The sequence below is a fragment of the Engystomops pustulosus genome, chromosome 2 (genome assembly GCF_040894005.1).
Source record: "Engystomops pustulosus chromosome 2, aEngPut4.maternal, whole genome shotgun sequence".
NCBI lineage: Eukaryota > Metazoa > Chordata > Amphibia > Anura > Leptodactylidae > Engystomops > Engystomops pustulosus.
Genome location: NC_092412.1, coordinates 138352548 through 138459683, shown reverse-complemented (window position 1 = coordinate 138459683; position 107136 = coordinate 138352548). Strand labels below are relative to the sequence as shown.

Below are 107136 nucleotides of genomic sequence, written 5' to 3'. Positions count from 1 at the left end.
GTGAAGAGACATGATAAACTAGAATAAACTGGGCAGAATAGCAAATAAACTGCTAGACATGGGCGTAGTTGTCCTACATCACAAGAGCTAATAATTTCTGGGAAAAAATATTTTTGGAAAGTTACGCGTTCCCTGATCTGAGTGACACGGTGAGAGAGGAGAGTCTGTGGAACAACTGAATAAAAATAGAGCACATCAGTGTAAGGACAGACTCTCAGTGCACTTGGAGAAACCACCTGGAATATAAATACATTTTTCACAGTCCTGCTGCTACTAACACAATTTTATTATTACATAACACTGTACAGTATACAGGCTTGCATGATATAAACTGTTGACTGATTTCCTTTAAGATATGGTTCCCTAGTCAGAAGCCTCTTGCATGTTAGTGCTACCAGAGAGCTCGGAGCATAACTAGAAAAAAATCATATCTTTAATAGACTCCTTGGATTTGAATGTTTAGTGTGTTCCACCTGTTGCAGGAAGAAGTAGCCATGGCCACAAAATTCTGAGTACCTGCTCACAGACCATAGTTTGTGTCTGTTGGGTTGATATGGGATTTTTTGGGGGCAAGCATTGAACTGTGTGTTGTCCATCATAAACAGTTCTTGCTCTTGCACACCCAAGGTGACGTTCCAACATAGGGTTATGCAGGTCTCTTCTTCAGCCATAGAAATCAAATCAAGCATGGCTTCTCAGTGGAGCATCACTGCATATAGGTGACATCCTAACATCTATGGTTAGCTTAGGCCTTACTCTGTGTAATCACCTGGTAACAAATAGCATTTTAATGTCTGCTAATCTTCTAGAATTGTTTAACAGTAACATGGAGGAAGATTTCCCCCTCATTCTTATTAGCTGAATTCTCTTTAACTCCACCATCTGTACTGTTCTGTCCCTTTTGTCTCTAGGATATGTAAGTATAAATTCGAGATTACAAATACTCTCTAGTACTGGGTGCTATAAAATCAATTTGCCGTGTTTTCTGTTAGATTTTACTGTTTCAAATATACAGTTTTAATAGATTTTTCTGTATTATTTTTTTTCTATTGCATTCCTTTTAACTAGTGTATATAGCAATGAATATTTTACAGTATAGTTTCTATAGAAATTTTCTAGGTGTGCTTTTTTTTGCTTTTTATGGAGTTTCATAATATTTTACAAACTAATATACCATTATAAACCTAGGTCCCCTGTGGGGATAGTAGTTAAAACAGTTTAAAGTGACTGGGATTTTATTGGGAACAGAATATAGGGTCAAATAATAATATTTTTTTGAGGAGTATTTTAGAATACTTGCTTTATGTGCCTGTGTTTGGTTTTGCTCCATACAGATTGAAAATATGTATTTGTGTGGAAAATACAGTATAGGTTGAGATTGAGGCACAATGAGAACCTTTCACCATCTCCAATTTAGCATCAGTCTTTCATCTTTTTTTCACAGATCCTCATAAACTATAGCAACGGGCCATTGTCATACTGATTCTTTGTGATAACCTTTATAACCTGCTCATGATGGCTTAGGGTTAACCTAGGAATGTGAAGTCTATTGTTGTTCATATTTTACACAAACATATTTAATAATGATACACGTAATAAGGGAATGTAATACTTGTATTTGTATTCTAATTAAAAACATAGTAAAACATATTTTTAAATCTGTTTTTGTTTTCTAAATGTATCTTCTGTATTCTATTCAGAGGAGCGCCAAGATATTTGCCAGTTATGAACTGTAAACGGCATGTCAGAAGTTTCTTTTGCTAAACTTAATGGAGAGAAAACGTGTGTGCAAAAAAAACTATCTTTTAGCTTCTATGGTGGAGTATTGTGGGCGTGCTCTCACATGCACAGAGGACACTGCGCAGGAGGAGGTGAACTGTGTCCTTCACCAAGGTCAATGGCTGATTTTGGGTTCAAAACCTGTATTGAGGTGTTACTTTTCCTTGTGATCGTGCATATGATAAGGAAATGACTCTTCAGAACAGGAATACTCTGCCTATGGCAAGGCCACTTTGAAAATGTCATAATGCCAGAAATTTTGATAATAGTACAAAATGTATAGAAAATGTATTTAATATATCATTTTGGATTAAACAATGGGTCATTTCCTTCAAGCTGGACCTTTGTTGCCAGACCCTTCCGATTGTTCAAATGAGTTTGTTATTTTCTAACATTCAAGTAATTTTCATATCAAATTGACTGTGGTCAGCAAAAATCACGTGTTTGTTCTCACTTTATTATTACTGTGATATCAAATGTCAGAAATAGTGTCATTAAGTATTATAATAGCTATTATATATGTGTTGATGACCTTAGATGAGGCTTTAGCTGGAGATAATGCAGAACATGAGGGCTTGTTTTTTTGTCAGACAGCTTGTGCTTCCTAGTAGCACCTTTTAATATCCCAAGTAATGTACTAGGAAGCTGGAAAAAAACTCAATAGGGATATTACATTTATAAAGTTTTTATGTTTTATTGCTTTGAAGAAAAAGTAAGGCTTAGAGTAAAATTGTCTATGTATTGCCATATCCAACACATTTAAGGGCTGTGTAAGGGCTCTTTCTTATTAGTAGATATGTATTTGTATTGATGTCAATTAGATGAATGTTTGATCACTATTTATTTGATTTTCATGAATAATGGCAGTTCAGCATTGTGATATTTTTACCAGATATGATGTTCACCATGCAGGGTAAACATTACAAAAATTTAGTAGTACCAGGCAGTCCCCAGGTTGTATGTCAAGATAGGTTCCGTAGGTTTGTTCTTAAGTTGAATTTGTATGTAAGTCGGAATACTTTACTGTGTACTGTATACTTTGTATGTAATATATGTATACTTTATCATTGTAAGCCCAGCCACATTTTATTTGGTCTCTGTGACAATTGGATTTTAAAAATGTTGGATTGTCATAAGAACCAGAATTAACAATAAAGCTTCATTACAGAGACCTGTGATAACTGTTAGTGCTGTTTATAGAAGACTAAGGCTAAAGTACAGTAAATTACCAACATCCAGAGGTCTGTTTGTAACTAAGGGTTGTCTGTAAGTCGGGTGTTCTTAAGTAGGGGACCGCCTGTACAGGAAAATTTTACGTTAATGGGCATATTCATCCATTCCACATAACACTTTACCAAAAAAAGTTTGCATGAATGGGAGGGGAGAGGGGCGGTTATTCGCAGTATTCTAAAAAAAGAAAGAAAGCTGTGCTATAATTGGTTACTATTTATTAAGTATGCAACCAGAAACACAAAGAATACTGAGATCTCACAGAATGTCAGTTTTAGATCACTCGCACAGCAAACACAATCACAGCTCTAATCCTTCAATGTAAATCAATTTTGCTACTAACAACCTGCAACCTTTTTATAATAAAAATTGAACAGGAAACATAGATAACACTAATGTGGGAACATGTCATTGGGTTTAAAGGGGTATTCCCATCTGGGCATTTACATTTAATTAAATTCATTGGCCATATGTAAACATTTCTTCAATTAGATGTTATTAAAAAAAATGTTCCTGTGTGAAGATAATTTCTCGTAAATGTAGTCATTCTGTCCTTTAGAAATGAGATAGCTTCCTCGGATACAACCACGTCACACTCTGGCAGCGGTGGCCAGACATGCGCTATAGAGCCCTGCCTGACTTCCTGGCTTCAGAGTTCATTACCATCAGGACGGCTGTGGGACCTGCAGTAACTCCCGAACATTTTATATACAATAACCTTTCGTTTCTTTGTGCTTTCCCTCCAGCAGAGGTGGTCATATCCGAGGAAGCTATCTCGTTTCTAAGGGACCATATGACTACATTTATGAGAAATTATCTTCACACAGGAACATTTTTTTTAATAACATCTAATTGAAGAAATGTTTATATATGGCAGATTAATGAAACTGAATGCCCAGACGAGAATACCCCTTTAACTGTGAAACTCGGTGACCTTTTAAGCTTTTTTTATATTCTGTCTGATGAGAAGTCGGCATACATGAATCTAACCATTTTGGATAAGAATGATAAATGATGCACATTAAACCATCTCTGATCAATTTGTTTATGTGGGAATAACCAGCCTCTAGTGTGTTTAGGAAGTTTCCCCTACAGAAGAGAAAACTAGAACGATATTTATAGAAATCTATTTGAAAATTTTTTACCACATGATAGATGCAATCCAATGACTTGATTATCGTGTATAGGTTTAAAAAAAAAAAAGCAATTTAGGTTAAACTGCATAGAATGATATAGTTAAATGTTCAATAAATCTTCATTCTAGAACCTGGAATTTATACAGTGTGACAGGGTTGGCCGTGAGTTCTGCGAAAAATGGTCTGGAGCGATTTCCCAGACTGAAACTCGTAACAGTGGACTGAACAGACCTGCTCAGTTCAGTCCAGTGATACGAAATTCGTCCTCGAAATCATTTTTCGGGGATTGCACTTGCTCTTGGGAAAGTGCCTTAAGACTTTGCTCATAGTGAATACCTAGTATGATGCTTTAAAGTACTGATTTCAGTCTTTGACATTAGAATGAGAACTCGCTGATTGAGCACACAAAATTATGTGTGTGATAGACATTTAGCTTGAAAATTTCTAATACAGTTGAAAGATTGTTGGGAAGGCCTGGAAGATGAACCCACGAGAAGTCAGTGCCACAGTAATGAATACATTCATACACACAGTTATATGTTGTAACTTACTATGTCAGTGTTTTTTTTTTTGCTTTATTTGTGCTTTCTCTATTGAAATTAGATTGTAAGCTCTTCTGTGGCAGGGTCTGATGTAAGTAAATTCTATGTCCACCTCTAAGGAATGTGTTGGCACTATTTAAATAAAAGGATGATGACTGAAAAGATCAGAAAGTAAATTCTCCAAGTGTGTCAGTTTGGTTGAAATTTTCAGTCATATTTGTTTCAGAGGAAGATGATTTAGCACTGCCAGACCACTCATTGAAATATATACAGTATGTTCAGATGCCCCGACCCATCTATGCAAAGAGATACAGGTATGTCCTGCAGACTTTGTCCAGGAACTCTCTGGAGCTTTTTAGGAGACTCTCTGGTCTCCTAGTGCCAGATGGCTGTGACAAACGTATTGTTTTTGGGGGTTTTTTTCTTTTTGTTTTCTTATGAGAAGGACTATACTTTGGCGAAACAAGCATCTAAGGGTTCAGAAGCAAATGGGTTCCCTCTGTAACATAAAAAAAACCTGCAAAATTTGATTTCAGGATAACAGGGTTTTTACATGACAGCCAAAGGGCCTAATGGAGAATGCAAATTCTGCATATACTATGTTGTGAAAACAATATTAAAAACTCATTTAAAAATGTCTAATCTCCCCCTTATTTTATTTTTTTTCTTTACAAATACATATAAACATATTTAGGGTATCACTGTGACTGTAATGACCCAAGTTATACAACCATCATGTTTTCTTTCTGTCTATATATGTGGCAAAAAAGAAAGGGGGTCAAGGTCTCCACCAGGGCCCAAGCCTCAAGCAAACTTGGCTCACTGTTGCACAGAATATTAAGTGCTGCCAACAGGAAGTACAGTTTGACCTGCAGAAAGCAAGCCCTCCTTTGGTTCCGGAAGTTGAAAAATAAAAATGTTGTGGCTTTTGGAATGTGGAAAGCAAAAGAAGGTGGCTCCAACAAGCCACTCATAATAGAAGTATTTTTCATAATCCATTACATCAATATTACTCAAACCTTGAACCACAATGTTGTTCTAGAAATGTGAAGACTTTATAGGATCGGATCCCGATGTCGCTGTAAGCTAATTTGTAGCTGAGATAGGGTCTAGCCCTTATTAAAGAAAATAGTGAAGGGAGGATATTCTGAACTCATCTTCTTAGGCACATAGCTCCCAAAAGTGGCTTGATTTGAGAGGGTGATTTGGCATCTGGGCCCAGGAGCCTTTAGGGGTCTATAAGGTATTTATTCCCAATGTGAAGAGACCAGTACAAAAAAAACAATACATTGGCATACATCCAATATGGCACATATCCCGGACTTTGTTTAATGTGTACTGTGGGTGTTTCACCAGTGATGTAACAGTCCATCTTTAGAGATTTACATTACTCCGGAGACATCCTGAGAAATTACTTGCTGCTGCCGATGTTCATTCCTCCGGCTTGAAGGATATATCCCACTGTATGGACATACATACACTCACCGGCCACCTTTTTTAGGTACACCTGTCCAACTGCTCGTTAACACTTAATTTCTAATCAGCCAATCACATGGCGGCAACTCAGTGCATTTAGGCATGTAGACATGGTCAAGACAATCTCCTGCAGTTCAAACCGAGCATCAGTATGGGGAAGAAAGGTGATTTGAGTGCCTTTGAACGTGGCATGGTTGTTGGTGCCAGAAGGGCTGGTCTGAGTATTTCAGAAACTGCTGATCTACTGGGATTTTCACGCACAACCATCTCCAGGGTTTACAGAGAATGGTCCGAAAAAACATCCAGTGAGCGGCAGTTCTGTGGCGGAAATGCCTTGTTGATGCCAGAGGTCAGAGGAGAATGGGCAGACTGGTTCGAGCTGATAGAAAGGCAACAGTGACTCAAATCGCCACCCGTTACAACCAAGGTAGGCAGAAGAGCATCTCTGAACGCACAGTACGTCGAACTTTGAAGCAGATGGGCTACAGCAGCAGAAGACCACACCGGGTGCCACTCCTTTCAGCTAAGAACAGGAAACTGAGGCTACAATTTGCACAAGATCATCGAAATTGGACAGTAGAAGATTGGAAAAACGTTGCCTGGTCTGATGAGTCTCGATTTCTGCTGCGACATTCGGATGGTAGGGTCATAATTTGGCCTCAACAACATGAAAGCATGGATCCATCCTGCCTTGTATCAATGGTTCAGGCTGGTGGTGGTGGTGTCATGGTGTGGGGAATATTTTCTTGGCACTCTTTGGGCCCTTTGGTACCAATTGAGCATCGTTGCAACGCCACAGCCTACCTGAGTATTGTTGCTGACCATGTCCATCCCTTTATGACCACAATGTACACAACATCTGATGGCTACTTTCAGCAGGATAATGCGCCATGTCATAAAGCTGGAATCATCTCAGACTGTTCGTTGGTGGAACGGGAGATTCGCATCATGGATGTGCAGCCGACAAATCTGCGGCAACTGTGTGATGCCATCATGTCAATATGGACCAAAATCTCTGAGGAATGCTTCCAGCACCTTGTTGAATCTATGCCACGAAGAATTGAGGCAGTTCTGAAGGCAAAAGGGGGTCCAACCCGTTACTAGCATGGTGTACCTAATAAAGTGGCCTGTGAGTGTATATGTTGTCTACCTCCCTCGTAAGGAATCCTCCTGATGTTTCCTTACAATAGAGTGCTAACTGAATTTAGCCTAAGTTATCCTAACATTTCATATTTGAAAGTATAACTCGGGTGCATGTTCTCATACACGGTAGTTTCTGGATATTACCAGTTACTTTCTAATCAGTGTGAGAATGTGAAGGGAGTGTAAAGGCAACAGGACTAGTGACTTGAATTGTTAGAAAACTAAATGTGAGCGTTTGTTCATTTTTAAAAACTGTTTCCCTACTATACAATCACAAAATTAGGTAACCATTTATACTCAATGATGAATCAATGTGCCACTGACTAAAATAATCCTCCTATGTATAGAGTGATAGAAAACCTGGATAATGTACTGAAATGAAATGTCCAATAGTAATTTGCATGTTCTTTTCAGTACAGAGAAGTACAGAAAACTGGCGCCTGCAGTTTAATAAATGGGGCCCAGTATGTCATTGTGTGTGCACATTATAATGCAGAAATTTCCAAATAAGTTGAGAAAGGAGTTTGATTTGATATTGCAGGTGTTATTAGTATCTCCATACACAGAGAATGTGGCTGAGTAATGCATGAAGAATCTGATAAAATCATTACAGAAGCTGCATGGTGAATACAGTAAAAAAATAATAAAAAACAACACGAAAATTAGGATTTTTGCTCATCCAACCAAATAAAAAAAGCACTAAATGTAAAGTTATGCACTTGGGCCATGGAAACAAAAAGTACAATTATGTTGGTTGATCTGCTATTCTTTTAGCCCCATATGCCCTGGTTTTTTACAAAAAAAAAAGCCTTTTTAAATTTACGCAAATGAGCCTGAGGGGCTCAAGGCTCCATATGTGTTAAAGTAGCCTAAAGCCCCTCTGGCTCATTTGCATAATTTTAAAGTTGTTAAAAAAAAGGCATGGGAAGCTTTAAGAAGAGCAGATCCTGCCAGAGAGGACACACACCAGTATGTCAGTGTACCTGGCTTACAATACTTCTGGTGGTAGATGCCCTTTCATTTAGTGACCAGAGCCAGGCAGCTGCTAATAAAGCATACAAAATTATGGGATGTGTCAAGACAGGAATAGATTCTTGTGATGAAGACATAGGGGGACATTTATCATTCGCTGGCGCTCGTGCATAGTCGCAGCGGCATACATCAAGAGGCAGAAGCTTCTTGATGTATCGGGACAGGAGGCCATGCTGCGTTTATTCTACCCCGTGTTTATTTTTACTACTTAAAAGTTGCCGGTGGCAGCAAGTGCGCCGGGCATGCCCTCCACTCGTCCCCCCCACTGTCGTGAAGAGATCTCTCAAAACATCTTTTCATAACTAGGCCTGTGGCCAGGACAAGGGGGCAACCTCTACACCTAGAAGGGGGGTGGTTCTACCATCACCATAGTCAGGGATTCTTTACTGCAAGAGCAAAACTGCCGGAGGCATTTAAATCTTGGATAAATCTTGGAAACAATCGCCGACCCCGATGACGTCATCGGGTGGCGATCGGTTTCCATGATAGCATCGGGTTTTTACGAAGACCTGAATTTAACCCTTTCATCACAATGTGCGATTTGCACATTGTAATGAATCAGGAGGAAAATACCCATATATTGCCATACTGTAGTATGATAGTATATGGTAGGATCAATCAGACAATCTAGGGTTAAAATACCTTAGGGGGTCTGAAAAAATAGTAAAAAAAAAGTTTAAAGAATTTATTAAAAAATGTAATATGTATATTAAAAAAACTCCTAAAAATTCAAATCACGCCACTTTTCCTAGAACCGATATACATTAAAATCAGTAACAGTAAAAATCATAAACATGTTAGGTAGTGCTGTGTCCCAAAATGTCTGATCTATCAAAACATTATGACAGTTATTCATGTGGTTTAACCCCGCAACGGAAAATAGCTCCCAGAATCAAAAATACCACTTTTTTGCCATTGAAAAATATTAAAAATTCTATAAAAAGTGAACAAAAGGCCGTACAGTGCTTTTGGAATCCAACATGACTGTGCAGGCTCTAACCAAAAATTGGTATATAGCAAATATTTAAATATAGATAAGAGATTACATAGAAACTCTATGGTAAAGGGAGTGGGTAGTGAGTAAGAAAATCTCCACCCCCTACCACTTACCACCTACCACGTATATTTGTAGACAGAGACTGTAAGAAAGCTGTCAGAACAAGAAGATTACAAACCACATAATGCCCAGACAGAGTATTACTGCTCATGTTCATACACTGGACTACTGATTGCTGCAAAGATTGTTTATATTTATTATTAAAGCATGCCTCAACTTTTAAAGGAAATCTCCAATCAGGCATGGATAAACCATGAAAACTTACTCTAGATCCAGGCACCTTCTTATAGTTATTATCCATGGCCTCCCTTCTTCTTAAAACAACATTTAAAAAGATGCTATGGAGCCTGAAGGGTTTTTAGTGGTGTTACCAGAACCCTCCATGTTGTAGCTTCACAATCTGCTACACTGTCTTCCCTCCCCGTTCTCCAAGCACTTCACCCCTCCCACTGCCTGTTGTAATCTCACAGCAACAGAGGAAATTTGGGCACACAGAGGCTCCTTGCACACCATAACAGCCTCTGAATCTGCAGCATAGAGGGTAACACTCCCAAGAGTCCTTTGTAATTTTAAAAGTTGATTTAAGAAGGAAGGAGACCATGTATAACAAATATAAGAAGATTACCACAGTCACGTTTATCATGCTGGATTCTGAAAGTAGATTTCTTTTAAACTGTAACATGTTGCGCAAGGTTAAAATACACTGTATAGACTGACCTTCCATAGGCTTACCTTTGTCATAATAGTTTATTTTTACATTAGAGAAATGCATACTCAATATTAATCAACATTAAAGGGAACCTGTCCCCTACTTTTAACCTACTAAACAGCAATCTCCCTCGTAGCTTATGAAATATCCTATTGGGAATTCCCTCTTATGAGAAATCTCACCTGTTTACCTTTAAAAAATCTCCTCTAGTAAGTCCTGTAAAAATGATCGGAAAACTGTAATCTTTCAGTCTAAGGCTATATTCACACTGCCGTTGCCCGCCCGTACCGTACCGTAGCGGGCAACGGCAGTGTACGGGGAGAGGAGGAGGAGGTGAGCGCAGCTCACCCCCGCCCCTCTCCATAGCAACCTATGGCGCACGGCCCCGTATTACGGGAAAAGATAGGACAGGTCCTATCTTTTTCCCGGGTACGGAACGGTACGGTGCCGCACGTGTGCTGCACCGTACCGCTCCCGTAGGGTGCCGTGCGCCCATAGGAGTGTATGGAGGACGTATATCGGCCGTATATACGTCGGCCGTATATACGTCCTCCATACGTTCGTGTGAATGTAGCCTAAGGGTTTGTCATTGTGGTTTGAAAGATAAAATGTATCTAACCTCTAAAGAACCCAAGGTGTAGGCATCTAAAGAGATACTTCCCTCTGCTCATTTTCCCATGCCTTGTAAGGAGATCTTTTAAAGGAAACCTACCACTTTGGATAGGACTTGTAAGCAGCACATGCCGTGCACCAGCTCAGGGTGTGCTGGTGCCGGCGCTTATCTTCGTTATGTTTTAAAACGTTTTTAAAGAGTTTTAACACTTTATTAATCTTTATATCTGAACTAGCTTCCCCGCACCGCGGTCCGCGCTCGGCGCACCATGTGCGCGACCACTTCCTTTTCAGGCGCACGCACGGTCGCGCACATGGTGCGCCAAGCATGGACCACAGTGCGGGGAAGCTAGTTCAGATATAGATTAATACAGTGTTAAAACTGTTTAAAAATGTTTTAAAACATAACGAAGATAAGTGCCGGCACCAGCTCACCCTGTGCTGGTGCACGGCATGTGCTGCTTAGAAGCCCTATCCGAAGTGGTAGGTTTCCTTTAAGGGTAAATGGGTAAAATTTCACATTAATTGCAATTCTAGAAAGGACATTTTGTTCCCTACTTGAGGGGGCAGCTAGTTTAGTGAGTAAAAGTAAGAGACAGTTTCCCTCAAAGAAAAACTATGTCTCGATGATGAATGCACATAGTAATACTATGTCCATATAATATCAAATGGGAATAACTGATGGTCTCAAATCATGTTTATTCTTTTTTAATCTAATCATTCTTTTAAGGAGGGTAAGATGCAGTTTCGCATGTTCTAACAGGTTACCTGCCATGGTACATCCCTGCAGTCACCAGTGTGTCGGTCTAGCTTGAAGCAGATGTCTTTGGAAACAGATTGGTTGCTTGGTGTACACTACTTTTAACCTACAGCCTCAGCAACAAGTCTGCAAGCTTTTAACATGTTTCTTTTCATGATACAAATAGACATAAACAGGGGTTCCTACTCAAAACTCTTTCTATGATGTTTGTTTTGGTGGGAGCCTGGACTTAATGCCGGATTGGTGGATTAAACTGCCAGCCAATCCACCAAATGAACGCCCCTTTGAACTAGTCATGGCTATGAATAACCAGAGTGAGTTCCCTTGCCCAATCATAGTCATAGCTAGTAGCTAAGGGTGTTCTATTTGTGAGAATATCTCGCTGGCACACTGAAGCAATCCATGTAATATTAAACATAATATATATATATGGCTGCTTGCTGGAGTAATGCTTCCAGACCTGAGATTTACATAGGAGGAAAAAAAAACTTGAACTGTATTAATCCTACACTAGTAACATGGTCATAAATATGCCATTCAGGAATTAAATCACTTGTATTGCATATACAAGGAAACATTTAGCATATCATAGTTTACATATAGATTTGAAGATTTTGTTAACCACTAAGAGATCCATGTGTCTATGTCCAGCCTTTTCTTCATTATACATTCATTGCACACTATTACTTTGTCATAGATTTATTTTTCTGCTCAGTACAGTGATTTTAATGAATACATAATGGCCAAACAATGTTCTGAGACATATATGAAAAAATAGAGAAAGTCCAACAATCTACGTACAGCGTTCTTTCATATATAAATATAAATAAGTATATATATAGCCATCAGAAGGTCAGTCATGCTTCCAGAACGGTACCCCAGTCTTCATGCCCAATGTATGCATTCATGTTATTAGTATTAAGATAGATTTAAGATGAGACATTGTGATCTGGTGGGACTTTTCCACTGCCCCAATTTTCATGGACATCTCTATACAATGGCTGATTTCTTAGTGCATTAGGTGGATTTCGGATTACTGCATCCAGGATAGGCTTGTACTGTAAATGTAGTAATTGCTGGTTCCGGAAGCAAAGACATAATGAATCTCAGTGTTTCAGTGAAGATATGGGGATCTATATGCATTGTCCTAAACTAATTTTTACATCAAATTAAACTGAACTTCATATTCCACAGCATAGATTTTCTTTGGTCACCGGTTTTCAAGGTGAATGTCCGGTGGCACAGATGTTAAAGAAGTTGGCTGGCTCATGGAACTGTGGTGAGCTCTTGTGCTTGGTGTGTTTGTAGTTTTGGTGCTTTTCATTCCAAGCTCTCTTTCTTGTCGTGTACGCCTGTTAAATTAAAAGAAAGGATAAATATACACATGTTTGTGGGGTGAATGAAAGATTTGTCACCTTTTACATTTCTCTAGATGTTCCCTTTTTTAGGAAATTTCCCAGACATAGAAGGAGAGTTAGCATGCATGTGATTACAAAACACTTGCCATGGTCTATTCCACAATACACAATGGTCGCCAACCAATTGCATCATTGGGGAACAGACCACTCCACATTTACATATTCTTATTAAAACTTTTCTTAACCTCTTGCCAGAAACTGACCTACTATTATGTCAGCATATGACAAGGGGAGTATGGAGAGGGCTCACTGGCTGCATGGTGTTGCAAAAACCCTGCACTAACACCTGCACTATCTTGGATAGGATCGTCCACCTCTGGCGTGTCAAAGGGTGACGATCTGTTGCATAACTCCAGGATCTGTCATTAACATAGCTCTGATACTGTACAATACTGATACCTGCTGTAATACAATCACTACTTTTTGCCATTTTGCAACACATAAAATAATTCATAAAAAGTGATCAATAGGTTGTACATTCCCCAATATGATTGCAATTGAAACATCAGCTCATCATGGAAAATAAGAAATCTTATACAGCAAAATACACTGAAGTATGAAAAGGTTATTAGCTTTGGAAAATGCCAAACTGAAGACAATGTTTTGTAAAAAAAAAAAGGTCTTATTTTTATAAATCTATTAAAACATACAACCAATACCAACCCAAATAATAAAGGGGAGGTGTCATTTGTATCACAAAGTCAAAGCTGGAAAAACAGAGCACACGAGTAAATGTTGCAAATGTGTTTTTTCGTCAATTTCACTGCAATTTTAATATTTTTCCAGCTTCCCAGTACACAGCATGGAATATAAAATACTGTTACTAAGAAGTAAGATTTGTAACAGAGAAAAAAAAAAGCTCTTGTACATCTCTACAAAAATGGAAATGAAAAAGGCATCAGCAGGAATGGGACAAAGCAACTAATTGCTGGTCAGAGTCTACAGAGTTTATTACTTCTATTTCTTGACGTTTGTTAGAAATAGAGATGAGCATACCCAAACATCCCGCTCAGGTGCGACCCGCACAACCTCCTAGTTGTTACTAGTTACAGTAGTGTTGAGGGCATAGCCTGTTTAAGCTTTCAGGACAAAGCATTTTTAATTTTTTTTAATTTTTCATCTGGCATATGAGAGGTTGTTATTTTTGCGAGTTGTATTTTCCAGAAGCTTAAATTTTTGTATAAATTAAACTAATGATGAAAATTGATCAATTCTTTCCTTCACTAAAGAAGAATAAAATGGCTATTTCAACACCTACGTACAGTATAAAAAGAGTTTGTCAGCCAAAACCAGGAGTGGTCAACCACACAGAACAGGTACAAATCTTTCCATTATACCATTGGGCACATTTACTTATAAAGTCGGAAAATGCATCAAAATTGCTGCATGCGGCGATTCACTAAGATCGTGCACCAGAAATCATGACTATGTCTCTTTCCCGCAATGGCCTCACAGAGCTCACCATCTTTTTTGTGATGCACCTTTAACATACGGCATGCGACACAATTTGCAAGTTAAATACGACGCTCGGTCTGAATCAGTCAGACTGACCAACAGCACGCACCCTAATTTGTGTTGCATGGAAGCCAAAAGGGTCATGTGCGACACAACAGAGGTGCAGAAACTTCTAAAATATCTGTGTTAGCAGTTTTAGCAGTCCGACAAAAGTGCACTGTGTGACCCTTAAATGAGCCCCCTTGTAATCTCCATATCTGGCTTTAACCCACATCAACTAACATTTACAAAACAAAAAACTCATTTGAATAAAATAACTTGAATGTGAGCTGGTCCTTATGTTTATTACATGGAAAACATGGAAAAAGTTTTTTTGCATATCTTATGGCTGGTTCCTTATTTGATCCCCATAAACTGATTTATGAATAAACGCAGATACATCTAATACAAAACACCGTATAATCTTGGATGTCATTTGTCTACATTATTTACCTGTTATACATCTTGAGGCTGACAAGTACCAGTGCAAATATTATAATTACACCAACCACAATAGCTGCTACTATTGCACCAGCACCTGTAAAAGAAACAGAATATGTTACAAAATCAGAAAATCAGAACAAAGCGTGAAAAGTTTCATAATATCAATACTACATCAACACAGTGGTCCAGATGTGTCAAAAGTAAGAAAAACTGTACTAATTGTTGTTTTCCTCAGGAATATGAGTAGGTTGCGCCAGATTATTGAATACTGGTGCATGGTCTTTAATTATCTGGCACATCCTGCACTGCTTTAGAAGTCTGCACCATCTTTTTTTAATATATAGCGTGCAACACAGTTCTGTTGCTGTTTTAAATGTGTCACAAACTCCGACTAAGCACTAACATGCCCCTTTAGGTGCACATTTTTCTGTTTTGTAGGACACAATGCAGCCGTGACACAAAACTGGAGCAGACACTTTATAGATACACGTGCAAGCCAATTATTCTCTTATGTGAAATTTTATACAGAAAAATGTTGCAGCCAGTATGTGATGGTGTCATTAGGACAACCAGTCAATGTCTTGCACAGAACTACCCATTACCTTATGTTGTTATCAGAATACACCAGGGTGCCCCTGTGTGAACTTTGGATCAGAGTCCCATATACCTAAACTTTTGCTGCCACCCCCATCACACATGTTCCATTTGAGAATACACATGCAACACCCCTACCAATGAATAGGCGGGTTTCTAGTTGCAAACTGCGCTCTCTCCATGTCAAGATCTATCTAGTGAGCCTGCTCAACTCACCCAGAAGATAATGCTAGGAGAACTTAGTGTAAATTGCAGCTGTAGATTCTGCCTGGAAAGGCAACTGTTAAATTGGTGTAAGTAATTATCCAATGATGTGGCTGTATTATTAGCTGGAATGTGATTGGAGAGGTGCTACCACCTCACCAGGGGGAATATAAAACCCCTGTGCAGTGGGAGCACATGGTCTTAGGTCTTTGGTACAGACAGCAGAGTAAGACTGAAGAGAGAGACAGTGTGTGCAGCACACCTTTAGTGCTGCCACAGATACCAATCCCAGGAACTGAGACAGGAGACTCTAACCCAGAGCTGCAGCTTCCACAATTTGGACACAGCTCCACTTCAACATTCCTGCATCTACTATCAGGCTGGTGCACCATTCCTACAGACCACTCTCCATGACCACTCCAGTAACCAGAATCTGATGTTAATCGTGTTTGGGCGTTGCCTGCTGTTTGAAGTTCAATAAAGAACTGTAAGTTGATTTGCACAACGTTGCTTCCCTCTGATCCCTGGATACGGGTTTCCCCATGGAACTCATCCTACAGACACTCAGGGGTTGCCCCAGGGAGAAACCAGAACATCAGCCTCTCCCTCCATATTTCATGCACACACCACCTGCTGGAGACCTGCCAGGCTGTAGGACAGCCCTCCGGTCCCCACACCAAGCACCGTAACCACAGCTTGCCCTATGCCACAATAGCCAGTCACTCCGGTATTCTGGGCCCCAGCTGTCTCTAGGCCCACAAAAAGTCAAGGCACCAGTGGGGGATGTTGCACACATATATTCTACACGGACATATACTTACAGCACCATAATCATATACCAAATATATGATGTTCAGCAGTAACCCCTAATATTAATGTACTGTACAGCAGCAGTGTCCATTATTAAGATAATGTGAAAACTAGTGCAATGTACACTGTGCCTATGTACAGTTTTCTCCAGATAATCCAACAGCGTTGCAGGCCCTTAATTAATCTGGTCTGTTTTCAGGATGTTGTACCTTTTTTTTTCTTTGTGCACTTTGCTTCATGATGTTGTGACAGAATTGTGTCGATTCACAGTAATAAATGAGGCACAAACTAGGAATACATACTAACATGCCCCTTAATGAGCAGTTTTCAAAAGTGTCAGGAAAAGAGCAGCCTTAATAAATCCATGTGCAAGCACAAAAGACACTTTTTTGGTGCAAACCTAGGCAAAAAAACTGGCGCAGATGCAATAATATATCTGGGCCAATATCTAGCAACCTCCAGCAGCAGCCTTCCCTAATTAATAAAATGTCCAGAAGTAGCCTTCCTCACTAATAAAATGCCCAGCAAAAGCCTCCCCTCACTAATAAATTGTCCTGCAGCAGTTTCTCCTCACCAATAAATTATCCAGTAGCAGACAGGCCCCTCGTTGCATAAAAAAAAAAATTAAACTCAGTACTCACCTCCCTATGTAGTACTCTGCTCATGAACACTGCATACAAGTCATTATCTTCCCATTATGTACCCACAGTCTGTTGTCTGGAAGACGGAGGCCCTCCATCTTGGCCCAGTGGCGATCTTAACACCACTGGTTATACTCCTTTATATTTATTGAGATGGATTGTGATTACTTAGAAGACAGTTGTGGGAGAAGAGCTAACACACTAATGCTATACACTATACAATACACTATGCTAACAACATATGCATACCCTGTGGTAACACATATGTTAGTGATGCTTCTTTAGCCAATGCAGAAGCAACTTTTTTAAGAATAGGTCTAGGAATTATAATTGATCCTCAGAATTGGAAGTTTCTGATCAGTAAAGGGTCAAAACCCCTTTATCATTTAAAGGAAATTTACCATTAGATTTCCTCTTTATTAACCACTTACTGTAGCCCTCGGCATTGCCCAGGATAGAATGGGTTGTTAAACAATATTATCTTATCTTATATACATTATCTGTCTCTCTATCTATTTCTAAATGTATCTATTTCTGTCTCTTTATCTCTGTCTCTCTTTTTGTCTCTCCCTCTCTCTTTCCCTGTCTGTCTTTCTCTCTCTTTGTCTCTCTCCCCCTCTATGTCTTTCTCCTTCTGTTCCTTTCTCTCTGCGTCTCTCCTTCCCTCTTTCTCTGTCTCTATGCCTTTCTATCTCTACCTCTCTTTGTCTCTCAGTCTGTGTCTGTCTCTGTTTCTGTGTCTGTCTCTCTCTCCTCCCTCTCTGTTTAATTCTCTGTCTGTCTCTCTCTCTTCCCCTCTGCCTTTCTCTTTCTGCCCCTGTCTCTCTTCTCCTGTCCCTCTCTGTCTCTCTCCATTTTACCTCACACATAAACTTCTACGTCTACCACTCATTGCCTGTAGTAACCAATCAAAGCTCAGCGCTCAAATTAATGACCTGTGGCTAAATAAGAGCTGAGCTATGATTGGTTGCTAACTGCCAAATCAGCAAGCAGACTATGGCTCCTGTATATCCTGTATATGTAAGTGTATTTTAGGAAGCACGGGGTGAAAATTCTATTCAAAATCTAGTCTATGACGTTCCCTGAGTGACAGGGAGTGACTGTGCAAAATTCGGTGATTGTAAACCCAACAGTGCACATACACCAGCAGGAGACTGGAGTGATTTTGTGACTTTTTTGTGCCAAAAACGCCAGCAAAACCAATGATAAATCTCCCCCTATATGTTTATTAGGAGATGTGATATACTTTACTTATAAAATGAACCTTATTTTTATGTTATGCCCAAAGTACTTGTGATCTGCCATGAGACTGAAGGGAGTGTAATAGCAAGAGTCCCCCAAATGCACTTGTTCTTTATTAATACCTAACACCTCCCTAAACCACTTGTTTCTAACTAAACTACAGTAAACTAACATGCATTTCTAATTATGCTGCTGGGAACTACCCAGGAGGTGTTAATGGCTAATTGAGAAGAAATCTGAAGGTACCCTTTACAACAGTCCCAGTGCCAAGGTGAGAGTAAATGGTTGCCTGTCAGATGCATGTGACATCAAAAATGGAACTAGGTGGGGGTGGCCATTGCCCCCAACACTATTCATCTTGGTTATGGAGGCTCTCCTGCAAGCAATCAGACAACACTACCACATCCAAGGGTTGGAAGTCTCTGGCAGTACTCACACCTGTGCAGCATTTGCAGATGACCGTTTATTACTGCTGTCTTTCCCCATGTAATAGAACTGTTTGATACCTTTACGGAAGTTACTTACTTTAAAATTACTATACGAAAACTTGGTTGCAATGAATATCTCATCCCCTTATTCTACCACGGCAACCCCAAAGAATGCTGGAAAGATAATTCCTTAACCTATTTAGGTCTGCAGTGTGCAGTGTACCCCGGTAAACTATATTAGGCCAATCACTTGCGTATTTTGAATGAAATCAAGAATACATTAATTCTCTAGCTCTATCCTTTGTCTCATAGGTAGGAAGAAATGCGTTATGTACTGCATATGGTGCCCATTCTAGTTCCACTCTGCTTTTTTAATAGTCAATAGTCAGGTAAAAGAGCCAGATTGGTCTACAACAAGTTAATTAATAAATAGAGGACGGAGGATATGGAATATTATAAAGCCACTCATCTGAAGAGATAGGTCCCACTTGCTACCCCCACGTTAGGTCACCTAGGTTCTAAACTGGGGTGTCAGTCATCTGTAAGGACGTGTCAATTTCCGTGCCAGGTAATCACTATATTGGACTTTACAATGTCTATTGATATGCATGACTATGTGTTTACAAGGTTGTTAGGCCTTACAGGCATTTGCCTTGCACTTAGATAAATTCTGCAAGCAATATACAAACAATAATGCTATTTTATATATGCTATTTTGATTACAAATCATGTCCCCTTCATGGTTATTTTGTGTTTTCCAGCATAAGCTGTGAAACGTCTGCTCTACCATATTTTTGATGAAGTTTTTTCAATAAAGATTTAAGACTTTTGTAAAATGTATTCGTGTATAGGTTTGATTCTAAACTGGAACTGGCTTGATCAGCTTTGAGGGCTAAACTATGGCTAAGGTCTCATTCAGATGGCTGTTATGGGGGCTGTGATCTGGTTGCATGATGTGCAGTCAAATCATAGCCCCTATAGACCTCTATGGCTCTCGGTCACGGTGCGGTGAGCACACAATGCATCTCTGCACCATGACTGAGTCGAACAGCCAACTATTGTCCCTTACTTTGGCAGATATGTGGCGTGAGGAGGGGTGAACAGCGCTTCCCCCTCCCTCTACTCCTCCTGGCTCTGTGCTCGCCCGGGATCAGCTGTCAGTTAATGACAAAACGTAGTACAGGTAGAATACAATACCTGTTGGGGAATTTCCAAGGAAAAAGATTACAGACCTAGAAAGTAGCCTGGAGAAACCTCCACCAAAAAGTAATTTTCTATATGCAGAAGAAATACTCAGGAAGCACTCGACAAAAAGAACCCTTTGATACTTGACCCCTCCTGTTAGAGAAAGGGTTCCAAATAAAAGAAATGCCTAATATGATTTAATTCTCAAAAAGGATAGTAAGGGCATACCGCCATATACCAAATCCTTGCAAAATTATTTGAACATTCACATATCAGAATCACAATGCAAACACATCTATAGGAATTTTCATGCTTTTTCCAAGTGCATTAGAATCCAAGATAATTACTTGTTGGTACAGCACATGGGCCGACATAAAGAAAACCTACCTCCACGGATCTACCTATAAAGGTAGATTGGGTGTTAGGTGCATCCATAGGACGTGAGGATAGCCCTTTTAAGGGCTAATCCTCTTGTCCCTGCAATCTTTTAATAATTTTAATTTCCCTAATATGCAGATTTTCTAAAGAGGCTACTCGGGCGTGGAGTAGCCAGAGCTTAGGCTACATGGCACGGCTACTTTACGCCCCAGTAGCCTCTTTGACCCTCCTACCAGATGTCTTTGACGCACAGCTCCTTGCAGCTGCGCGCCCTCATCTGCGAAGCCTGGCTTCTGCGCACGTGCAGAACAGCAGGCTCCTAAGCAGTGACCGTGCAGACTTGGGCCTGCTGTACTGCACATGCACAGACGGAAGGCTTCGCAGACGAGGGCTCGCTGCTACGAGGAGCTGCACACTAAAGACATCTGGTTGAAGGGTCAAAGAGGCTACGCTCCAGTAGCCTCTTTAGGAAATCTGCATATTAGGGAAATTAAAGATATTAAAAGATTGCGCGGACGTAAGGAATAGCCCTCACATCCAATAGATGCACCTACCTTTATAGGTAGATCCGTGGTGGTAGATTTCCTTTAAAAAGGAGAGGCTTAACAGACAGCGAAGCTTGGAGATAAAATGAACACATGGGGACACAAAGCCATATATACTGGTCTTGTCTGAAAATGAAAGACTTCTGGTCTGGTTTAGAAACAGCAAATTTGGGTCATAATCAAGCGCCCATTTACCCTTTACAGGATTCTCAAATATCCTCAATGTCATATCTGTTACTTTCATTGTGATTACCCTGACCTGAGCCTTGTATACCTTTGTTCAAAAACAATAGAAAAGATTTATAAACAAACTGACTGCTGCAATGTGTTATAATGTTCTCCAGTGAAGTTTGGATCAGTGCATGGAAGGTAAAATCTGCCAAATCACAAACTATACAATTGTGCTAAGATGGAAAGGAACCATTGTACTTACTCTGATAAAGTATCTGTTCCTGTGACTTTGTCGTTGTATTTGCTGGAGATAGTGTTGTGTTCATTAATTGAGGTGTTGTTGCCATGACAACTATGGGAAAAAAAGAACAAGTTCAGATAGCACTGAAAATTTACTTAATGAGAATGAGATATCAGGGGTAGTTTATATTCGCTAAATATACCTAACTAGAAGGCAAATATAACTTGCATAATAACTGGCAACTCATATTGACTCAACATAGCTAAATATTTAAAAAAACATTCTGCTGCTAGAAGAAACTTTAGACTATTTCTGTAAATTTCACAGGGATTATTTCTTTTCATGTAATTGGATACAATGATGGCAAGTGCTAAAGGATGTTTTCTACATAAAATCTACTTAAACAGTGAGAAGAATACATACTTTTATAGAATGGATAGAACATTTTTTATGAGCTTGAAATCTTATTCGTAAAGCTGTATATATGTATATTCCACTAGGGGGCAACGCAAGCAAATGGTAATAATATACAGGTCTGCCCACAAGATTTAATGGACATAACACTCATTCTGTTAGTTGTTTTTATCATTTGCCGGCGTTTTATCTGTTTGCCGGCGTTAGGGGACGGCAAACAGGGACTCCCTGCATGTGGACTTTTGTGGGCAGAGGATGTTTTGCTCTTTTAATACCGCTTGGTTAAATGCCCAGGTGAATATCATCTATCTCCTGTCTTTATATATCTCATCTATCTGTCTATTTCCTAATTATATATCTGTTTATCTATCTAGTTTTTTCTAGTTCTATTTTTAGTTCTATTTATCTATATATCTATCCATCTTTCAATCGATCTCTCTCTCATATTGATCAATCTATCTTCTATCATCTGTCTATAATCTATCTACTTTATATTTATGAACTCATATTCTTATCATCTATATATAAAATCTTCTATATCTATATATGTATCTTCTATCATCAATTTACCTTTCATCTGTCTACCTCCTATAAAATTTTCCTACAGTCCCATATTACAGATAGTTACCATACTACTGTAAAATACAAAGTGTTATTATTGTGTAGGGCTAAAGGAGCCTCTTACTGACTGTGACTGTTCTTTAAAGAATTTTATTTTGCATCCCCACTTTAAAGGAGTTTTCCCATGAAAAAAGTTCTAAAATGTATTGCTGTTTTCGCTCCTATAACTCTCAGCGACCCTAGCCAGAAGAATTACAACCAAAATTGTATACACCAGGACTGATAGAGACAGGTTGGACTTAATAACAAAAATACAGAATTTTACAGATATAACTGTGAATTAGAGAATCTTTTATTTTGTTATTCTGAGTATATTTAAGAATCTTGTCTTCCTGGGAATACCCCTTTAAGTTTTGTCCAAAATTTGTCTGAAACCAGCCCTGCTGCCACTCAAACTTGTACTGGCAGATGGCATTGTTCATCAAGGGATTATATGAGTGGCTGACTTGCAGTCGAAAGGACACAAATCTTCACTAAACATATTACAAACTGAAAGATGAGAGACTGGTGATTAGATATTGCCTGTATGCTCACAACAAACCGGTATAGTCACTTTTACTTGAACACTAGGTAGCACCACGTAAAAGCTTGTTGGTTGACATGAACCTTTCATTCAGTCCAGAGCTTCAAGGAAAGTAGCTAGCATCATATATCAAAAGACATTCCAGCTTTTCCAACAGAGGAGGCTTGCGATTTGCAATCATAAAGATATCCTCAACAAATTAACCAGAATAAGCCCCACTTAAAATCAATATGCATGTTCCAGTTCACTTCTTCTGTTTGTTGGTACAAAGTGGTACAAGTGAAAGCTTGTATAGAAGATACAGTGAAAAGACCAGCACTATATAAGGTCACCCATTGATAGATTTGATATTTTTTGTGTCTTTGGAATACAATTCTGGCTGATCATTACAAAAAACTTTCACTGTATATTGTCTAATGTCTAATATTGACACAGAATGTAAGAACCTGGATGCTGTCATTGTTATAGTAAATGTTTAAACCAACAAAGTAAACCTGAAGTTATTTTTCCTAAGTGGGGCAGATTTATTAAAAGTGTTTAAAAGTAACACATTGTAAAATCAGGTGGTCACTCTTATATTACACCAGATTGATAAATAAATGGTTAATCTAGTGTGTCTAATCTAACTATGCACTCCCATTAGTCATGCTGCCGGGTGCTCAATGAGGCGATGACCACACATGCTCGGGAATTGGCAACAATTGGCTGACATCACCGGCTTTCTGGCTGGGCAGGGAGGAGTCAGCCAGAAACACTGAATGAATGTGGGAACAATTTGCAGACTACAGAGCCAGAAGGGGCTTCTGTGATGTAGAAAGGAGCCCCTTAGACTCATTTGCATAATTGTAAAAGTTGTTTTTCTCAAAAACTAAGCTATTAGAAGAAAAATGAAGAAATGATCTTGTTTCAGAAAGCACACCCCAGCATGTAAGTGTACATGGTTTAGAAGCACTGCTTCCATGTAGTAGATTTCCTTTAATTACTCTATTTAGTTTCTTAAAACTCTTAAAGGGAACCTGTCATCAGGAGCAGTTTTTATGGCTCCCCCATGTCCCATAGAGAATGGTGTTCACATTGCCAAAGTGTTTTTATAATAAAACTGTCTTTTTCTGATAAAAAGAAAAGTTAGATGAAAGTTGAGCTTTCTCTCTGCAGAGTATCCAGTGTCCCATGGGAGTGGCAAGTGGGGAGGGGTTCCCCCCACCCACAGGAAACCGCTCTGTCATGCGTCTATTTCAAAAAGCATACGTTTTTTAAAACAAATTGAAACGCATGATGGAGCGGTTTTTCCGAGGGTGAAGGAACTGCTTCTCACTAGCCACTCCCATAGGACACTGCTATACAGAGAGAAAGCTAAACTTTAATCTAATGTTTCTTCTTTTGGAAAAAGCACACTATTCTCTATGGGGACATGGGGGAGCAAGAAAAAGGGCTCCTGATGACAGGTTCCATTCAAGAAATAAGGGGTTTTACATTTTACTTCATGTTTTTTGTAATGTGTGTGTGTGTGGGGGGGGGATATTTGGTTACTTACCAATATGTTATCTATTAGAAGTTCTTCAATGTAAAAGACAGCCCCTTTTTTTAGAAATGTCTTTTACCTCATCAGCCATCCATTCCTGTACATTTAATGGCTGAAGATGGAAGTTCATGTGATCCTAACTGTCCATGACTGGTCTACCTTTCAGGACCTTAAAACTGTATTCATGAATATTATCATAAGTTCCTGGAAGGTAGATTGGTCATGGACAGTAATGATCACATTACCCTCCATCTATGGCTTTTGCAGGGAGAGAAATCGAAGCTAATGAGGTAAAAGATGTGAAGGCCTCATTTTAGAGTACTAGAACGTAGTACAGAAAATATAATACATGTAAATAGGTAAATGACCTAATTATCAATCCTCACATATTACTTGTTGTAAAGTTGCCAACCCCTTTAACACAGCAATAGCATTGTTGGAAGGGGGAAATCCAAAGATTTTTAATACACTTTTTGTAACTTATTATTGCAAACTATAATATAGTTGTATCACACGTAATTGTACACATTCACATGCCAAGTTTTATCTAAGTCTATATTAGATGCTATAGTAGTTAAGAGAACTACCCAGACTTTTTTTACACTTACGTAATTATTTTCTGTAATATTAATATATATAGCAATTTATACTGTTCTGGAAAAATGCAGAAACATGGCAGTCTCCCAATAATTTCATGAGAAAAAATAAATCATAACAAATTTATAACCAAAATGGATAATGACAAACGCAATAACCATGTCACCAGTTGGAGCTTATATTCAATATATATTTATTGAAGTTTCTGCTTGAAATATCTGCTCTTTCAAAAAGCTATATGCAGATATTCTATATATCTTGTCCCTGCGCTTCGTGCTGCTAATTATAAGCTTCTTTTCTAGGTGACCCCGATGTGTCAAGACTAGCAAAGGACAGTGCCAGGATCAAGATGAAGAGGAGTTTAGGTATAGGTGAGTATTTGTAGGTTTATTGTGCTTTTTGAGTTGTTGATTTCCTTTAAAGGTGAATGATAAAGTCGATTGTGGTACATGTACACTTGGGGGAGATTTATCAGAAGTGTCTGAGAGCAGTACTGTGCTAGTTGCTCACTGCAACCAGTCAGAGCTCAGCTTTCATTTTCCATAAGCAGTTTATCAAATTAAAGCTGAGCTCTGATTGGTTACCATGGATAACTAGAACAGTTTTACCTCAGACCCCTCTGATAAATCTGTCCCTGTGTAGCTTTAATAAACTATACAAAACAGAAGCAATATGTAATGGAAAAAAGTATTTAACCTCTTCACATTCTGCACCGTACATGTACGTCGTATAGCTACTTAGGGTGTATGAAGAGGGCTGAGCCCTTGTCATACAAAGGTGGGGTTTGCTGCATTTTGCAGCAAACCCCCACTGCCAATATCCGCGATCGGTGCTAGCACCATATTATCCACTTGATTGCCGCTGCTGCCATTTAATAGACAGCGATGCATTGGAACCTGCAACAAAGATGTTCAGATCGCCGCTCCATTTGACATCATCAGGGAGCAGTGATCAGTTGCCATGACAGCTACTGGTGTTCGTCATGGCTATATGGCTTCTGGAGATTCATTATATTGCACCAGTGACTCATTGTAATGAATCCTATGTAAAAGAGTATTGCAGTATGGTAGGAATCATCAGACCATCTAGGGTTAAAAAACCCTAATAGTAATAGTAAAAAATAGTAAAAATGCCCGATCTATCAAAATATAAAAACGGTTATTCCCAGTGGTAAACCTCATAATGGAAAATAGCATCCAAATGTCAGAAATGCCACTTTTACACCATTTTACATCACAAAAAAACTCATCAACATCAACTCATTTCACCAAAAAATGACACCACACATGTCAAAAGATGGGGGAATTTTTTTTTTTTCCGTACACATTGGTTTAATTTTTGAAAAACATAAAAGAACCTATATAAATTTGGTATCACCGTGATCGTAAAATCAAACCAAAGGATAAATTAAATGTATCATTTGGAGGGCGAAGTAACGAGCCCACGAGAAATGCTATGCAAATGCATTTTTTCCCCAATTTCACCACATTTGGAATTCTTTCCCAGCTTCCCAGTACATGACATGGAATAATAAATCTGAGAAGTAAAATTTGTTACACAGAAAATAAGTCCCTTAGTATCAGGTGTAGCTGGTGGGGTGTGGTTATCATCAAGGTGATGAATAAATCCCACCATTGTGGGCTACATTAAATGTTATATTATGGAGGACTTCTCCCCTATCTCTAGGCTAGAATACTGTGCTGTACTGATTTAGTAACTGGAATGTGTCTCTGGATAAATATGTTCTTAATCTGCAACCTATGTATATACAGGCAGTCCCCCACTTAAGAACACCGGACTTACAGATGACCCCTAGCTACAAATGGATGGATGTTGGTAATTTACTGTACTTTAGCTTTAGGCTACAATGACCAACTGTAACAGTTATCAAAACTTGCCTGCAATAAAGCTTTATTGTTAATCCTGGTTCTTATTACAACCCAACATTTTTAAAATCCAATTGTCACAGAGACCAAAAAAATGTGGTTGGGGCTACAATTATAAAATATACTGTTCCGACCTACATATTGTAAGGGATTAGATCCGGGATCGTCGTTTCCTGGGGTAGATGGGCACAATTCTCCAGCACTCCAGTAAGTCACTATCCACACTGTGCGACTTGGGTACAACTGACCACAGCCAGTTTTATTCAGCAGTAAAAACAAAATAAACAAAACAGCAAAAATAAAGCCTAAGCCTCTCCAGCACTACACATAGAGGTTCCCTACCTCACCACGTGAGGCCTACTGCCAGGCACCCCAAAAACTCACAGTAACAGTTCACTGCCACAGGCCTTTGGAATGGCCTGTTCCCCCCCCCCCCGCTCCCCCCCCTCCAGGGTGGAGCCATTGTGGGAAGTCTGCACCAGGTACTTGTGCAGGACTTCCAGCTGGCTGCAAATTAATCCTCATTATTGTCAAAACACCCAGCTTTCCCACATCTATCCAGCAACATATTCATTCTATACCCAAAATCTACTTTAGTGGCAGCTACCCTGCACAATATACATTCAACTTAAGTACAAACCTATGGAATGTATCCTGTACGTAACCCGGGGACTGCCTGTACTGTAATAGAATAATACCTGAAGCACTGCCATAATTCAATTTCATATTGTATAAATCAAGAGATCGGAAGGAAGGAATATTATCAAGCAGCACATGTATTCTGGGTACCAACTCCTCAGTTTATACTCCATGCTTATTTATACTTGGTAGAACACTGCTGTCTTTATCGACCCACAGGGATCCTTATCCATGAAATATTTTCTCCTAACCACTTCCATGATTAAATATGAAATATTAATAACATTAAATATATTGCACATCTAGGGAGTGCTTTACTGGACAAACTAATAAGCTATAGTTTTCTTAAGGAGAGAGCCCTTGAAAAACCAACTGCTGTGCCACTAGATGGTCCATAATGCATTGCTAGCCTCTATGAATAGCTCATTATATTTACTCAATGACATACAATGAGGCTCTGTGTGAAAACACATAAGTAAAGAAGCAGCAGCCATATAACACTTCATATCTCAGTTACCCTTTTTGCAAATTTAATTCAGTGGGTTTTTTATATGCACTAAGTAATGTACAATTTCCTCAATTCCTCAATTACTAATGTAGTAAGTTACGTTTTCTCCCAGATACATACATAGCTGTTACATCCTATTAGTTCAGGTGTGTAGTTAACAGGCAAGAGAATAAAAATGTGTGATACTTCACTGCACTCATACATAAGGAGGAGAAAGAAATTTATATAATACTATATGTATATAAGTAGCTTTTGACTCCACGTACATTATCATACGGTTCCCTCCATGTGGACAGTGAAAAGAAGGCAGCAGGAGGCAGGTTTGCTTGACTGCATGGTCAAACTACTCCACCTCCTTGACTGCATCTGAGGCAAGAATAAAAGTCATTTTTGGAGATATAATGCAACACTGCCCATCTATAAAAACATATCTATCTATCTGAGGACTTTTAACATGCTGAACAAGGTACTGTTTGTGGATTTGGAGGGATACATGTGGTGACAGGTTCCCTTTAAAGTACAAATGGTAAAAAGAACAACAAATTTACAACAGTACAGGCGGTCCCCTACTTAAGGACACCCGACTTACAGACGACCCATAGTTACAGACGGACCCCTCTGCCCACTGTGACCTCTGATGAAGCTCTCTGAATGCTTTAATATAGTCCCAGACTGTAATAATCAGCTGTAAGGTGTCTGTAATGAAGCTTTATTGATAATCCTTGGTCCAATTACAGCAAAAATTTTGAAACTCCAATTGTCACTGGGACAAAAGAAAAAAATTTGTCTACACCTTCAATTATAAAATATACAGTTTCGACTTGCATACAAATTCAACTTAAGAACAAAGCTCCGGACCCTATCTTGTATGTAACCCGGGGACTGCCTGTATGTCATATAAATAAGGAATATATGTATTTGCAAGAAGAAACAAACATGTGCGCTGGGTTATTGGATGCCCAATTTATTTGCATAAATCAAAATCAACACCTCAGGCTCATATATTAATATGAACCTGATGTGCTCTGCGGCAATGTAATTTATTCACGCCCCGGCACGACTGGCACTGCCTACAGAGGGTTCAGAGAGCCGGTGACATCACTAGCCCTCTCTTCAAATCTCGCACATGCCTGATAGTATTCCCTGTACTGGCTGGGGATGCACAATATTAGCAGAAGCTCTCTTAAAGCTCTTTGGGCAGTGCCAGTTGGGCCGGGGGCATGGATAAATTACACTGTGGCAGAGCATGTCAGGCTCATTTGAGTATTTAAAAAAAAAAAATTCAATGCAAAAGTGAACAGGGCATGAGTAGTAATCATCTACTGTCCGATCTCTATTTATCTAGCGCCCCCTGATCTGCTCAGGAAGTATGCATCAACCTTTTTTCCCGAGCACCTTTAATGTACAGCGTTCAACAAAATTTTGTTGCATTGCAGTAATAAGTGTAAGTAATAAGTGGTGTGGCAGACACCGATCATCTTTAACACATGATCACAGTGTTAATGGTGGGGGTTTCCTGCAGAGATGAGTGTTTGCTGCAGGCGTGCCCGGCGTTTAAGACAACCTCCAAATTCTAAAAAGAATTTTGAAGGTTAAAAAGGGGTCTTATACGCCTGAAAATATGGTATGTCAAAATATATGCAGACATATCAAAATTAATAGTATTAATATCCTAAATTAATCCTGCTTAAAATGTGTAAAAATTGACCTAGCTGAACCATCTGCTACAGTATGTAGGGCCATGCACACACATGCCACTCACACCTTAGTTTTTATTTTCCAGCTGCTTTTTCCATGCCAAAACTTTACTTTAGAAATATGTGTCTGGTAGTGTCTTGTAGTTGCTTATTCCATTTCTCCATTAAAATTAACATGAATGAGTGCCAAATGTGCATGCTAACTTCAAAGGAGCCTTCTTACTTCAAAGGTACAACTATAGTAATCACTGGAGAAAAGTTAATTAATCACATTTAGATCCCTAAATGGAAAAAAACGCCAAGTACAAGCATATGACTCGTTTTAAATTTAATTTTAATTAAGTGTGTGTTCGTCCTGATAAATAGTAAACTTACTTCATCAGGACAAGCATACATGTCATGTGGATCATGCCTGTACTGTGAGTGTACCTGCACTGTAGACCAGCTGTAACACACAGCCTCACTCCTACTGTATCTGCCGCCATTCAAGGCTAACATCAAGGGTGACTGTGGCAGTTAAGGAGTCAGATAGAGGAAACGGGGGTCTCTCTGCCACTCTTGGTTATGGATTATGGGGTGCTGTGGGGTTGCCAGAATCCTGATTATGGCATCCAGGTCTGCCAACTATGGAAGTCTATTAGGCCCAACCAGTGTCTAGCTCTAGTACACTTGATGCTCTAGTACCCCTTAGGTAATTATATAGTGTGTAAGAATAAACTAAAAAAAAAACATAAAATGGGTACTATCCCATCCATAACAAATAACCTTGGCATTAGGGATATTACGGTATGTTTTTTGTCTGTACAGTACTGTGAATTGTGTTAGAAATAAAAAAGCAATACCAAATTGCAATTTCAGGGCATCCTCCTTCCCCCGAAAAAAAAATAGCCAAAAAAAACGCTAGTTCAGGGCACTGTTTTTTATGACTTTCATTGTGTGCTCTATATGATGCACTGTGATGTACTAGTGATGTACTGTGATGTACTAGTCATAAGAAAACCTGTGCATATTTAGTGTCTCCTTCATCATGGCAGTAACTTTTATTGCCAATGGACCATTCAGTGCACCCACCATTCCCCTTTAAGATAAGATAAGATAATCCTTTATTAGTCCCACAGTGGGGAAATTCACAGCGTTACAGCAGCAGAGAGGGTACAGAGAGTGAAGTACAAACTATGACAACAATAATATTAGGGATAAATGAACAAAAAGAAAAGGGGGATAAAAAGACAAAAAAGAGACAAGCAATGATCGGCAGTTTGATGTTTAGTCTGTGGATGGGACCTGCAGGGACTGGTTAGGTGGGAGGCGCAGGTTACTTCTGTTTGGGCCTTGTTTGTTGAACAGCCTGATGGCAGCGGGGAGGAATGACTTACGATAACGCTCCCTTTCACATTTGGGGTGAAGCAGTCGGTCACTGAAGGTGCTCCCCAATGCCACCACAGTGTCATGCAAGGGATGGGAGCTATTCTCCAGAATAGACTTCAACTTACACAGTGTCCTCCTCTCAGCTACCACCTGCACTGTGTCAAGAGGACCCCCCAGGACAGAACTGGCTTTCCTAATCAGTTTGTCCAGTCTGCTCCTCTCCCTAGCTGAGATGCTGCTTCCCCAACAGACTACACCAAAGAAGATGGCTGGTGCCACTACAAAGTTGAAGAAGGTCTTAAGAAGAGCCCCCCGCACTCCGAATGCCCTCAGCCTCCTCAGCAGGAGTAGCCTGCTCTGACCCTTCCTGTGAAGTGCGTTTATGTTCTCTATACTTCCCTAATAAAGTGTTTTCCATATATTGATTGTTCAAATTGCAGCAAATAGGAAGAAAATGGTAATGCAAAGTAAGTGTATGTCAAAAATAAAGAAAAAGAGTCTAGCGGCAAATATGAAATAATGACAAATTATTACAAGTGACACATTTAGAATTGTAGAGTTGGCATATGCTAAGTTCACAACAAGCTGTTTTACTGTACTCAATAGGGTTGATGTATCATACCATGTGTACCTACTTTGTGGCATGCAAAGTCCCACAACTGCAAGTTTTTGCCACTTTTGAAAATGGTGGCAAACCAAAATAACTAGTCTGCAGCAGAAAACTGTCCCACAAGGGGCATGAATGGAACAAATGCAAATACACAATTTGTGACTTTTATCATACCTTCCACACAGACACTGGTGTATAACATATTATATCCTAATGTTTCATTATTGCGGATTACTTAAATTTTATATTTTATTGTAAATGTTTAATTTTTCTCAACAAAATAAAACATTTGCAGAAAATTTCCTTCTTATTTTCTGGCTGCTTATCAGGAAAAATATTTATCCCTATGATGAAGTGAGCCATTGTTTGTATTGAGTATGAAGTCTCCCCAGTGTATGCGAGTTTAGCACATTTTAGTGCTGGGCTATGAAAGTTGTGTTTGCATATGCCCACTTACAATTTCAGCCTGTTTATTTATAGTTGCAGACACTGTCATGTGATTATTATGGAGCCAGGTTTTGCAGAAAGATAAAATCGGAGCAAATAAAAATTGTAGTATGCTCAGCCTAGAACTGTCCCGTTTACTGCAAATTATATTTTCTAAAATCTAAATCTTCTTGCATATTTTTATTTAAAAATATTAATAGGAACTACTGTAATTATTCTAATGAGTACACTAGAGAATATTTCACAGGAAGGAATCAGATTTATCAGAATCAAACTGCTCCTTTATGATTCCAGCTGTGTATTACCATTTAGTTCTTTCCAAATATGAAATGGACCGATGCATTTACTTAATAGGAATGAATATATTATTAAAAAGAAAGTGTTTTTATTTTTAGGATCCAAATACATAGGGCGGCTGTGGAAAAGATAGGATGTGGCCAGCCACAGTTATGCTGTGGTCAGCCGCATCCAGTTAATTCTTTACAAATTATTATTTAGTGACTATGAGTGACTATTAGTGACTACTATTAACATGATACAGTCACCAAGTCATAATTTTATGAATTATTAGCCAAATTCCCTAATGGATGCGGCCGGACGCATCCCAGGTGCTCCGTGTCCGTCCCTTGTATTTGCACCATGGGGGTCAAATATTGTGCTACACATGTAGTCCAGGTTGTTACAGTTTCAATTGTTCCACATGGGCACTATAGCATTCAATTGTTTAATCACTTGTATAATACACTGAAGAACTATAGGATGTGTTATTATTCTGTAAAAGGTGATACCAGTAGAAAGGGGGGCTTGTCATAGTTCAGAATACATATGGATGTGCTTCTTTGACAATGTGAATGGTAACAGCAGGATGCAGAATACTGAGAATCCTATTTCATGTGGAATATGAGTAATAATTACTAAAATAGACATGTCAGGAGGGGTGACAGATTCTCTGTTGAGAATAATTATAAAACACCCAGGAAATCAATGCTAAACCCAATTGTAAATCATACAGCATATTGAATGCTTAGATAGAAAACATAGAGGGGGTGCTTCCTAACTTTGCTCAACTTGATATGCTTCAATAATTTACATGTGTAGACAGGGTCGATTCTGGCCTTTTTGGGACCAAAATTAAAGTGGTGGTGGTGACCTAACCCCGCAACGTCATTGCGGGCTATGGCCCTGCCTACAGCAAATAATATCACCATGATAAGGGTTGAAATTGCTATCTGGAAACAAGCAAACCTTGAGAGACCCTGCAAGGTGAAAGGGACAACTTACTTCGTCTGGCCGCTGCTGAATGGTGAAGTGGGCAGGTAACAGGAAATCAGAGACAAACCCATTAATGTATCAAAGCAAGTGGAGTCAGACACAGAGCAGGGTCAAAACCAAGATGGTGGAAAAAGTACAAAATCAAATCACTAGAGAGAGGTCAAGTAATGAAGCAGAGGTTGGACACACAGAATAGCAAAGCCATAACATTCAGCAATAATAAAAGGTATAAGTAGTCTAGTAGAACTAGCAAGGTGTAATGGGACCCGACACAGTCCAAAAGAGGTCTGGGACACAACTCCAGGAGCTGACTGATTCAGCTGTTCATCACTCTAGAAACCCCTGTGGACAGGGCTGGGCTGCAGGGAGCTGGGTATGGCTCATCAATCACATCACAGCAGTAACTTAAGCCACAGTTCACACTTACGTAACACAAAGGGAAATTAAGGCCACCTAAGCCGCGCCCTGCGGACAGAGGAGGACTTTGGCGCAGATGTTACAGCAAGCTCATTGTCTCGCTGTGACTGACGCTACACATGCTGAGGCTGCCTCACACACTATAGTAGTAGGCTGGTCTGTGACACCAACATTAGTGGAATTAAGTACCTTATAGGGGATGATCTGCTCTGTCAGGTATAATATATTGTGTTCTAATTGATATAAACTAATCCATTATTATTAATTTACATACAGCCCACTCTAAAAGAGGATCTGCCATGGCGATTTGGGACACTAAACCACCCACAGGCCCTTATGTCCCAAATCACCTTTTACCAACTCCCTATGTGCCCGTAATGAAAAAGATTATGAATACAGATGAGTCCGGTAAGGTGTTGCAGTTCCCCAATAAAACCGTAGAGAGCTACACCCATGCTTCTTTGTGCATGCGCCGTAACTACAGTGTATGCTCAGTAAAGCCACAGTGTAGTACAACAGCTCCACTGTGCATGTGCACAGAACATTGGACAGAGGTAAGTATAAAGTTGTTTTAGGCCCTCTTTATTTTGTATAAAAACCCCTTCTGAGGCCGGGTTCACATGTTGCATTGTGTTTTTTGATGCGTTATTGACTATATTGCGTTTTAGCAAATCCAATGTTAACCATTGTAACCTCATCATGTGATCACGGTTGAAACCTTTGGAATGCGTCAAAAATGCAACAAAAACCGCAATGCAACACAGTTACACATAAAAGTCTTAGCAGGTCTACCTTCCCACATTGTGGTCTGGAATTGTGCCGCCCTCTTCAGGACTATGTTAATGGCAGCTTGAAGAGAGATTTTCATATCAACTCATGGCAGATGTGGCCCTGTGTTTGGGATTTAGGGAAGGCTTAGGTATGAAACAATGCTTGCTTACTTGCTTATTCTATATATGTTAATTGAACCAGGTTATTTCAAACCCTTTCACGGGATTACATACAAGGGGGCTACATATCATCGAATTATCCTGTACAGTATAATGATGCTCAAGAATTAGATTTGGTAAAGGAAAGAGATTTGCTGCTTCCAAAGAAGACCTCCAGTAGAAACTTTCCATCCCTGCACCACACCCTAACATATCTTGCTAACACTTTTTTATGACTATTATCTATTTTTTTGGATAGATTGTGACTCTATATGGAACCTCAAACAGATGATGGCATACATAATCCTGTTTTCTACTAAGTTGCCAATGAATTCCCAGTATGGTTACTGACAAAAAAATAGTTTTATCACAGCTGGCTTCTTCCTATCCTGAGATATAGTGTCATATATCTATCATCCCTTCTTATAAAATCATATTCAGCTATTCCTGAAATGGGTGGCATTTCCTGGTTATGACATCAGCTAAGGGCAGTGAGGCCAGAGCACTAAGGGCATACATATGCGTCAGGACAGCATGTTTGTAATTGGACAACCAGAAGCATGTGATGAGTCCTATTTTCAGGAACTCCTCAACTACTGTCTCTCCCAAAAAGCCTCCACTCATCTGCGGCCATCCTGTACGGTTTCCCATGTTTACCAGAAAGCATAACAAAAGGAGAGTAGCCAGGGGAGTAGACAGGCAAAACCTCTACTTGTAGCTAAACACCTACAGATAGCTAAGAAGAGTAAATAAGATAATTGCTTATTTTTCCTTATGCAGCATTAGGCAAATGTTTTTATACTTTACAGTTGTACTTTAAAGCAGCGCTCAGCAATTTCCGTCAGCTCCATAGAGATTAATGGAGCAGAACGGTCATGTGCAGCAATCTGCATCATTAGTCTGATGGAGCGACGAGGACTGAGAGCACTGAGACCAGACATTGCGATAACGCCTCTACAAGCGTCTATGACGCATGCAGAGGCTCGTTTACTCTCCAAAAAAACCACCAGGCGTATAAATACGCTTGGTGATGTAATTGTGTAAGCGCTGTCTGGCTCTCAGCAGTAGCGATGTGCAGCTGCCACCTGCTAATGTGTAAGGGACAGAGCGGACAGCGGAGCTCAGACAGAGAGCAGTCACGTGCACTGCACACTGCCTCACTACACTGCAGAGATGTATCTGCTCCTCCCCCACAGGCCACAACCCCCCCCCCCCCCTCCTCAGCACGGAGCAGTCACTGCCTTCTCCCAGCTTCTCTGTGTCCAGTGTCACCAGCGTATAGGGAGCAGCAGGGGAATCACATTACACTGAGGGCAAGGCACAGGCAGGAGGACAGGACATGTGACCATTACTGGGGTCTCTGCTCCTCCTCCCCTCCTGACCCGTCTCTCTAGCTCTAATATATACAGCTGCACATACACACTAGCAGACTTGGCAAAGTCTGAGAGAAAGAAGAGTGGGGGAGCGTATGATTCCAAAGGTGTTTGTTGCCTGCTGTGCTGGGGGTCCTGTGCCTGCTGTGGTGTTCTCACAGGTTTGTGTGGCTGACCTATTCCCAGGGAGTTCAATTGGTTAATGCTGGTTTCCTGAGCCTGACATAAGATGTATTTAATAAAGTACAAAATAGTTTTGATTCTATGCATGGGTGGACTACATGGGACACAGGAGGTTTTACAATGGTCACAAGAGCTTACAATCTATGAGGAGGAGGAACAGGAGGTGACAGTGTTTGTACAATGGTCACAAGAGCTTACAATCTACAAGAAGGAGGGGACACAGGAGGTGACAGTGTTTGTACAATGGTCACAAGAGCTTACAATCTACAAGAAGGAGGGGACACAGGAGGTGAAAGTGCTTGTACAATGGTCACAAGAGCTTACAATCTATGAGGAGGAGGGGACACAGGAGGTGACAGTGTTTGTTCAATGGTCACAAGAGTTTACAATCTATAAGAAGGAGGGGACATAGGAGGTGACAGTGCTTGTACAATGGTCACAAGAGCTTACAATCTATGAGGAGGGGGGGCAGGAGGTGACAGTGTTTGTACAATGGTCACAAGAGCTTACAATCTATAAGAAGGAGGGGACACAGGAGGTGACAGTGCTTGTACAATGGTCACAAGAGCTTACAATCTATGAGGAGGAGGAGGGGACACAGGAGGTGACAGTGTTTGTACAATGGCCACAAGAGCTTACAAACTATGAAGAGGAGGGGGCACAGGAGGTGACAGTGTTTGTTCAATGGTCACAAGAGCTTACAATCTATAAGAAGGAGGGGACACAGGAGGTGACAGTGCTTGTACAATGGTCACAAGAGCTTACACTCTATGAGAAGGAGGGGACACAGGAGGTGAGTGTTTGTACAATGGTCACAAGAGCTTACAATCTATGAGGAGGAGGGGACACAGGAGGTGACAGTGTTTATACAATGGTCACAAGAGCTTACAATCTATAAGAAGGAGGGGACACAGGAGGTGACAGTGCTTGTACAATGGTCACAAGAGCTTACAATCTATGAGGAGGAGGGGGCACAGGAGGTGAGTGCTTGTACAATGGTCACAAGAGCTTACAATCTATGAGGAGGAGGGGACACAGGAGGTGACAGTGCTTGTACAATGGTCACAAGAGCTTACAATCTATGAGGAGGAGGGGGCACAGGAGGTGAGTGTTTGTACAATGGTCACAAGAGCTTACAATCTATGAGGAGGAGGAGGGGACACAGGAGGTGACAGTGTTTGTACAATGGCCACAAGAGCTTACAATCTATGAAGAGGAGGGGACACAGGAGATGACAGTGTTTGTTCAATGGTCACAAGAGCTTACAATCTATAAGAAGGAGGGGACACAGGAGGTGACAGTGCTTGTACAATGGTCACAAGAGCTTACAATCTATGAGAAGGAGGGGACACAGGAGGTGAGTGTTTGTACAATGGTCACAAGAGCTTACAATCTATGAGGAGGAGGGGACACAGGAGGTGACAGTGTTTATACAATGATCACAAGAGCTTACAATCTATAAGAAGGAGGGGACAAAGGAGGTGACAGTGCTTGTACAATGGTCACAAGAGCTTACAATCTATGAGGAGGAGGAGGGGACACAGGAGGTGACAGTGTTTGTACAATGGTCACAAGAGCTTACAATCTATGAGGAGGAGGAGGGGACACAGGAGGTGACAGTGCTTGTACAATGGTCACAAGAGCTTACAATCTATGAGGGGGGGGGCAGGAGGTGACAGTGTTTGTACAATGGTCACAAGAGCTTACAATCTATAAGAAGGAGGGGACACAGGAGGTGACAGTGTTTGTTCAATGGTCACAAGAGTTTACAATCTATAAGAAGGAGGGGACATAGCAGGTGACAGTGCTTGTACAATGGTCACAAGAGCTTGCAATCTATGAGGAGGGGGGGGGGCAGGAGGTGACAGTGTTTGTACAATGGTCACAAGAGCTTACAATCTATAAGAAGGAGGGGACACAGGAGGTGACAGTGCTTGTACAATGGTCACAAGAGCTTACAATCTATGAGTAGGAGGGGGCACAGGAGGTGAGTGTTTGCACAATGGTCACAAGAGCTTACAATCTATGAGGAGGAGGGGACACAGAAGGTGACAGTGCTTGTACAATGGTCACAAGAGCTTACAATCTATGAGCAGGAGGGGACACAGGAGGTGACAGTGTTTGTTCAATGGTCACAAGAGTTTACAATCTATAAGAAGGAGGGGACATAGCAGGTGACAGTGCTTGTACAATGGTCACAAGAGCTTGCAATCTATGAGGAGGGGGGGGCAGGAGGTGACAGTGTTTGTACAATGGTCACAAGAGCTTACAATCTATAAGAAGGAGGGGACACAGGAGGTGACAGTGCTTGTACAATGGTCACAATAGCTTACAATTTATGAGGAGGAGGGGACACAGGATGTGACAGTGTTTGTACAATGGCCACAGGAGCTTACAATCTATGAGGAGGAGGGGACACAGGAGGTGACAGTGTTTGTTCAATGGTCACAAGAGCTTACAATCTATAAGAAGGAGGGGACACAGGAGGTGACAGTGCTTGTACAATGGTCACAAGAGCTTACAATCTATGAGGAGGAGGGGGCACAGGAGGTGAGTGTTTGTACAATGGTCACAAGAGCTTACAATCTATGAGGAGGAGGGGACACAGGAGGTGACAGTGTTTGTACAATGGTCACAAGAGCTTACAATCTATAAGAAGGAGGGGACACAGGAGGTGACAGTGTTTATACAATGGTCACAAGAGTTTACAATCTATAAGAAGGAGGGGTCACAGGAGGTGACAGTGCTTGTACAATGGTCACAAGAACTTACAATCTATAAGAAGGAGGGGACACAGGAGGTGACAATGCTTGTACAATGGTCACAATAGCTTACAATCTATGAGAAGGAGGGGACACAGGAGGTGAGTGTTTGTACAATGGTCACAAGAGCTTACAATCTATGAGGAGGAGGGGACACAGGAGGTGACAGTGTTTGTACAATGGTCACAAGAGCTTACAATCTATAAGAAGGAGGGGACACAGGAGGTGACAGTGTTTATACAATGGTCACAAGAGTTTACAATCTATAAGAAGGAGGGGACACAGGAGGTGACAGTGCTTGTACAATGGTCACAAGAGCTTAAAATCTATGAGGAGGAGGGGGCACAGGAGGTGAGTGCTTGTACATTGGTCACAAGAGCTTACAATCTATGAGGAGGAGGGGACACAGGAGGTGACAGTGTTTGCACAATGGTCACAAGAGCTTACAATCTATGAGGAGGAGGAACAGGAGGTGACAGTGCTTGTACAATGGTCACAAGAGCTTACAATCTATGAGAAGGAGGGGACACAGGAGGTGAGTGTTTGTACAATGGTCACAAGAGCTTACAATCTATGAGGAGGAGGGGACACAGGAGGTGACAGTGTTTGTACAATGGTCACAAGAGCTTACAATCTATAAGAAGGAGGGGACACAGGAGGTGACAGTGTTTATACAATGGTCACAAGAGTTTACAATCTATAAGAAGGAGGGGACACAGGAGGTGACAGTGCTTGTACAATGGTCACAAGAGCTTACAATCTATGAGGAGGAGGGGGCACAGGAGGTGAGTGCTTGTACATTGGTCACAAGAGCTTACAATCTATGAGGAGGAGGGGACACAGGAGGTGACAGTGTTTGCACAATGGTCACAAGAGCTTACAATCTATGAGGAGGAGGAACAGGAGGTGACAGTGCTTGTACAATGGTCACAAGAGCTTACAATCTATGAGGATGAGGAACAGGAGGTGACAGTGTTTGTACAATGGTCACAAGAGCTTACAATCTATGAGGAGGAGGGGACAAAGGAGGTGACAGTGTTTGTACAATGGTCACAAGAGCTTACAATCTATAAGAAGGAGGGGACACAGGAGTTGACAGTGTTTGTACAATGGTCACAAGAGCTTACAATCTATAAGAAGGAGGGGACACAGGAGGTGACAGTGCTTGTACAATGGTCACAAGAGCTTACAATCTATGAGGAGGAGGGGACACAGGAGGTGACAGTGTTTGTTCAATGGTCACAAGAGTTTACAATCTATAAGAAGGAGGGGACATAGCAGGTGACAGTGCTTGTACAATGGTCACAAGAGCTTGCAATCTATGAGGAGGGGGGGCAGGAGGTGACAGTGTTTGTACAATGGTCACAAGAGCTTACAATCTATAAGAAGGAGGGGACACAGGAGGTGACAGTGCTTGTACAATGGTCACAATAGCTTACAATTTATGAGGAGGAGGGGACACAGGATGTGACAGTGTTTGTACAATGGCCACAAGAGCTTACAATCTATGAGGAGGAGGGGACACAGGAGGTGACAGTGTTTGTTCAATGGTCACAAGAGCTTACAATCTATAAGAAGGAGGGGACACAGGAGGTGACAGTGCTTGTACAATGGTCACAAGAGCTTACAATCTATGAGTAGGAGGGGGCACAGGAGGTGAGTGTTTGTACAATGGTCACAAGAGCTTACAATCTATGAGGAGGAGGGGACACAGAAGGTGACAGTGTTTGTACAATGGTCACAAGAGTTTACAATCTATGAGGAGGAGGGGACAAAGGAGGTGACAGTGTTTGTACAATGGTCACAAGAGCTTACAATCTATAAGAAGGAGGGGACACAGGAGTTGACAGTGTTTGTACAATGGTCACAAGAGCTTACAATCTATAAGAAGGAGGGGACACAGGAGGTGACAGTGCTTGTACAATGGTCACAAGAGCTTACAATCTATGAGGAGGAGGGGACACAGGAGGTGACAGTGTTTGTTCAATGGTCACAAGAGTTTACAATCTATAAGAAGGAGGGGACATAGCAGGTGACAGTGCTTGTACAATGGTCACAAGAGCTTGCAATCTATGAGGAGGGGGGGCAGGAGGTGACAGTGTTTGTACAATGGTCACAAGAGCTTACAATCTATAAGAAGGAGGGGACACAGGAGGTGACAGTGCTTGTACAATGGTCACAATAGCTTACAATTTATGAGGAGGAGGGGACAAAGGATGTGACAGTGTTTGTACAATGGCCACAAGAGCTTACAATCTATGAGGAGGAGGGGACACAGGAGGTGACAGTGTTTGTTCAATGGTCACAAGAGCTTACAATCTATAAGAAGGAGGGGACACAGGAGGTGACAGTGCTTGTACAATGGTCACAAGAGCTTACAATCTATGAGTAGGAGGGGGCACAGGAGGTGAGTGTTTGTACAATGGTCACAAGAGCTTACAATCTATGAGGAGGAGGGGACACAGAAGGTGACAGTGTTTGTACAATGGTCACAAGAGCTTACAATCTATAAGAAGGAGGGGACACAGGAGGTGACAGTGCTTGTACAATGGTCACAAGAACTTACAATCTATAAGAAGGAGGGGACACAGGAGGTGACAATGCTTGTACAATGGTCACAATAGCTTACAATCTATGAGAAGGAAGGGACACAGGAGGTGACAGTGTTTATACAATGGTCACAAGAGTTTACAATCTATAAGAAGGAGGGGACACAGGAGGTGACAGTGCTTGTACAATGGTCACAAGAGCTTACAATCTATGAGAAGGAGGGGGCACAGGAGGTGAGTGCTTGTACATTGGTCACAAGAGCTTACAATCTATGAGGAGGAGGGGACACAGGAGGTGACAGTGTTTGCACAATGGTCACAAGAGCTTACAATCTATGAGGAGGAGGAACAGGAGGTGACAGTGCTTGTACAATGGTCACAAGAGCTTACAATCTATGAGGATGAGGAACAGGAGGTGACAGTGTTTGTACAATGGTCACAAGAGCTTACAATCTATGAGGAGGAGGGGACAAAGGAGGTGACAGTGTTTGTACAATGGTCACAAGAGCTTACAATCTATAAGAAGGAGGGGACACAGGAGGTGACAGTGTTTGTACAATGGTCACAAGAGCTTACAATCTATAAGAAGGAGGGGACACAGGAGGTGACAGTGCTTGTACAATGGTCACAAGAGCTTACAATCTATGAGGAGGAGGGGGCTTAGGAGGTGAGTGCTTGTACAATGGTCACAAGAGCTTACAATCTATAAGAAGGAGGGGACACAGGAGGTGACAGTGCTTGTACAATGGTCACAAGAGCTTACAATCTATGAGGAGGAGGTGACACAGGAGGTGACAGTGTTTGTTCAATGGTCTCAAGAGTTTACAATCTATAAGAAGGAGGGGACATAGCAGGTGACAGTGCTTGTACAATGGTCACAAGAGCTTGCAATCTATGAGGAGGGGGGGCAGGAGGTGACAGTATTTGTACAATGGTCACAAGAGCTTACCATATATAAGAAGGAGGGGACACAGGAGGTCACAGTGTTTGTACATTGGTCACAAGAGCTTACAATCTATGAGGAGGAGGGGGCACAGGAGGTGAGTGTTTGTACAATGGTCACAAGAGCTTACAATCTATGAGGAGAAGGGGACACAGGAGGTGACAGTGCTTGTACAATGGTCACAAGAGCTTACAATCTATAAGAAGGAGGGGACACAGGAGGTGACAGTGCTTGTACAATGGTCACAAGAGCTTACAATCTATGAGGAGGAGGGGGCACAGGAGGTGAGTGCTTGTACAATGGTCACAAGAGCTTACAATCTATGAGGAGTAGGGGACACAGGAGGTGACAGTGTTTGTACAATGGTCACAAGAGCTTACAATCTATAAGAAGGAGGGGACACAGGAGGTGACAGTGTTTATACAATGGTCACAAGAGTTTACAATCTATAAGAAGGAGGGGACACAGGAGGTGACAGTGCTTGTACAATGGTCACAAGAGCTTACAATCTATGAGGAGGAGGGGGCACAGGAGGTGAGTGCTTGTACATTGGTCACAAGAGCTTACAATCTATGAGGAGGAGGGGACACAGGAGGTGACAGTGTTTGCACAATGGTCACAAGAGCTTACAATCTATGAGGAGGAGGAACAGGAGGTGACAGTGCTTGTACAATGGTCACAAGAGCTTACAATCTATGAGAAGGAGGGGACACAGGAGGTGAGTGTTTGTACAATGGTCACAAGAGCTTACAATCTATGAGGAGGAGGGGACACAGGAGGTGACAGTGTTTGTACAATGGTCACAAGAGCTTACAATCTATAAGAAGGAGGGGACACAGGAGGTGACAGTGTTTATACAATGGTCACAAGAGTTTACAATCTATAAGAAGGAGGGGACACAGGAGGTGACAGTGCTTGTACAATGGTCACAAGAGCTTACAATCTATGAGGAGGAGGGGGCACAGGAGGTGAGTGCTTGTACATTGGTCACAAGAGCTTACAATCTATGAGGAGGAGGGGACACAGGAGGTGACAGTGTTTGTACAATGGTCACAAGAGCTTACAATCTATAAGAAGGAGGGGACACAGGAGGTGACAGTGTTTATACAATGGTCACAAGAGTTTACAATCTATAAGAAGGAGGGGACACAGGAGGTGACAGTGCTTGTACAATGGTCACAAGAGCTTACAATCTATGAGGAGGAGGGGGCACAGGAGGTGAGTGCTTGTACATTGGTCACAAGAGCTTACAATCTATGAGGAGGAGGAACAGGAGGTGACAGTGCTTGTACAATGGTCACAAGAGCTTACAATCTATGAGGAGGAGGAACAGGAGGTGACAGTGTTTGTACAATGGTCACAAGAGCTTACAATCTATGAGGAGGAGGGGACAAAGGAGGTGACAGTGTTTGTACAATGGTCACAAGAGCTTACAATCTATAAGAAGGAGGGGACACAGGAGTTGACAGTGTTTGTACAATGGTCACAAGAGCTTACAATCTATAAGAAGGAGGGGACACAGGAGGTGACAGTGCTTGTACAATGGTCACAAGAGCTTACAATCTATGAGGAGGAGGGGACACAGGAGGTGACAGTGTTTGTTCAATGGTCACAAGAGTTTACAATCTATAAGAAGGAGGGGACATAGCAGTTGACAGTGCTTGTACAATGGTCACAAGAGCTTGCAATCTATGAGGAGGGGGGGCAGGAGGTGACAGTGTTTGTACAATGGTCACAAGAGCTTACAATCTATAAGAAGGAGGGGACACAGGAGGTGACAGTGCTTGTACAATGGTCACAAGAGCTTACAATCTATGAGGAGGAGGGGACACAGAAGGTGACAGTGTTTGTACAATGGTCACAAGAGCTTACAATCTATGAGAAGGAGGGGACACAGGAGGTGACAGTGTTTATACAATGGTCACAAGAGTTTACAATCTATAAGAAGGAGGGGACACAGGAGGTGACAGTGCTTGTACAATGGTCACAAGAGCTTACAATCTATGAGAAGGAGGGGGCACAGGAGGTGAGTGCTTGTACATTGGTCACAAGAGCTTACAATCTATGAGGAGGAGGGGACACAGGAGGTGACAGTGTTTGCACAATGGTCACAAGAGCTTACAATCTATGAGGAGGAGGAACAGGAGGTTACAGTGCTTGTACAATGGTCACAAGAGCTTACAATCTATGAGGATGAGGAACAGGAGGTGACAGTGTTTGTACAATGGTCACAAGAGCTTACAATCTATGAGGAGGAGGGGACAAAGGAGGTGACAGTGTTTGTACAATGGTCACAAGAGCTTACAATCTATAAGAAGGAGGGGACACAGGAGGTGACAGTGTTTGTACAATGGTCACAAGAGCTTACAATCTATAAGAAGGAGGGGACACAGGAGGTGACAGTGCTTGTACAATGGTCACAAGAGCTTACAATCTATGAGGAGGAGGGGGCACAGGAGGTGAGTGCTTGTACAATGGTCACAAGAGCTTACAATCTATGAGGAGGAGGTGACACAGGAGGTGACAGTGCTTGTACAATGGTCACAAGAGCTTACAATCTATGAGGAGGAGGTGACACAGGAGGTGACAGTGTTTGTTTAATGGTCTCAAGAGTTTACAATCTATAAGAAGGAGGGGACATAGCAGGTGACAGTGCTTGTACAATGGTCACAAGAGCTTGCAATCTATGAGGAGGGGGGGCAGGAGGTGACAGTATTTGTACAATGGTCACAAGAGCTTACCATATATAAGAAGGAGGGGACACAGGAGGTGACAGTGTTTGTACATTGGTCACAAGAGCTTACAGTCTATAAGAAGGAGGGGACACAGGAGGTGACAGTGCTTGTACAATGGTCACAAGAGCTTACAATCTATGAGGAGGAGGGGGCACAGGAGGACAGTGTTTGTACAATGGTCACAAGAGCTTACAATCTATGAGGAGAAGGGGACACAGGAGGTGACAGTGCTTGTACAATGGTCACAAGAGCTTACAATCTATAAGAAGGAGGGGACACAGGAGGTGACAGTGCTTGTACAATGGTCACAAGAGCTTACAATCTATGAGGAGGAGGGGGCACAGGAGGTGACTGCTTGTACAATGGTCACAAGAGCTTACAATCTATGAGGAGGAGGGGACACAGGAGGTGACAGTGCTTGTACAATGGTCACAAGAGCTTACAATCTATGAGGAGGAGGAACAGGAGGTGACAGTGCTTGTACAATGGTCACAAGAGCTTACAATCTATGAGGAGGAGGAACAGGAGGTGACAGTGCTTGTACAATGGTCACAAGAGCTTACAATCTATGAGGAGGAGGGGACACAGGAGGTGACAGTGTTTGTACAATGGTCACAAGAGCTTACAATCTATAAGAAGGAGGGGACACAGGAGGTGACAGTGTTTATACAATGGTCACAAGAACTTACAATCTATAAGGAGGAACAGGAGGTGACAGTGCTTGTACAATGGTCACAAGAGCTTACAATCTCTGAGGAGGAGGAACAGGAGGTGACAGTGCTTGTACAATGGTCACAAGAGCTTACAATCTATTAGGAGGAGGAACAGGAGGTGACAGTGCTTGTACAATGATCCACGCATTTACGGTAAGGTATAAAATAAATAAATAACCCAAAGACCCTAAGGCTGTGTTCACATTGTATTGAAACTCATTCTATTGATAAAAAATCCTCCCCGAACCAATACACTTGTGCTCAGTAAGTAGCAACTTTATCGCGGCTAAACACATCTTGCTAGTTATTGAACGCAATTGCATTGGTCAGAAGGCATATGTTTTTGGGAAGGACTATCGCCCGATACACTTTAGTAAAAAATAAACAGTGTAAAAAGAATAGTGTTATGCCCTCAACACCCCAAAAATAAATTAAATAAATTTAGGGGGTAGGTAGGGGGTTTAGGGCTGGCTATTAACAATGTATACGACTAGGAGTTATATATTTGTATTACTGAAAATTCCATACTCTTCCTCGGCTAAAAATACTCCTCAAAAATGGTGAGAGGAGTATTCTTACCCTTCTGGAAAAATGGTAGTGCGACCTCTGACTGAGACCCTCACTGATCAGCAAGTTAGGCCTAACTTTTTGTTGTGGGAAAACCCCTTTAAGAAAAGCAGGAGCACAATCTCAGACTAATTATAAATAAAATATATCTAACACATGTAAGTAATATAAGAAAAAGAATGTACCCTGTCACACTGAGGGAGTAACTGACTTGACTCCATTCTTTAGGTGATGCTAATTTGGACAAGCTTAAAATGCTGAAGTCATACATTCTGTTTTGGATATGTCATTCTTCTGCAAGCCATTAAATACACCGTGTCTAAAAGAATATATACATGTAAAATCTGGAAAACCCTCATATAAATAATACTTTGGGATAAGATTCAGTGATCCAATAATTAAAAAGAGAATAAAAAAGGACATACAAATGTTTTCAATAACATGTTTCCTTCTCTGTGACCTGAAGGGCAGTCAATGTTCTGTAAATAGCACATACATAACAGTATGTATCTCAACTAGAATTGATTGGGCCCCATAGCAAACTTTTGTCAGGGGCTTTCTCTAAACTATTGATTGTGGTGTGCCTATATACTGGGCAGCGCAGTGGACAGTTACCCCTCCAGGAAGAATGAACATCCACATCAAACAGTGATCTGCTACAGCCAAAATAATTTTATACACATTACACTCCAGTATACAATTCCAATAATGTATATACACTTTACATTGCAAACACCAAAGCTACGCTTTGCACTTGAATTATGTGTTGAAACGCATTTGGAGAGTAACTGTGTTTAGTCCTACACACTTGCGTTCTGAAGTAGTTTGGCCGTATTAAAATGCAAAAAACATGTTGCTAAATCCCAAAAGCAATCGTTTAGGTGTAAATTCATATACATTTGGGGAGGAATTAATCCTGATTACAATTTAAGTGCAACTTGTGTGTAGGGATTTTTAGGAGCAATTTTTCTGTCATAAACAGCATGGGAGAAGTGATACAGGACACAATAAAGCAGTCAGGCACACATGAGAAGACACATAGAAACCTTATGAGGGCAAACTATAGGGGTCTCATGTGTGACACATGCACAGATCGATCCCTGCAGAGTCTTTGCAGCAGGTAATACTCATGATTAAGTAGTTGGCTGCATTCAGGACCTCAGTACACTGCCCGGCATCCAGAGGACGCAGATAGAGTTGGCAGCCACCTGGCTTGTCGGGCCAGTCGCATACCATCAGTTATTGGCGCATCAGATATTGCACTGTAGTCCTTCCAATAAATTCACTCTCACAAACCAGGATAGACATGACTTATAGCTTTAGCTTATATATGGCAAATGGATGTATACCATAAAAACCCTTTTAAATTATTACATCAAAAAGCAGCTCCTTAACTTTCATCTACATTCAATCAGCAGGAAATGAACTTTTCTCGGCCGGAAGGAAGACCCAACATCATCTAGATCAGTGATGGCGAACCTTTTAGAGGCCGAGTGCCCAAACTACAACAAAGACCCGCTTATTTATCGCAAAGTGCCAACACAGAAATGTAATTTGTGATTTATACTTCCTTCTCTGTCACAGTTTTCATTGATACCAGTCCCTGAGGATACCAATAAAGCAGAAAATAGTCCCAGGTAGAGCTGTAATTTTAAAATAGCTCTGTCCAAAGCAATTCATGGGCTGTCTGGGACTGCAGAAAGATACCTGGAGTCATCTCTGGTGATGGCCCGAGTGCCCACAGAAAGGGCTCCGAGTGCCACCTCTGGCACCAGTGCCATAGGTTAGCCATCACTGATCTAGATTGAGTATCTGAATTTTGAACAATAACAAACAATAATGTCCTGATGCCATATTTATAACTAGCTGCTGATTGCATCCATGCAGAAATATGTGGGTGGAATTTCTCTTTGATGAATCCCTGAGCTATTCTACAGAAAGATACAGTGTAACAGCGGATAATCATTCACAGGATTATTGCCAAAATATTTGGGGTAAACGTGCTGTTTTCAGTTTTCATTCTTACTGGATGGAAGGCAAGGAAAGGGTTGATGCCATAGAGGACAATTACTCAGAGGATGCAAACTTTTGATTAAACATCCGGCCGCTCTGCTCCGCACTCCTACTAATAATGTATATCTGTTTGTCATTCACGCAAGTTGGATTCAGCTGAGGCATAATGGAAAAACAATACTGATGTCATGTAAAGTCTGTTTTAGACTCAGTAACTGCCTAACATACTATTGCATACTCTATTTGATGCAGGCATGTTAGTAGATATGCCATCTATTAGTAAAAGTGGATTATAGTTGCAGTTGACTGCTGTTGTAAATTAGTAGACTTGAGCAAGAGCACACAATGCAGCATTCACAGCAAATAACCACACACTGGGGCTCATTTACTAAGGGTCCGGACACCGCATTTTCGTCGGGTTTCCCCGAATATTTCCGTTTTGAGCCGAATTGCCCCGGGTTTTTGGCACACGCAATCGGATTGTGGCGCATCGGCTTGCACGCAACAGAAATCAGGGGGCGTGGCCGTCGGACAACCTGACAGATTTGGAAAAACTGCTGAATTTAAAAAATTAATTGTGTCGCAAAACCAAGCACTCACTTGCATCGGGAAGAAGCAGGTGAACTCCGGCGCACCTTGGCACAGCAGCAACACCTGCAGGAACTCAGGCGCACAATCTCAGTGAATCTCGGCAGACCCAAATCCTCGTCGGACGATGCACCGCGGGATCGCGATGGGACCGGGTAAGTAAATGTGCCCCACTATTGTTGGTAAATCCTCATTACATTGGCCTTTATGGGTGTTAGCACTAGGGTGTGGTGAACTTGTCACCAGATTTTACCCCACTAAGCCCTCAGGTGAGGTATGAAATACCCTGAGGGTGCTGGTAATTTAGTGGGTAATAACTGATAAAAGCTTTACTTTAAATGTTTTATATTATATAATTCATATATAAGCTTATTAAAAATGTACTTTTCTCCCTCAATCACTAGAGTTGACCACACTGAACTGAAGGTGTCATAATGATCTCTAAAAGGAACATGTCACATTTTACATGATGTGTGGTCTGTAGGTAGCATGTTATAAAGCAGGACTGAGCAGATTAATGTGTAGTGTTGTGGGAAAAATATTATCTCCACCTTTTGGGGCTGTGTTTAAAGGTGCGCTCAGAGATAGCTGTCAATCATTTATTTGGACAACCACCTGGAATACTCAGGCCAGAACAAACAAGGATTTCCTTAATATAATGATTTTTCGTCATGAGAAAACAAATGAATGTGCCCAATAATGTGGGTATCCGGCTCTGTATTATACTACCTAAAGGTATTGGCTCTCCCCTTCTGATAACATCACATGGAACCTGCATAGAAGCTATATTCATGTATTTGCCAAAGAATAAAGCTGCTTAAGTACGTGTAGATAAAATGGTTTATCTAAAGATAACAAGGAACTTGCTGTATAAAGTCCAATCCCTCAAGTTCTTTAAACCTCTGCATATAAATCATTTCAACCCTATGTTATAGCTCTAGGTTTTAGGAATGTCTTTGCTACTGCTTGCTTTTAAATGTTAAATAATGCCAATCCTAATGCTGGCAAAAGGACAGAATGCCTCTGCCAAGCACATAAAAGAGCTTTTATCATTCCCACTTACAGACCCCTCTGTAAAGTCGTACCCAGGGATATTAAATTCCTTTCCATAATTACACAGCAAGTCCAGATTGTAATCTCATCCGTGTAACTATTATTTTATTCCTATTCTAGTGATATGTGAATAGCTCAACAGAGAACTGTCATGGGTTTGAGGCGCTGCCAATTCATTTACTTATTTTTATTTCACAGTGTCAGAGCAATTCCGAGACTTTATCATGAGAGAAGAAAAGGACTCATGAACTACCCCTCCCACCCTACAATGTTCTGTATTTTAATGCAGGTGTCCAATACAATCATTTTTTTAGCTTATTATATTTCTAATTATATAGAGCCAACATGTAACTTAATCTGAGTCTGTAATAATCATTGGGGCACGGGTGATAACAACAAGTATTTCACCATTTTTTATTTATTATTTTTTAAAAAATCATGATTTTGGGCTAGTAAAGGTACACTATTAACTCGATAGTATTAAAGATGTTTTCTACTATAAGGTCAGTAAAATTATAAAATGGAACCTACCCATCCCTGCTTCCCCTTGTTTTTCCTTTGTTATGGTGTGAGATAACCAGGATGGGCAGTACAGTAGGAAAATGGAGAGGTGGAACCTCAGCACTTTAATTTTATTATATCACTTCCGTTTAAATTAATTTACATAGGTTTGTGATGGTAATACTTTGATAAAGGCAACATTGTCTGCAAGGTAAAGCAATGTAATACAATACATTTTGTCTTATGAAAACTTGTTTCCTTCCTGTGCAATTATGAGATTCTTTTGCTGCCCATTGGTGATCTTATCTTTATAATACTTTGCACATTACCTGCCCTCACCATACTTTGCAAATCTTACCTGTTCATTGGATTCCAATATAGCTGTATTTTTAAGATTGTAATTATAATAAACATTAAAAAAAATTCTACCTTACCTGATTGTTGTTATGTGGAATAAATTATTTTTGGTCTAATTGTAACACAAACAGTCTTGTCGTATTGAGCAGTGAAGCAGGCTATAAATGTATACTGTTAAGTAGGCTTAAAGGGGTATTCTCATCTGGGCATTCATTTTCAATTTCATTAATCTGCCATATATAAACATTTCTTCAATTAGATGTTATTAAAAAAATGTTCCTGTGTGAAGATAATTTATCATAAATGTAGTCATATGGTTCCTTAGAAACAAGACTGTGTCCTTGGTTACGGCCACGTCTGCTGGAAAGATTGCACAAAGAAACAAAAAGTTTTTGTGTATGAAATGTCCGGATGTTGCTACATGACCCACAGCCGTCCTTTGGCAATGATTTCTGAATCCAGGTGGTCCGGCAGGACTCTATAGCGCATGTCTGGCCACCGCTGCCAGAGTGTGACGTGGTCGTATCCGAGGAAGCTATCTGGTTTCTAAGGGACAACATGGCTGCATTTATGAGAAATTATCTTCACACAGGAACATTTTTTTTAATAACATCCAATTAAAAAAATGTTTGCATATGGCAAATGAATTTAATTAAATGTGAATGCCCAGATGAGAATACCCCTTTAAAGGCTTTATACTGCTATGGGGTCATATTTAGTATTTATGATTGCATTGCACCTATTGTGGCCTGAAAATATTTTTGATGACAGTTACAAGTGGGGCATAACTTAAAAGTATTTTTTATGAATGCTTTGTAGCTATTCCCTGACAACTGCCCATAAACACTAATTTAAGATAAGTTCTTATGAAACTGTATAATTCTCTTTAAATGTTTATTACTATACTTTCCCTGTACACTTCTCTTGCCACGTAGAGTGGAATGTATTATGGGGTTATAGAAAACTCTTTTTGCTTCTGTATTGCCTACTGAGCCTCTCACCGCACACTAAAAGCGGGTAAGGCTACGTTCATATCTTGTTAGGTGAACATATTCAGTGAGTAAATACCAACCTGCACGCTTAAATGTGTCTATAAATATACTTCATATCGTCAGACAGAGGCCAAAAGAGCATCCTTTTAGCCTCCGTCTGGTCAATATGTGTCATCATAAGGCAGGAAACACAGGATGAAAAAGCATTGTAGACTATGCAATTTTATCCTGCTTACTGGTGTGATAGCCTATAGGAGATGGATGCCACTGTACGCTATCCATTTCCAGCCTCCGTTAAATGTAGACCTTCCACAGTGATAGGACTGTCTATACATGGACAGTTACATCACAATGGGCACCCTAAACATCAGCAGCAGCAAAACACTGTTCTGCTTCAGTGGGCAAGGGGCTGATCCCACTACAGGCTCCTGATGTATACAATGGGAGAAAGAACTAGATGTGAACAGAGCCCAAGGCAGACTTAAAATTACAGTGCTTGGAGTATGGTTGTATTAAGAGAAATCTCAAAAATATGGCAAAATTCTTAAGCAACCAAGAACTCTGGATCAATATTATGCCCATAATAGAATATTATGGCCCTAAAAACTGGCATTTTACACTGAGTACTTTCCTGAGTACAGCTATTAGCTATTTTAGCTTGGTCATTTGGCTTTAAAATACAGAGCAGTACATTGATCTATACAATGCTTGATAGACGTTTCTACCATGTAGAGTATTTAGCATTTCCATTTAATTTTGGAATGCTTAGTCAACTCGGTTATGTTATTGGTGAGTTTAGAATTTATTACACTGGCCTAGATGCTTAAAGTGAAGACATTTAAGATTTAACATTAGAGAATTCTTTAATTTTTATTGAAATTTAAAGGACATCTACCGTCAGATTCGCTGGTTACTATTGACCTCCTGTTCCTTCCCTCTCTGCAGTAATCTGACTTCAATATAGATAGAAAAACCTAATTTACAAGAAAAAGGTTTTTAAAATATTCAAAATGTACAACTGTGGCTCCAATGACGTGACCAGCTCCCTCTGCAAATCCCATGCATGCGCAATTTTTCTTTTAAATACAGCTGTTCCAATCAATACTGAAATCAGATTAGGGTAATGCAAACGGGATGGAGAGGTGAGTAGTAATCATCTACCATCAGGGAATATGATGGTAGGTGTCCTTTAAGGGAAGGGGGAGCTGAAATATTTCCAAAACTAAAAATGTAAATCTGAGTACAAAAGTATGAAAGACAGTACAAAAACTCGACATTTTAGTTTACACCTAACCCTGAAACCATGTAATGGGAAATCTTTATATATAAAAGAAAAGGTTTTAAGGGATTCTCTACGGGAAGAGCAGTAAGACTCTGAAACACCTTTCTACACAATATTGTGATAAAAAGAGTCCAAAAGGAACCTGAAATTTGGATATAACATTCATGGGTTATGAATCCTGGTATTTATAGTCTTAGACTTCATTTCCACCTAATTGAAGCACCTGATGTGGCTATGTTGCCTTTAGCTGGGTGAACAATTTAAAATTATAGGTTTTAAACTTTGCCAACTATGTTACTAATGTAATAAAATAGAAAACACAAACAATAGAATTTGTATTCTATACTACATGTAGGTGTTTTGTGCAAAGTTCAGAATCACATGCCTATTTTGTTTCTTTTGGGTGGAATGCAGATATGTGGACAGGTATTTCTTTCCTCTGACGTCTTTCTGCTGCATTCTTACTCTTTTGTAAGCAAACAGCTCCTGCTGAGAACAAAGGCACCTTGGACTCAGTGGGCAGATAACTTCTCTGTCTTTTCTTAACCATTGTAATTGTGCATCCATCATCAAGAGCGCATGATCATCTTATTACCTGGAACAATATATGTTCCTGTAACTACTAACTTGATCCACACTACAGCACCAGAATACCCAAACATATGCTACATTTAACTAATATACATCAATATACAAGTACCATATCACAATTCGTAGTATGGTGACTATAGATTGTTATCTACCAATATATACATAAAAGTTTTGCTCCAGAGCCCAGTCCAAAATCAACAGATAACAGATATCATATTTTTATGATACTGATGTCTTATGTGCCATAGGACTCCCTTAGGCACCAGGTCATGTGTGACTGCACTTCATACTGCTGCGCTCTTCTCTATGCACACAATCCAGGAACCCCAAACTATTAGAACAGGAATTCATCAATCTGACAGAGGCTGTCAAACTGGGCATACCGGCTTAAATAAAGAGAAACACAAAGTAATAGCCTTCACAGTCATCAAAGATTAAACAATGTTTATGGAAAAAAGTATTTTTTTTTCTAGGGATTTTTTGGGTTACATTGACAATGGGACATGTAATTTTTATCAGAACGTAAAGGACTACACTCAGCAGATGAAACAAAGCTGAGCTACTGTTGTCTGGTCTGGATACTTCCTGAATATAAGGTCTACCCCAAAAATAATTTTCAAGCCTTTTTACAGTAGGATTCAAATACTGTAAAAGCTCTACTCTGAAAATAAGCCCATGTGACAAACCGCTATATCTTAAATTGAGGAATTTTGCACAAGAATTATGTTTCTAGGTTCCAAAAACAGTGATATCCACTGTTACAGTTGGGAGAGTCATTTTCACATGCAACTCCCACTCCCATCTGTAACCTTAGCTGTGAATAACTCTGTGTCTTTGTCATATGCAAACAAATTATTGTGCAATATTAAAAGGGAGATTCTCGCATTGAAAAATTGGTACATAAAAAATAGCCATTTAAAACATTCCCACTTTAGCCAATCATTTAAACAAATATTGATCTTTTTTATTTTTGCTCAAGAACAAATGTGGATTTTTGTTTCTGAAGAAAATAAAATCCTTAAACCAATATGATTATATTTGAATAACGCTGTAGGTTCTCCCAATAAGTGAGATAATCTACAATGAGCTTATTTTCCAGGTGACCCTCAACCGTGTGCTCAGAGAGTCCTAGCTCTGTCTAACAGATATATCTCTACATGACCAAAAACCCTGATTTTGCGGCACACATGTCTAGAAGCAAAGAAGAATGTGTAGTACATCCTAGAAATGCTGCTAGGTTCATCTCAGATCTGGGTAGATGCTAGATAAAGAGAAATATGTGCCTGCTGAACAAGTCCGTGTTATACTTCCTAACTAAGGATGTAAGGAATCTGCTACTGAATCAAGAAGACACAAGTTTGTTCACAGGGCAGGAAAACATTTTGTATTATGTTTATATCAAATTTCTTGGATTTTTTTACAAGTGGGCTGTGAAAGACTCAGAGCAATTGAATACAGCTGTGGGGTACTGTTCACATAATGAATACGGCCTCTGATTTGGCATAGAATCGCCTGCCTGTAATATTTTGACAGCAAATACAGGGCCCTTTATAAAAAGACACTCAATTTGTTTTTTATTTTCAATTCCCTGCAAGATTTTACATAAAGTCGTGTAATATTGTATGTTAGCCAGATTTACATCATCTGCTTCATTTCAACGTAAAGAGCACATCTTGATAAAAGTAAATGCAACATTATAAGTCTCAGTTGTAAGATTTCTTAGATATTTTTGCATGTATGCAAAACATGTAACCAAGATCTGTGAAATTTTAAAAAATGATTTAGTAATAAAATATGCAAAAAAAAGCAGGCCCATGTTTTTAAAAGTTAGACTTTTAACTACACAGTTTTAAAGCTAAACATAAATCAATAAAAAGGGGTTTTCCAGTTAAGAATAATATGAATGAAAGGGCTAGAACCATTTCTGAAGTGTGTCCTTTCCCTGGGCCCAGATTAAGAGTCCCAGCAGTATGGAGCACCTCATTTAGGATTGGGTCCCTCTGGCTTGACGGTCAATGTGGGGCCCCCACCCACAACTATATGTCTAAAATATATAAGATACTTAAATGGTACTGCCATACTAAATGAAGACCTGTACACACTGACCAGTATTTACCAGTATAATATAGTGACCATATAGTAGGGGATTCTGCAGTTCTGCACAGAGGCTGCAGTGTGATCCACTCACTTACAGTGTACAGTGGTGGCCAAAAGTATTGGAACCACATCAATTCTGTCACATAATACTTGTTTTCTTCCAGAAAATGATTGCAATCATGAATTCTTTGGTATTAATATCTTCATTTATTTTTCTTGCAATGAAAAAACACAAAAGAGAATGAAATAAAAAAAATCAAATCATTCATTATTTTACACAAAACTCCAAAAATGGGCCGGACAAAAGTATTGGCACCCTAAGCCTAATACTTGGTAGCACAACCTTTAGACAAAATAACTGCGAACAACCGCTTCCGGTAACCATCAATGAGTTTCTTACAATGCTCTCCTGGAATTTTAGACCATTCTTCTTTGGCAAACTTCTCCAGGTCCCTAAGACTTAAAGGCACCTTCTCCAAACTGCCATTGTGAGATGTCTCCACAGGTGTTCTATGGGATTCAGGTCTGGAATCATTGCTGAAGTCTCCAGTGCTTTCTCTCAAACCATTTTCTAGTGTTTGAAGTGTGTTTTGGGTCATTGACCTGCTGGAAGACCCGTGACCTCTGCAAAATTTGTTGGTAGTCTTCAGACTTCATAATGCCATGCACATGGGCAAGCTGTCCAGTGCCAGAGGCAGCAAAGCAACCCCTAAACATCAGGGAACCCCCGCCATGTTTGACTGTAGGGACCGTGTTCTTTTCTTTGAAGGCCTCTTTTTTTTTACTGTAAACTATATGTTGATGCATTTTCTGAAAAGCTTTTGTCTCATCTAATCAGAGAACATTCTCCCAAAACATTTTAGGCTTTTTCAGGTTTTGGCAAACTCCAGCCTGTTTTTTTTATGTTTCTCTGTAAGAAGTGGGGTCTTTCTGGGTATCCTACCAAACAGTCCCTTTTCATTCAGATGCCAGTGGAAAGCACTGGTTGAAACTGGTTGAACTTGTTTGGATGTTAGTCAAGGTTCTTTATCCACCATCTGCACAATCTTGCGTTGAAATCTCTCGTCAATTTTTCTTTTCCGTCCACATCTAGGGAGGTTAGCCACAGTGCCATGGGCTTTACACTTCTTGATGACACTGCGCACGGTAGACACAGGGACATTCAGGTCTTTGGAGATGGACTTGTAGCCTTGAGATTGCTCAGGCTTCCTCACAATTTTGATTCTCAAGTCCTTAGACAGTTCTTTGGTATTCTTTCTTTTCTCCATGCTCAATGTGGTACACACAAGAACATAGGAAAGAGATTGGGGCATATTTACTTACCCGGCCCATTCGCGATCCAGCGGCGCGTTCTCTGCGCTGGATTCGGGTCCGGCCGGGATTTATTAAGGCAGTTCCTCCGCCGTCCACCAGGTGGCGCTGCTGCGCTGAAGAGCATCGGAACACACTGGAATACACCGAGCCGGGCTGAGTGAAGGTAAGTGCAATTTTCGCGACAAATGCGGCTGTTTTTCCGAATCCGTCGGGTTTTCGTTCGGCCACGCCCCCCGATTTCCGCCGCGTGCATCCCAACGCCGATGCGCTACAATCGGGGCAATTCAGGGGAAATCGCCAAAAATCGGAAATATTCGTCTAACACATCGGGAAAACGCGAATCGGGCCCTTAGTAAATGAGCCCCATTGAGTCAATTTTAATCCATTTCAACTGGCAGGTGCTGTTAATTACACAAATTAGAGAAGTATCACATGATTTTTCAAACAGTGCCAATACTTTTGTCCACCACTTTTGGTGTGGAATTATATCCAATTTGACTTTTTGAAAATCTTTTTTGTGGTTTTCCATTGAAGACAAATTAAATGAAGATAATAATACCAAAGAATTTCTGATTGCAATCATTTTTTGCAAAAAAAACTGAGTATTATCTGACAGAGCTCCAGGGGTGCCAATTCTTCCAGCCATGACTCATCTCTGTGGGTTTGTAAAACTGACATGGTTGGCATCACCCTATATAGTCCTCACAGCTGACCCCCAAATATATCATATAAACCGCTCACACCACAAATGGCCTCACTGTGTCCCCCTCATTTATATCATGTATATCCCTCACAGCACAACTGACTACACTGTGCCCCCCTGCATCTAACGAATAGGCTTCAATTCGTACAGCTGGTGTACACAAGATCCAACACCATTGTCAGCAACAGAGGTGCACCTCAGGGTACCGTTCTGGCACCATTCCTCTTTAATCTTTACACATGTGACTTCAGCCATAGCTCAGACCTCTGCCATCTTCAGAAATTCTCAGGTGACTCGGTTAAAGTCGGCTGCATTAAGGACGGTGACGATAAGCCCAATAGGGACACCATCAACTCATTTGTAGCATGGCGTGAAGACAATAACCTTATCCTTGAGACTGAAAAAACTCAGGAAATGATAATCAACCTACTAAGGTACAAAACAGCTCTGAGTCCAATCACCATCAAAGACAAAGCCATTGAACGAGTTAGAAATGACAAGTACCTAGGTGTCAAACTTGATTGGTCTGAAAATATTTCAAACTAGATTGGTCTGAAAACAGCAGCATAGCAACCAAAAAAGCAGCATCAAGATTTTATTTTCTCGAGAAACTCAGGTCCTCCAATGTATGCAACAAGATCATGAGAATGTTTTACGAGTCCTCGATCGCGAGGCAACTATAGCAGTTATTCACTCAGACACTTCTGATTAAACTCCCCATAGGCTATGTGACAGAGACAGTCACTGGAATGAGAGTGCCAGCAACAGACAATCACTGAAATGAGACAGCTGGCGACAGTCACTGAAATGAGACTGGCGGCGACAGACAGTCACAGAAATGACACTGCCGCCGACAGACAGTCACAGAAATGAGACTTCCGGTGACAGACAGTCACTGAAATGAGACTTCCGGTGACAGACAGTCACTGAAATGAGACTTCCGGTGACAGACAGTCACTGAAAAAATCTATAGATACATCTAAAATATTTTTTGTTAACCAACTCTCTTGTACCTCTTGTAGCAGTTATCTACTATCCCAGGCAATGCTAGGAGCTCCAGCTAGTAGATTATATATATACATACACTCACCGGCCACTTTATTAGGTACACCATGCTAGTAACGGGTTGGACCCCCTTTTGCCTTCAGAACTGCCTCAATTCTTCGTGGCATAGATTCAACAAGGTGCTGGAAGCATTCCTCAGAGATTTTGGTCCATATTGACATGATGGCATCACACAGTTGCCGCAGATTTGTCGGCTGCACATCCATGATGTGAATCTCCTGTTCCACCACATCCCACAGATGCTCTATTGGATTGAGATCTGGTGACTGTGGAGGCCATTTTAGTACAGTGAACTCATTGTCATGTTCAAGAAACCAGTCTGAGATGATTCCAGCTTTATGACATGGCGCATTATCCTGCTGAAAGTAACCATCAGACGTTGAGTACATTGTGGTCATAAAGGGATGGACATGGTCAGCAACAATACTCATGTAGGCTGTGGCGTTGCAGCGATGCTCAATTGGTACCAAGGGGCCCAAAGAGTGCCAAGAAAATATTCCCCACACCATGACACCACCACCACCAGCCTGAACCGTTGATACAAGGCAAGATGGATCCATGCTTTCATGTTGTTGACGCCAAATTCTGACCCTACCATCCGAATGTCGCAGCAGAAATCGAGACTCATCAGGCCAGGCAACATTTTTCCAATCTTCTACTGTCCAATTTCGATGAGCTTGTGCAAATTGTAGCCTCAGTTTCCTGTTCTTAGCTAAAAGGAGTGGCAGCCGGTGTGGTCTTCTGCTGCTGTAGCCCATCTGCCTCAAAGTTCAACGTACTGCCTACCTTGGTTGTAAGGGGTGGCGATTTGAGTCACTGTTGCCTTTCTATCAGCTCGAACCAGTCTGCCCATTCTCCTCTGACCTCTGGCATCAACAAGGCATTACCGCCCACAGAACTGCCGCTCACTGGATGTTTTTTCTTTTTTGGACCATTCTCTGTAAACCCTAGAGATGTTTGTGCGTGAAAATCCCAGTAGATTAGCAGTTTCTGAAATACTCAGACCAGCCCTTCTGGCACCAACAACCATGCCACGTTCAAAGGCACTCAAATCATCTTTCTTCCCCATACTGATGCTCGGTTTGAACTGCAGGAGTTTGTCTTGACCATGTCTACATGCCTAAATGCACTGAGTTTCCGCCATGTGATTGGCTGATTAGAAATTAAGTGTTAACGAGCAGTTGGACAGGTGTATCTAATAAAGTGGCTGGTGAGTGTATATCATTATATCATAAAACACTCAAACCACAACTGACCACTCTGTGCCACGTCATATATCATTATATCATATACCCCTCACACCACAATTGACCACACTATGCACTCCATATACATGTATGTCATATATACAACTCACACCACAACTGAACACACTGTGCCAGGTGTATAGCATGATCCCCCATTACTTCCTTATTATTCTCCCATATCCAATGCATACAGCCCTTCTAAAATCTACATTTTCCCTCAGATTTATAAACTTTAGCCCTCTCTTTATAAACAGCACCCAATAATATATAGCACAGATCCCGCAGTCAGTAATCCATGTAATATACACCCCCTCCCCCTTAGTAATCCATTAGACAGGATCCCCCCTTAGTAATCCATTAGGCAGGATCCCTCCTTAGTAATCTATTAGGCAATGTCCCCCCTTGGTAATTCATTAGAGAGGCCTCCCTTAGTAATTCATTGGGCAGGGCCCCTCTTATTAAATAATTAGGCAGCTTCCCACCTTCATAATTCATTAGGTGTCTCCACCCACTTGGTAATTTATTGTGTAGGGCCCCCTTAAAAATCCTCCCTCTCCTAGTTTATTTGTAGCCCAGGCAGCATACCAAACATAAAAAGAAATAAGTACTCACCTCCGGCACGCTCATCCTCCACGTACAGTATTTGGCTCTTCACCCACAGCTTCATAGCTTCATCTGGATGACACAGGAGTGTGATTTTGCCATCACTCTCCTGCATCTTAAAGATGCTGCATGGCAGGGGTATATATTATGAATAATCTCATGTGTATCTTATAGATGCACATGCAGGTGATTTCAGACTGAAATCCAGGACTCCAGCATCATTGGAGCTTTTTGGAACTCCAGCCCTGGGCCGAAACAATTGTGGGGTTCAGCATTGGTGCCCTAGGAGTGCCAACGATAATCTGGCCCTGCCCACCACAACAGGAAACACTATTGGAAGTCACCTAGCCAATCGCTAGCTGAAGAAGTGACCCCCTCCAAGCCACCCAATGTGTTTCCTGTGATGTTGAGAGATACCCAGGAAGTGCAGCACATTGGTAATCGGAAGCTCTACTACTATAGGGGAAGTACATTTTCATTATTTTACTGCCCCCACCCCCAGCAGCCTTAATGATCTTAATTTTACTTTGCTGGAAAACTTAGGTTTCAATTGTTGCTCTTAAAACTGACAACCTACTTTTTTTTACTAAATAGATCCAAAATTCTGCCATGTTAAATTTTTAATTGGGGTGTTCAATGTTTGCTAAAAAAGCAGTAAATGTGCGTAGACAAAAAAATTTAATTGTGGGGCCAGCAGGAGGTCCTCCAAAGATAATTCGGTCCTGTCTACTTATTCTCCCTCTTCCTACAGTCCCAAGTAACAAAGTAAGTATGAAAATATGACTGAAAGCAGCATCTTAAGTTGCTTGGAACTGCAGAAAGATTCATTGAGTCCTATTTGGTGTGCTGGGGTGAGGCCTGGGTGCCCACAGAAAGGGCTCTGAGTGCCGCCTCTGACCACTGTCCTAGATCAATGGGGAAATGAAAAGGCGAGTTCATATTTTTAGTCTGTTTTTTGTTTTAAAGACTTTTTTTTAAGTCTATTCCTTTGACTTAATTTTTATAGATAGTAGAACTTTGTTTTCCTGAAACAGAGCTCTAAATTGCCTGCATATTCAGATAAAGACAATAGATTTAAAACAGAATATAGCCCAAACTATACACAATAAATACTATTTGCAGTAAGTATATGCTCCCCCTATTGGTGGCCGTAGGTAACTAGCATTTTCCATTTTACCCTGTTTGTAAACACCATATTTAACAATCTGTTTAACAAATGTAGCTTTAGCCCGGGTAAAAATATAGTTGCCATAAGCCCTCCTGTTGGCACTGATGCTGGAGCTACTGCGCATGCACAGAGATCAGATGGAGCAGTGAACAGTGGGAGTAGTGTGAAGAGCACATCATGAACGTGCAGGTAGGGAGGGATCGCAGTGACTAGTGGGACTTGGAGGAGCCTTTCCCCCCACTGCCGGGTGAGGCTACTCCATGCTCAGGTAATCTCTATGGAAAATCTACATATTAGGTAGATAAAGTTTATCTTAGTTTAGAAAGAATTATAGGATTCGGTAAAGATACATTAGGGCAGTGGTGGCTAACCTATGGCACAAGTGGGCACTCGGCCATCACCAGAGATGACTCCAGGTATCTTCCTAAAGTCCCAGACAGCCCAGGACTTGCTGTGCACAGAGCTATTTTAAAGTGACAGTGCTACCTGGGACTACTGGAGGGGTGGGAAGGTGTGGACATATCTGGATTATCATTGTAGCTCCTGCTCCAGCCCTGGCAATTCTTCCTGTTTATGGGACCCTGGAGGGAAGCTACAATGATCATCCAAATTTCTTCTATTTTCTGCTTTATTGATGTCCTCAAGGTGCTGAAAAGAATGAAATCTGTGACTAATTACACTTTTGTGTTGGCACTTTGCAATAAATAAGTGGGTTTTGGTTGTAGTTTGGGCACTCGGTCTCTAAAAGGTTCGCCATCACTGCATTAGGGTATAGTTGGTGAATAGGAACCTACCATTAGATACACCTTAAAGGGGGTTTCCCACATAACAAGTTAGGTCCTATCCGCGCTCGGCAATCTCCGTCAGCTCCATAGGGCTGAATTTAGCAGAACAGTCATCGCAGCTGTCTGCTCCATTACTCCATTACAGAGGTACTTGGGAGCCCATCTGACCCCTCGTGATCTATGGGGGTCTCACCACAGACTCCCAACGATCAGATTTGGATAGTGCCTAACTTGTTTTGTGGGAAGAAACACCTTTAATAGGTAGATTTTTGATGGTAAGTTTCCTTTAAATACTCGTATACAGTGGATAATCATTTTTTGGAATAAGTAGAGTATCAGAAGTGAATCATGGATGTTTCTTACACATAAGGGAACATTTACTTACCCAGTCCCTTCGCAATCCCTGATCGGGAATTTCCAATGAGGATGAAGTCTTCCGCGATTCACCAATATCATGCGCCCGATTTCCTGCATGTGTCGCTTCCCCGCTCAGGTTCACCTTCTTCTTCCCAGTGTATGTAAGTGCATTGTCTTGCGACACAATTTAAATGTGAAATCCCACCGTTTGTCCAAATCATGCCCCCTGATTTGTGTTGCATGAAAGCCGCGGTGATTATGCCAAAATCCGATCACGTGCGCCAAAATCCGAAAATCACTGGGAAACCCAAAGGAAATGCGGTCCGTGGACCCTTAGTAAATGTGCCCCACAGTGTTTTTGGAAGTAGACAAATGGGCTTTGAACGTTCTTTCCAAATACTATAAGTTTTTTATGTGCTTTCTGTTTTTTCCAAGAGTCTTCCACATGTATTTTGCTGAAGAAAATGCAGGAAGATTCAAATACATATGGAATTTAGTGAGGCCATGCAGTGAGTACACATGTGGCAACTTTTAAAGGATTAGAATCATACTAATATCTTATAGGCAGGGCCAGCGCAAGTACTGTACGTAGGGAATCCATAGGGGTGAGGGGAGCTGTATCTAGTGAATCCATAGGGGGTGAGAGGGGCTTTATACAAAATACCCATGAGGGGGCTGTTTAGTATGATAAACTAGGGAATATTTTAGGGAACCGGAGACTGTTTTAGTTTTGAATTTTTAATGCTACCATGTGAGTTCACTGTAAAGGGGCCAACTCTGTCGCCCAGGGGCCTACTGAAACCTGGAGCCGACCCTGCTTATAGGTGTCTTTACAAGTACTTATTGGCATGTTCCTTTTTAATTAAATAAATATTGTTGATGTCTGTCTCTTATTTGGCTCATGTTCAGTTTTGTGATTTACTCAATTTTGTGAGTTACTCAAGTTTGCATATCAAGTTTGCATGTCTGAAGAATGATTTTGGCTGTTGTGATGTATTGTGTATATTGTCCTGTGAATAAATAGTATGTTTAAATAATGGAAATATGTAATGGGATTAATACATATTGAATACTGAAAGAGCCACTGGCCTGGAACAGTTTACTATTATTATGTCTGTAATAACAGATAACTTGGTTGCGTTGGGTGTATTATGTCTCTGATAAAGAAACTTTACATGTTAATGCAACCACAAAATTCAATAACAGGGGGCACATGTATCATTTGTTTTCCTTTGGAATTAAGCATGGGGTCATCTGTACTTAGGTTTGCACCTAAAAGTCTCTCATTTGCATCTAAAAAGTTGCAAAGAAAACATCTGTTTTGAAAACATAAACTCCAACAGACACAACATGCACCTAAAAAGTCCCCCCCCCAAAAAAAACTGAAAAACGCAAAATAAAGATACATTTCTCCCAAGGCATACCTAACTATACACATTTCACAAAAGTACTCAGCAAAACAAGGTGAATGGGGTTGTAAGGATGGATTTTTATTTTACAACGTGACTTACATTATGTGGGTTTCTTGTGTATGTTACAAAAACAATGATCAAATATAGTAAACACAAACCATTTTAATAATGTTGGAATCAGCAAGTAGGAAATATTATCTGTGATTGCTGTAATCTCAGATTGGACCCTTGCATGTCACTACAATGAGACTGTTGGTGTCATTGTCAGAACATGGCGTGGGCCCTAGAACTCACTGTTCCAGTGTAAGCCTTTAACTTTGCTTTCCTACTGTCCTGAAGGATCTATATGCTTAATCATAAGAAGCTAGAGAAACCTCAGAGCACTGTCTCTATAAAAAGTAGCCATAGCTTTCATCCACAAGGGACAGAAGAGGTATTTTTTATTAGTGACTGATTGGACAGGAACAGGTTAAGATAGCCTTTCCTATTCTAATGGATATTGTGTACATTTTAGTTGAGGATTAAAACTATGATTAAAAAGCATTGCCCTTAATCAAAAATTATCCCTTTCCATGGCTGCAATGTTAAAAAATAAGTTTGTAAACTATATTACTACTTGAGTCCAGTGAAGCCGTGCATATTCATAATTTACTTTGCCCTGCCTCCTAGTTCCTGATTTGAAAGTGTTACAGAACTGCTGCTATGTGGAACATTGAGTTAGAACTCAGTTACATCATTGGCCACTTCATGTAAGGAGACCAGGTTGCTATGATCTATGATCCTGTTACATTTGCAGTCTACCTCAAGTATGTATCTGATCACATGAAATCACAGCAGCCTCCATGGAGGATGGGAAGGAGTAGAAGTCCACAGAGGCATGCTGTAACCATGCCATGATTCTGCCATGTGATCAGATATATGCATGGCGTATAGTTTGCTAATGTTAGAAGGCTACCAGAACTGTGATGATGTCACCCAGGTCACATGACATGCTGAGAAGAAAGTGTAGATGGGAGGAGTCAGCTTAGCAGGACACGCACTCTCTGATGCCAGGTAATTTAAGATAATGTTGATTTATGAGGATTTAAGGCAAAAATTTTTAGATAAAAGAAGGGTGTCAGTTAATAGGGCTCTAGGGAACCTGTCACTAGCTGTATTTGTGAAAATGTGGTGGCAGGTTCCCTTTAAATTTACTCACCAGATTCTACCAGATTAAATTACCAGCCCCCTCAAGTAGGGTATGAAATATCCTTCCTAAAATGTACTGTGTGTGTAATTTGTGTGTGTAGGGGGCAAGATAAATTTACCAATATACACATCTATTAAAAGTTCTGCTCTGCTTTCTTCATATATAAATTGAAGCCTCCTTTTGTTTTCCTCATTAGCCATAACATGGCCGCTGATGGAGGGTCATGTGATCTCTAATTATCCATGATCAATCGCCCTGTCAGGACCAGTTGGAGGATCATGTGATCTCTAACTGTCAAGGAACAATCGCCTCCCTTCCAGGACCTTGATCTTATATTCATAAATACTATCATAAGCTGGGGCAGGGGGAGTGTTCATGGACAAAACTTCATAAACAAAAAAGTCATGTTGTTATACAGGCAGTTTTTAAGTCTTCCACAGAAAAGCTTGGTAAAAATGCTCTGCCTGCAGCATGATGTGAAAAAAATGCAACACATGGTTAATGCAAAGGCACCTATTAAATTACGTTTTCAAATTTTATTTTGTCTGGATTGCATTGTCTTCCTGCAAAATAAAAAAAAAGAGACCTGCCACAAAAAAACCTGCCATGTTGAAATAAAATTATAATAACACCCTGATATGAAACTAGTAGTGAATCTCTATGGTTTCAATTCTTATTTGTTGTTTGGACTTAGCTCAAAATCCAAACAGGTTAATGATTCATAATTATCAGCTTCAGTTTGCAGTACATAATGGTACTGACTCCCAGCAGATATGCTGAGATATTCCGCTTGTATATTAACTCGGTACCTTCTTTCCAGCCAATTGAATGGCACTGTAAATTATGTTTATTCGATAATGTCAGTGGCTGTGAGGAAATCATGTTAGACAATTTGCAATGTACCAGATAATTTTCTAAATACATAATTGTTCTTGCTTCATATTAGGAACTGAGTCATTCGGAAAGACATGAAACGTAACCTGCTGATGTCCAGTAACCTGTATTTCTGGATTCAGATGTGAGACACCTTAATTTCCAGATGAATGTTCTAATATACATTATGTAATGAATGCAAGTATATTTATTTTTTTGCAGGAAAAATATTTTAAAAACCTGAGTACTTTGTTTTAAAGACACTAGTTCAGTGATGACTAACCCTTTAGAGCCTGAGTGCCAAAGCCACTTATTTATTGCAAAGTGCCAGCACAGCAATTTAAGCAGTAATTTATTTCTCCTTGTTCTTTGACAACTTTCAATCGTTCAGCCTCCTGAAGACACCAACGCAATTGAAAGGAGGAAGGCAGAATCTCCTATCATTTTAGGAGATTCTGTACGCAGATACTTTGAGTCCTGTCTTGTGAACTTCATGCTGGGGTGCTGCCCACAGAGAGGGCTCCGAGTGCCGCCTCTGGCACCAGTGCCATAGGTTAGCCACCTCTGCACTAGTTCATTGTACAGTAATATTTCAATATGGAGATGTCACAATGATTGATGAATTTCCACTCTGCCACATTAGATATTTCTACACTTGAGAGTTGTCAGATTTCTCACAAACTTGGTTTTAGACAGTACATCTGATCTACTGAGCGTGAATTATTCTTATTATTATCTTACTGGTCTTGGATCTTGTCACAGTCATGTGAGCAATGTACAATATATGGGTACTTTTCCTTATTTCAAAGAACAATCCCTTTGAAAGTTTTTTTGTTGGAAATATAGGAATATGTAAACTGAGTATTGGCCAACAGTAAAATAATGTATAGTAAAATCCCCTTGAGCTCAATCTCTCCATTGCTTTAGATATATGCGTAGATGGCAAAGAAATGAAGACTGGTGTGGCTTACTGAGTCATAATTATACAAGAAGACACCTCACAAAGAGATTGCCCAACAAGCTGTAAAGTCACTTAGTGATTATACAATCCCTAACTGAAGTAAGAACAGAGAGAGTCTAATCAAGGGGTTGGTGAAAGAGAGTGGTTATCTTGTGGCCTTGGAAATTCTCATACCTAGGCCTTAGGTTGTAAAGGTGTCCTATTCTATCTTAAAAGAAACAGGTTAACCTATTTAGTTTTTTATGGTCTAAGCACATACAGTATTGACATTTTTTTCATTTTCATTTTCCAGTCCAAAAAGTAAATACTTTTGGGTTTCCTAGTAATGATGCCGTAAGAGGGTTTGTTTTTGCAAATTGTCCTTTCCAATGGCACCATTTCTGGGTACAAATGTTCGTATTATTTTATCATTATCTCCAGCCCATGTTTCTTTTCTATTCATTTTACTTTATCCTGGTATGATATGAAACTATGAATATACAATTTTATTACCCAAAACTGGGTTTAATATGCCACGATGCAAGCTGCTTGTATGAGGGACCCTCCCTACGCAAAGGCTTTAGAGGACATATGGAAAGCGACTGACTTAGCACTCATGTTTCTCAAAAATGTGGGTCTAGATTTCTTTATATAAGGTTCTCCATTCAACTAATACACCCTTACAGAATGACATAATTTTATAATATAGTTCACAAATAAGACAGCAATTCTTTTTCCAAATAATATCCTCAGGGCTAGATCTGATTTTGTTTTTGTTTAATCAGTATTTTCCACATGTACTGTTTTGAGGAGGTGGCTAAAGATTATAATGTAGAGTAAAAATATTTACGGTCACCATATTTTACCCCAATAAACTACAAGCCCCATCTGGTAGGGTATAAAATGTCCTTTCTAGAATTGTAGAGTCATCTTTGTCTGAGAGGAGTCATGCTTAGAGCCTACTGGCAGAGACTATAGCTGAAATCCCCAGGCCGGAGCCGCGTTATAGATCCAACTGAGATACGCCAGCGGGAGGGAATATTAAGACAGTCTTAATAAATTCCTCCCTGTGTCTTCTCATTTTCTACCCTATTCGTAGAATATTTAGGTTAACTTCAAATAAAAAGTGAAAATGGCAAGATTCATTATGGGATAGTATTTATTCTAAATACATAGAGGCTCCATAGAGACTTTTCATATATTTTGATCATTTTTGAAACAATGCAGAAGTAATACATGCATATTTTTGTTTCGAACTATATCGAACTGCCTTCTGCAGGGGAACACATCCTTACCTCTATACTCTGCATATGCCCTTCTTAAATCCCATAAAAGCACATGATCATCAGTTGCTGAATTTACAGAGCAACACCTCAGAGGTGACTAACATTTCAGTATGATGGGTAGATATTGCTTTATCTACAGTGTTGTTTAAAAGATCAAAGTACTCTTTGGTTTATGAGCAAGATAAACCATCATGTGTACTGTTGTACTATACAGTATACAGCATACTATCATTTTGTGACTTCTTTACTTTAGAGCTCAATATGGCTTAGTTTGTAAACCCAGCAGAAGAGTTAAGTTACTTTAACTGTTCTTAAGAATGCCATTTATAGAACAGAAAACTGTCAGCTGGCAATGATTTTGATTGTACCCATAAGATTTCTTCTTAACCCACAGAGCCTCTCAATTCTTCTGCATATCTTTACTGGGCAACATGTTTTTCATTATGTGGGACCAATTGAGAGGGAAGTCATATGTGGGAAAACAGATTGTATAGTAAGGAATATGAATGTGGACTATTTGATATTCTTGAAAAACACTTCCCCCATAAAACAATCCTTTGAGAAACATGAAGTTATCTCCTATGGGACATTTGCTGACCCTAAAGACTTTATATTAGCAATGTTCGAATTTTTTCCTGGAAAGCCATTTATCTCAAATGAAAAGTCCCTCTTAAAGATTGGAGCCTCCTTTGTTGTATTTCTCAGAATTACAGCAGTAAACTCACATGTGTTTGATATGAACATTCTGTCCAATCTGTAGGTGAATTGATATATATAGTATTGTTGGAAAATATTGTGTATAGCTTAACTAATGCTGTACTTAGGCGCCCACTGGAAGATCTCACTCAGTGATTGTTTTACCTTTATGCACACAGATACAACTGTCAATCAGTAAGTACTACTACCTACCATGTAAGGAACAGCTGGAAAATTAAAAAAAAAGGTATTGTTGGCATGTACGGGCAAATTATACAACCTTTGTAAACTCATTTTGGGTTAAGGGGTCCACCTTATCCCAAAATGAGCTTATATAGGTTGTTTCACACTTTCCTGAAAATTTTAATATAATGCTATTCAGCTTTTCCTGTTCTATAGAATTCTGCCCTAAAGGGAATCCATCACCATGATTTTCCAGCTGTTCCTTACATTCCATGCAAATTACCGGATACTGTCATTGACCAATCAGATGACACTGATTTATTTAAATAGTATCTCATTCAATACATTCAATACAATGAAGAAGGAACTGTTTCCTTCTCCAGCCCTAGTATAGGGACCAAACAGTTACCACCCCTGTATATTACTTTGATGTATGAATGTTGGCTTTCATATTCCCACCAATCAAAATATTAATGACTAAAGAAGAGCGGACCTGGTGGTCAGATTCAGGTTTAGCTGCCAAACAGTCAATATGACAAATTAATGCCCCTAGCAACTAGCCATGGTTCTGATTGTCCAGGTCTCCAGGTCAGATGGTCGAAAGCTGAACCCAAACACAACCGTTGGGTTCGATCGTGTTCTTTATTGCCACATCCTAGTAGTTAATTTGATTGAAAAAACCCTACCAACCTCATTGTACATCATTTCAGCTATTTGTTAGGGGTTAAGTTAAACCAATTAAAGGGTAATTTACACTTGACAGTTTAATCAACATAATTATAAGTGATCAGTGTTCATAAAGGTGATCATGTGATAACCAATAGTATATTGTCATACTATATCTAGGGATTACACCAAAAAGTGAGCAATATTAATTATTGGAGATCTGTAAAATTATATTTTTACGTATGTTGTATAACTGTGAAAAATGCATTTACACTCTAGTATTGAAGCTGGATTTGGAGCATTCTGGTGCACTCCCATGTGAGATCTCATCACTGAGAACACCATCTTTCTCCTGTAAAACTGCTGTAGTATTCACACAGAACCTGCTACAGAAATCACTCCTAGCAGAGGAGGGGTCGTGCTTGCAATGAAAAATAAATTCTATGTAATATGTAATACACTATATATACCTCTCTCTATACCCATACTAGCATTTGCTATGAACGTTGCCCCTCATTCCTAAGACTATGGCGCCTTCACCCCTGCTCCTTTAGATAAGCCTTCCTCTGCCTCAGTTCTGTACACTATGACCACCTTGTATTCTCGACTCCTATATTATCTTGTACTCCTGTAAACTCTGAACACCCCATGCCCCTCTTTAAAATGCTATAAGCACAAAACATTTGTGTTGACCTCCAATATAGTGTGCCCTCCACCGTGTTTCCACACCTAGATTACCACCTTTTGTGCTCACACTAGTAGACTTTGGCACTATTCCTAAAGACTACACCAGCTGTACCCCACTTTTTTATGCTATGAACTCTCTGTTCCTAACTTTGATATACAGACGGTCCTGACTAACAGATGACCCCTAGTTACAGACGGACCCCTCTGCCCACTGTGACCTCTAGTGCAGCTCTCTAGATGCTTTACTATAGTCCCAGACTGCACTGATCAGCTGTAGGGTGTCTGTAATGAAGCTTTATTGGTAATCCTTGGTCCCATTACAGCAAAAGATGTTGAAAATCCAATTGTACTGCCCTTTTAATAAAGAAGGTATGATACAATTGCTTGTTGTCTAAGATTAAAAACAAACAATATGTTGTGTGTAAGTTTATCATTCACTTCTGGTGACTATCATTACCCCCCCCCCCCTCCCAGGTACTTCATGTCCATGAGTTTTGCCCTTTAGCACTTGTGATAATGACTGCAGCTGCAGATTTTATGAGAAGGGTATGATATGTTCAGATATTTACTTTCGGTTAGCTTTATCAATAAGGTGCAGTGGTTACATATTAAAGTAATGGAAATATACAAACCCATCAAGGTCTTCCTTCCCTGCCTAAACCCACTGCTCCCCTGTACAATATCTTTTTATTGTTGCCAATGTAGTTTACTGAAGCTGTGGCATATGATTACCTATGTTGGCTGTTAAATTGGTTGCTTATACAACATGTTCTTCAATTAGCAAATGGTTTTTATAACAACCATGTTTACACAATATTATTCTTGGATAAAGTTGCATTGTGGTTTAACAGGGAACATAGTGACAAGCAATTACTACTTATTATTTTCATGTAAATCAAACCTATAAACCACAGTTTGTCTAGACATTGTGTATAGGACATATTGCTGGATTCATTACTTCATTATTATGCTGCATTATATTCATTGTAGCTTTAGGCTGTATTCACATGCTCTGGTTATGTGATGTTCTCTCCACTGCAATTATGCATTATCATGCAATACAGCATTAAATTTTACAATTTTAAGGGCATGCACCTACAAAATCAACTCCTACCCTCTTCTATATTTTTTCATATAAAGACAAAGTACTTCCTATAGTAATAGTTCTAGTTACATGTGTCTTAAAAACAAGATTATGTTTCTCAATAATGAGATCGATTCATTTTTATTATATTCATTCAATGGATGAACAATACAAATATTTGGTGAATGCTTTATATATGCAGAAAATTTCATTTACATTTAATAAATACATTAAATCTGAAAATAATGTTTTCTTTAAAAATTCTGTTTCTTAACTCATATCCTATCATTTTAATTATGTTACAATAGATCATTTATTTTACTGGCAGACTTATTCATTGTGGCAAACTGGCATCCTATTGTTTTGTAGTGGTTAGATTTTGCGGTAACCTAATGGGCATTTTCCAAGAAATGATTTCAACCATACAGTAGTCACCAAACAGTAAGCATAAAACTTTTTATCAGAGATTTCAGGTTTAAATGTAACAACGCAGGGCAAACTGTTAGGATCAGACTTTGTAACAAGGAAGTTTTGTTGTACAGTATAAAAGTTGATTATAAGTCATGAAAGAAATTAGTAGTTGTTGGAATATTAAAGATAAGGAACTTGTTCTTAGACTCTGACACTGATCACGGACCAGTCCATATAAAAAATATGTATAAAAATGGTAAAACATCACAAAATGAAAAAGAAGCATATCACTTACCTGTGCTGGCAGCTAGAAAGTAAATAGATTTCCTCACTCCTCGAAAACTCAGGGAAGCTGTATACTTTTCTTACACTCAACACCTCTTCTTCCTTTTCACCATGATGATCCCCTGTGTTTGGTTTCTGAATTTCAGTATAAAATCAGATGTAGTTGTTATCCACTAGAGTTAGTTCATCGCCATATTGAAACTATAACGTGATCCTGTTTTTCTGGCTCAACCACTCCTTGTTCAGGTGTACTGTGACTTTTTTTTTGTTCTTTATTAATCTCTCTCCTCCTCCTTCACTCCTGTCCACTGTGTATTCTGTAAATCAGTAGCTGCAGACAGACGGCTGATTCTACTCCCACCTCCCTCTGGGTAATTGCCATGAAGCACAGACCCACCCCATGCTTCTTACAGTGTCATTGCTAAACTGTGATGAATTTTACTAAAAGTTATGGCGTTTACGTGCTCTACTCCGTAGACAGCAGAAGATATTTTTAAACACAAGAACTAGAGAAGTAGAATAGGTGAGCTCATAAATTGCTGCTTTGTTCCCAGAAGACTGTGATCGTTGTGTGATCTTTTTCATTCAGCAGAATTCCATTCTGGAAGTTGAACAAGCCACTCTTCTGTTTCTCAATAAATATAAAAGTAAACTTATAAGAATCCAAGATTTTAAAGATAGTGGGCAAGTTGTGCAGCAGTCTGTAAGTAAATATGCAAGTACCGTATGTAGTTCTTAAAATTAAATACATCTTACAGTCACACGTTTATGGTATATATGGGAGAAATGTGGATAAAAACAGAGATTTTTTTTAAATATTTAGAAAAAAAACGTGGATAAAAACAGAGATTTTTTTTAAATATTTAGAACAATATTTTCAACATACTACTTAACTAATGACTGCATATACACTCACCGGCCACTTTATTAGGTACACCTGTCCAACTGCTCGTTAACACTTAATTTCTAATCAGCCAATCACATGGCGGCAACTCAGTGCATTTAGGCATGTAGACAATCTCCTGCAGTTCAAACCGAGCATCAGTATGGGGAAGAAAGGTGATTTGAGTGCCTTTGAACGTGGCATGGTTGTTGGTGCCAGAAGGACTGGTCTGAGTATTTCAGAAACTGCTGATCTACTGGGATTATCATGCACAACCATCTCTAGGGTTTACAGAGAATGGTCCGAAAAAGAAAAAACATCCAGTGAGCGGCAGTTCTGTGGGCGGTAATGCCTTGTTGATGTCAGAGGTCAGAGGAGAATGGGCAGACTGGTTCGAGCTGATAGAAAGGAAACAGTGACTCAAATCGCCACCCGTTACAACCAAGGTAGGCAGAAGAGCATCTCTGAATGCACAGTACATCGAACTATGAGGCAGATGGGCTACAGCAGCGGGAAGACCACACGGGGTGCCACTCCTTTCAGCTAAGAACAGGAAACTGAGGCTACAATTTGCACAAGCTCATCGAAATTGGACAGTAGAAGATTGGAAAAACGTTGCCTGGTCTGATGAGTCTCTATTTCTGCTGCGACATTCGGATGGTAGGGTCAGAATTTGGCGTCAACAACATGAAAGCATGGATCCATCCTGCCTTGTATCAACGGTTCAGGCTGGTGGTGTCATGGTGTATTATTTTCTTGGCACTCTTTGGGCCCCTTGGTACCAATTGAGCATCGTTGCAACGCCACAGCCTACCTGAGTATTGTTGCTGACCATGTCCATCCCTTTATGACCACAATGTACCCAACATCTGATGGCTACTTTCAGCAGGATAATGCGCCATGTCATAAAGCTGGAATCATCTCAGACTGGTTTCTTGAACATGACAATGAGTTCACTGTACTCAAATGGCCTCCACAGTCACCAGATCTCAATCCAATAGAGCATCTTTGGGATGTGGTGGAACGGGAGACATGGATGTGCAGCCGACAAATCTGCGGCAACTGTGTGATGCCATCATGTCAATATGGACCAAAATCTCTGAGGAATACTTCCAGCACCTTGTTGAATCTATGCCACGAAGAATTGAGGCAGTTCTGAAGGCAAAAGGGGGTCCAACCCGTTACTAGCATGGTGTACCTAATAAAGTGGCCGGTGAGTGTATATGTTTACATGGGGGGTTAGGCCAATAAACTCATTTTATTACATGATACAATTCCTTTTCTAAACTGTTCTTAATAGTTTATTTCAACATAATTACAAAAATACAGCACTGAGTGAACTCTGAAGAATGTACACTAAAATGTTTTAAAAGAGAAAAATCTACATTTTAGGCTCAGCCACTAAAGGCTTCTAATAGATAAGGGAGAACCAGTTGACTAAAAGTTCTTTGTATTTTATACCTGTGTTAGGTGTATGTTGATAATTTTTTTGGCTGAGCTATAAAGCCACTACCTTAAAGACATTTTAGGGGACACAAGCAGCAGGTCCACAAATTAGGTTGGATTCAAATTACGTTATTTACCATGTGTTGTATAAATATGTCAAGAGGATTCCGATGTATCCTTACAACATATGGCACAGACGCGTGCCACAGAATGGGTTTGGTAGTTACAAAAGTTGGTCAAATTACCAAGGGCTAGGGGTGGGGCTAGCGTGGTGGAAGTTACAGCTAACCCTAAAAATCATGAAGCTGGTAGACACAGAAGATTCAAGCATATTTGCTGCTGGAGGAGATAATTATATACTGCCCCCCACTGCAGTAGCTTCCCTCTGTGATTGACTACAGATTCTGAAAATTATTGGTGGCATCTAGTACCTACAGCATGTGCAGCGCACCAATCAATTATATATACAGCACCCCCTCATTAGTTAATATAACCCCCCCCCCCCCCCCCAAAAAAAAAAAAAACATTTGGGTCGAGATGCCTGCCCAGGACTGATTATATACTTCTATGCATTATGCAGTCCTAATGTTCTTATCTTCTATGCATGTCGTAGACTTATGTTTTCGTTAAATTACATTTGACCTCTCTCATAATATTTTCTATGTGATGGCGCTGACCATGATCGGTGTTAGGTTTATTGTTGTTTCCATCTGGGATCCCCTCCAGGTGGTTTATGGTGCACATCCATCAATTTTTTTCCCCTTACAATAGAACTGCACTCTGCTGAGCTGCTTCAGAACCCCCAATAGGCCCATAACGGATTTGTCCGCAGTTCTTTCTGAGTGGATTGCTCTGATCTTACTTTTAGACCCCGCAATAGGTCTTTACCTCTTGCTATTCTTCTTTACTTCTTAGTTTCCTACCTTTTCTATTTTCTTTGTTGGTGCTTTATGCACCCTCTTTGGCTCTAAACTGCCTCTTTTCCCTTCCCACCCGATTTTGTGCCCCTTCAACACCATGTCAGATCTCATTGTCACATCATTTAATGTTGTAAAGGGCTTTATGCCCCAGTTAAGAGGTCAAATCCAAACTGAAAAAGTAATCGCTACTTACAACAATATTTCTTATGAATCAAATAAATTTTATTAATCAGTTTGTCACAAAAGAATATTCATCAACATACAAAAAAGGGTAGTTATAAAGTGGGAACACATTAGTTAAAAGCACTTCACTTTTTTATTCACGTGTGTCACTGAGCACCTCCCTCTCACATTTTCGCTTCACTTTTTAATCCACATCCCATGTATAATTTGCACAGTCACTTTAGACCACGTATATGTGGTCCTACTACAAAACGTCATTCTATTGTTCTCCATGTCATATTTACCATGTATGTTCTCATGTACCGTATATACTCGAGTATAAGCCGACCCGAGAATAAGCCGAGACCCCTAATTTTACCATCAAAAACTGGGAAAACCTATTGACTCGAGTATAAGCCGAGGGTGGGCAATGCATTAATCACAGACCCCCCCAGTATGTATACAGCACTGCCCCCAGTAGTATACAGCACTGCCCCAGTAGTATACAGCACTGCCCCCAGTAGTATACAGCACTGCCCCCAGTAGTATACAGCACTGCCCCCAGTAGTATACAGCACTGCCCCCAGTAGTATACAGCACTGCCCCCAGTAGTATACAGCACTGCCCCCAGTAGTATACAGCCAGACCAGCAGTAAAAGAAAATAATAAACTTATATACTCACCCTCCGGTGGCCCCGACCTGCAGCGCTGCTCCCCCGATGTCCGCGCGGGTCCTCTTCTGGCTTCGGTGCCCGTCTTCTTTTTTCACTAACTTCGTGCCGGGCGCTGCCATTGTTCTCCCCTGGACGGCGCCTAGTATGACGCGCCGCTGCTGACGTCATACTAGGCGCCTCGCCTGGAGGAAAAACATGGTGGCGCCCGGCACGAAGTTAGTGAAGACAGAAGACGGCCGCGGGAGCCAGAAGAGGACCCGTGCGGACATCGGGGGAGCAGCGCTGCAGGTCGGGGCCACCGGAGGGTGAGTATATAAGTTTATTATTTTTTTAAGATTTTTTATGACTGTATGACTCGTGTATAAGCCGAGGGGACGTTTTTCAGCACATTTTTTGTGCTGAAAAACTCAGCATATACACGAGTATATACGGTACTTTATATTAGTGTGTTTTTATAATATCACGTTTTTGATATTTACACATAAAGCATCATTTTTATGGTCCTTTTGTATACATTGATACTTACTTGCATAATTTGCACAGATATGTTGAACCACTATGGTGGCTCTATTGTATTACGCCACTCTATTGTTTTTGTGATATCATTCTACATGTATTATGTAAGTTACGTATATTTATGATGATTGTAATTTATATCACATTGGATATTATGGTTCGATATGGATGTATTTTTAAGGTCTCTGTACGTATTAATTTTTAATCACAGGGATTCATATTTTTATATTTATTAATTTCTCTATGCTTGTGGATATATATGAAATTGATATGTTGTAATCCACATTTATATGGCTAATTTATGAGAGGCTCCCTACAATGGGATTATTATACAGAGTAGTGGGTAGTTATAAAGTGGGAACACATTAGTTAAAAGCACTTCACTTTTTTATTCACGTGTGTCACTGAGCACCTCCCTCTCACATTTTCGCTTCACTTTTTAATCCACATCCCATGTATAATTTGCACAGTCACTTTAGACCACGTATATGTGGTCCTACTACAAAACGTCATTCTATTGTTCTCCATGTCATATTTACCATGTATGTTCTCATGTACCGTATATACTCGAGTATAAGCCGACCCGAGAATAAGCCGAGACCCCTAATTTTACCATCAAAAACTGGGAAAACCTATTGACTCGAGTATAAGCCGAGGGTGGGCAATGCATTAATCACAGACCCCCCCAGTATGTATACAGCACTGCCCCCAGTAGTATACAGCACTGCCCCCAGTAGTATACAGCACAGCCCCCAGTAGTATACAGCACTGCCCCCAGTAGTATACAGCACTGCCCCCAGTAGTATACAGCCAGACCAGCAGTAAAAGAAAATAATAAACTTATATACTCACCCTCCGGTGGCCCCGACCTGCAGCGCTGCTCCCCCTGATGTCCGCGCGGGTCCTCTTCTGGCTTCGGCGCCCGTCTTCTTTCTTCACTAACTTCGTGCCGGGCGCTGACATTGTTCTCCCCTGGACGGCGCCTAGTATGACGCGCCGCTGCTGACGTCATACTAGGCGCCTCGCCTGGAGGAAAAACATGGTGGCGCCCGGCACGAAGTTAGTGAAGACAGAAGACGGCGCGGGAGCCAGAAGAGGACCCGTGCGGACATCGGGGGAGCAGCGCTGCAGGTCGGGGCCACCGGAGGGTGAGTATATAAGTTTATTATTTTTTTAAGATTTTTTATGACTGTATGACTCGTGTATAAGCCGAGGGGACGTTTTTCAGCACATTTTTTGTGCTGAAAAACTCAGCATATACACGAGTATATACGGTACTTTATATTAGTGTGTTTTTATAATATCACGTTTTTGATATTTACACATAAAGCATCATTTTTATGGTCCTTTTGTATACATTGATACTTACTTGCATAATTTGCACAGATATGTTGAACCACTATGGTGGCTCTATTGTATTACGCCACTCTATTGTTTTTGTGATATCATTCTACATGTATTATGTAAGTTACGTATATTTATGATGATTGTAATTTATATCACATTGGATATTATGGTTCGATATGGATGTATTTTTAAGGTCTCTGTACGTATTAATTTTTAATCACAGGGATTCATATTTTTAAATTTATTAATTTCTCTATGCTTGTGGATATATATGAAATTGATATGTTGTAATCCACATTTATATGGCTAATTTATGAGAGGCTCCCTACAATGGGATTATTATACAGAGTAGTGGTCCCTATATAGTTCTTCTTTTTACCTTATGCACCTTTATTCTACTTTTATCGGCACATGCGCGATTGCCTCTCACTGTCAGCAATACAGAGGCTGTTCTCGCGATAGCCGGCACTTTCTCTGGAATCCCGCACATGCGCAGTGCTGTTCCCTACCGTGGACCACGCACGCGCGGCACAAATATGCTCCATACTCTCGCAATTTCCGGGGGTTGGCATCCTTGGCCGCGCGCATGCTCAATGCAATTGTATCCACGGTCGAGACCGCCACATATGTGCAATCAGTTGCCAGGTATCTTAACCCTTCTTCCGTTGTCGTCACCCCACCAGGTACTCCCCTTCTCAATTATTCCTCAATCCTCATTGGCTGATAGTGATATATTACCCATAACCCACTCTTCCTTGACACTCCCCTTGAGAATGCCAGTTGGCGAAACACATGTCGGGGCTGCACTGTGTACACCACCTATCCCGGTATGATAATGACCTTTGGTACTCACTGAGTTAGCATATTCTATAGCTGAGGCTTGTACTCGATTATGCTTTGGTCTAAGTGATTGTATGGATCCCATACCAAGTTTTTTTTTCCTTGGTGTTCTGCTTTTGTCTTATGTGGCTGTGCGTTATCCAGTTGACAACGGGGACACTGAGAGGTGGGCGGAGGTTAAACCTATGCAACAGTTCTATGCGAGGGTTCTATGCACTCTATAGATAAGAAATAGCTGACTCACTGGGTGATAGCTTTGGTACCATGTCTAACATATCATTCCACTGTTCTTTGGTTATTGCGCCTAAATCATTTTCCCATTTTGGTTTAGATGGGAACCGGAGACCATCCATATGCTTGCCTAGTAACCATGAGTACAAGAATGATATCATCCCTGATGTTTCCTGTCGTTTGGCAATATGTGTTAATAAAATACTACTGGTTATTAGTACATTTCCTTCCCCAAATTGTGCTGTTAATGCATGTCGTAATTGCAGATACTGGTAAAAAGATCTATTACCTAAATCAAACTCATCCTTCAGCTTCTCGAACGTTTTTAGCTGACCATCATGAAATATCTGGGTGATTGTAACTAAACCTTTCTGTTCCCATGGGAAGAAGCCCTCTAGTTGGAATAGTTCTGGTACATTGACATTGCGCCGTCTGGGGCAATATTATCGGACCTAGTCCTGTGAGCTCCTTAAACGTGATCCAGACGCGTCTCAGCAGGTGAAATGTGGGCAGGGTAACATTATGGATCTTGGTAAATCCAGCCTCTACAGCATACAGTGGGATCGGAAATTTAGACCACTGATAAATTAACCCACCAGCTTTCCCCATTTTATCACTCTGTACCCATCCTTTAAAATGTTGTAACTGGGACGCAATGAAATATAGCCAGGGGTTAGGAAGGGCCAGACCCCCTGCCCATTTAGACCTTCGCAGATATTCATATTTTATGCGAGCAACGCCCTTTTTCCATACCAAGAAGCGGAATAAACCCAAGATTCTGCAGAAGTATGATTTGGGGATCCATATTGGGGAGTTATGTAGAACATAAAGCATCAAGGATCATTTTTAGTAAGTTACCTCTACCAAGTGATGACATGGGGAGCTTACACCATGAGTTTATTTTCCTTTCAAATCGAGAGAGCAAGGGAGTCAGGTTGTCAGCAATGTAATCTTTAGGGGATGTGGTGACTTGTATGCCGAGATATTAGAATTTTCTCACCATTTGTATCTCTCCCGTATAGTGATGGTGGTCCGGAGCCTGCGTTTCAAGGGGTATAATAACTGATTTCTCCCAGTTTATGCGGAGACCAGAGTAATCACCAAATTCCCGAATCACATACATTGCACCTTCCACAGAGTCATTGGTATCCCCCAGATATAACAATAGGTCTTCCGCATAGAGGGACACTCTTTCCTTCCTCCCCTGACCTGGGAATCCTCGGATGGCTGTGGTAGTGCGTAGACATGCTAGGGGCTCCACTGCCTGGGCAAACAGGAGGAGCGATAGCGGGCAGCCCTGTCGAGTCCCCCTTCCTAGGAGGAAGGGTTCTGACAGGCCCCCATTTATACGTAATCTTGTTCTAGGTTCTTTATACAGCAATTGGACCGACTTCATAAAGCGAGGGCCGATATCCACCATACCCATGACGGCCCACAGGTACTCCCACTAGATGCTATCAAAAGCCTTCGCAGCATCAAGTGAGAGCACCGCTCCGCCATCCCCCCCCCCCCCCCCCCGCTAGTTGGGCTTGCATATTAAGATATAGGCGACATATGTTTTGCGCCGTTGATCTGCCAGGCATGAAACCTGCCTCATCCTCGTGTATCAGGTGAGTGGCCACCCCAGCTAAACGGATAGCCATGGCTTATGCAATTATTTTAATGTCTGTGGATAGTAGAGATGTGGGCCGGTATGATTCCGGAAGGGTGGGATTTTTGTCAGGCTTGAGCAGGAGATATGAATTTCACTAGTAACCCCCTTCTAGACACTTCAACGGGGCACTGTAATCTAACCTACTCCCAGATCAATAAAATGGGAAAGGGGCTACAGTTATGCGATGCTTGGAGACTTTCTCACCCTGACTCCATGGACTATAGATTTTTCTCAACCTCTAAACTCCTACCACAGGATAGATTATATATTGGCACACCATAGCCCTCTCTCAGTTGTGGTTAATTCTATGATTGGCCTATCACCTCCCTCTGACCCTGCCCCGGAATTCACCACCTTTAGGATTCTCCCAGCCAGCCAGAGGGAGTACACATGGCGTCTCAAATCCCTTCTCCAGGATGCAGTGTGTCTTTCATTAAGGAGACCTCCTTTTTGTTTGCCAGAGACCTGCTTCTGACTCCTCATCGCTCCCAATACTATGGGAAAGGCTCCCTCAGAAGGGTTCTGATGAAGCATGGTTCCAGGCAACCTTGCCTTTCCCAATATCGGGTATGTAGAAAATATATAGTTTGCTGGTTACACTGTACTATTTGACATTACTCTGGGGTTTATACGTTATAGGTTCTATAACCATGGACATTGACAAATATCACAATTGGTGATATTAAGAAGGGGAAAACATCTCTGAAATAGACCAGTGAATAGTCACATTGAGCCACGGCGCAGATCTATCACAAGGCTAAACATTATACGATCAAATGCCTATTAAAGGGGTATTCCCATTTCAGTTAATTAATGTCATTTGCATGGTAAAAAAATACATTATTTTTCAGTATACTTTCTATATCTATTTTTTAGATCTCTGCTTGTTGTCATTCTATAGGAAGCTTCACTGTTTACTTCCAGTGAACAGAAAGATACCTTCATCCCCCATAGAGAGGAAAAATAGATGTACAAATTTGAACTGATCTACCCAAGGTATTAAATGACCAGCTGCTGTTCAAGTTTTATCTAATTGGGACTTGGATACATCTCAAGGGTTCCCGTTCAACTTATAGGCCTTCAGAAGTCGGTGGGACGACTTCTCTGGGGCCGGTCTGGGACTGGTGGGGCCCGTCTAAAAATAATAATATGTACCCTTTCCGATGCTCACCCGGAGCTCCGCTACTTGATGCAATCCAGCCTGCAGTGACACCTCCGTGCACACTGGTTGCGCACAGACTATGACATCGATAACATGTACCCTTTCCGATGCTCACCCGGAGCTCCGCTACATGATGCATTCTGGCCTGCAGTGACACCTCTGTGCACACCGGTTGCTCATAGACTATGACATCGGCTAGCGGCTGACGTCATAGTCTGTGCAAAGCCGGCATGCAAGAAGCTGTCACTGCAGACCGGATTGCATCATGTAGCAGAGCTCTGGGTGAGCATCGGAAAGGATACATGGTTATTATTTTTAGACCGGCCCACCAGTCCCAGACTGGCCCCAGAGAAGTCGTCCCACCGACTTCTGAAGGCCTATAACTTGAACAGGGACCTTTGAGATGTATCCAAGTCCCAATTAGATAAAACTTGAACAGCAGCTGGTCATGTAATACCTTGGGTAGATCAGGTCCAAACTGTACATCTATTGTTCCTCTCTATGGGGGAGGAACTTGATGCCAACCGGACTGCATCAAGTAGCAGAGCTGGGGGGGGGGCGTTGGAAAGGTGAGTACATGGTTTATTATTTTTATGTGCTTGGCAGGGGACTGGCTATATACTGGATTACTGACTGACTATATACAGGGGACTGATTGACTATATACTGGGGGGACTGACTGGCTATATATAGGGGACTAGCTGGCAGTGTTATATGGCATAGTAGTAGTAGTAATAATAGTAGTTATATTCTTGTACATAGGGGGCAGTATTATAGCAGCTATATTCTTGTACGTAGAGAGCAGTATTATTGTAGTTCTATTCATGTATATAGGGGGCAGTATTATAATAGTTCTATTCTTGTACAGTGGGTACTATTATAGTAGTTCTATTCTTGTACTTAGGGGCGGTATTATAGTAGTTATATTCTTGTACATAGGGGGCGGTATTATAGTAGTTATATTCTTGTACATAAAATTCAGTATTGTAGTAGTTATATTCTTGTACATAGGAGGCAGTATTATAGTAGTTATATTCTTGTACATAGGGGGCAGTATTATAGTAGTTACCATATATACTCGAGTATAAGCCTAGTTTTTCAGCACAAAAAGATGTGCTGAAAACCCAAACTCGGCTTATACTCGAGTCAAAAAATATATCAAAACTTACCTTTCTGGCTTCCCCCGCTGCTGGCTATATACTGGGGCAGGGGGCTAGCTATATACTGGGGGATATGGGCTGGCAGGCTATATACTGTGGGGCAGGTACTGGCTATACACTATAAAGCAGGGTCAGGCAGGCTATATAATGGGGAGGCTGTGACCTATGCATTTCCCACCCTTGGCTTCTACTCGAATCAATAGGTTTTCCCAGGTTTTGTGGTAATATTAAGGGTCTCGGCTTATACATGGGTTGGCTTATACTCAAGTATATATGGTATATTCTTGTACAAGTATTATAGTATTATATTCTTATACATAAAATGCAGTATGATAATATATTTTACTTTAGGGGCAGAATTATAGTAGTTACATTCTTGTTTATCAGAGAATGTATTGTAGTAGTTTTTTTTGAATATTGTGGGAGATTTGGCCCAGTAGAGACCGTGGTAGCGGGGTGCTGTGATGCAGTTCACGACAGTGACACCAAAGTACAGTCCAAAACAGGTCTAGCCTGTGTTTATTTCAGCAGGAAAAATAAAAAAGCCTTTACATTCAGGCATCAAAACAAAATAATATCCTACCCGTCAGGGTGCTAACTAAACAATGGTTCTCTGACTCACCACTAACAAAATCACTTGGCTGCTCCAGGCACAGAGGTCAAGGCTGCGTGCTCTCCAGCCTCCTTCCAGAGAGACCACACTTTCAGCTCTGCTCAGCGGCTTTATGCAAAACTGATTAGGCTGATCCCATCACCTGTGTCCAAGGTGCTGGACAACACAACCTCAGCACTAAGGCCCCTTCTCCACTGGCGTTTTTCACGCGCGAGTTCTGCGCGTGCATTTGACGCTCAGAACTCGCATTGCACTCTGTCCCATTGTATTCAATGGGTCTTTCTCCATTTGCGTGGTTTTCAACGCGCGTGCTTGCGTTCGTTTGCACGCGCGTCAAAATCGCAGCATGCTCTATTTTTGCGTTTCACGCGCGTTTTTCACGCACCATTCAAGTCTATGGGGACGTATCAAAAACGCATTGCACTCGCAAACATTGCAAGTGCAATGCGAGTGCAATGCGTTTTAAACGTAAGGGTTGCTAGGTGACCAGTATAACAGTATTTCCCCTGCTCGCGAACGATCATTTAATTTAAAAAACACAATGAAGAACAGTGAAGAATAGAATAAAAACAGTGAACACAGTGAACACAGTGAACACAGTGAACACAGGATCATTTAAGATAAAAACACAGTGCAGAACACAGTGCAGAATAGATTACAGATGTTCGGCACATCTGCTTACTTGTCGGGAGATACGCGCGGAGCGGTGCGAACAAAATAGCATGTGAAGAACAATATATATGTGTGAAGAAGACATTGCAGATGTATGGAAACATCTGCAATGTGTTCTTTACACACATATATATTGTTCTTCACATGCTATTTTGTTCGCACCGCTCCGCGCGTATCTCCCGACAAGTAAGCAGATGTGCCGAACATCTGTAATCTATTCTGCACTGTGTTCTGCACTGTGTTTTTATCTTAAATGATCCTGTGTTCACTGTGTTCACTGTGTTCACTGTTTTTATTCTATTCTTCACTGTTCTTCACATCTGCTAACTTGTCGGGAGATAATATACGCGCGCGGAACAGTGAAGAATAGATCGCAGATGTTTGCAACTTATCAGAAGACATTATTTTTCAATTAAATAAAACATTTTATTCCCGAACCTTGGTCCCTTTGAAAAAGTCCCATTGACTTAAAAAAACGCGCGTGAAAAACGCACCGAAAACGCAAAAAAACGCGAACAAAAATGAAACAAAAACGCAGCAAAAACGTCAGTTTTTCACGCATTGCACCCTGACGTGAAACGCAACGCTAGTGTGCAAGAGGCCTAAGGCCTTGCATAATAGCAAAACCTAGGGGAAACATACCGCCCATCCACAGTTAACCCCTTCAGTGTCTCACAATATATAAGGCGGTATTAAGATGTTTTCTTCTAAAAAAGAAGCTTTATTCTTGTACAAGGGAGGCAGTATAAATCTCTTTCTCTGCGCTGTACATCTTGATTTAGACCATCTATTAAGTTTGTGTGGAGAATGGGGACCCTTTTACAGTTTTTTCCAGGGGCACTTTAAATTCCTAGTCCGCCCCTGCTGTTCACAGATTGGGCAGCCACAGCTAGCACAAAGCATATTCCACCTACATGCTGTTCCTAAAAGCGCAGGCACGTGTGATGCAGATAGGTAAGAGGGACTATGAGAGTCTCGTTGCCCAACCATCTCAGAAGGCAGGAGAGAGGCGTTCCAACAGACAGGGAAGACTCCTTAATAGCTTTTTAGTGTGCATCATGATTGCGTTCACCACTAGTATCAATGCAGGGACCTATGTGCTATCTGAAAAAACAGAAGAATTCTATGAAACCCCTGTGGATAAATAAAATATCCAGAGACAAGTAGGGTCAAGTAGTTAGAAGGGCAGCACCAAAGAGGATATATTGCAGATAGGTGCACAGATATTACCACTACCCCTTCACTATTAGTTAATTTCCTTCATCCTATATATAATTGCATAGAATAGGTGAATGCTATAGGGCAGTGGTGGCGAACCTATGGCACGGGTGCCAGAGGTGGCACTCAGAGCCCTTTCTGTGGGCACTCAGGCCTTCACCCCAGGACAAAGTTCACCAAACAGGACAAAACCCACAGATTCTTCCTGCAGTCCCAGGCAACTTAAGAAATGCTCCCTTGAGCACTATTTTAAAGCAACACTTCATTGACTGTTGGGAAAAATGAGCAGGTTTTGACAGAAGAACTTTGAAGGTCCTCCTGCTTGACCCACAATTCATCCTGTACAGAGAGACCCTGGAAAGAACCACAATGATAGACTGAATTTACCCTCTTTCTTTCAACTGTATTAGTGGCCTCAGGGGGATGGAACTGATTGAAAGACATTGAAAAACAGGTAGCAATAAGTTACTGTTAAAATGCCATGTTGGCACTTTACGGTAAATAAGTGGATTTTGGTTGTTGCTTTGGCACCCTGTCTCTAAAAGGTTGCCATCACTGCAATAGGGAATGACATTATTTTAAGTTATAACACAGTTTGTGCTGTTTGTGATTACTTTGTAGTGTGTACACCTTGTATCTAAACTTAAAAACGAATGATTCAGATACCTGAGCCAAATTTGGGAATATATACAGAATACCAATGAAGTACCAGAGGAATGCAAAAACTACACTCTAACAGTACTATAGTTGCTTCACCATATTCCGCTATTAAGTGGGATAGCACAAAAATGTTTCTCTATTAATGAATGTTAATGCAAGCTATAGTGAATGTCGGTAGCAATAAGGTGGTTACCTGGTTCCTGTGGTTGCGGCTGTTTGTCAGTTTGCGGCGTTCGTCAGGAGGAAGTACCCTCCGAAACGAGTAGGAAACTGTGTCCTCTTGGACTTACCGTAGTTTTTGGTGACGTCACCATACGAAGATCTGCCGGAACCAAGTGTAGAGGTATAGCCACCGGCCGGGGCTTTCCTCCACGGGTCCCAACCAACGCAGACATCAGTGAACTATTAAAACTCAGCAAACATATTCAGAGTATCGGATTATCATTCCATTGAAGAGAAACTCAGAACGCCGCAGACTGACAAACAGCCGCAACCACAGGAACCAGGTAACCACCTTATTGCTACCGACATTCACTATAGCTTGCATTAACATTCATTAATAGAGAAACATTTTTGTGCTATCCCACTTAATAGTGGAATATGGTGAAGCAACTATGGTACTGTTAGAGTGTAGTTTTTGCATTCCTCTGGTACTTCATTGGTATTCTGTATATATTCCCAAATTTGGCGCAGGTATCTGAATCATTCGTTTTTAAGTTTAGATACAAGGTGTACACACTACAAAGTAATCACAAACAGCACAAACTGTGTTATAACTTAAAATAATGTCATTCCCTATTGCAGTGATGGCGAACCTTTTAGAGACAGGGTGCCAAAGCAACAACCAAAATCCACTTATTTACCGTAAAGTGCCAACATGGCATTTTAACAGTAACTTATTGCTACCTGTTTTTCAATGTCTTTCACATTCACATTCATTAATAGAGAAAGATTTTTGTGCTATCCCACTTGATAGTGGAATATGGTGAAGCAACTATAGTACTGTTAGAGTGTAGTTTTTGCGTTCCTCTGGTACTTCATTGGTATTCTGTATATATTCCCAAATTTGGCGCAGGTATCTGAATCATTCGTTTTTATGCTTTCGTGGCCCCCCTTTTTGTGGTAACCACTTGGTAGTTTGGGTGCAGGTCACCTCTCTAAAGACACCAGCGACATTAATCACACTCATTAAAGGCTCCTAACCTAGTGCGCCAATCAAAATATATATTATCTTGTATCTAAACTGTTAGGAGCACAGACATACATAATGTATGTTTTACGTGTACAGCTGCATAATAGCCCTGCACAGTATTACTGGTACTGTAAGTACAACCTGGCATTACTACATTACTACTTATACATGTTATTGTAAAAAGTTATACTCTCCATGAAATAACAATTCTGGATTATCTTCTCTTAGTGTTGTTCTTTCCCTCTGCAATTCCTCCAAGACATCTATGAGTTGAAAGCTCCCTAACCAAAGGAACATGTCCCTACATAGTCTGCCACTTTCAGAGCTGAAGGGGCAGTATTACAGTGCATCTTCACATATCTCCAAAACTAAACAACAAGTTGTCAGTAAAATCATGAGTTTCAATAAGCAATAACAGCAGAACTACATAAAGTAAAACTATCATTTCAAAATTTTTTGAGGGGTGATATACATTTATTTTACTAAACAATGCATCCCAAGGTAAACAAATGGTGTTTTAGTCAGACATTATAAATGTCTTACTGCTCTGACATCAATCAGTCAAAAAAAACTACTGTGACCTCAGTCCAAAAAGTTACAGGGAATTCATCATGTTAAACAATCATCCTGTTTTTTGTCATCTAAACCACTGTGACATCACAATTTTGTTTCATTGTGGAAAGTGTGAGACACTGAAAGGGTTAACTGTGGATGGGCGATATGTTCCCCCTGGGATTTCCTATTATACAAGGCATTAAGGTGGAGGTTGTGTATGTCCATCTGCAAACACTGTAAATCCAGAAAGTATGACTCGAACAAGCTTTTTATTGGAGCAGTTGTTTAAAACTCTCCTGGGCCGGGTTTATATGAAATGGATTTGCAGGCTGGTAGTGGGGCGGTCCATTCCACCTCCCTGTTAGACTAGGTCAGGTTTTGTGTTGTCCAGCATTTTGCACACATGGGGTGGTAGCAGCCTAATCAGGCATCATAAAGCTGCTGAGCATAGCAGCAGAGTGGCTGTGACAGAAAGGAAGCTGACAAGGTGTGCTATAACCCTAACAGGGCATGCTGTTGTCATGGTGCTTGGTATGGGGACCGGAGGGCTGGCAGGTCTCCAGCAGGTGGTGTGTGCAAGAAATATGGAGGGAGGGCTGATGTACTAGTTTCTCCCTGGGGCAACCACTGAGTGTCTGTAGGATGAATCCCTGGGTAATGGATGGGGAAGCCCATGGTGGTAAGCAGCCGTATCCAGGGATCAGACGGAGGCAACAGTAACTTACAGTTCTTTATTGAACTCCAAACAGAAGTCAACGGCCCAAACACAATTAAAGGAAACCTACCACATGAAATGGTAGGTGTAAGATGTAAATACCGAGCACTAAGGCATGTGCAACACCCCTGCCAACGTATAGGCAAGGTGGTAGTTGCAAATAGCACCCTCTCCATGTCACTATCTCTCTGCTGAGCCTGCACAACTCACCCAATAGATAATGCTAGGAGAAAATAGTGTAATTGCAGCTGTAGATTCTGCCTTGAAAGGCAACATTTAAATTGGTGTAAGTAGTTATCCATTTATGTTGCTGTATTGTTAGCTTGTTATTGGAGAGTTCCTACCACCTGCCCAGGGGGAGTATAAAACCCCTGTGCAGTGGGAGCACATGGTCTTATCCTAAGGAGAGAGTGTGTGTGTAGCCTACCTTCAGTGCTTCCACAGATACCAATCCCAGGAAGTGAGCCAGGAGACTCTAACCCAGAGCAGCAGCTTCCACAATTCGGACACAGATCCACCTCCACTATCCCATCCTGCATCCACTATCAAGCTGGTGCAGCATTCCTGAGGACCCCTCTCCATGAACACTCCAGTAACCAGAATCCGATGTTAAAGGAAACCTACCACATTAAATGGTAGGTGTAAGATGCAAATACCGAGCACCAGCTCAGGGTGAGCTGGTGCCGGAGCTTATACTGTATCGCAGTTTAAACACTTTTTTAATCTTTACAGCTGAAGCAGCTTCGGCGCACCATGTCGCGCGACTGTGCGTGCATCTACATAGGAAGTGAAGGAGAGCCGGTGACGTCACGCGCGCACAGTCGCGCGCATGGTGTGCCAAAGCTGCCCCTTGTCCCTGTAGTTAGCCAGCCAGCCCCAGCCCCTGTAGTTAGCCAGCCAGCCAGCCAGCCCCCCGCCCCTGTAGTCAGCCAGCCAGCCCCCGCCCCTGTAGTCAGCCAGCCAGCCCCCCCGCCCCTGTAGTCAGCCAGCCAGCCCCCCGCCCCTGTAGTTAGCTAGCTAGCCCTCTGCCCCTGTAGTTAGCTAGCCAGCCAGCCCCTGCCCCTGTAGTTAGCCAGCCAGCCCCCCGCCCCTGTAGTTAGCCAGCCAGCCCCCCCCCCTGTATTTAGCCAGCCAGCCCTCTGCTCCTGTAGTTAGCTTGCCAGCTAGCCCCCTGCCCCTGTAGTGAGCCAGCCCGTTTGCCCAGGTCAAAACTCACATTTCCGACGCCCTTCCTGCTTGCCTTTCCTCAGTGGCAGATCATGTGTGATGCTCCCTATGCACAAGCTGTTGACGTTAGCTTACACACACAATATGATCACAGCGGCAGCTGACATTATAGTCTGCGCAGCCGATGCGCACTGACCTGCTGCTGCCAGACCAAAGAAGAAAAGACATGCGAGGGCACCGGAAAGGTGAGTTTTGTTCTTGACTCCCATATATCAGAGTTTGAGTTTTTCAGCACATTTTTTGTGCAGAAAAACTTGGCTTTTACTCAAGTAAATATATGGTATTAACTATTGCTATTATTTGTAGCAGTATGTATAAAGCCACAAATACTTTGCTAAAAGCTCTTTATTTTCTTACTAAGTTATACAGAGCAGCATGTTTTCCATCTTAATGAATGACAGTATTTTCGAGTTTACTGTGTAAGATGGCTTACTCCAAAAATCCCGGTATTTGGCCGTTATAGATTTTGTTGCTTTCAATTTTTCTCATCATCAAGGCTAGTTTCATTTGAGGCATGTGCATGGGGAATAAAAGGGATATGTCTCAAGTCATTGATATATATTATTGATATGTTTGTACGGTACACAATATTATAGTGGCAATTATTTATTCATAACATAGTGGATTGCATTGAGAACAATAAAACATGAAAATTATCAATGGAAATCAAAATGAATAACCCTTGGGGGGTTAGTGAAGGATGTTACATGCAGCAGAACATTCTGTATTGCATCTCCATGCAGACTTTCTTCCATGAAGAACAAGTGACTCTGACAAAAGCCAACGGCCCTATAAGGCTATAAGCAGGACCACCCTGGACTCACTAAAATGATCCTTAAATATTCAACTCTATTCAATTGTATGGTGCGGGTATAATTGATAAGCACAGCACCGCTGCTTCTGTGTCTGCTAATAGGTTGTGCAACTGACGTCATTGTGCGACCTGTGTAATGAGAGGAGTGTCGTCAAGCACAGACACAGACCCTACGAGCTGTGCTGTGCGGGTGCGGACAGGAGACAGCACTGAAGATAACATGGAGGAGGCGTGGTGGGTGTGGCGCCGTCAGCTTGTTAAATAATTTGATTGTTTTATACCTGGGAATTTCTTGGGTAACTTATTAAAAAATATTAATAATTGGTGTGGGGCGAGTTGGCACTGGTTCAGTAGGGAGCTCACTATTCATAATTAAAACAACTATAGATTTTAATTGGGAGGGCCCTAATTTCTCAAATACAGACTAAAGGGAGCAGAATTGTCATGGTATGCACCTGCTGGAAGAAAACATGGCCGTGTCCATGACAGAAAACAGAAGAGCCGCGGGGAAGAAAGAAGACGGGACTCGCCGCTATCGGGGAGCCGCGTGGAGCATCGGGCCGCCGGAGGGTGAGTATGTAAGTTTTTTTTTAAGTGCTCGTAATAGACTCGTGTATAAGCCGAGGGGACGTTTTTCAGCACATTTATTGTGCTGAAAAACTCGGCTTATACACGAGTATATACGGTAAGTGGGCAGTATCTCTATTGTTATTAATTGAACAGGGACACTAATGTCTCTAATTACAATTGGAGGCACTGTCTGGGCAGCACTGTCACTGCAAGTATGTATTATCAGGGTGCAGCAGTGAAGCCTATAATTGTAAATAGCTCCTAAATGTCAATTTAGCAAAATATAAAAAATGTTATAAAAAGTGATCAAAAGGTCATACAATCCTTAAATTGGTATCAAAGAAAACCTCAGCTCACCCCGCAAAATATCCTAACACAGCTCTGTACACCGAAGTATGAAAAAGTTATTACTGATGGAGAATGCCGAAACAAAGCAATTATTTTTTGTACAGAAGGTTTACATTTTTTTAAAGGGGTTTTCCCATGAAAGAAAATTCTCAAATCTCAATCTCCTAATGATGTTTACACAATAAAGATTATTTTAACCCCTTAATTTACAGTTTTATTGCTGTTTTAGCTCCTTTAAGTCCTTAGGATGGTCAGTGCTAAATTACAGGGTGTGGACGGGGTCTTTCTGAGCAGACATGTAGTTATGTAAGCTGAAAATGTGCTTAGATTATTGAGGTTCATATACACTTTCATTTAGCTTCTGAACATTGTACTAGTATCTGACACATAGAAAGAGATAAGACAGATCTCTCTGCTCTCCCTCCCCAGACAAAGAACTTATTTGCCTGTAGCTTGCAGCTTTCTCTCTCCTCACAATGTGTTGTTTGGTAGCAGGAAATTATTGAGCACCTGCGTCTGTGAGTGAGCTCAGTCCTGGACTGCAGTGGGGTGGGGCTAGAGTGCAAAGAAAGACAGAAATCTCAGCTGCACGGCATCACACAGAAATCCAAGATGGCTTCCCCGACCCTAAGTCAGGAGTTACAGGGTTGTGTCTGAAATTGTGTACACCAGGACTGATAGAGAATATTGCAGCAAAGGCTTACAGGTAACACCCTACCCTGCTAGCAGCGATCATGGGTGTTAACCTGTACATCGCCGCCTTCAAAAAAATGCCGGCGAATGGGTGCCATCTTAGCGAGGATCGAGGACTGTAGTATGGCAGTATATGGTAGGATCGATCAGACAACCTAGGGTTACAATTCCCTACGGGATCTGAAAAATAGTAAAAATACAAAAAATAGTTTAAAAAAATTATGATAAAAAAAACAAAAAATTCTAATCACCCCCCTTTCCCTAGAACTGATATAAATATAAATAAACAGTAAAAATCATAAACATGTATTGCGCATCCTAAAATGCCCGATCTATCAAAATATAATAACACTTTGGTCTCTGCACTGCCAATGTTAAAGGGGTTGTCCGAGTTCTTTAAAAAAAGCTAAAAGTGGCCGGGACACGGCTGCTTAAAAAAAATAAAGATGTACTTACCTCCCGGTGCCCTCCCGTATCCAGCGCTGCTGTCGCTCCGGTCCGGGCGCCATGTAAACAAACATGGCCGCCGGAGCAGCGCTGGATTCAGCTTCCGTCCGGCCGTGGCCGGGTGCGCCTATCCGCCTACAGCATTGTGTATGGGGGCCGGAAGGTTGTCGGGTCCGGCCGGAACTGAGTCCAGCGCTGCTCCGGGTTACGGGAGGGCACCGGGAGGTAAGTACATCTTTATTTTTTTTAAGCAGCCCTGTCCCGGCCACTTTTAGCTTTTTTTTAAAGAACTCGGACAACCCCTTTAAATGGCTTGACACATAGGAGTCCAAGTTGAGTAAACATTGGCGGGCTGATGGTACACTTTGCGCTACAGAATGTCAGGGCTAGATAACCTACTAGTTTGAAAAATGCAAGATAGAATGAATAATGTTCTATAATAAATTCATTGGGTGGCATTTATCATGATTTGTATGCCAGTTTTTTGGCGACTCTCTCACAAGACACAGAGTGGGATGGGCATGTCCAGGCCCAATGCATTAATTAAAGCCTGCGCCATGTTCTAGCGCAACTCTACAGCAGGCAGGGCCTGGCATAGAAGCTTGTGCACTTGGATAAATTCTGAGTATATCTGACTCGACATATGCAGTGAGGCATAGATCAAAAGCTGACCTGATGACTTACCCTATTTAATGGGCCCTTTCTTTGAATATTGTACCCGCATAGATTTGTTTGGAAATTGTGTTCAGTTATATGTTCTAACAAAAGACATGTCTACTGTTTGCAGTCTATTATTTACATAGGAAGTAAATACTTTGTAACATTATAGTATAAGTACATTATGTTTGATAAAGAAACCTTGGACTCAAATAATTAAAGGCATTATATTACAATCGGGACAATACTGCTATTGTGAAATAGGGAGGAAGTTCCCATGGCATGCATAAAAGGCATGAAGATTAAATTCCACTCAGAGGGAATCCCAGTGACTTGTGGTTATGCGCAATATTTAAAATAATAACTGTTTTGCTTACAAACATTCAAACACGACACATTTGCGTTATTCTATTAAATTATTTCACATTCTTTTCACATGAAGCAGAGTTTGCTGCTTTTATTTTTTAATTTTGGCTGAAAAGAAGTTGTAGGAGTTCAATAGTATCATAGTTACAAAGTAAATTCTTTAAGTCCTCTGATATCCCAATGTAACATACCATTTCAACGCTCTCTTTTATCTCCTAAATCACTAACAATAAGTTTCTGTTGTTGCTTACCATATCAAAGATACAGTGTAGCTTATAGGAGCACCATATATGTAGCTTATAGGAGCACACTTATAGGAGTGTGGGCCTATCTAAAGACATTTTGAAGCGGAGAAGGAGAGACATAAGTAGACAGCGCCAGCTATTCACTAAAGTCTGGCTCTCTTTTTATTGCATCCTGTGCTGAAATGCTCTTTTCTTTTTGATAATTTGCACATTCCTAAATAAACCACCATCCAGCCTCAGACCATGCCCTCTAAAATAATACAAACCTGAGGGAAAAAAACCTAGAATATAGAACAGTACCCCAAAATAAGTACAGACTGCAGCAAGAAAACTTACTTTAAAATTAATATTGAGACATCGGAACAGACTATTAAAGGGATATTTCCACAATGGCAAAATTCTTAAATATACTCAGGATGGGAAAATAACACATTCTTTTATTTCACAGATATATGTCTAATCTGTTTCTATCAGTTATAATGTGGTATATTTTGGTTGTCCTTGGATATAACCATAAATTCAGTCCTGACTATGGTCTGGCTGGTCTTCCTGTCCGGTCAGATTACTCTCACATAAACATGTATCTCCTGTACTGCAGGAGCAGGGGGTAGGGGCAGGAGGCAGGGAGCAGCACAGTCAGCTCAGCAGCGTACACAGGAGTGCAGGTCTAAAGATAAGATAAGCAAAATGATGGGGGGGGGGGTAGCAGTGCTGAGTTTGTGTCAGATATTAGTAGAAACTTCAGAAACCACATAAAAGTGTAGCTAGACTCTGTACCCTAATAATCTAAGCACATTGTCAGCACACAGCACCATGTGCACAAGCATAGATTCAGAGAGTTAGCAGTGATAGGAGCAAAAGCAGAAATAAAACTGCAAAATAAGGGGTTTAAATTGCAAAGTAGGCCATTAAAAGTTATCACTATCATGTTAGCATCACTAGGGAATTAAGATTTGAGAACTTCCTTTCATGAACAAATTCCTTTAAGCACCATGATGTTGGGGAACATCATGATGAGCTTGCACACCATGACAGAGCCCATGCGATCCGTGCAGGAGGCCGGCTGTATATGACAACAGAGACTCTGCACTAACAAACATTGTGAAACAGGACTGCAGCATCCATAGGGTTAACTCACCTCTCCCCTCCGGGCATCACTTTCCCCTCCCTACTGAGGTTCAGGAGGGATGCCGATCGCCCCCATGGCAACCATTTAATTGCTTGTTCTGGTCCTAGAGTGGCAAAATACAAAAGTGTAAGAAAAAGTAAAAAAAAGAAAATGTTTCAAGAAAAATTTAAGGCACAATAAAGTCTCCTAAATGGACCATATATTATAAAACCCTCAGGCTACAAAAAATGGGAAAATCACTACACAAGCCACACATACTAGGAATTGCTGCATCTGAAACAAATTTGTATAATCAATTTAAAAAATATATTGTTTAGATATATGTTACTCCGATGCAAAATCAAGAGCTTTTTCCAAATGAGTTTTACACTGCAAAACAAGTCAAACAGTTAAGTAAAAAAGCTTTATAGAATTTTATTTTTTTGCATAAAGTCACCCAAAAATCTTAATAGTACCCAACGGGATATTGTGACCTCAAATATAAATGTTACAGCGTTCCTTATGTTTTCAAAATGGGGCTACGCTTTAGAGATTTTTGCTGCCCGGGGCTCAGCAAATGTGATATAGTACCTGAAATTTGTTCCAGTAAAATCTCTCTTTCAAAATCCAATAGACGTTCCTTCCGAACCCTGCGGAGCGCCCATACAGCAGTTACAGAACATGTGTGGGATTTTACTGCATTCTACAGAAATTGCATAACAAACTATGGGTTGCTATTTTCTTCTTTAACCCCTTCTAAAAATAACCATTTAACCCTAAAATAACCCTTGATATATTCTCTGAGTGGTGTAGTTTCCAAAACATGGTCATCTGAGTGGGTTGCCATTGTTCCAGTACTCAACTCAGGAACTTTTTTAATGCATAATGGCACCTGAAAGCAATGTCATTAAAATCTCACTTACAAAAACTCAATGGCCCTCCTTCCTTTCTGTGCCCTGCTGTGGACCCACCCCTAAAGTAGTTTACATTCACATGTGGAGTATTGCTTAATCTGAGATGTTTTTTCTCATTTTGTCCTGCATGGACATGTAAATTTTAGAGCTAAATAATAATTTTATTGTCAAAATTAAAAAATTCCAAATAGAGCCTCCATTTTGTTTGTGAGATGCTTAATGGGCAAACAAACTTACCAAAGGCTGTTAAATAGTTTGAGGGGTAGAGATTTAAAAATGATATGATTAGTGGGAGGTTTCTAATAACTAGAAGTTTTAAAACCTCTATAAATATGTATAGGCCATGACACAAGGACAACAGACTTACTGAGAGAGAAAAATATGACAACAAATCCAGAAAATCACATGGACCAGGATGGGAAGGCTGAATGTGCAATAGGTAAGGAGCTTGGTTTGAAGAAATCAACTGTGGAAGCAAAAATGAGAAAATAGAAGACATACAAGACCACTAATTTTGACCCCACTGGGTGAGATCTTGCATGGAGCCCTGATTAAGGGAGATTATCACAAGAATGGTCATACAAGAAAGTCGTGTCCCCTACTTAAGTCAATACATATCCAGGCTTGTCTGAAGTTTGCTACAGAGCTGTTGGCAGTTCCAGAAGAGTAATGGGTGAATGTCATAAGGTCAGATGAAAAAACAAGTGGAACTGTTTGGTAGAAGCACAACATGTTGTGTTTGGATGAAAGTGAATGAGTTGTATCCAAAGAACACCATACCTACTGTGAAGCATGGCGGTTTCTCTGCAAAGGGACCAGGGAGACTGATATGTGTACCTGAAAGAATGAAAGGGGGCATGTATCATGAAATTTTGAGTGAAAACCTCCTTTCATCAGCAAGGGCATTGAAGATGAAACCTGGCTGGGTCTTTCAGCATGACAATGATCCCAAGCACACCGCCAGGGCAACAAATCAATTGCTTCGTAGGAAGCATTTGAAGGTCCTGGAGTGGCCTAGCCAGTCTCCATATCTAAAACCCTTTAAAAAAACCTTTGGGGGGAGTTGAAAGTCTGTGCTGCCTAGCGACAGCCCAAAAGCAGCACTGCTCAAGAGGAGATCTGCATGGAGAAAATATATATATTTTTTAGAAGTGCATAAAATGTCAACAAAAGTATATCTTAATAAAATAATGTGAAAATCAATTCATTAAACTAAAGCGTACTAAAGTTATAAACATGTATAATGAAAAATTGCAGATTTAAAAAATTTGGATATGTCCTAAAGGTGAAAATTAGCCCTTAACGGGTTAATTAACAGACAACATAAAATAAATTCATTTCATTCAATAAATTTCATTCATGGGAAATACAAACAAGTGGTGGTAGGGGTGACATGAAGAGATGAATTAAAGCGTGTGAGCAAAGCTTCATTCAACAGTATGGAATGGAGCAGCAGGGACCACTCTCCCTGTCTATAAATTCAATTGGTGAGAAAGGGAACCCCTTCTCTTGATCAGTGGGGGTCCATCAGTCAGGCCCCACTGCTTAGATTGTAATCTTCATCCTGTAAATAGGGGATAACAATTTAACTTTGCAGAACCCCATTAAGCACATGAGGGGTATAAAATTTGAAACCAAGAAGCAGCACACTAGCACCAGGAAGGGTGTTAAATAACCAGATACAGTATCTCATGGAACAGTGGTCACACCAATTAAGGTTAAAATTCTATAAAGGAAGAAGACTTCTTTAAAACACATTTGCATTTGAGGCACGGGACTTTTCCAGTGACATGAGAAGAAGTTCAAGGTTACAGGATGTACTTTAGGGTAGCTTTATTATGTAAAAAAAACCTTGCAAAACTTGTTGATGTTAAAAATGCATCCATTTTTAAAGTATTGAACACCTTCTAGACAATTCAATCCATGTGTCTCCTTAACTCCTACCTGCACCAGGACAGTATAGGACGTTATGGTGAGCGGTGTTTTAAAGCATACTATACTGTCCTAGAGATCGCACAAGCTCAGAAGCAGAGCCAAGCATATACTGATAGCTGGGCTCCAGCCGCAGCACCCAAGGTCTGTGTTTTCTACGTTTAACCCCTACTCTCTCTAATTTTTCCCCCCTGCATTGGTGCTTCAAAAGTAGGAAGGTACTGATGTATTGCCATGGTAGCTAGAGACTTGGTGAAGGCCCCCAGGCTGCAGTGCTAACCATATATCAGGTCCTGCCGGTGGAGGACAGCTAGTAAACAATGCAATATGATGGTATTGCAGTGTATAAAAGGTGTGATCAGGGTATTACACATTAGAGTCCCCTTCTGGGACAAAATAAATAAGTAATAAAAAGTTTTTTTTAAAAAAAAAGAAAAAGTAAACGTAAATAATAAAAAAATATACTAAAATCCCCCACATTTGATACATTGCTGTGTTTTTACCGCCCCAATCTATAAATATAATCTAATATTTAAAACATTTATGTGCCTTTTTGTCACATGGTTTTAAAAAATATGTTACAAAAGTAATTAAAAAGTCGCGCAAACCCCCAAAGGGTACCAAGGAAAATTACTAAGCTAATGGCGTAAAAAAGGCCCTGAAATAGCTCCTTCGATGAAAAAAAAAAAGTTAGGACTTTAGAAATATGGTGATGAAAAAACAAAATGACAATTTTAATACAGTAAAGTTTTTATTGTATAACACAAACAAAACAAAAGATATAAAATATATGTATAAATTAGGCATCTTCTGAATCATGCTTACTTGTAGAATAAAGATAAAATGTGCAACAGGTAAACAGTGCAAAATCTTTAATTTTATGATACACTCAAAAATTGTGTTTTTCTCTCTTCCTCTGACTAAAATAATTTATAAAATTGAAATCAATAAATTATAGGCACTACAAATTAACACCACCAACGGCACACATGGAAAAATAAAATGTTTTGGCTTTTAGAGTTCAATAGGAAAAAAAAAGGAAAAAGTGGCCACATCTTGAAAGGGTTAAATTTCATTTACTATAATGACAACACATTTATGCGTCGTGTCCACTGGTCATTTAAATCTCTCATTATGTTCGCAAAACCAACTATTGCTTGAGCTAAAAGTTTCAAGGAAATAGGCCAATTATGGTTGAGCTCTAAAGCCACACTTAAAAGGATATTAGTTTGCAATTTGACACCATATTAGATTTTTCCTGAAAATTACTCTACTTTGCTTAAATGTAAAATGGCACAGACACAGGATGTATCTAGCATCCATGAATTGTGACAAATTGGCCTACATTTATCAAAAGTAGTGCAAACTCTACTATGTGCAGTTTGCCTGTGGAGTGTGCAGAGTGCGCCAGATTCATCAAAACTCTTCAATAATCTGGCACCCCCTGCACAGCCCTGGAAGTGCGCACCTTTTTTTCTGGTGCACCTTGCGCATGCTACAGAGTTGTGGCGCAAACAGTAATAAATGTCGAACAGCGCCGCGGCAAAAAACTGGCACAGACACTTAAATAAATACATGTGCAAGGGGTTTGCACGTTCTTTTTAATGCAAAATCAGACAGAAAACTGGCACAAATGCTTTAATAAACATGGGACACCGTGTCCTCCACTGCACTAGTGAAGAAAGTATTCTGCAATGACACAGGTTTATCACTATATATGTAGCAGTACTCAACTCTACCCAAGTGGGAACTTCAAAGCAGGGGCGAATTAAGACTGCCATGGGCCCTGGGCTATATGAATATTATAGCCCCTACAAGTCCAGAATTCACTTCTTACATATGATACTAGAATTAGCTTCTTGGGGAATGGAGGATGCCTCTCTTTTGCCTGCTTTTAATATGTGGTTTAAGGACCTTTCGAGGACTTTCAAATGTCCTGAAATAGCTCTTATGTATATGTGTATTGTGAGCAGTAACAGACGTATGAGAATTTGAGAAAATGGGTGAAGATCCATCTCAGTTTAAAATTTGGTGGCTGGTATGGGTGGCTACGGGCCCATGGCTGCCACCGAAACCAGTTACATTACAATCTGCTTTAAAGTGTGTGTATAAAATTACTGAAATGTGATTGAAAAAATGATGCTGTTATGACTGCATTAATAAAAGAAAATGTTTTAGTATATTTTTTATGGTTTCCATAATATCTGCAAGTGAAGGTCTCTGTTTCATGATCATGCCGTTCTTAAAAAATATTCGTAGTCTGCAGAGAAATCTCTATTTTATTGACATGGAAATGAGCACTTAGGTGTACCACTTGAATGGCAGTGAGGTACCACCCACCCTCTTTATCCAGTTTAACGCGGAGGGCAGGGGATTGTCAATCAAAGCTCATTGGGTGGTGACTGCTAGGTTTTGGCGCCATCCATGACATCCTAAAATTCTCAATCTCCTGACTTATGTCCCTTTTTTTTTAGCGGATCACAGAAGGCGAAATAAGTCTATGGCAAGGTTGGGGAACTAATCAGAAAACATGGCACACACATTCTGTATTCCTTTTTCTCTTTTTATTTTTCAGTGAGTTTTTCACATGATATAGCCTTCACCACAAAATATTACGACGTTTTGGTCATCCTGACCTTTGTCAAGTTAGATCTGACTGTAGGTTGTATGGCAAGGGGTCTTGATGAGGCTGGGGAACTAATCGTCGTTAAAACTTCAGTTTTTTATGTGGACGCAGAGACAGAATGGAAACAAAACAGAGACTGCGCTGAAACAACACACAACGGACATGCAAAACACACATTAATGAGAAGATTTCTCTGGATACCATTTGACCCCCTTGCCATCCTCCTGAAATGACCTGGCAGCCAAGAAAACTTTCAGCCCGCAATGTTAATACTTTAATTATAACCTTCCACAGGTGTGGTACATTTACAATATACTGCTTTACAGACATATTGCAGTATATTAAATAAGTGACCAAAATATAACAAGTTCAAACAATTAAAAGTAAAACAAGTTAAAAAAAGGGTTTTAAAGGCTTAAAAATATTAGAATATTTAGAACAGAAAAAGAAAAAGGTTTTTTTTTGTTGGATGAGAAAATGTTATTGTTATGGAAAAACTAAAGAAGACTGCACTTTAAAGGGAACCTGTCACCCCAGTTGCACATATACAGTCAGTGACTGGATCCTATAGAGCCCCTTCTTTTAGCTAAAAATAGTTTTGCTTACATCCACATAAATCACCTTTGATCTTATATTACCTGGCAGAGGGGGGCATGTCCTGCTCATCCAGCCCCCCCCCCCCCCATCTAATACTCCCCATGCCTTATGCCTCCTTACTGATCACAGTTCATGTCATGTGACCAGAGTGACCATCTCAGGTCCTTTAGCCTCTTAATGATAGCAAACTGTACCCCATGTATATATCTAACCACATTAAGTCCCAGCAGCCTCTATGGCAGTGGTGGCGAACCTATGGCACGGGTGCCAGAGGCGGCACTCAGAGCCCTTTCTGTGGGCACCCAGGCCATTGCTCCAGCACACCAGACAGGACTCAAAGAATCTTCCTGCAGTTCCTAGAAACTTAAAAGATGCTTCTTTCCATCATATATTAAAATGATAGGACTGTAGGAAGAGGGAGAATGTGTAGACAGGACCAAATTATCTCTGGAGGATCTTCTGCTGGCCCCACGATTCTCTGTGTACAGAGGGACACTGGAAAGCTAAAATGATGCAAGTTTTCCATCTTGTCCTCAGGAGGCCAATATGATTGAAAGTTATTGGAGTACAGGGAGCAATAAGTTACTTGTTTCATTTTTGGTTGGCACCTCACGATAAATAAGGGAGTTTTGGGTTGCAGTTTGGGCACTCGGCCGCTAAAAGGTTTGCCATCACTGCTCTATGGACTTCTCCTCCTCTACATCCTCCATGGAGGCTGCTATGATTTCATGTAATCACATACATGGTGTACAGTTTGCTATTCAGTTTGTTACTCAGAGTGGTCAAAATCTGGTGACAGGTCCTCTTTGAGTAGCAAAGTAGGCAGTGTCCTTAATGGACAAGCTAAAATATAATTCTACTCTGATGTAATAGCTGATAAAGTTACAGATACCAAAATACTTGTGGTATGGAGGAAGCAGACAGGGAAGTAAGACACACTGCTAGAGCTGTGCCTCTCTCTCCCTCTCCTGTAGCAGCCAGGTCAGTGAGGAAGGGGAGAGGCTACAATCCCAGTGCTCATGTCTGTCAGGATAACAGGACTGAATGCAGAAACGATCAGCTTCCTGTGCTAGCTATGCACTCCTCCTTCCTGCTTGTCCCCTGCTCTGAAGTCCAGTGTGGATCTATAGAGAAGGTTTCTACCTCCACTTCAAGGGGTAAATGTATGAAAGAAATTGTGTGCTGCATTAGTCTATAATTTGTATTAAATTTATTGATGCATGGATTGGTGTGTCAGAACACAGTGTAACATATGTTTCACATGTATGGATGTGTGAGTGAGTAGTATAAATGTATCATATATAATACATGTGTGTGTCTGCTGTATAAGTGTATTATATGTATTGCATGTATGTGTGTGTCTGCAGTATTAGTATATTATATGTATTTCTTGTGTGTGTCTACAGTATGCCTGTTTCATATGTGTTGCATGTATGTGTGTGTCGGGAGTATTAGTTGCATATTTATTGTATGAATGTGTATGTATGCATTATTAGTGCATCATATGTATTGCATGTACGTGTGTGCATTATTAATGTGTCATATGTATCGGGTGTGTGCACAGTATTAGTGCATTATTAGCGTATAATATGTATTGCATGTATGCAATGGAGGATCTTCATATAAGTGGTATGGGCGGGCGCACATACACGGGCCCTAGAGGAAGATCCATCATCAGTCTGAAAAAAAAAAAAAAATCTATACTCACCTTGCGGCTTCTTTTCCCCGGCCCCGCAGCTCCGTTTCTGCTCTTATGGCCTGGGCACATCATTATGACCCGGCTGTGTTGTGGGCGCGTAACATTCTAGTTTATGCACTGCGTGGGCTCTTACTCTATTATGTCACACAGCCGCGACACCACTGCATCATAGTGGTGCGCCCACTGCTTTTCCTATTAGTTTTGCCTCCCCCAAAGGCAAAACTCTTTTAGGGTGCTGGCACACGGTGTGTTCTAGGACAGTTCTTAAATTGTTTTTACATGCACTGAAAACGCATGCATTTTTGTATGCTTTTAATCCATTTCAAAGCTGCTAACACTTTCAGAAATGAAGAAAAACATATTCAAACCAGCCAAACACATGGCTTGTGTTTTCATTGCGTTTAAAGAACGCACCATATGACAGTACCCTCAGAAATACTGTTCCCTTCTCACTTACACATTATCCCTGTTTAATGCCCCGTCTTAATGAGCACAACTTTTTGCTCTTTTACTTAGCAAACACGCTTTTGTCGCCATTTTTATTAAGTGCCTTCTCTTTTGCCCTCATTCTTAATTAATGCCCCATCTTTTTGCCTCAATTTATAATGCCCCATTTTACCACATTCACAATGGCTTCTCTCTTTTGTTTCTATTCTCAATTTAAGTCCCCTCTTTGCCCCATTCATAATGCCCTCTCTCTTTTGACCCCATTTATGCCTCCTCTACAATGCCCTCTCTCTTTCGCACAGATTCATAATGCTCTCCCTATATTTAGTCCTCTCTCGTGCTCTCTATGATACCCCCTCTATTCATAACAACCCCAGTCATAATACCCCTCTCTTCTCCAATTCTTAATGCCCTTCTATACCGCCCCCATTCATAACAACCCCAGTCATAATGCCCATCTCTTTTCCAATTTACAACCCCCCCCCTCTCTTTTCAACCTCTATTCTGCCTGTGTAGGATATTTTAAAACAAAAAAGCAAACAGTACTTACCTCTTCCCTGATGTTCTCTCCCAACAGACGGCAGCCATCTTCACTGCTCTTCTCATCCCGCAGTAAAGCGCCCGAACACATACATACAGCAACGTCCTGCACATATGCAGAACAGGGAGTGCATTACTCCCTGTTCTGCCATCGTACAAGCACATAGGGGCCCGAAGCTTCTTGTAAAATACAGCGAAGCAACGCACAAAGAATTGCTGTCCTCCCTCCAACTACGGGCCCGGTCGTGGTCGAACCACCTGCGACCACGATCGTTACGCCCCTTGTGTCCAGTATTAGTATATCATATACATTTCAAGTATGTAAATGTGTGGGCTTGTGTCCAGTTTTAGGCCGCCTTTACACACGGCATTAACATTGTGTTTGACGTACACACAATGTAAACGCAATAATTATACCATGTGAACGTGGCCTTAGTGTGTCATAATGCCTTTCCAGATGCATTGTGTAAAATATAGTAAACATATTAAAAACATAACATGTTTTTGCTGCTATTTTCATGAGTGGAACTCAGAGATCTAAGACTGTGTGCACATATGTTTCCCAAATGCAATTCAAAGCTTGGCCCGTTCAAACTTGCATTTACAATGAAATGATTGTGATTATGAACTAGAACCACATGTTTGCATTGTTTATGTGTGGTTCCCAATTGTAAGGGTGCATTCACATGTTGCAGTTAAAACTGCATTGCAATCAGCTTTTAGGTGGTTTAAGGTGCAGTTTTGTCAAATGAACAGGTGAAAGACATTTGTGGAGCAGGTTTCCCCTTCAAAATCACTCGTTCAGTTCATGTCTTTCACCTGTTCAATTGACAAAATTGCAACTAAAACCACCTCAAAACTGATTGCGATGAAGTTTTAACTGCAACGTGTGAACACACCCTAAGGGTTTAGGTGTAAACATATATGTGATTGGGCCTAGCTCCTCCTCACAGTCTTTACATTGCTTTTCAAAATGCATTTCAAACGCTGCAGCATCCGAGGTGTAAAGTATGATGTTCTGCAGCAGCTGAGGTGTGTGGTATGAGGTATTGCAGCAGCTGAGGTGTGTATTATGAGTTGCAGATTATGTCGAATTTTTATATAGTACAGATTATGAGTTGGGGGAGGGGTGCTTTTCTAAAACTCGCTCTGTTAACCAAATAGCCTAGAACAGTGGTGCCAGAGGCGGCACTAAGAGCCCTTTTTGAGGGCACCCGGGCCATCACCCCAGACAGTACTCAAAGAAGCTTCCTGCAGTTCAACGCAACTTAAAAGATGCTGCTTTCAGTCATATATTAAAGTGATACTTACTTCGCTACTTTGTAATGTAGGAAGAGGGAGAAGGGACAATTTATCTTTGGAGGACCTCCTGCTGGCCCCACGATTCTCTGTGTACATAGGAAAACTGGAAAGAAGCTAAAATGATGCAAATTTTCCATCTTTCTACTGTGTTGCTGTCCTCAGGATGCCATCATGAACGTTGTTGAAGAACAGGGAGCAGTAAGTTACAGCTTTCCTTTTTGGTTGGCACCTCGCAATAAATAAGGGGGGGTTTGGCTTGCAGTTTGGGCACTCGGCCGCTAAAATGTTCGCCATCACTGGCCTAGAAACTGCCATGATTATTGTATAACAGTTTACTACAACACACCTTTTACCCACCTGTTAATCTTTCTGGGCTATGATATAGTAGTAGTATTTGTATACTAAACAGAATAGTATCTAGTCTTGTCCACTGTAAAGAGACTGCTAAAGTTCATACAAAAAAACTGTGTCTCAAGGGCAACTATGAGAAAAGAATAATGTATGGTACAGTATAGACTTGTGCTCCCTCTGCTGGTGAAGCCAATATATTGACTATAGAAGTCTAAAGCTTTCCTCTGCACAGTGTTTGATTCGCCTAAACTAGTCGTTCTACAGCCACTGGAAAATCCCGATTTTAGGCATCCTCCTACAGTTGCAGAATGACAAAACTTGCTGGGAGATAGTCACACAAGCTAGAAAGCCACATTATTTTCTACAGTGGTTACACTAAGTAATGAGATCAAGCAGTACAGTCTAAAATCCAGTTATTGTGTATGCATAGTTCCTATTAGACTGACTCCACATTGCCGCCTTTTTTGCATGTGAAGTACAAAAGTCAACATAAATTACATAGAAATAGACTCTGCCCACATTGAGGAAAGTATGCTGTCCGAGGACACAAAAATAACATACCGACACCAGGGAAGCTGTCACCAGGAACCACATTTTCACTAAAGACAGGATGCAAAAGCCCATCATTGCTGCATTGCAAATATGCCTTTCTACTTTCT

General features: G+C 40.8%; 1 protein-coding gene across 1 annotated transcript; it reads right to left on the bottom strand.

Moving 5' to 3' along the window:
* Positions 1–12051: 12051 nt before the first annotated feature.
* Positions 12052–73303, bottom strand: NCMAP (non-compact myelin associated protein). The gene is made up of 4 exons (XM_072133085.1): positions 72985–73303; positions 21293–21382; positions 14842–14926; positions 12052–12828 (listed from the first exon to the last, which is right to left on the bottom strand). Exons 2-4 carry the CDS (start codon positions 21375–21377, stop codon positions 12687–12689), a joined length of 312 nt encoding a protein of 103 aa, XP_071989186.1. The 5' UTR covers positions 21378–21382; positions 72985–73303; the 3' UTR covers positions 12052–12686.
* Positions 73304–107136: the final 33833 nt, after the last annotated feature.

Bases quoted from the DNA above. Each gene is read 5' to 3' on its own strand.
- NCMAP (XM_072133085.1), bottom strand. From the start codon at position 21,377: ATGGCAACAACACCTCAATTAATGAACACAACACTATCTCCAGCAAAT. The intron at 14,927-21,292 runs GTAAGTACAATG...TTTCTTTTACAG, and splicing joins GGAACAGATACTTTATCAGA to GTGCTGGTGCAATAGTAGCA. The intron at 12,829-14,841 runs GTAAATAATGTA...TTAATTTAACAG, and splicing joins AGCCTCAAGATGTATAACAG to GCGTACACGACAAGAAAGAG.